Here is a 144,179-nt window from a genome sequence, read left to right as displayed (position 1 = left end):
AGTCTCTGCTCTCCAAACACCAAGATCCCTGACCAAAAAGGTCCACAAAGTGGCCTGGAAAAGAAGCCTATTACTGGAGACAATGTGGCAGAGTTTCCTTTCCTCACAGCCTAGCAACGTGCAAAATCATGGATAATGACGAAGACACAAAGTTTTCAAAACTCAGCTGAAGAGTTCCTTCTATTGAATGTATTCTGCCAGCTCTCCTTTTATTCATGATTTGTCTTAAGTATCTGTTAGATCATGTTATTATTCTTTTTAACTTTTTTAATGTTTATTTCTGAGAGAGAGAGAGAGAGAGAGAGAGAGAGAGAATGAATGAATGAATGAGGAGGGGCAGAGAGAGAGGAAGACACAGAATCCAAAGCAGGCTCAGGCTCTGAGCTGTCAACACACAGCCCAATGCAGGGCTTGAACCCACAGAGTGCAAGACCATGACCTGAGCCAAAGTCAGACGCTTAACCAACTGAGCCACCCAGGCACTCTTCATTTCTCTTTTCTTTTTGATAACTCTGGGATAGGGGCTTATCAATTTTATTCTTTCAGAGAACAAGCTCTTAGTTTCATTGATGTGTTGTACTTGTTTTTTTTTGTTTGTTTATTTCTCTATCAATTATTCCTGCTCTAATCTTTATTATTTCCCTTCTGCTGGCTTTAGGCTTCATTTGTTGTTCCTTTTCAAGCACCTTCAGGTGTAAGATTAGGTTGTGTATTTGAGACTTCCCTTGCATCTTGAGGTACTTTGCTGTTATGACCACCTTTGCTGCATCCCAAAGTTTTTGGACTGTGGTGTTTTCATTTTCACTTGCTTCCATGTATTTTTTAAAGTTTCTTCTTTGATTACCTGGTTAAGCCATACATTCTTTAGTAGGATGTTCTTTAACCTCCATGTTTTTGTGGTCTTTCCAAATTTTTTTCTTGTTGTTGACTTCCAGTTTCATAGTGTTGTGGTCTGAAAATATGCATAGTATGATCTCAATTTTTTTTATACTTGTTGAGTCCTGATTTGTGACACATCCTGTGATCTATTCTGGAGAATGTTCCATGTGCACTTGAAAAGAATGTGTATTCTGCTGTTTTCAAATGAAATGTTCTGAATAGATCTGTTAAGTCCATCTGGTCCAGTGTGCCATGCAAAGCCATTGTTTCCTTGTTGATTTACTGCTTCGATGATCTGTCCACTGTCGTAAATGGGGTGTTAAAGTCCCTTATTATTGTATTATTATCAACGAGCTTATGTTTGTTATTAATTGATTTATATATTTGGGAGTTCCACATTGGGGGCATAAATATTTACAATTGTTAGATCTTGTTGGATAGACCCCTTTATTATGATATAGTGCCCTTCTTCATTTCTTGTTACAGTATTTGGTTTAAAATCCAGTTTGTCTGAAGTAAGTATGGCTCTGGCCTTCTTTTGACATCCATTAGCATGCTAGATGATTCTCCATCCCCTCACTTTCTATCTGCAGGTGTCTTTAGGTCTAAAATGAGTCTTTTTGTAGGCACAATGGGATATTTTTTAAAATCTATTCTGATACTCTGTCTTTTGATTGCAACACTTAGTCCATTTACATGCAACGTGAATATTGATAGATATAAATTTAGTGCCATTGTATTACTTGTAAAGTCATTATTTCTGGAGATTTTCTCTGTTCCTTTCTAGACTTTGTTGCTTTTGGCCTTTCTGTCCTACTCATGGAGTCCCCTTTAATATTTGTTGCACAGCTGGTTTAGTGGTCACAAACTCCTTTAGTTTTTGTTTGTCTGGAAAACACTTTATCTCTCCTACTCTGAATGACAGCCTTGCTGAATAAAGTATTCTTGTCTGCATATTTTTCCCATGTAGCACACTGAATATATCATGCCACTCATTTCTGTCCTGACAGGTTTTCTGTGCAGACATCTGCTGCTAACCTGATTTGTCTTCCTGTGTAGGTTAGGGATTTCTTTTCCCTTAATGCTTTCGGGATTCTCTCCTACCTCTGTTTTTACAAATTTTACTATGATATGTCTTGGTGTTGGCCAGTTTGGTTGATTTTGATGAGAGTTCTCTGTGCATCCTGGATTTGGATGTCTGTTTCTTTCCCCAGATTAGGGAAGCTTTCAGGTATATTTACTCCAATAAACCTGTCCCTTTCCCCCTCTCTTTTTCTGGGACTCCTAGGATATGAATGTTATTACACTATGGAGTCACTGAATTCACTAAGTCTATGTTAGTAGTCCAATATTTTTCTTTTCCCCTTCTTTTCAGCTTCATCATTTTCCATAATTTTATCTTTTATATCACTATTCCTTCCTAGGTTTATTCCATCCTTGTGGTCATTACACTAGTCAGTTTTGCATCTCGATTACAATATTTTTTTATTTTTGCTTGACTAGTTCTTAGTTCTTTGAGGAAAGGGTCTCTCTGGTTTCTTCTATGCCTTTTCAAGCCCAGCTAGTATCCTTATGATTGCTGTTTTAAATTCTAGTTCAGGCATATTACTTCTATCTATTTTGATTTCCTCCCTGGTTGTGTCCTCCTGTTCTTTCTTTTGGGATGAATTCCTCCTTCTTGGCATTTTGTCTAGGTCTATGTCCTTGGTGTGTTAGCAAAGCCTATACCTGGTCGAATTTCCACTAGAGCTGAAGCTCTGTAGCATTCTATGATCAGTAGACCTGGTGCATATGAGGAGTTTGTGCTGGTCTTCTGGGGGAGGGGCGTGCTGCTGCTCCAGCTCTCAGTCAGAGTTGCCCTAGTGAAAAAAAAGCACCTGCAGAGCACAATGGGGCAGGACTTGCTGTAAGTGGCTCAAGCCTCCCCTGTATGTGCTGTACTGCTCACTGAAGTCTGTCCATGCTGATGGGAGCAGTGAAAAATGGCCTTGGCTTGCTCTCTTCCCCCGAGAGGGGACTTCACACCTGCCACTGTTCAGGAAGCTCTCACAGAAGAGTGAACATTCACCCCTCTTGTGACCCAGGCTTCTGTCAGATCCCTGCCTTCACCCTGTGTCTGAGCCATCTGCCTGACTAGCGGTACAGTGCTCCTGTGTTTATTTCTGGTACATGGATGGATTTCAAACTCCAAATTTTAGGGATCTGGTGGGGCACTGATCCACTGGGGGAAGGTCCAACCATGCTGTGGCATGTACTGGTTTGTCCTAGAAGCACAATTGCTCAGGGGCTTGGATATTATGGCAAAGCATAGCAAAAAGAGGGCATCCAGGTTAACTGCCCTCAGCAGGCATCTCTGCTCATTTGCTAATGAACAGAGCAGCTCAGTGGCACCTGCTGGCTCTTCTGTCCCCTGAAAGGCAGTGCCATTGCCTCTCCCAAATGCACCCCAAGAAGGGGAACAGTCTCTCTCAGTGTGACCCAGGGTATCCTCAGTGCACAGTGTCCGCTTCTGGACCTTTGTGCTCCTGGGCCTTTGCCCTCTTTTATAGGAGCACATTTGCACCTGCCAGACTCTACCTAAAACTTCAGACTTTCAGCTCCACTGCTTGTAAAAACTTGTGATAATCAGCTCCTCTCATTTTCCCAGTCATTGGTTTTGGGGACATTTCTTGTGCAATTGCCTGTGTGTTGCTTTCTCTCTCTCTCTCTCTCTCTCTCTCTCTCACTCTCACTCTCTTTCTCCTGTCTCTGTGATCAGGGTTCCCTCCCCTCCACAGCACTCATGATTCTTTTCTCTCCCAAATCACATCTCTGTACTTCCTACCTTCCATGATTTGGCCTCTTTTCTCCCTCTAGTTGTGCAGTTTGTTCTCTCAGTCCTCAGATTGATTTCCTGGCTGTGCAGAATGATTTGATAATTATCTAGCTGTGTTCGAGGGATGAGGCAAGCATAAGGTCCTCCTACTACTCTGCCATCTTAACGCCCATGATTCTGAAGAAAGTTCTTTAACAGAGACTTAGAAAGCATATTCCATCGTCAAGGTCTTTATTATAGAAAGCAGAATCTTCTTGAGCTAAGTTAACAAGAAAGGGAATTATTTCAGGATAATAATGTAACTTAAAGGATTTCTGCAAGGGCCAGGAAATCAAGCTTGGTTGCTACATAGCCAAGGAAGAGTCACATATCTTGAAGAAATACACAATATACCACAGCACAGGAAATGTCCAATGGGAACCCACTGCGACCAATGTCCACTCCTCTGTTCCCATGTTGTTACTGGAGATCATACACTGGAGCTTGCAACACAAGAGCCATAGCTAAGATTTCCCTGGACGGTACCTCAGGTTGTCCACTTTCGCCTTTCTATTTTTACCTAGGTGCTTCTCTAATCTAGCTCATGAGGGGAGGCCAGGACTAATAATTCTGAAAAATATAGATTTTAGCTTTGTAAACTCCATTGTACAGAAAAGAAGTCTACAAAGAGTTCAGCAGATATTATATGAACCAACCTGAAAAATATGCCTCTTCTATCTGATCTCCCTAAATGTGACCTCCACATTATGGGTATATAGCATAAAATGTAGTTGTAATAATTTTTGAAAAACATCCTAAAAATGCTCCACTAAGCTATGAATTCCATCAGATCATTCTGTGGGTCGATTCTTGATTTTTAGCACCTGGCATAAAATGTGTACATATTAAATAAATGCATTCTAAATAGTAGATTATGAAACTCTAGAACTCAAGGGACTATAACTCCTTATTTTAACACAATCAGGAAAAACAAAAGGGATGCAGGATAATATAAATATCATGATAGATGAAGGCATGAATCTGACTTTCAGGGAAAGTCTATCATTTATAAGCCTAGAGTTTATTTTATGACAAACTGCTGTTCTAAGATGTTTGGGTGTAGATACCCAACAGGCATAAATAATAGAGCATCTGAAAGCAAAGAGACTAATGAGCATTTTTTAAAGATAATTAATATTCTATGGAGTAAATAATACAGACTTAAAAATACAATATAGTGTGTTAAGAGAATCAGACATTTAAACCTTGAATGCTGACTTAGGATTGATGAAAATTATTATGTTTAGACAGTGGTAGCTGTTTCCTCCTTCTCAACTTTCACCACCTTTTAATCACCAGAATACACTTTATAAGGGTTCTTAGTATTTCCATAACCTCAGTTTTCCATATTATAAAGTAGGATTAGACTGTCAAGATCACTAATATTTTTACATAGACAACATAAGAGAATAATTCTACATTAGGGAAAAGGCAACTGATATTTTTTAAACATATAAGACATACTTCTGGTTCCCAGTTCTGCATGAAAAGATTCTGCAAGGAGCCACTCTATCCTAACAAGTAAAAAGCTGAATATCCTGAAAAAATCAACAACTCTATGACCCAGATGAGAGGTGAGGATACAGGGCAAACTACATTGAAAAGATCCACAAGCAAATCCAGAAAATAACAACTCACCAGAGCAGAGATTCACGAGCGAAAACCATGAAAAACAAAACAAACAAAGAAAAAAAACCATAGAGATTTACTTCCAGGAGCTCAACGAGGTTCCCATAGTATGCAGGAGAAAAACCCCCTCACGCTTCTGGCAGAGGAAGGGGAAAGGAACCATTTTGAAATAAGCCAACGTGCTCTCTGTTCTTAAGAGAGCCCCGACCTCGGGAAAAACTAATTAACCAGAACCAAAGCTGCCAGGGTTTTATCAGAGCCTAACTCACCTTGGGGAAAGGAAACACCCAACTCCAGCCCACACTAGCCATCCCCTTCCACGTAAGAAGAGATAATAAAAATTAAAAACACTTGTGAAGTTCACAGTCCAGAGGCATAGGCTCCCTAGAAGACCGAGACCTAATCGTAGGACTATGGATGGAACTTTTTCCCTCCCCACACCTCACCTCACAACCACATTACTGATGGCTTACTTACAGTAGTTCCTTTTACCTGGTACACTACGTCTGGCAATGAAGACAGAATTACAAGGTATTACCAAAGGGCAAAAAAACACAATTGGAAGAAACAGAGCAAGCATCGAAACCAGACATGGTAGGGATGTTAGAATTCTCAGACTGTGAGTTTAAAACAATTATGAGCATGCAAGAACAAATGGGCAATGTAAGCAGAGACATGGAAATCCTAAGAAAGAACCAAAATGAAACCCTAGAGATCAAAACACTGTAACAAAAATGAAAAATCCTCTGATGGGCTTATTGGTAGATTGGACACAGCTGAGAAAAGACTCGGACCTTGAGGATATATCAATAGAAACCTCCCAAACTGAAAAGCAAAGACAACAACAAAAACTGAGAAAAGCAGAGCAGAATATCCAAGTTCTGTAGGACAACTTAAAAAGGCATAACATACTTTTTTTAAGTTTTTTTTTTTATGTTTATTCATTTTTGAGACAGAGAGAGAGAGACAGAGCATGAGTTGGGGAGGGGCAGAGAGAGAGGGAGACACAGAATCGGAAGCAGGCTCCAGGCTCCAAGCTGTCAGCACAGAGCCTGACAATGGGCTCAAACCCACCAACTGCGAGATCGTGACCGAGCCAAAGTCGGCTGCTTAACCGACTGAGCCACCCAGGTGCCCCAGGCATAACATTACATTTAATGGGAACACCAGAAGGGAAAAAAGAGAGAGAAGGGAATAGAAGAAATAGTTGAAACAATGGCTGGAAAGTTCACCCAAATTAATGTCAAGACACTAAACTACAGAGGCAGGAAGCTCAGAGAACTAACTACAAGCAGAATAAATGCCAAAAACAAAACAAATCAAACAAAACCCTTACACCTAGGCATATCATTTTCAAAGTACAAAAAATCAGAGATTAAAAAAAGTCTTGAAAGAAGCCGGGGGGCGGGGTGGAGGTGGGGAAGAACCACCTTCCTTTTGCAGGAACAAAGATAACAATTGTATTCAAGTTCTCTTTAGAAATCATGCAAGAATAAAGGGAAAGGAGTCAACATTTAAAGTGCTGAGAGGAAAGAACCACCTACCTAGAATTCGGTACTCTGAAAAATTGTTCTTCAGAAGTGAAGGCGAAAGAGACTTTCTCAGACAAACCAAAGATGGAGGAATATGTTGCCAGCAGACCTGCCTTGCAAAAAAATTAAAAGAAGTTTTTTAAAGAGAAGGAAAATAAATACAGTTCAGATACTTGATCTGCATAAAGAAAGCAGGAGCATCAAAGAAGGATTAAGTGAAGGTAAAACAAAACTTTGGTTTTTCTTATTCTCAATTGATCTAACATAATGGTGTGTTCAAAATAATAGCAACCATGGATTTGATTATGTTTGCTTATGTATATATCATATAAATGTACACATACACATACATATGCTTATATATAAGTGAAATGACTGACAGCAATAATATAAGGGCCAAGAGGAAACACTTAGAAATATTTTCTTATTGTAAGGTACTGGGGCACCTAGGTGGCTCAGTTGGTTAAGCATCTGACTTCAGCTCAGGTCATGATCTCACGGTCTGAGAGTTCAAGCCCCTCCTTGGGCTCTGTGCTGGCAGCTCAGAGCTCGGAGCCTGCTTCAGATTCTGTGTTGCCTTCTCTCTGCCCCTCCCCCACTCATGCCTCTGTCTCTGTCTCTCTCTCAAATGTAAATAAACATTAAAAGTATTTTTTAATAAAAAATTTTTAAAAAGGCACTCACTCTACCAGTGAATGGCATTTTTATTTAAAAGTAGACTTGTATTAGTTATAAATGTATATTGCAAACTCTAGGGTAACCACTAAAAAATATTTTTAAAAATCTAATGGATTGGCGTCCTGGCTGGCTCAGTCAGTGGAGCGTGCAACTCTTTATTTTGGGGTTGTGTGTTCAAGCCTCATGCTGGATGTAGAGATTAGTTAAAAATAAAATCTTAAAAAAAAGTATAGTGGATATGCTTAAAAAAAGGAGAGAAAATGGGATTTTTAAAATGTTAAATTAAAACCACAAAAGGTAGAAAAAAGTTAAGACAAAAATAGAAATAAAGAAGGGGAGGTTTTGCATGTGTGGGGGCAGGTGTATATGGGAAATCTTCGTACATTTCTCATAATTTTGTCGTGAACTTAAAACTGCTCTAAAAAATCAGCTTCTTTAATAATTAAAGTATAAGATAACAGATAAAAATCTTTATTTCTGTATGTTTACATGGAAATTCCAAAATAATTTCCATTCAATGTTTATTGATAATAAAAGCATTTAAGCAAATATATGCAATTCTTATTATCAAATGAGACATTCTTTGGAATTTTTTCCTACACTATTACTTTGAATTAGCCTTTGATCACAAAGTACATTATGTTAACATGCTCTTCTTATCCCACATCCAGTAGGTGGCACTCTTTCTTTTGCACTTAGAACCAAATAGAATAAAAGTAAGGATGGATAGATAAGGAGCAGAGCAAACCTCATCACTCGAAAATGCACTGTACATTTTCAGCTAAGTAGTTAAACGAATAGCTGAGTCTGTGAACCCAGCAGATATTCCAAACTTAAAGCTGAAGCAACCTTGTTGTTGACAATAATACAGGTCACTGGGACACCTGGGAAAATGGAGTCACTGGGTTGTCTGATCTGACAGGAAATTATTGCAGAGCTCTGTGATGTTTCAATGCCTCAGGCCATAGAACAAATTTGTAGCGGATCCAAGAGTAAGTTCAAGAGTCAAAATGATGCCAAAATATAAATCTTTTCATCAAACCCTTCCTGAAGTTGTAAAAAATAAAAAAAGTGATTTAAGTTTTTCATCTCTTTTCATTTTCCATTTTTAATGCCATGGAGATTTGATAATAAGCAGCAAAACAATAAAAATATAAGTGATGAGATAAATACAACAAAGAGTAAGTGCCACATATTGCCTCTTGAGGAGTTTAAAGCACATTTATGGATATCATCTCATACTGAGAGATGATACTTAATTTTTCAAAGCCTCAGAAAGTAACTTTAATCATATTTGAAATATGCACATTTTGTTCTATTCTTTTGGTCTGAAAGGATTCAACATTCTACTCATCATCTTTTTCTTTCTTAGCATTTTCTTTGTCTAGCCCCACTTCAAACTTGGTTGGGTGGTAATTTATCCTTTGGAAGGAGAGGTGCATATTTATTTCCACCTTGGTAAGGGTTGTTTTTTCTTTTTCCTTAACACCCCAGATTTCATATTTGTTTCATTGTGTCTATCTCATTCCTAAAACATTATTTCTGGAATAAGATAAGGTAAAAATCAATAAATCAACCATTGTGGATAGATGGCCTACCAGACTTTAATTCCCAACACATTGATCACACAAATCCTTCTCTTCGTGTACTTAGTTTTTTATTATTGTTCACTAGACCATGACTGAGTGCCCCTAGGCAAGAGACATGTTTTATTCATCTTTATTCTATCTGCAAGGCCCAGCGCAAGACTTACACGTGGTAGGTATTCATATTTATTTAATGATTGAGCAAATTAATGAATTAACTCAATCAAATTTCATTTTCCTTCAGGTTTATGCCTCATAGACTTTCCAATATTTATTCCCATAATATATAGGAGTTTATTTCCATACTTTAGTACCTAACATTCCTAGTATTTCTAATACTATTAACTCCAAAATTGTCCTGGTAACAATAAAGCCTATGCCCTTCATTTTTGTCATAGTCCATTCTTCCAAATATTAAAAAAATAATAATAATCCAACAGGTAAACATATGTTTCATGTTAATTTCACCATACCTCCTGTTACTCTTTGTTCACATACTGGCCCCAAGTACATCCCCATGGTTGGAGAAGAGAGGAGTAAACAGAGTAAACAAAGATTTATTCTATTCTATACACTAATGGCCGTATACTGTGGGGCATGTTGCCTTTTCAGAGGGACATTTCACGATTCAACTTAAGTCCTCAAATTATACAGTAAGTTAGAAGTTCAGATAAAAAGTTGTATAAATACAAAAATAAATTTATTTTTTGCCATTGGTTATAATTTATTGCTTGGGCTGTATTTCATTTCATTTCATTTTATTTCATTTCATTTCATTTCATTTCATTTCATTTCATTTCATTTCATTTCAAGTTAGTTAACACACAGTGTAGTCTTGGCTTCAGGAGTAGAACCCAGTGATCTATCTCTTACATATGACACCCAGTGCTCATCCGAAAAACCGTCCTCCTTAATGTCTGTCACCCATCCAACCTATCCCCCTACTCACCACCCCCCTTACAGCAACCCTCAACTTGTCCTCCATATCCAAGACTCTCTTACAGTTGCCTCCTTATGTTTTTATCTTATTTTTCCTTCCCTTCCCCTAGATTCATCCGTTGAGTTTCTCAAATTCCACATATGAGTGAAATCATGAATCTGTCTTCCTCTGACTGACTTGTTTTGCTTAGCATAATAACCTCCAGTTCCCTCCACGTTGTTGAGGATGGCAAGATTTCATTCTTTTTCACTGCCAAGTGGTATTACAAAACTAAAATTTTAAGCTGTTTTGTAAATGTTCAAAGAAAATTGACATTATTTTTATGAATTCAAGAGCCACCTACCCTTCTAATTAGGTTATTGTATTTCTCACTAAGTTTTTTTTCACGATAAACAGGATTAGTCTGTCTGGTTTAACCTTAAAAACTGCCTTTCTGCAAGTTGAGTATGGAGAAGTATTACCATTAGATATCTTCCATCTTTGTCATCTGTATTCAGTGTTCACATGGTTGATTCCACACATGATCACAGCCTCTACAGATGAGAAAAACACAGGTAGCACTCTAGTTTCAAGTATATAGGAAGAAATCCATCCGTATGGGGAGGTTATCAGGTTTAGTTTTCTTTCATTCATAAAAGAATTATATTATTTAATTTAATATTCTATTTTTTTCCTTTTGGGTACTTTGGGTAATTAGTGCCTAATTCTAGTCTTGACTCTTCCTTGGTGCCCTGTGTTAGTTTAAAAAAATAAACTTCCTCAATATTTTTTTTTCATTTTGTTTTCTCTCCAGATTAGTAAACTTTCTGCTGTGGTTTTACTATCGATAAAGAAATAAATTAAACAATAAAATTCAAAGTGGATATTTAAGTATATTATGCCACTTACATAGAATATTTGGGAAGTATTAAAGGATTTAGATGCACCACACTTACTGAGTTTCTACTACTGATGTTATTCAAATTGGTGGCTTGATTGCTATTTGTATGAAGATGATTAGGACAAATTTCTTTCCCAGTTGCCAGTCTTCCTTTCCCAAAGTTTCTGAGATGGCAATGAACATTAGTTGCCACTGTGTTCACCATTTTTCTGGCTTTGAGCTATATAGCTTGGGAACAGTTGAGCGTATTTGTTAATGTAGACATCTTAAATGACGGGTGAGTTTGTGGACATGGAAATAATTTTTCTAGACAACTGTACTTCATATGGGAAGGGAAAAAACTAACATATTCAAAAGTTAGATATGTTTTTTGTTGCACTATATTAAGAATGTAATGGGTCCATGCCTCTTTATTTATTGGGTTACAATAGGATACACATAATAAAAATAACACTTTACTAACTTCAGTGGGTTTCCTGTCAATGAGAAAGTAGATGGCTTAGGAGAGTGGAAAAGCTTAGAAAACTTAGACCAAGACAAAAAAAAAAAAAGGAAAGAAAGAAAAGAAAATGTAGACCAACATAAGGAAGCCCATAGATGCTGAAGAGACCTGATTGGTTCTTAGAAGAACAGTTTCCTTAGAAGACAAATGTAGTTATAATGTACCTTATAAAAAAGTTGAGGATAGGCAGTGTGCTACTTAGCTTGGGATGTAACCCAGGTATTAACCAAGAATGCCCAAGACAGGAGTGGTCAGCTAAAATACTAATAAGCATGTACAGTTGAGTAGTGAGAAGATAGCATTCTAAGGAAGCCTGTACTCTAGAGGTGGGTAATATATTGGTTTCTGCTATCTGTATCTTAATTGGCATCCAAAGCCTCCTGGTTAATATACTAAATGTTGGTAAAATATATTGACTTGTTGGATAAATATAAGACAGGGATTCTCATAAGTGAAATTAAAATTTTTCAAGAGAGGGTCATTGTATAAAAATATTTTAGAGACTCTCCCCATGCTTGTATAACCAAGGTATAAGAAGGCAGCTAGGTCTATTTCCTTTATCTTGAAGAATGCTTTGGGCTGAATCTGTAAATAGTCCTCTAGCCAACTGTAAACTGTGAAGTGTTTTTGCCAAATTCTAACAATATGACTTACAGAATCCTGCCTTGAAATTTCAGTGTTTGCTCAAATCTACCACTCAGGTGAAGTAGTGACAAAAATATGTAAAGGAAACAAGACCTAGGACTTCCTTGATTTAACAGAAAAAAATCATATCAACCTTTTATTCTGCGTCTGTATGTAGGGCAAAACCTGCTTTCAGAATTACTTTAATAACCTGATCACAAGGTGGTGGATGGGTTAGCTATTGTCACTCAAAATTTCTTCAGTGAGCATCTATCATCTACCAAAAAGAACTTAAGAGTTGAGCATAACCAAATTACATTAGGTCAGTTCACAATAGTAGTTATTAAGGATAGAGAGAAACACAAAAGGATCAGCAGAATGTGTGGAGGACTAGACAGAGCCCAGGTTCCTCCTCCTCACCTTCACAGCTTAAATAGCTTCCTTTTCTACAATTGCAAAACAGAAAGATTTGCTCTGAGAAACCAAACCAAGGTATCTCAGACTTCTGGACAAGATGAGGGCAAGTTTAAGACCTGGGTTTAGAAGATGGGTAAATTTATATCTACATGCTGAATGGAGGGATCCCCTGTACTTTCCTAAGATTTTACAGTGGTTGGATCCCCAGTGCTGGGCCCTAGGAGGCTATAATTTGGCTTATCATCCAAAGTTTGAGGTCTTTCTTTGATTATGCATCCTTTCCCAAGAGAAAAGAGCTCCAGACTTTGAAATTTGGAGTCTCATGGTCAGGTTCCTATTCCAGTAATCCTAATGTGAAATCCAATAGGAGTTTATAAACTAACAAAGTTTACGCTCCATTTTTCCAATTGTTTTTCTCATTCCTAGAAATTACTCAATGGTCAAACATCTCCAGATAAGTGTAATAAAGTTTCCAACATGAATGAACAGGTAAATGCAAACAGATGAAAACAAAACTCAGAAGAAATAGACTCAGGAAAAGTACAGGCAGCAAATAGAAGACATTTAAAAAAAATATAACTTTGGGGCAAGAGATTTTCACCCATGAAAGGCAAATAGGATGCTTTTTTAGAAAGTAATGATCAGAGTGTAAAAAATAACTAAAGTATTAAAATTATGATACATTTTAAACATCAAAAAAGGTTGAGAAAATCATCTACATAGTACAACAAAGGGCAATATATATAAAAAAAATTTAAGAATTTGATATCTAATATCTAGCTAATAGAAATTCTTGTAGAAAGAGGACAGGAAGAGATAGAAGGAGAGACAAAGAGAGGGAGAGAGAAAGAGAGAGAGAGAGAGGAAGAGAGAGAAAGGGAGGGAGGAAGAAGGAGGATATAAGGAAAATATAAAAAAAAAAAAATTATCAGAACAGAAAGGCTGAATTGAGAAACTGTCCAGAAAAAAAAAGAAAAGAAAAAAGGTGAAAAAAAGTACTTTTTTCAGGGGACATCACAATGAAATCTCAAAAGTGTATAGGGGAAAAGATCTCAAATACTTCCAGAGAGTTATAAAAAAACAGAGGGTCAAGGGTATAATACATGCAATGTCAGAATATTGTAGGCCATAAACTTGGGAAATTAGAAACCAATGGTATAATGACTTCAAAATCTGAAGGAGAATTATTTCTAACTTCAGGGTGTTACACCATGACACAATTCAATCACAAATGAATAAAAAAATGAATAAAATGGAGCGCCTGGGTGGCGCAGTCGGTTAAGCGTCCGATTTCAGCCAGGTCACGATCTCGCGGTCCGTGAGTTCGAGCCCCGCGTCAGGCTCTGGGCTGATGCTCGGAGCCTGGAGCCTGTTTCCGGTTCTGTGTCTCCCTCTCTCTCTGCCCCTCCCCCGTTCATGCTCTGTTTCTCTCTGTCCCAAAAATAAATAAAAAACGTTGAAAAAAATTTTAAAAAAATGAATAAAATATTTCAAACATGCAAGGGCTCAAAAATACATTTTTCAAAACCTGATTCTCAGAAAGCTAAGAGAAAATGAGCTCCAAAATATGGGATTAACTCAAGAGAAAAGGAAGCATAGGATCCAAAACGGGATCACTCAACACAGGAGAAATACCAGGGCAATGATACTAAAAGCAAAGGGTATGATACTGAATGGAAGTGTTAAGGTGACAGTGGTGTAGCAAGCCTACAGAGCAATTAGTTAAGACTGGCCTAGGAAGAAATTAACATGGCCTCATGCACAGCACAGGATGATGGTATGGCCAACTAGGCTGAGGATGACCAATCGGGACTGCCGTAAAGGCACAATCCCCATGATGCAGACAGCTCAGATAGGATCAAAATGGATCCTCACAGAGGCATCATAGTAGTCCCTCTGTAAAGCACTAGGCATAATTTTCTCAGTCATATCTATATTTGCAGTTGGCATATATTTTAAGGCATTGATTATCAAGTTAGGCTGTTTATTTTACAAATCTTGTGGCTAGATAAGGGTATAGAAATAGAAAAAAAAATGGGCTTAACATTACTATATTCTGGAAATACTAATCTGTATCAAGTTAATTCCAGTACATTTCAGGTACATAATTGCCTTTCTTGTTAAACTTTAGCTTAAAAAGTCCATAAACCACATATAAGACCTATTAAATCTTAGGGAAAAAAATGTGAATGATAATAACTTCCTTTCAGTTTCTAACACACTAAAGGCCCATTATCATATTTAAAATACAATAAAGAATAATAGGGACACCTGGGTGGCTCAGTTGGTTAAGCTATCAACTTCTGTTTCAGCTCAGGTCTTAATCGCATGGTTTGTGAGTTTGAGCCCTGCATTGGGTTCCACGCTGACAGTGTGGAACCTACTTGGGATTCTCCCTCCCTCTCTCCCTGCCTATCCACTGTCTCTGTTTCTCTTTCAAAAATAAATAAATAAACTTAATTAATTAAAAAGGAATAAAATAAAGAATAATTTTATATTCTTCTGTATATATTTTAGAAGTTTAAACATCTCATGTATTATGTCACTGATTTCATTTTCTGGGGTTTTATGTGTGAAAAAAATCTGTAGTAAAATACAATAATTTTTAAAAGGCATTATAATTAAAGTAATTGAATAAAAATGATAATGATATTTTTCAGGTAATTATTCATTGTCAATTTATCTAAACTTGGGTCTTCCTGCTCTTTCACCGTTTTAAAATACTTCTTACTCACTAATAACTGTATTTCAAACTAGAGTATTATGAAAGAGATCCATTTTATACAACTTAATTTAATTTTTAATTTTAACTTATTTTTCTACTTCAATTTCATGTTAAAGAATTCATTTTTAGCAGTTTAGGGGAAAATATCAGGTGTGAGAGATTCATAGAAGCTAGTGGTCAAAATGAAGCTTTTGGATTATCCCTGAATCCAGCAATCCTTTATTATTTTTTAACATGTTTACTTATTTTTGAGAGAGAGAGAGAAAGAGCATGAGTGGTGGAGGGGCAGAGAGACAAGGAGACATGGAATCTCAAACAGGCTCCAGGCTCTGAGCTGTCAGCACAGAGCCTGATCTGGGGCTCAAAACCAAGAACTGTGAGATGAGCCGAAGTCAGACGCTTAACCAACTGAGCCACCCAGCCATCCCCCAGCAATCCTTTGTTTCCTTGCATTCTTTTCCTTTTTTTCCACCCCAAATCGCCCCCCAAACTGGGACTTTAGTATGGCAGGTACAGATGTTTATATAGCATTTTCTATTATTATAAGTGGATGAGGATATATTTTCTCCTTACAGTAATGGATTGAATTCATCTTTTTGAATTATCAATCAAAGCCTATTTGAAAAACGTAGGATTTTTGCAGACTTCTTACAATGACCCTTATCATCAATGAAATTGCAAGCCTCAAAAACCAGGAAAACTCACATTGACCCTGTTATTACCTCTAGATAGAAATAGTTGTCTTTTGCTGTGAGGTATTCCCACCCCCCGCCAAAAAAAGAAGGCATCATTAAACAAGGACATATACCACAGTTTGCCTATTAGATTAGTAAAAAAATAAATGCACTTTGAAAACCTCATTTAAACTGAATGTACAAAATGGGGGAGGATTCAAATTCACTGTGATTAGGAGTATTAATTGATCTCAATAGTATTTTGGCAATTGCATAATGCAAAATGTAAGATATTAGGTTTATAGAATACTGTTATTTATAGAAACAAAAAATGGGGACATAATGTCTATTCAGACACATTAAGTAAACTGTAGTATATTCAAACAATGGAGTACTATGTTATAATTTAAAATAAAAAGGTATTAAAATAAAATAAAAAGGTATATTCACTCCTATAAAAGGGCATTCATAATATATCAGTACATAGAAAAGTTCAAAGAATGTATTTTTTTCTGAAAGTATACACACAAAACTCTTAACATTGATGCACTGGGGAGTGATATTTCATGCAATTTTAATTTTATCTAATATTCTGATTCATGTGGACAATGATCATTTATTATTTAAATAATTTAACCAACAAGAATTATATGCTGTAAAACTGAAGAAACTTGAAATTTCTCATGAAATCCTATTAATTGTGATATTTTTCATGAAGCCATGGTAATTTTACACAAAATAGTATGTTTCCTAAGAATTGCTCAAGATTTTACAATGGTTTTTACAAATAGTGCTGATGTATTTGTCAGTGAAGCAAAAATCTCACTGACTTGGAAAAGCTTACAAGTGTGGTGATTAAACACAAGAACATAAAGAGAGTTCCCTGTATTATTTGTTCATCCCACTTCTTCAGAAAGACAATAAGCCTCCAGTTCCCATCATGTAGAGTATACTGAATTTATTTCTTTGTTTTCCTAATTGACCCCTTTTTATTTATGGGTATGGACATGAACAAATTTTTGATAGTTTTAGATTATGCTCTCTAAAATATGAATTCCTATTCAAATCCTCAAATTAAAAGAGTATCATGCTATTTATTGACTTTGAAGCTTTCATAGAATAAATATAAAATTATAAAAGATTATAGTTATTCTTGGATGTTTGGAGAACTGCCAAAAATTAAAGGAAGCCAGCTCTCTCTTCACTGTTTTGAGACCAGTGACTTTTCCCCTTTTGTTTGTTTGTAGATTAAGTTGAGAATATAATGAAACCTATGGACTGGACCCTCTTCCTGGAAAAATGTTCTTATGCATATATAAAAATTATTTTTATATAATTTCAAATGTTCACAGAGTCCCCTGAAGCACAAGTTCTTAATGGATAAATTAGAACCAGTGGGTGAAGCTAAGAGAGAAGCTGACTTCATTTCTACATTGGAGTTTCTCACAAAGTAGAATTTTCCAGTGATGTGTGTTGCTTCATTAAGTACTCAGTGAGGATTGTTAAGTATATTTTTGAAGCAGGTTGAGAAAAATGGTATAGAAGCAATTCCAACCTCCAATCTGAAGTTTGGCAAGATGACCTCAGAGAGTACTTTAACGGTAATATTTCATTATTGGATTTTAAATAAAAATAGTGTATTTAATCCAATAGGTAGGATTCAAGAACACAAAGGGAATAAAAATACATATGACTTTCTCTATTTTCTCATCCCAAAGACAATACATGTTTTTGGTGTTCTCTTGGTCCTTCTTGGGACTTTTGTTTCAAAATGGTGGCCTGACCACAAGCTATATCTCTTTCCATCCCTACAACTTCTTAAAATTGATAGTAAAGAAAATAAAGAGGTATAAATTCCACAGTAATGAAGAAAATGGTGAAGATGCAATCAATGTGCAAGAAACTCAGATGTTTTTGGAAGACAGAAGGAAAAAGGACAAGCCAGAATGGCACTAGACACTAGAGTAAAGGAAGAAGGATACTGCAGGAGACAGAGTCAAGGAGAGATTTAACCTGCTCAAAAAACCTCTAGAGTGACTCTGACTCACAGACTGTGAGCAAGCAGAGAGTAGGAGTCTCCCACTACCACATGCAGGACCCTTGCTACCAGGCACATAGCTTCGCATGAAATCACAGGGTTCTTCTCTAAAGAAACTGCATCCTATATCTCTGCATATCCAGAACTCTGCATGAGAAACTGTAGAGCAAAACTCTCCTTATTCTGGTATTTAGAAGCTTTCTAGTTTGACGGGCCTTCCCACTCACTCACGCCAATAAAATATCTCCTGAACTTTACACATACACAGCACTTCCAATTTATCCCTTGAAAGTGAGCACAAAATCAATATTCAACATACATTGGAGGATATCAACAACATGAGAGAGAAAACCAATAGAAACATAATTTGTGTATCACGATGATGAAAATTTGTTTAAGACAAAATAGTTTTTTTTTTCAGTGAGACTAAATAAGATAATAGAATCCACAAAATAAGAATGGTATGCTATGAAAAACAAATGATCAGTAAACAAGAAGTTGCTTTTAGAAATTAAAAAAATACTTACGATTATTTAATTAAAAGATGAAATCAATTGTCAAAAAAACCCTTCTAGAATGTATAAAGAGAACATATGAGATAAAAGATAAAATGCAAAAGGACCTAGTCAAAAAGCGATCCTTCAAAAGCGATCCTTCAAAAAAGCGATCCTTCAAAAGAATAAAAAGGTAAAAACTAAAAGTGCAAGGCAATTTTAACAGTAGTTTTAAACTAAAAACCAATGTTCATCGCTATGTCTCCCAGTGCTTAGGAATATTTGTTGAACAATGACAGGCATCTTAATAGGGTTTTTACTATGTACAAAAATAAAACTGTGATCAACTCAATCCTGGAGTTTTTACAAGTCACCAAATAGCACATATGTCAGTCTAATGTGGCTGAGAATTCAGTATTAAAGGAGGGAAAGGTGAGGGGTGCCTGGGTGTCTCAGTCGGTTTAAGCGGCCAACACTTGATTTCTGCTCAGGTCATGAAATCATGGTTATTTGAGTTCAAGCCCCACATAGGACACTGCGTGGATAGCGCAGATCCTGTTCAATATTCTCTTTCTCTCTCTCTTTCTCTCTCTGCCTCTCTCTCTCTCTCCCTCTCAAAATAAATAAATAAACTTTACAGGAGAGAAAGGTGAGTGATTCTAGGAAGAAGCATTACCACAAAGCTCTGGCGTGGACAAATGAAAACTGCCTATTGCCCTTATGGTGATCATTAAAATATTTAATGAGCACCAGCTCGTTGAATAGATGCATGAATCAACAAGCACAGATACCAGCTCTAAACAACCAGTACGAGCGAACCTGGCTGTGTCATTCCTGCTGGTACAAACAGTGAAGGGCAAGTTCTTTGGCTTAACTGGATGGAAAGTTCAGATGTTTGGTGTCCAACCCACAGTTTTTAAAATGAGCAAATATGAGCTGAGAAAAATGAAAATAATAAAAACTAGAGAAAAAAAGATGAGGTAGCTTTGTTGTTTTAAGGCATGTGGTCTTATGAAAGGAGAAAAACATTTTTTTTTAAGAAAGAACATAAGTATCTACATGGTAATCTTCATTGGGTTAGAAATGTACACACACACACACACACACACACACACACACACACACGAAGATACCTGGAAGTCTTCAGTTTTAAACTCACGAAAAGGTTTCACATGTTTGTACCACTGGGCAAAGAAATTATGGACTTTATTTTAAGAGATGCCTAAACAGATGCCTAATTTACCTTTCAGTGGAGGTTTTGATGGTAGGGTCTCAGGGTTTCTTGGACACCAGAGGGAGCAAGAGAAAAGAAAAGGGTTAGAAGAGATGCTAGAAACAAAGATGTATCAAGGGCCCACCATAGTTCAGGTACTATACTCTATCTACCCTGGAGATTCAGAGATGAATTATTGAGATGATACACAAAAAAAGCACTCATAAGAGCAATGAGAGGGGTAAATTTAGGGTGATGGAACAAAGGGGAAAAATTAATCTATTCTTAGAAACAAGACAACCCTGCTAGAACCTTCAAATATGATTACTGTACACAACAAAAGAGCAAGAGTTATTAATTTCTTACTAACCTGAGAACTGGCAAAAATAGGTTTGTGCTCAGTTTCGAATGAATTACTTAAATGAGCAATAATAGAATTTATGTTTAAATTCAGTTTAAAGGGTAGTAAATTTACTATAGGCAACTTCATTTGCATATTTTAAATCACAATTTTTTTTCAAAAATGAGTTTTTTTTAAACTTGAATCTGTGCTGAATGCGTTTCAGTTGGTGGAATCTCAGCACAGTGAATAAATGCGATTCAAAATTTCTATTTTCAAAAAATGACTTATTAAAAGTGTCCAATTAAAGAAATGATAAATTTGGTTGCATATAAAAATAATCATAAATTTCACACTCCTTATACAACATGTTCATTTAATTTAACTTAATGATCCTATTGATTATCTAATTGAAATTGGAGGCACAATCGAGGTAAGTTCTTAAATCTTAAATTATCATTGTTATTATTAAATCGGGCTTTTGGTTGAATTTTGTTATTTACAAGTAAGGAAATAACTACCTGATCCTTCATACAGTGTTTTTCGGTGTCCTTATTACTGCCTTCTGCACAATGAGAGGGCAAGACAATCTAACATATTAGAGAAGATCTAGACTTTATCCAACAGAGGGCAGTCAGACATACAGGAGGCAAACAAGTCAGTAAATTATTATATTACATTGCAGCAATTCACAGAGATTTCGGAGATTATAAGAAAGAGAAAGAAAGGAAGAAATGACACGACCCCTTCAATAAATAAATCATTGGCTAACTTTGCTGAAATTGTTAAGCAAGTGAGTTTATTATTTTTTAAATAATTTTTTATGTTTATTTTTGAGAGGGAGAGAGAAAGGCAGAGCACAAGCTGGGTAGGGGCAGAGAGAGGGATACACAAAACCCAAAGCAAGCTCCAGGTTCTGAGCAGTCAGCACAGAGTCCAATGCGGGGCTTGAACCCGTGAACCATGCAATCATGACCTGAGCCAAAGCCAGACTCTCAACTGACTGAGCCACCCAGTCACCCCACAAGTGAGTTTAATAAACAATTCACTCCTTTCTAAATTTAAATGGTTTAACATTGGAATACACACACACACACACACACACACACACACACACACGTTAGAATATAAACCTTAAAAGGAAATGGGAAAATGGGAAATCATTTTCAATCAAAAGGACCAAGTGTTAAAAACTTTATCTTTATGTGCAAACACAATTTTGGGTTACCTATAAAGGCTAAGTAGTGAATCAGCAGCATAAATAATTCTTCATTAAACAAAAACTAGAGAGAGCTGAAAGTAAAATGACAGATAAGATTAGCCATTTCTCATAAAATATCTTGAAGAAGAACCTTGGGTTAATAGGAAAAGTCAAGAATCTGGAAGCCTGGGTTTTTCCCTGACTACTATCCACTGGCTATATGCCAACTGTTAAGTTGGCCAATCTGCCTAGACTTCAGTTGTCTCTTATGAAAAGTTATGGAGTTTGTAACATAAACAATTCCTAAATCTGGCTGGTTATCAGAAATCTTGCTTTGCCAGTCTCCAGATCTGCTGAATTAGAACTGAATCTCCAGAAACAGAGCTCGAAAATGTTAATACATACGCATGTATGTGTACAACATACAACATATACACATATACATACAACTTTATATATACACACATGCATGTGTATGTGAAATTCTAGGTAATTATAATGATCTGCCACTATTATAAACATTGGGCAAAATGATGCCTAGGTTTCCTTTTTCACTTGAAAATTGCAAGCCTTTATGATTATTTATGCAACACTTAGTTGGTATGTTAAGATGCGAGATATTTTTCTGGCCTGACACTAAAAAAAAAAAAAACAAAAAAAACAAGAAGAACAACAACAACAATAGAAATCAAATCACTAAAAAAGCTGACCTAAAAAAGAAAATCAATTTGGAGACAGTTTTCAATATTCTCATGGATATTTGGTATTTTTTTCACTTTTCCTTAGAACATTCATTTTTTTAATTGAATATTGTCATTACTACTTTTGATATTATGTGACAGCAAATGATTATGTACATAATTATGTTGACTTTATTATTATTATTATGTTGCTGTTGTTGTATCTTGAATTTTCAATAGCTAATTGCCGCAGGAATGACATTAGCATATATGCCCTAACTCCAGGGAAAGTGGAAGAATTTCTCTTGCATGAATTACAATGTCATCAGCACAACTGAAATTCTACTTTAGGATAAGGCAGGAGAAACCAAATTTAACCCAACAGCAATATCTGAAGAAAGAGAAATGGATTCTGGAAATGATCGGTAAATTACTTTTGGTGTAAAGCTTATCTTTTTACAATCTCCCCCAAATAGGAGGATTCACAAGTTTAACTCTACCTTAGATACATCAAAGAAAACTTTCTTGTAAGTCACCTGAACTATCTAGTCATGTCTAGTGAAAGAAGACGTAGCATAACTTCATTTTTGGTGAAGATAACATTTTTTTGCTATACAACTTGATCACAAGGGTATGTCAGTACTTGTGTTATGTTAGTGCTCTAGGAAGTAGTATAGATTGTTGTGGGATTTTAACATAGTAACTGACACAGGAGATGAGATGCCTCATTACAAATGAATGACTAATAACCTTAGAATATTGAAGGACAATCAATGCAATGGTATTCTTTGTGAATCTCCTGCTTTGGTCACTACGGTATTTTGCAATCAGATTCTACGTAATTTTTCCTCAAGAAGATATGAGAATGTTTGATTTCTAGTGATTTCATGTGACATAGCACTTTCTGTTTCTAAAGAACAGAGCAGAGTATAGCAAGAAATCATACGCTATATAACTGGTTTCCCTTAGCTTATCACATTCTCTATTACCATTCTCAGTTACCATTCTCTATCCCTTCCCCCTTATAGTCTCTTTCTCTGATGTTGTTAAAAAGGTGTTCTGTATTTATTGGACTAGCACTTAAAATACACATTTCTGTTCCCAGATAATGCTTTGAAAATTATTCTCAGATAATGGCAGCCAAAATATAATTCTGAAATTCCAAAAGAACTAGACCAAATATCAATAGTAATTCAGTTATTCTCTTGTCTCATTTTAAAGTGATTATTTAAAAATTATTAATTATTAAAAATGAAAACAACTTCTAAGCAGCTCTTTTGCCAGCTGTTCAGGTTGATTTCACACACACACACACACACACACACACACACACACACACACACACATTTTTGGTTTGGGGGAGAAAGCTACAATGTTTTATTCCATGCACTTTTTTGAAAGCATTTAGAGCCAACCAGCCCCCCCGAAATGAAGTACTCAACCATTTCAGAAGGTGAGCAGAAAAACGTTTAACTATTGAGATCAATAGCACTCCTATATTACATCTGATTTATGGCATATCCTGAAGCAACTGCCAGTATAACTGAAAATTTTAGAATTAATCTCATAATAAGAGATTAAGAAAGTGAACATTTTACACTATCAAGTAACTTTGTGAGGCATGCTCATTTTATGTTAACTTGACCCTCCTGAATTACCTACTTAGTATACTAGTCTCTATTAACTTGGCTGTTAGGAATATCAAACCTACAGAAACAAACTTTAGTGTTCAGATTAGGTCATTGTCTGAACCACGTACTGCATATCAAAACTGCTCAAATAATTTAGTTTTGACATAAATATATACCCTTAATACAAGGTGTCTAATTAAGTTCTGAGCTGATGATGGTATTCTTTCTTCTTAGCTTTAAGGTTCGATCTTTGATCCTGATTCATAGAAGGGCTCATACACCCTTACCCCATCATACTCATCTTGAAGAGGTGTACATACTTGGTATTTTCTCTGCTCTTCAATTTCTATTTACTCTATGTGCTATACTACAAGTGGTATAAAAGCCAGATTTTGGCTTTCCATTTGGGACAAATGGTGACTCTTTAGTTTTTCAAGTATAGTGAGATGCCTGATCCTCATCACATGAATAAAGAGAAACAACCTAGTTGTTGAAGAACCTCCACAAAACATCTAGACGCCTCATCCTCCTACCAACTTCTCTAATTTCACATCAGTACAATGTGAGGAAAAGGCAACTTAGCAAATATGAAAACTTTAGACTATATGTATTCTAAAAATAATCTTAAACAGATATTCTGGAAGTTCATTCTGTGTGTCATAATGGGTGTTTGTGTTTTGGTTTTTGTTTTAGTGGACAAGAACTGAAGCTTTGGCTGCACTAAATGGCTGATTTCTCCACAGAAATTATTTTCATCCCTAATTTCTCAGATTGTGTGATATGCCACACCAACCATAATGTTCCTGTGAAGATTCAGTCAACTGTGACTCTACCAGATGACTGCACTCTAATTTAGCACCCTATGGAACCCAATTCTGAGTCACGAATCAAAAAAAGTCATGTTAATTCTCAGGCTCCTGAAATTTATATTCTCTGTTTTCTTCTTTCTCCTATCTTTTCTCCTCCTTTTCCCAAATGTTTTGGAGAGAAAAATCCAGAAGCTCTTGTAGTATAGAGAAATACAAACAAATTTGAATCTACTGAAGAGATAGAGAGTTCTTGGCCAAATCCAGAAGGTGAGCCAAAGTGTTAGGACAAGACATTACTATATCTTTAGGAAAGCACTTCTCTGATGGTGTGGGCAGAAGAGATGTGAGAGCATCCAACACATCCTGTATATATACTTGCTTCGAGGTCTAGAAAGTCATCATTAATATGCAAACCTGTTATGCATAAGCATGAAGTTGTTATATCATTTTATGTTTTAAAAGGAAGTAGATACAAAGTGATGAATTTGGAAAAGCACAGTGTAGGTTTCCCAATACCATTTCGATTCTACTTTCCCTTCAGGTTTATACAGCAGAATAATCTTGTATTCTTAAAGTCTGGAAAGGGTCTCCAGACAGTTTACATCTTCTATCTCATTAATTCTTGAACTATCAAAGGGTAGACTAAACCTATGTCTTATCGATATTAGAACATAGTGGTGAAGTTCCTAAGCTCTAGAATCAGATTGTCATGACCAAATTCAAGCTCTTCTACGTGCTGTGTTACATTGGGCAAGTTACTTCATTATTCCAAGATTCAGTTTGCTTATCTGTAAAATGGGAACAAAGTAACTTCATCCTAAGATTATTGTGAGCTAAACCATTCAAGTACAGATGCTATGCCTGCATTTAATAATTACTTATTAAGCATTACTATATAATTTTTCTTTATACAAATACTCTAATGCTTACCATCAAAAGCAGGGGAAAATTCCTTAGCATCTGGGCCAATCAAAATCAAACTGGATAATCAGTTTTGAGCTGACTTTAAGTCATAAAATATCATGGCTACGAAGCCAAAAACCCGTCAAATAGAGGCAGTGTGTTAGTGAAAAAAAGAAAAAAAAGGAAAAACAGGAGAATTGGTGCCAAGCAAGTATTTTTTAGCTCCAGTTTCTCCAACTACCAGCTATGTGACCTTGAGTAAGTCACTTAATCTCTGAGGCTCAACTTTCTCATATGTAAAAAGGATTAACACACATATATCAGACAGTTGTCATGGGAATTAAAGGAGATAATTTATGTAAAATTAAAAATATGAATGTTAAATTGAGTAAGATGAATTTCTTTCATTTTAAGAGAAAATAAAAACAGATACAAATAAATCTAACACAAATGCCATGCTCAGCCTAAAACTTCCCTCTTCTGTGGATCCTTCTTTGCTTCTCCAGTTTTCTCTTCTCCAGACCAGTGATGTTTAATCTTGCCTCTTTTGTGATATTCAGGCATATCTTACCCATCAATCTCATAATTAATTTTTTATGAGTCATGGCCTATAGAAATAAAACATGTTTTCGATATACCCACCCCCAGGCACAGAGACAAACAGTGAATAGTGCTCAGAAAATTATCTTTTTAATAGCTGATTGAATAGGTAAATGAAAGAATGCCCTCTCTTGACATTAAAGATAGGGATATTTCATTCCTTCCAACGTGTGGCCAAGGAAAAAATTCAATACACTGTTTAGCTGATATTGTTCCTTCTACATATATGTCTACAGCTGGATGATTCTTGGTATTGTCATAGTTAGAAATTGACATGCTAACATTCCAGAGTCAAGTAGACATCTCTTTTGTTGGGTGAATAAAGACGCCAGCCTGCTGGTGGGACTGAAGCTGCACAGCTATCTGGAAATAAAACTTGGAATCCTTTATCTAGTAGGGCCAGAAAAGGGGCATGAGCTTTGTGAATATGGCACTCTTACAGCTGTGTTAGAACAAAGCTGGCTGCAAATCAAACCCTGTGCTTGTCTGCCTGTTCTTCTGGAAGAGTTTATTGTTACATCAGCTAGAAGAGACAGACAAGGATTTTAAAAGACAAGCAGAAGAGAAGACAGAATGTCATTTAAAACACATTTCCAGACTCCTTCTCAAGTGAAAACCCAGTAACTTCGAGTGGACCTATGCCAACAATGTGTAAGCATTTCTATACATGACCAGATCATTCTCATCTCATCTTGGCTTCAGTCACATGTGAACCATAAAGCCTGTACTGTCTAGGATACTGTAAGCAGAGAATCAGCCCTTACACTCAAGCGGAACAGATTTGGGTTGAGAGTCCTGGTTAACTCATAAACAATTTATGCACTAAAGCATTTAGCAATTCTTGATTAAAGATTTAAATCCTTATAGCTCTTTGCCAAAGAAATGTAGTTTCACTGTTTTCAATAACCATGCTTCGGAAATCTTGGAAAAAAATCCTACTTCACAGCTAGATAAGATTTTAATATTTAATCAGCTAACCTAAAAAAAGTGCTTATGAAGAAAAACCTTAGTATTGATAAGTGTATGAAATGCTTTATATAAATCTATTCAAAATATCCCTCCAAACTAAGAAGAAACAGGTTTGGTAGTGACACTGGCTAGGAAATTCAAACCAATTTTGGAAAAAAAAAAAAAAAAAAAAAAGAAACCTGTCAGACTGAATGTCAGAAAATTAATTATAATTTTTCCTTAATATATAGCTAATTATGGTTCTGCAAATTCTAAGTCTTCCACATTTGACAATGCTGAATCAGTGTAAGCAATCAATTCTTCTTTAAGATTGTTTTTATTACCCCCGAAGTCTTCGCAATCTATCTGACCCAACCCTTCCCTTCCAATTTAATGTAACCGGTGAAATTCCATTGTGTGGAGTGTCGGTTGCAAGAGCGATGGCTAAATCAAAGACCTACCGGAAAAAAATCTGTTAAAAATCTGGAAAGAGGCCCAAAACAAACAAGCCAAGCCAATATACTCAACTGTAAGATTTGACTCCACTCAAGGCTTTTCAAGATCAAGGGCTTGGTCTCAATAATCTTTTAATTCTCAGGACTTAGGACAGACCTCTACGTTTAGTAAAATCTCAAAAGATTTTGCTTAAGAGCATGAAGGAACTGATTAAAAATTTCACTAAAATAAAAATGTTGTCAGCTCAATATATGCTTATAAAGCCAGTATCAATACTGGAAGAATGTTAAATACATTACTCTATTCTTTACATCTTGACTTTAAATACCCCACCACAAGGTTGAAATGTGTCTTTGCAGTAAGCCTACTTTAAGTGAGCAGAACAGAGATTAAAGGTGGAAGGAATGAGAACAGCCACTTGGGGTCGGGATGTGTAAATGAAGTAAAAGCAGACATGAAGAGGGAGCCCCAAGCACTCCAAAGGAGGAAAAAAGTAAGTAGCAGAACTTAGTTTTATCATAAAATCAACCTTATTCATGAAGAATTCCCTAAGGGATTTTTTTCAAATAACAATCAATGAAAAGATCTTTAAAGAAGAAAAAAAGAAATGAATCACTTTAATTCAATCCAATAAAAGCTTTTCTTTATTTTCTGAGTAATAGATTCCCTTTTCAGGCCCTCCAAGGCCAAGTCTCTGTAGTCAGCATAAAGTGAAGTTGAGCAATTATTTGTTGAATTTTAATTTAAACAGTGGTAGATCAGAATAATTTAGGTCAATTATGATCAAGGATTCATGTCAGCGGAATAGCCTCCAGTATCTGAGTTAATGATCCCCTCCCTCAGTGTGGTAGTGAAAAGAACATTCGATAAGAGGTCCGGAGAGCTGGATGCTTTTTTTCAAATTCACCCATTAACTATCAACTGTTAATCTGTCTGGGCAATACTGTTAGAATCTGATCACTGTAGATAATACTTGCACAACTGAATTATTTTGATGAACAATGAAACATTATATGTAAATAACTATATATATATAAAGGGCTAAAAAGGAAATGTAAATACCATGAATTCATTGTGGACTCCCTCCCCATGTCATCCCATACACTCTATAGAGAACTATACCTGAACTTTGCTTCAGGAAGATATTATAAGAGATATTTCCTTCAGGAAGATATAATAAGAAATAAGGCTGAAAAACAAATGTTTGATATTAAAATATAAAAGCAAATGTATTAGAAAAAAGCATGCTCGAGTGCACACGCATTACTATAAAACAAAGCACTTTTTGGAAAAACCATTTCTTAAATAGCGTTCAGATTCTTTTAGGGCATATAAATACATGTATGGTTTAACATTTTATGATAATAATGAATAATTTTTCATTTATTCATAATAAGTGGCCTTATTTTGTTCAATGGAACTGAACTTTGTTTCCATTTTACTAATGCTAAAATTTTATAAAACCAACCTTTTAGCTCAGTATGTTCAAGTTCATATTCCATAAAAGCAGCTCTTTTAAAAGGTGAAAATGTCATTATACATTTGGTGTTCAATGAGTACTTAGAGATATGAAATGCTTGCTTTTGTTACCGTTAGGAATAAAAATAGTTAACACACTAAGCCATGCAAATATTGGCAGTAATATAAGGCCTTGTTTAGAAATTGTGGCTGCAGGGACGACTGGGTGGCTCAGTTGGTTAAGCATTTGACTCTTGATTTCAGCTCAGGTCCTGATCTTGCAGTCATGAGACTGAGCCCTGTGTCGGGCTCTGCGCTGACAGCATGGAGCCTGCTGAGGATTCTCTCTCTCTCTCTCTCTCTCTCTCTCTCTCTCTCTCTCTCTCCCTCTCAAACTAAATAAATAAACATAAAAAAAAGAAATTTTGGATGCATTTGAAACCTAACCTAAATAAAACTAGAGTGGGCAAATCCACATGAACCAATCCTGTGAATTTTCCCCCAAAACTTACAACATTTTAAATCTTCCCCACATGCCTGTGACTTAAACCACAACAAAAACCATTACTGCAGATGCCAAGAAATTAAATGAGAATTTTTTCACTAGTTCTTTTAGTGAGAGACAGCTATTTTACTATTCTCGTGGCTGCTGCTTTTTGAGTTTGCTTTTAGTGAGATATCTATTTAGTTTCTCTAGATTTAATCATTAAACATAGTAACAAAATGGCAATGCATGAAAAATAAACCTGATAATGTCCAGAGATAGGGAAGTTGTCTTTTTATAATTGAGGTATAGGAGTGCTTTAGGACAGTAAAAATCGTTTCAAAATTAAGATGAAAAACTAAGATTAAAATGAAAAGTTATGATTAAGTTAAAAAATCATTTTCTTCTTGGCTTCTTAAATGTTATGTCTTCTTTTTTTTTTCTCTTCCTGTCTGGCATAGCCAAGTGAAAAACAATGGCTTCTGTAGATGCATTAATAATACCTGTCTTCAGATCTGGGTTTGGTTTAAAAAATATATTCTAATATTAAAGATTGACAATTTTTTTTATTAGCATTGCAATATAGACCCTTTGCTTATTAGAAAAACACAAACATATATCTAAAAAGCACACAGTAGGGGCACCTTGGTGGCTCAGTTGGTTAAGTGACTTCAGCTCAGGTCATGATCTTGAATTTTGTGGGTTTGAGCCTCACGTCAGGCTCTGTGCTGACAGCTCAGAGCCTGGAGCCTGCTTCAGATTCTGTCTCACCCTCTCTGTCTCTCTCTCTGCCCCTCACCTGCTTGTGTTCTCTCTCTTTATCTCAAAAATTAATAAATAAACATTAAAAAAATTTAAAAACATATATTATTCTATCTCAATTAACCTAGTATCATAGAATTCGACTTTAAAGAGAAAAAAAAAAGGTAATCCTTTGGACAGAATGGGAATTTCTCTTTTACGATGAAACTGGAGAAAGACTCCGAGGTCCTGTAGATCAGTGATTTAATTTCACTAACGAGGAATTTTTCTAGGCGTTAACCCCAGGAGCCCCTGTCTGCTGGATGACAAGTCAGGTGCTCTATAGATTGCATTCTGGTTACTCTTAGGTGAACAGACACTTAACTGAAGGTAAAGAAAGACTATTCAAAAAATGTTTTAAGTGTGCTTAGGAAAGTTATTTTAAAATAATTTTCAATAGTTTTATAAGAAGAATTAAAAAGAGAATTTATATTTACATTCTTAAAAGAAAGACATACAACTATTAAACATTTCATTCTTTCTGTTTTCTGAATGGAAACTGTATGGTTCTCTGATCCTCTAGCATACCCATACTCATCTGTATACCTTTTCATAATGTAAAATAATTGGTTACGAATGATCCTTTCTTGATTTAATGTTTCCTGAAATACTATTTCTGAGTTTCAGACCGTTAACAACCAGCGGAGGCAACTAGACACAAAGATTAGTGGTGGTTAAAGTAGCAGCAAGGAAGGGAAAGGAGAAATCCTCATGACCCCCGTTTCTCAACTTCCTGTTGCTTCCTTCCCCAAATCACAGCAACATGCAACTACAGCCATTCAAACAGACAAAAATCTAAGAGTAATTCACAGCATCCTCTGTGTGGTAGTCTACCAAACAGATACACCACAATACATCCACATTATTTTCTATTCTTTGGCATTTATGTTTTATGCAAGTCTTTAGGGATAACTCTGAGCATTTCTATAGAATTTAATAATAGAAGCAAAGTGCCTAAGTTAGCAAGTATATAATGTTTAAGAGTTTTAAGCCAAATTGCTTCTCAGGAAGATTGTACCCATACTTCTACTAGTAGCTCATAGGCTTGCTTTATGTTACTTGTTTTATTCACGAACTCTTGCCAACACTGACTGTCAAAGTAAAACACAGGTACGTTTTCTAATTTTAGAAACAAAGCTTTCATTTTCCAAAAAGAAAATAGCCTTATTCTTTCTTCTGATTATAAAAATTTATATATGCTTGTATAAATAAAAATTAAACAATCAAAATACTACCAAAAAAAAAAAAAGCTCCCAAACCTCTCTACCCAGAGATATTTATGATTAACATTTTGGAGTATCTCCTTCAAGACTTTATCTACCTATGTATCTACCATGCCAAAATGTACACAAAAATTCTGTAAATGTGACCATGCCATCATGCTGTTTTGTTACAAAAATTTTAACTCCACAATGGAGCACATATATTTTTTCATGCCATTAAATATATATAATTACAAAGTACTTTAATGGCTGTAAAATAATCTCTCTTCTTTCATATTCCCAGACTTTATTTAAGAAGTTCTCTATTAATGAAAATCTAAATTTGGTTATTGCCCATCTTTCTCTATTATAAACAAACACTGTGCTGAATACCTTTGTGCTTGAACTTTTACATACATTTTTATATACTTATGCCATGATCCTTTTAGGAAAATATTTTAGTGAACTACCTGGGTCTCATGGCATGTACATTTTAAAGTTATTCTCTGAACCACAATTAATGTGCATTTCCCTGAGACCATCTGATTTGCAAAAGTATCTGATGAGATTGGTAGTGATATGACAAATTTGATTTTTTTTTAATGTTGGATATCAAATGTGTCAACATTTTAAAAAATCTGCATGTATTCACAAAACCAATATTTTCCAAATGGGCAAGACATGGTCTTATATGATCAAACATCAAAAATTTTCCATTTAGGGGCACCTGGGTGGCTCAGTCAGTTGATCATCCGACTTGGGCCCAGGTAATGATCTCACAGTTTGTGGGCTCCAGCGTCGGGCTCTGTGCAGGCACCACGGAGCCTGGAGCCTGCCTCTGGTTCTGTTGTCTCCCTGTATCTCTGCCCCTCCCCCACTCACACTGTCTCTCTCTCAAAGATAAACATTGAAAAAAAAATTTTTTTTCACTTTTCCATTTAAAGTGCAAGCTAGGACAATGAACTTAAAAGGAACAGTTTGGAAAGCTCACTGGTACGGTTTTAGATGCCTCACTGTAAATAACCTTTAAGAAACTACCACTTGTCCACTGTTGGCATAGTATCAAAGAAAACATCCACAGTGACATGAAATAGCTCTTAAAATACTCCTCCTTTATCTCACTACATATCTGTGTGGGGCTAGATTCTTCTTACATTTTTTATATACCAAAACAACAGATTGCAACGGATTGAAAGTGGAAGCAAACCTGAGAATCCAGTTGTCTTCGATCAAGCCAGATAGTAAAGAAATTTGCAAAACTCTAAAACAATATTGCTCTTCCCCTAACCATTTTATTCTAGAAAAGCTGTTTTTCATAAAATCAAGCAAGAGTCTATTGTTAACAAGTGATGGATTTATTATTGTTATTTAAAATAAATTAATGAATATATATTTATTTTCTTAGTTTTAATTTATAATATGGTACATATCAGGGGTGCCTGGGTGGCTCAGTCAGTTGAGTGTCCAACTCTTAGTTTTGGTTCAGGTTGTGATCTCACAGTTTGTGAGTTCAAACCCCGCATCAGGCTCTGCGCTGACAAGGCAGAGCCAGCTTGGGATTCTTTCTCTCTCCCTCACTCTCTGCCCCTCCCCCACTCTCAAAATAAATAAATAAACAAAAAAATATACATATAAAATACCATATACAGTGTATATGGTATATATTGATAAAATCCATATAAACAAAAGTCCTGGGACCCTCAATTTCTAGGAATATAATGGGACTCAGAGATGACAATGTTTGCCAACACCTGACCTAATCAATAGAAAGTTACTCAGAGGTGCAAACTCCTTAAGAATCTGATAGTCATTGAAGAGTCTGACAGATAACACCCAGTATTCCATTCTTAGGATGTCCAGTCATCTCTTTTTTTCCATTTCTAAATCTTGGGTAATTTTGCCTGACATTATTTACTGTGTAAAGAGATCGCATTTTTATTATTTAAATTCAGTACTTTAGAGAAGATTTAAAATGTGTGTTGGAGCTCAGCCTTTAAAAAAAACAGGGTATAGCCTATGACTACATAGGTAGGGTGAGAATTCTGTGTGCAAGACAGGGGAAGGCACAGAGACAGAGAGGGGGAGAGAGAATCCCAAGCTCTTATGTCGGTGCAGAGCCCAATGTGGGGCTTGATCTTAAGAAAAGTGAGATCATGACCTGAGCTGAAATCAAGAGTCAGATGCTTAACTGACTGAGCCACCCAGGTGCCCCACTGCTACAAATTTTTTATACAGTGAACTACAGAACCACAAAAAGATCTCAGCAGAATTCTTTTATCCCCCTAGAAATTTCCAAGTACAAAAGCAGTAGGTTATCAATTATGATGTTCTCAGAAAAGACATGAATAAGAATTGCCAGGAGGGTCAATGAAGCCACAAAATGTATCCGTGATAGACTTTTTGACGGAAATAATCAAGAGGGAGAAAAAAAACTCAATTCCCCATCCTCCTTGACAAATGCAGGACATCTGGTCACTTTAAGGAAGCATATGGATACTAAACATTAGCTGAGAGTTCCTTCTGTTGTTCTTACAGAAACTCTAGAACTCAGGAGACTACCATTTCTTATTTTAAAACAAACAGGGGAAAAAAAGGAGTATATTTGTATTATAAATTCCATGGTAGGCTTAAGGTACAAATCTGACTTTTAGGGCAAATCTACCACATTTCTCTCCCTAACGTTAGGATTTTATGACAGACTTGTACCCCACAGTCTTAGGGATGGACTCCCTTAGGCATATATATTAGGGCATCTGAAAACAAAAGGGACTAGTGCATATTCTTTAAGGATAATTAATACAGCATTCTGTGCTCCATAAGAGACAATGTAGCAGAGCAATTTAAGAGCCAGCCATTTAAATCTTAAAATTAAACCTGAAGTTGAACAATTGGTAGAATTTGCAGTAAAATGAAGGCTACGTACAATTAAAATAAGGGGAAAAATATTTGACACATAGTTTGGGTAAAACTTTAGGAGTTATTGAATAATTAATAAGCCTCTTGAAAAGACACATCTGGAGAATCAATAGAGACCCCTGGGGATGTTTAGGATTCTCTTAGTTCCCTCTTCACTGATTGAGCCAAAAGGTGCCTTCAGGGGAAATAGTTCAAGACTGAAAAATAACTAAAAATGTTATTTTATTCAAGAAAGCCATCTCTGTCTTGTCTTCTTTACTAAATGTCTTACGTTTAAAACAATCTCCTCCATTTGTTTTTTAGACATACCTTGAATTATAAATAGTGTCCTAATTTTAATTTGTCACAGCTGAAGTGGCCAGCACAGATAAATAAAGCCTGTCTGAAGATAACCAAAACAAAAAACAAACGCGGGTTTGCCAGAGGGATGAAAAAAATTTCAGTTTGGTGGGTGTTTTCTCAGGTGCCAACTGTTGAATGGACAACTCTCACCCTCTGTCCCCCCACCCCCCTTCCTGTCTCCCCCAAGCTCCTCCTCTCCCTGTTTTTGTGTCTCCCTCTCTCCCTCCCTCTCCTTCTCTCTCCCTTTCCCTCTCCCTCTCTTCTCCCTTTCCCTCCTTTTCTGTCTCTTCTTCCTCTTTCTTCTGGTTTATGTAGAATGATAAAGAAGAGAAAGGGCCTACAATTTCTCATAGCCAGTTCTTTCTCACCCCCTCTAACAGCACCTGCACCAAGAGAATTCTTTGGTAGTCCCTGCCTCACTCACGTGAGCTGTTTTAAAATGTGAGAGAAAATTGGGGTGCCTGGGTGGCGCAGTCGGTTAAGCGTCCAACTTCAGCCAGGTCACGATCTTGCAGTCCGTGAGTTCGAGCCCCGCGTCGGGCTCTGGGCTGATGGCTCAGAGCCTGGAGCCTGTTTCCGATTCTGTGTCTCCCTCTCTCTCTGCCCCTCCCCCGTTCAAGCTCTGTCTCTCTCTGTCCCAAAAATAAATAAACGTTGAAAAAAAAAATTAAAATGTGAGAGAGAAGAGAAAAACAAAAAAAAAAACACCTCACAAAGCAATTCAGCCTTAGTTTGACCCTGAGGGACACACACACACTTTTGGGGATAAAATTTTAATCTAGTCAACTTAAATGCTAAGTTTGGAAATTTATCCTATAAGTGAAAATTACAGTTCTGTGGGTGGGGGATATATATGTGTATTTTTACTTTATATATATATATATATATATATATATATATATATATATATACACACATATACATACACACACATATATATGTATGTATGTAGTTTTTAAAGCTTTCTAAGTTTATTTATTTATTTTGAGAGAGAGAGAGAGAGAGAGAGAGTGCACAAGGGGTGTGGGGAGGACCAGAGAGAGAAGGAGACAGAAAATTCCAAGCAGGCTCTGCACTGTCAGTGCAGAGCCCGATGGGGACTTGAACTCAGGAACCCGTGAGATCATGACCTGAGGCAAAACCAAGAGTCAGAAGCTCAACTGACTGAGCCACTCAGACACCCTTACCTATATGTGTTTTTGAGGCAACTTCAATGGACAGACATTCCTTTGATAATTCACAATGGCTCTGTGTGAAATATCAACTCTTTTTTCTTTCCCCAACTCCTTCCTTAAGAAACAATTTAAATTGTCTAATTTGTCTAATAACAAATTGATCTTTCAAACGTGGAAATAGCAATATTTTTTCCAAAAATAACCTAAAATACTATTTTAGTTCACATGAAAATCTAATTGTTTATAGTAAAAAATAAAAAGTACACTGCTTTTTCTGTGCCTGTTCTTCCATTTTAAATTTTTTTTTAATTTTACTAAATTTAAAATCACAAGGTTGTATCTGCAATATCAAATTAGGCTAAACCAACCAGCTACCCTCTGCAACTACCTACCCATTTTCCCACTAGACACAAGACAGCAAGACATAGAAACTTATGTACAATTAAAAAAAGGGAAATAAAAGAAAAATCATATATGCAACTTTCTCTTCCATACTGCTTAAACCCTAAGAATGAATCAAATATACCTCAATGAAAAAAATTGAAAAAAATATTTTGAAATAATGGCATATTCTTTTTCTTCTCTGTTCTCCATCGCTGCCTCCTCCTCCTCCTCCTCCTCCTCCTCCTCCTCCTCCTTCTCCTCCTCCTCCTCCTTCTTCAAGTCAGCTTTACACCCAGCATGGAGCCCAAGGCAGGGCTTGAACTCACGACCCTGAGATTGAGACCTGAGCTGAGATCAAGAGTTGGATGCTTAACAGACTGAGCTACCCAGGCTCCCCCAACTTCTTTTTTTATGTCCAATTCTGTTTAACATGCCCATTATCTCAGATTATTATCATACCCTGTCCATTTTTATATAATTTATGTATTGTCAGGTATCTTTTTTTTGAAGTCTACATAGATTTTTTTCCTCTAGATATTACTAAAAACTAAACCTAGTTTTATCAAGGGAAAAGAACTCTTAAGCTAGTTTCTCCATCTCTGGATTCCAGCTAAAAGAGTAAGTGCTAATTTAAAAATAGACATGGGGTGCCTGATTGGCTCAGTCCGTTAAGTGTCCGACTTTGGCTTAGGTCATGATCTCAGGGTTCGTGGGTTTGAGCCCCACATCAGGCTCTGTGCTGCCAGCTTTAAAACGTTTTTTTTTAAAATTAAAAAAAAAAAATTGGGGCGCCTGGGTGGCTCAGTCGATTAAGTGTCCAACTTCGCCTCAGGTCATGATCTCGCGGTTGGTGAGTTCAAGCCCCGCGTAGGGCTCTGTGTTGACAGCTCAGAACCTGGAGCCTGTTTCAGATTCTGTGTCTCCCTCTCTCTCTCTGACCCTTCCCCGTTCATGCTCTGTCTCTCTCTGTCTCAAAAATAAATAAACGTTAAAAAACTTTTTTTAAATAAATAAAAATTTAAAAAAATAAAAATAGACATAAAAAGACTTGTTCTGATTTCGCTAAATTAGACACCAGAGTGAAACTAACTGATTCTTAAAGGGTATATGGGTAGAGGTTACAATAACCATTGCTTCCAACCACTTGTTCCTCACATATGAACAATATATGTGAAAGTTTTTAGTCAAAGTAAAATAAGGAATGCTTGGAAAACTGAAATCTGATCATTTGCAAGTTAGCAGACCCAAACTTAGCTACTAAGTAAATATGTCATGGGCATCACCAGACATTTCTAAGCTTATTTTTCTGACTATAAAAGTGTAATCATAATATTTCTAATGCTACCTTTTATGGAGGATTTGTTAAATATGTAAATTATACAAAAACACTTTAGGTAAACTGTGCAAATGCCGTAATATAAAACACATGAACTATCTGAACTGACCATGCAAACCAAGTTTTTACGCATAATTTTTGCATAGTTAGTGAAATTTTTATACCATTAAATTCATGCACTAGTCCCTGGTTCCATCTATGAAACTATTTTTCTTTTATCAAAACCGAATATTGTCAATGATATGATCACTTAAGGATTCTTGAATTTTAAGATGGACTCTAATATTGACTCTTTAAGAAAAACATATATTTTTTCTTTACAATTTTTCCATTAGGAAAATAAGGAATGCAGTGTATACCTCTCTCATAATTGTGTGAAAATGAATATTTTAAAGCTAGGTAAAACTTAAATACAACATTTACTAGATCACAGTGAAGGCTGGCTTATTTTAGGCAAAAATCATATTGCTTACAAAACCAATGCATTACCAATATCCTTACTGTTGACAAAAAGTAAATAGATGGGAAAGGAGTCATTGCCAAAAAATATATTTAAAAATTCTAGGGTTAGAAAAGCATCCCTTTAGTGCCTGAGGTAGCTGGAACTCTTTATTCAGCTGTACATGAGGGAGTTTCATAAGGACTCAGACCATTGTGGGATTTGTCACGTGCAGGTTAGGCAGTCTGGGCTTTATCTTAAGGCTGGAGCAAGAATGCCTTTTGGTGAGTTTATGAAAACTCTTCTGACCAAATAATTCTTTGGGGAACTACATCCTAGAGTCTGTACTCTGAGAACTGACATTCAAAGTTAAGGCTACTCATATGGAATTAATATCTCTCATTGTTGAGAACATAAGAATTCATTTTTAAAAATTTACATTTGGGAAAGGTCTAGGTATAATTTTCTGATTTTTCACTCCCCATTTCTTTTCAATAACTTGTCAATGTTCCACAATCTGTTTTGTTGCTTTATATTTTGTATTTGATAGTCCTTATCAATCTTCACCCTTGGAGAGTCCATATACTTTAAGATACAATAAACTCCAAGATACAAATGTGGCCAGAATTTAAGTTTTCAATAATTCCTTGATTAAAAATGAAAGGCACAAAATCTCCCTCAAGGTAACCAAGGCCATGTATTAAAGGAGATTGGAGAAGAAAAAGCCACCAATAGTGTTAGAAGCCTCCTACTGGCCTCTAAATTCTCTCAAGCACCTAGATTTTCCAGTCCCTCTCTGTCCATACCTAGGCTCCAGGATTAATAACCTGGGGGGGGGGGGGTAGGGTTATCCAGGATTGATCGCTCAACATTGAATACACACCTTAATGTTGGTAGTGAATATATGGAGGTTGACAGTAAACTAATAAAAGCAATTAAGTTATTTCCTAGATTCTCTCTTAAAATGGTGTGCTGCAATTTCACACTTTCAGCTTCTGGCCAATAATACACTGCATGAGAAAACTTTCACATGGACTAGTGTTTTCGTATGGAATAGTAAATTAGAATTACAGAAACAACCTCCCTATGCCTCAATAGTTCAAAGTAGGGTCTTATGTGGTCTAATCACTAATACTGACTTTTGAGTTCCCAGGGATAATTAAATTTGGCTGTGAGAAAAGACTAAAGTAGGTAAGTAGTATGTGTTTTAACAGAGACTATAAAAATATTAACACAAAAGGTTGTTGAGGTATAATTGAGGAACAATTAACTCCACATAATTACAGTATAATATGGTAAGCTTTGGCACATGGATTCAGGAATGAAACTACTGCCACATCAAGATAACAGATATTTCTATCACCAGCAAGTTTCCTCTTGGCTTTTACAGCCCCTCCCTCCTGGCCCCTCCCTGCTGTCCCTCACCTGGTGACTGCTGATTTACTTTCTATTGCCATAGATTAATTTTTAATTTATAGAATTTTATATAAATGCAACATAGCATCACTGGTTCCCTGTATCTTTCACTCAGAATAATTATTTTGAGATGCACCCATGTGATTGAGTATATTAATAATTTGTTCATTTTTATGGCTAAGTAGTGTTCCATTGCATGGATACCCCACAATTTGATTATTCATTCCCAAATTAGACATCTGGGTTATCTCCAGTTGGTGGCTATTTCAAATAAAGCTGCCATGAACATTCATGTGCAAGTCTTCATGTGAACATATGCTTTATTTTGTTTTGGCAAATGCCTAAGGGCAAAATGGCTGAGTCATATGGCAAATGGATGATTAACATAATAAAAAAAAAACTGTCAATTTTTCCAAAGTGGTTTATCATTCTGCATTTTCACCGGAAGTCTATAAAAGTTGCAATTCTTCTAAAACACTTGGTATGGTCAACTCTCTTTACTTTTTTTTTTTAATTTTTTTTTCAACGTTTTTATTTATTTTTGAGACAGAGAGAGACAGAGCATGAACGGGGGAGGGGCAGAGAGAGAGGGAGACACAGAATCAGAAACAGGCTCCAGGCTCTGAGCCATCAGCCCAGAGCCTGACGCGGGGCTCGACCTCACGCACCGTGAGATCGTGACCTGGCTGAAGTCGGACGCTTAACCGACTGCGCCACCCAGGCGCCCCTCAACTCTCTTTACTTTTAACCAATCCAAATTAGCAGCAGCTAAAATCTCTGTACAATATTTTTGGTCATGTATTGCTTGCTTTCCATGATCTCCTTGGAGTCACCCCAGTGCCTTGGCAATCCAACAGCAGTTTATATGAAAATTTGGGAGTTTCCCATCTGTGGATTCCTCCTTTTCAGAATCTCTTCTTCGATCCCCACTCTGGAAGTCTCAAACTCTCTCCTCTGATACCTACCACAAGCTAGTAAGACTGTGGTTTTCTGCTTGAGTTCTACCAACCCCATATCATAGACTGACTCTTAAGCAAATATGAACAGAAATCTCACCCATTTTCACGGGTTTGAATCCTCACTAGATTCTGCCTGCTTTTGGTTGCTTTTTAGTACCTCCTAATAAGGAAATACGAAGAAATAACATTGTATTTGACCATGATGCCCCCCCACCCCTTTGATCAGCATTTTTCTCTTCCCTTCCAAGTTTGTTCAAGTAAGTTATAACTACAGTGTACTCATTTTTCTTGACATTTATTCCTACTTCATCTCTACTATAGAATGGCTTACATTTTTACCACTGTATTGAAATGTACATATAAAAGTCATTAAAAGAAATTCCTCACCAGGCTTAAAGTCTTGTTCACTTTAACTTCACATGAAATTGTTGACCTTGTTTGTTTTTCACTAACTGGGTTAACTCCAAATATCTAATAGCAATCTCCCCCTTTAAATATTTTTTGTACTAATAAAGCTAAATGTTTATTATTCTATTTTTTCTAAAACATGGTTCTTTTAAGAACTATACAAGATTTAAGGTTTTGCATTGAGATATTAATACTCAAAACTGTGTCAAGTAAGCAATAGGCATTAGTCTGCATTTAAAAAGTAGAATTTGGGGGGAACACCTGGGTGGCTCAGTTGTGAGCATCTGGCTCTTAATTTTGGCTCAGGTCATGATCTCAGGGTCGTGGGACCGAGCCCTGTGTTGGACTCTGTGCTGGATGTGGAGCTTGCTTAAGATTTTCTCTATTTCTTTCTTTCTTTCTTTCTTTCTTTCTTTCTTTCTTTCTTTCTTTCTTTCTTTCTTTTTCTTTCTTTTCTTTTCTTTTCTTTTCTTTTCTTTTCTTTTCTTTTCTTTTCTCTCTCTCTCTGCTTCTCCCCCCTCTCTAAGAATAAAAAAAAATAAAAATAAAAAAAACTTAACAGTAGAATCTTTGTAAAACTTATTAGTGCTGAAAAAATCAGTCAGGATTGATAAAGGAATAAAGATAACATTTTTTTTAAATTTTTTTTTCAATGTTTATTTATTTTTGGGACAGAGAGAGACAGAGCATGAACGGGGGAGGGGCAGAGAGAGAGGGAGACACAGAATCGGAAACAGGCTCCAGGCTCTGAGCCATCAGCCCAGAGCCTGACGCGGGGCTCGAACTCCCGGACCGCGAGATCGTGACCTGGCTGAAGTCGGACGCTTAACCGACTGCGCCACCCAGGCGCCCCAAAGATAACATTTTTGATGTATTTCTTCAAATTATAGCTCATCTACCCCTCAAAAAATGTTTTTCTACTCAATTTCCTGATAATGTTTAAAGAGTTGCTGTTAGGAAAAAAACAAGTAAAGTTCTAGCTAAGAGAACATAACTGGGTTGCTGTTCTGCATCTGGCTTCATCTTTGGAAAAGTAATCCTTACACCAATTAGATCTTGGAATTTATAAGTATTTTTATAAGGCAAAGTGGTCAAGTTGGCTCAAATGAAAGCTGAAGCCAAATATATACGAAAATGTGTCATACAGGCTTTCCAAAAATGTATCAGAAGACATAACATGAAGTCAAGCTACAGGTGAGCAAAGAATTTTCTCTAGGCCTCAGGAAACAGATGTGTTGCTTTTGGGGGCAGTTGGTGAAGAAATAGCTCAGGAATCCATAATATGGACAATCATCCAATGCCTTCGTAACACCTAGAAGAAGCCCAGACATGTCTCCATAACTTCGAGTGATTACAAATTTTACTGTTTTATTTAGTTATCAATACCCTGAAGTTGATACAAAATCATATCTCAAATATAATTTTTAGATTAATACTAAAATCACATTTTCCTGCTCCTATTTTCAGTGATTTCTAGATTTATCAAAAATAAGTTGAAAACTGAGGACACTTACACAGTTCAAGCCCAAATAAAAATCACTCAATGTTCACAACTCAACACATATTTATTGACCACCCATTATTTGCAAAGCACTATGCCCAGGGCTGAAAGAGACAGACATATTAAAAAAGTTAAGTGTAATACAACGGAATTAAGTGCTACAATAGAGGCGAATACCAAGCACATGACTAAAAGGAAAGAAAGAATTAACTCTTCCTGAAGGTATTACAGAGGTAAGGTCATTTGATAAGAGTTTGTAGAATAGTGGATTTGCTCTTGGGCAAAATGGGAGAGAGCAGTCCCTCACTTTCAGAGAGTGCTACAGTACCCAGGGGATGAGATGACTGGGGAAAGCAGCCTGAGATGAAGCTTCAAAAAGGTCAATGAGAGCCACTTCAGGTAGAATTATCTATACCAGACCAAGAAGAGTTAGAGAGGCTTGTTAGGGGATTATAATATTCTGGGTAAAATGTGTGAGTTCAAACTAGGACACAAACGAGGTCCTCAATACAAATTCATGGAAGAAAAGAGGGAAGGAGAAACAAAGGTTGGAAAGAAGGGAGGGAGAGAGTAAGTTCATTCTTACCCTTTCATTCTGATGAGGAAACTGAGGTCCTGAGAAATAAAAGCACCTTATCCAGTTTACAGAAATGGAATGTTAGAACTGCCAGACCAGAGCCCCTTGAATGGGGGAGGGAAGTTTGACTTAGAGCATTAATAAGAAACTTAAAAATAATAGCATCTGCAGGAATTTTACCATCTTTGCTGACTTATTTAAAATAGTAATTTTAACCTCAAGAAAAGCATGTGTTACTGATTGGAATGTAATGTTACTGGCAATGTCTTTGTACATATTTTCCAAGACTTCATGGAGTTGGCTAAGATTTTTCTTTCCTTAGACCAAAGCTCATGTTAGCTGAAATTCCGTTGCAGTTCAATATGAGATTCATCTTCTCATATGTCTACAATTCTATGAATGTCTCGATTATCATCAAACTTTTCAGGGTTATAGTTCAATTTGTTATCTTTACACAACCTCCATAACTTAAAGATACTGCGAATGACCTGTAAGATAATATATTTTTAGCAAAGCTAAGTGTTTACGTACATTTTCCAGAACATACCATTTATGTCCAAGAAGAACCAAATTGGGATACATTTCCCCATTCTTCACCCATTTAAATACCAATCCTACTCGAGTTAGACATCATGAGTTCAATAAGGTCAACTCTTAAAAACAGACATAATGTTTTATAACCAAGCCACAGAAAGAATTTAGAACTGAATTTTAGAAGTTTAGTTGACTCATCCCAACCCATATCAATTATGAAATTGATGCAAAGTTAATATTATCATAATTTCCAGGTTTCTATTTCTGTTAGTGCCAATACCATAATTACAGTCTCCTGGACTAAAAGCTTTGACATCATTTTTGATTCTGTCCTCTTTTTGCCCATTATGAGCAATTTACTACCAAGTCCATTTGCAGCATCTTATATAACTGCCTTATCCTCCTAATAATAATTAATCTTTCTCTTATCTATATTCTCTTAATTTTTTGCCTTTATTATAGCACTTATTAAAGTATAACCTGTAGCTGTAAAAATATCTGTCTACTCTAGTGAGAGAAGGGACAATATCTTACTCAATTTTCTAACCTCTGCAATGCCTAATTATCCACTTTGTGAATATAACTACCAAACACAGTGTTTGGCATATGATAGGCATACAGTAGTCCGTTAAAACATGTCTTTCAAACTCTAAAGGTTTTAACTATCATCATAAGACAGATCTTCATGCATCATTATTTTCACTGTGATTTTGTACAAGCTTTCCACTGTCTGTTCTAGCAGGTGTAAACTTCCATTTCATTCTTTAATACCTGAAAATATTTCTCCACTGAACATTTTGAACACATTTATTCCCAATTCTTAAACAAATTCTCTATTCTAGTTGAAATCTCAACTGACTTATATCCTGACCCTTCCATAATCCTCATTCTAGTAGTTTTTGTCTAAATTTGAGTGCTGCCTCCTGCTCCTTTCCAAATCCTGTGCACTATTCTAGATCTAGTCTTGGCCCACATGGTCTAGGACATCTTAAGAGATCACTTTGACCTCAAGTGCTTACCCTCTCTTCTAGACTTAATTCTTCTTTTTATAAAGTGCAGCATTGTTAGATTTACCTGGAAAATGGGAGACAATTAATGAAGTGCATGAAAATACAAGAATTGCTACATTAAAGCAACATATTATAATTATAATAAACATTACTAGTGACTATAAATTTAAGTTCTTGATGAGACAGAATTGCTGAAAGGACAGTGTTACCAACAAATTACTCTCTAATAATGATGATCTACCTCTTTGCAATTTCCTACAATGACAAACTTATTACTGCCCAAGGTAAGAAAAGGAAACATTTCCAGAGACAACACCACACTAACCATCATTCAGAGAACGTCCACACATTCTTTATCCTGTAATACCTTGCTCTTCATCAGAGAACTCTGGTTTCTTACAAGTCCTTAATCCCACTAAGGAGTCAAAGGTATGAGCTGCATGACAAACCACTTCTAAACCCAGTGACTTACAACAGCATTTATTCTCACAAGTCTGCAGATCAGCTGTGGTTCTTCCAATCTAGGATGGACTCGGCTGGACTGCTGTGCTCCAGGTTGTAGACATATTCTACGCATCTCATTCTAGGACCTAAGTTAAAATGGCCTGTTCTTCCCACGATTCAACTCCACAGCACCAGAGGCCAGCCAGATCTGGCAGGCACATCTAAGGTATCTGTTTGTGTCCACCAACATTCTATCAGCCAAAGCACGTCAGACGGCCAAACCCAACATCAATGCAAAGTAGATACGTGCTGAACAAGAAATCAAACTATCACAAAAAAGTAAAACATCAGTGGATTCCTAGACACTGGGGGTGGGTAGGTAGAATGATGGTCCGTTAAAAACAGAGATATAAGGAAACAGAAAATGAAGGAAGATCATTTCTAAGAGAATTCTGGAGATAAAAATTAGAGAAAACAAATCTGACTCCAAGGACAGGTGGCAATATAGAATCTCATCTTTGAAATTGGAGGGCTCCAGCCTAGAATTATGACTCTGCCATGTACCCTGCCACATACCTGGGCATGCAAATTAGCTCTTATACGTCAGTTTCCTTATATGTTAAGCAGACATTAGTAATGCCTACTTCATTAGATGATTGTAATATGGAATGGTATCATGTGCATATAGATCACTAAACACAGTTTCTAATACTAATCAATACATGTGGCTATTTTAATTCTTTGGGAAATATTTTCTTATTGTTTTGCAACACTCCTATCTTCTGGAAACAGCACTCTCCTACATCTGTTTCAAATAGGAGAGCTCGTAATTATAGTACCCAGATCCCTAGACAAATTAATTGGTCCAAAGGACACTTGACCTAGATAGAGCCAGCTGTAGCAATAGGGATTCTGGTTTATTTCACTACTAAACTTCTTAAGGTTCCTGGGAGGTTATGACCAGCCCCATCTTGAATAAGGAAGGAGTGAGGATATCTGGTTAAGAGAAACAGTATGGGCCGATCATTGCAGAATGGGTACCAGATATAAAAGAGGGGTAGGCATGGATCTATCGGAATGCTTTGTAGTGGGGATTACATTCAAAATGTCTTACATCACATCTTCCCTCATCCTTACTTGCTTCTTGGACTTTCAACCACTATGTTCTACATCAGCTTCTGCTATGGTTGAACAATTCCTCCACAAAGAATGGTTGAACAATTCCTCCACAAAGAATTGAAAAGCGCTTGCATGTTTGGGCTTGCTCTCTCCTACCCCTGCTGTTGCACCCTCAGACGTATGAGTCAGCCAAGCTGCTCAGCTGAGCATGGCCTAGATCAGCAATTGACCAACTCAGGTCTGTAAGAATAAGCAACTTTTTCTGTAAAACTCTGAGTTTTGACCTCTTTGTACCTTTTTTTTTCTTTTGGCAGTAACAGACACACTAACATCAATTTGTGTTTCTTCTGATGGCTGTATGGGCCCACAGAAGGGATGGAGAACAGAGCATCGAGTTAGCTGTCCCAGGATTTATCACACAGAATCTCTAGCTATTCACCAGATATGTGATTTAGAATAGAGATCAATCAAGTACGGCCCTCAAGCCAAACTAGTTTGTGACTTATTTTTGTATGGCCCACGTGCTAAGAACGGTTTTTACATTTCACATTAAAAACAAATACAGACAAATATGTGACAGAATTCTGTATATCCTAAAATGTTTACTATCCAGACTTTTACAGAAAAAGTTTGTGCATCTAGATCACAAATTTCTGCAAGAACAGACTATATACCACATCTAGCAGGGACTGAACTTCCTTTAGATCCACAACCCTTCCAGGCTATATTGTCAAAATTCAAACAGGTTTCCCTAAGTCAAGGCCTTACAAAGACAAGAGTCTCTCACTTCAGTATTGGAGGATTTAGGGATGGGATTGGTCAAAGTACCTTAATCAGGGCAAATTTTATTCTTATTATTAAATTTTAAGATTTAAATTTTAGTAATGCATATTTTTGAAATGATGAGAAAATACACGTTTGTTTTAGAACTTTTTGGAAGCTGGGGGCGCCTGGGTGGCGCAGTCGGTTAAGCGTCCGACTTCAGCCAGGTCACGATCTCGCGGTCCGTGAGTTCGAGCCCCGCGTCAGGCTCTGGGCTGATGGCTCGGAGCCTGGAGCCTGTTTCCGATTCTGTGTCTCCCTCTCTCTCTGCCCCTCCCCCGTTCATGCTCTGTCTCTTTCTGTCCCAAAAATAAATTAAAAAAACGTTGAAAAAAAAAAAAGAACTTTTTGGAAGCTGAAAGAGGTGTAAACAAATAAAAGATCATGTTTAATGCCAGTAAGTAGAAACAACCACATTTAACTCCTTACTATTCTTTCCAACTTTGTTGTGTGCATAACATTGCCTGGCTGAGATAACGCCAAATGTTAAACTATTTAACCTGCATATCACACTTAATATTAAAACTTAAACATTTTCCAATTCTTCTTAAAAACCTTTATAAATATAATTTTAATGGAGCCATTAAATTTCATTCTTCATAACAGTAGGGCTATTAAAATACTCTCATATGTTTAAAATATTGCATTGTCTCTAGTGTTTTTTCTTTTGTTTTTCATAACAAAGTTATAAATACTTTTGGAAAGAAAGCTTTTCCTGTCATTTCAAATTATAATCCTAGGATAGAGTCTAAGAATTGCTTTTTGTAAGATTAAAGGATATGTGTATTTTAACTACTAATAAATAGTTCAGTTTTTTGCCAAAAACGGTTCCATGACTTTCAGCCAACAATACCATCCCTATCAAGTTGTGTGATCTTTGCTAGTTTGATAATCAACGTTTCCCTTTGAGTTCATTAATCACATGTATTTTTCCTTTTAATAAATAATTTTGATCCTTTACTCATTTACCTTTTAGTGCTTATGCTTATTTTATGAATCTATATGAATTCATTACATACTAAAGCAAAACATTTTTATAGTTCCTGCAGGTTTTTCTCCAGTGTATTATTTTCATTTACATATTTTTACATTATTCTTATTTTAATTCTATTAAAGTCACAGATTTATTCCTTTGCTATTTATTTGCATTGTTTTATTATCAATATAATATAGGTATATTGTAGGGAACAAAAAACAGCAATAAAGAGAAAAGAAAATTAATAAATCAGCAATGCTTGTGGCAAAGTATTCAATGAAAAGACAGCATCTCAAACATTAAGCCATAGTTTTGTTCATAAGTTGCACTGTAAACCCAGCTTTAATCTTTTCATAAAATTAAATATCTGTTCTCCTTAATGTGCTTAACCTTATCCTATTGGGGTCATTAAGATTATATTATAGCAAACAATGTATCGGTAAATATGTTGTACCTAAATCCTAGATCGGAGCTTTCATTGCGTCTTCAGGATCGATTTCTGAAAGCAAAACTATTGGGTCAAGCGTTACAAACACTTCAGGACTGGTGGTGTGCTTTCTGGGATGTTATTTTACACGTCCACCCATAATGCACAAGAGCGCAGGCTCACAAAGCTCACAGAGCCTGTAATAATACCGTTTTGAAAAAATCTATGTTAATTGATATGTATAAAGATGTTCATTTTATATACATATGCATTTCTCTGGTTACAATCATGTTGAGTATTAAACGTTGGCTTCAGCTCCACACCCACCTTTCCACATCTGGCTTGGAGGTACTAACTTGGGCTGGGACCCTGCAAGCTATTTCCCTTTAGCCGGCTCTTCCCCTGTTAGGCCCCATGGCTGGGGAGCCATAGAGGAGACTGTGAGGCTGGAGGAGGAGGATAAAGACCCTCTTTGTTCTTGTCAGTCTTCCAGTACCGGCTCTTCTCCCCACAACAGCAATCCATTCCGTTTTCTTGCCACACTTCCAGAATGATGCGTTCCACTCAGGGGCACCAGGACCAGCTGGACCACACCCTCTTCTCTGAGGTCTGGATCTCAGATCTGCATGGGGCTCTTACAAGCTTCCTAGTTACGAGAAAACACCCAACCTCTTCCTTCTATTCCTCCTGCTCTCTCTGTAGGAGCACTTGCCATCACCTCAGAAAGTTCTTTGGCACAGCACTGTACTAGTCTCTGAGTGCAAAGGTCAGCCTAGAGTAGAGGTTCCCAAGCTCCTCTGTACACTATAGTCACCCGAGGAGCTCTGCCAACTTCCAAAGCCCAGGCCACACCCCAGACCAATTCAATCACAATCTCTGCAGGCAGATACAGGTATCCTTATTACTTTCTACTACTACCACTGCTACTGCTATTACTACTACTACCACTACCACTATTAGTACTACTACTACTACCACCACCACCCACCACTATTACTACTACCACCATCACTACCACCATCACTACCACTACTACCACCACCACCACTATTACTACTACCACCACCACTACCACTTTACTACTACTACTACCACTACCACTACCACTATTAGTACTACTACTACTACCACCACCACCACCACCACCACTACTACTACCACCATCACTACCACTACTACCACTACTACCACCACCATTACTACTACCACCACCACTACCACTTTACTACTACTACTACCACTACCACTATTAGTACTACTACTACTACTACTACCACCACCACCACCATCATCACTACTACTACCACTACCACTACTACTACTACCACCATCACTACCACTACTACCACTACTACTACTACTACTACCACCACCACCACTACTACTACCACCACCACCACCACTATTACTACCACCACCACCACTACCACCATTACTACTACTACTACCACTACCACTATTACTACTACTACTACTACTACTACCACCACCACCACCACCACCACTACTACTACCACCATCACTACCACTACTACCACTACTACTACTATTACTACTACTACCACTACCACTATTACTACCACCACCACCACCACCATTACTACTACCACCACCACTACCACTTTACTACTACTACTACCACTACCACTATTAGTACTACTACCACCACCACCACCACTATTACTACTACCACCATCACTACCACCATCACTACCACTACTACCACCACCACCACTATTACTACTACCACCACCACTACCACTATTACTACTACCACCACCACTACCACTTTACTACTACTACTACCACTACCACTATTAGTACTACTACCACCACCACCACCACTATTACTACTACCACCACCACTACCACTATTACTACTACCACCACCACTACCACTTTACTACTACTACTACCACTACCACTATTAGTATTACTACCACCCCACCACCACTATTACTACTACCACTACCACTACTACTACCACCACCACCACCACCACCACCACCACTATTACTACCACTACTACTACTACTACCACTACTACTTCCACTATTACTACTACCACTACCACTGCCACTGCCACTACCACTAATACTAATACTAACACTAACACTAACACTAACACTAACACTATTTGAAGCTCCATAGGTGATTACAATGTGCAAACAAGTTTGAGAACCACTAACCTAGGGTTTCAGTTTAAACAAAATGACAGGATAATTGATACGTATTTTTCTAGAAGATTGTCATTGGAGAGTAATCACCACTCTCCCTTTCTCTCATAACAAGACATCTGCTGATAACACAACAAACTACTTTTATCTTTTATTGTTGGGCTAACTACAAATTTATCTTTGTGTCAGGCCTAGAAAGAAAATGCATTCCTGAATTCATTTGGTGCATTAAAGAAAACCCTTCATCCTTGGTGGAAAAACAAAAGTGCTAACAGGTATTTTGGTTTCCTGGTAGGCAGGTCGGTTTGTTTAGAATGGCTTATAAGTGGCATTTAAGGGCGCTGAAACAGCTGAAGTGCTCAAAAACGTGTGAAATTCTTTTCTGCTTCTGTAAACAGTAGAGAAAATATCACTGGCATCGGAAGCTTTCCACTCAATGCCCTGCAATCAGCCAAAGGGAAGGCAGAGCTAACCATGCAAAGTGGTCTGTGAGCAGACAGGAAGAGGTGATAAATGTGAAGAGGGTGAAATAAAATGTAACTTTGTGTTGGAATTACCTGGCAGAGTCTAATTTCTGCCCAGGAGAAGGTCTGAATGTTTGGGAAACAAGAAATCAGAATTTAAAGTGGTTTGATTTGACGTGTGTGTGTGTGTGTGTGTGTGCGCTTCACATTACTCCAAATGAAAGAATACATGCAAAGGGAAGGAAGGAGATAAAGCAGAAGGGCAAAGTGTAGCCTTCCTCCATGTAAATGAGTTATTCTTCTTAATGAGTACCGTTCCTGCAAGTAATTAGCTGGATATGGAATCTGAATGAATGAATAATGCTAAATAAAATAAGAATTGACCCCAGTCCACAGCTGTTTATTGAAGTGAACCCAGTATGAACCTCTCTGTGTCTGTGGCCTCACACATAAAGTCAAATGAGTAACTCTGGTTCAGCTCAGCTAATTCAAACCAAAAATGCAATGCTTGTCTCAATTATCAGAATGTTTCAGGACAAAATTATTTTTCTTGTGTTTTCCACTTCATTTGCATGTATAGCTTAAGATAATATATTCACAGGCACATCTCTCTCTCTCTCTCTCTCTCTCTATATATATATATTTTTTTTTCCCCCCATAATTTTCACACAGGGTAAATATTTGAGGAACAAATGACCCATAGCTTATCTACATTTTATTACTTGTCATTTCTTTGCATTAAAAAGAAAATGTTGCCCATAGTGTATTTTCATCGTTTTAAATATTATTCATACACCCCATTCATTGAGTAAAATCATTTACTAAATTCTTACTATGTGCCAGGCATCTGGATTGCTCTCAAGTGTAACAAATGAATAAGGTATGGATGTGGTGAGGTAATTTATCGATATAATTAACTTATGATTGTTCTCCCCATTTTTTTTCCCTCTCCCACTTTGTAGGGAGTAGCCAGATCCATAATATTTCCTTGCCTTGGGGATTTTGTTGGTCTCGGGTAAAATAGTAGCTGCTTCTTTCCCAAATGGAAACAGTACCAATTCTATGGGTTGTAATCCCTAGAGGGGGTACATATATATGCAGTGCACAAATCAGTAAGGTACAATTAGGAGACGGAAACCACACAGTAATTTGAACAAGGGCACTTTAACATAAAGAATTATTAACTGTAACAATGGAGTAAACTATAGAAGACAAAGAACTGTAAGGCAGGAGTCAGCAAACTTTTTCTTTAAAAGGCCCAGATTAAATATTTTAGATTTGTGAACCATCAGGTCTCCGTTGGAACTGTTCAATTTTGCATTGCAGCATCAAAGCAACCAGGGACAAAATATAAATGAATGAACATGGGTGTGTTCTGATAAATCTTTATTTATAAAAACCAGCAGGAGGATGAAGTTTCTGATCCCTGTTCTAAAGAATACCCTAGGGCTGAGGGAGAGAACTCAAAGAAGGAACAAAAAGGAAGGAAAGGGGGCTGGCTTCCTAAGGCTGGTATTCAGACTTATTGCAGAGGTATATTTGGACCCACTGGATGGTGGAGTTCTTTCATTACATTGTCCCACGAGAGTGAGTTCACAGTCATTGGGCAAGCAGAAGCAGCCTCCCAGACAGGCACTGGGAGCCTGCTTACTGGCAGGGTGGGGGCCACCCTGGGCCACATAGGGTCCACATCAACAGGGTCACAGTGTGTGAGGTGGTCACCAGGTTGAGAGTGAGGCAATGGGTTTGCGGGGAGACTGTGTGTGTTGGGTGCAATGATGGGACACAGTGCCTCTGGAAGCAATGCAGAAGGAGTAGGAGGAAAAAACTGACAACACAAAGGAACCAGAAAAACAAATGCTTACCTCCTATAATGTCCCTCCAGCGCCCTCTACTGACGAGTTCAGTACCATGCTGGCTGCAAAGCAGATGATGAGCACTTAGATCGGGAGTTGAGAGGTGATAAATTGATCATTGTTGCAGTACATAAGAATTCTTAATACCAGACAAATCCTACTATGGAACAGGTATGCATCTCAGGCCATAACTGCCGGTGGACTTTCTATGATCCTACAGATTTTGTTCTTTCTGCCAAATATTTCTTGCCCAACTTTCTCGACTGTGTCCAGGATTTCTTCTACATGTTGTTATCATATTTTGAAATCTGGGATCTATGCTTTAAATAAGTTGAAACAACAATTAGAGAATGGGATTCAGTTACATAAACATATCTAGTTTCATTTTTAAAAATAAATACATTTCAATAGACTGTGGAAGACTTTGGGAAAATGGCAAGGCAAAATCTCATTCTGGAATCATGAAGGTGCAGGAGTACCTGCTTCCAGTTCCAAAACATGGCTTCTGTTCCTTCCCTTTCACCCTTTTTCAAGACCACCTCCACACGTATGACTAATGGGTGCAATACATACACCTTTTTCTCTCCACATAGCCCCATGTTCACAATACCAGACTAGGTAAATTGAGCTGCCTCTATGAATAAACCCAGACCAGACCAGAACCCCTAGAAGCAAAGATCCAAGTTACCCACACATAGAATAACAGTTGCAAATACTATTTGAAAGCAGTTTTTCTATGTGCCAGGCACTGTCCTAAGGGATTTACATATGCTAACTCATTTCATCCTCGGAGCATTCCTATGAAGATGTACTTATAATCCCCATTTAACAGAGGCAGTAACTGAGGCACAGAGAGGTTTGGTGATTTGCCCAAAGTGAGTGAAAGAGCTGCATGAAATTGAAGCATCTAAGCTTTAACAATCTTCACAGATGACTCCTATTTTTCAGCTTTAATTGACAAAAGTATAATTGACAAAATTGTTTAATGTGTATTAAACTTCACAAATGACTCTGATATGCAAATAGGATTAAAAGCCAATTATAAAGGAATATGTTTATTTGTGCCATACAGTTAATTTAATCACATGACCTTATATTCAGTTCTACCAATGATGAAGAGTTGATCGATTTTTTTAGTTCTACAAAATCAAACAGATGAAAAAAAAATGACCATTTGAGATTTCAAAAATATCTTACCGTTAGTGACCACTTTGCTTCTAGGTTAAAAATAAAAATGTCTGTGATGATTTTCTTCTTATGTTTGGCATCTCCATTGGTCCCTGGAGCTCTCTAGCTGGGTGTTGCTATTCCATGAGTTGCCTGAAGCAGAGTATCTAGGGAGGAGTTAGGACTGAAGTTGCTGGGGGCATTCTCACAGCCAATGTCAATCAAGAGCAGTATTCCAAGAGCCACAATAGGTGCCCTAGGATACTGCATCAAACATATATATTTCTTATTATGTATATAAAAATATATATTTCAGATAATTACAATTTATCCCCCAAGAGAAAAATCCCTGCAATATCCCGCCATCCACATCCAAAAATGAATAATTGTTCCATTGTTAATCAGTGGTTGATCTTCTAGAACAGTAACTCAATACCATATTGTCTCAGAGGTTATTAAATAATGATGGCTATTTTCAACTTCTCACCAAATCATAAGAAAAATATAACCAGCAGAAACTTTGAATATTTTATAATGCCTGGTTAAAGGTGATAGGAGTTTAAGGAAGAATATAGATGCTGCAGAAGGAAATTTGGAATGGTTTTACTTTTCCAAGATGTATTTTTCTCCATACGTATAAACATAGAGAACAGACTGGTGGTTGCCAGAGGGGAGGAGGGGAGGGGAATGAGCAAAATAGGTGAAGGAGGTCAAGAGGTACAAACTTCCAGTTATAAAAATGAATAAGCCACAAGGATGAAAAGTACAGCATAGGGAATATAGTCAATTATACTGTAATAACTGAGTGGTGACACATGGTAACTACGTTTCTTGTGGTAAGCATTTCGTATGTATATAATCATAAAATTGCTATGTTGTACACCTGAAACTAATATCATATGTCAACTATATTTCAATTAAAAACAAACAAATAAATGAAAAAGGGGCATTTTCCTCTAACAGAGTATTCAGGGAAAAATAATCACAGACTGATTTTTTTGAATTTATTTATTTTTGAGAAAGAGAGAGAAAGAGGGACAGAGCATGAGCAGGGGAGAGGCAGAGAGAGAGGGGGACACGGAATCTGAAGCAGGCTCCAGGCTCTGAGCTGTCAGCACAGAGCCTGACATGGGGCTCAAACCTACAAACCATGAGATCATGACCTGAGCCAAAGTCAGACACTTAACCAACTGAGCCACTCAGGTACCCTGACAGACTGATTTTTTAAATATGAACATTTTATCCTCAATTATTTATTAAATGGCATTTGCACACAACCTCAGATCAAGCCATAAGAAAGGAAGCCCAATTTGGTCACCATTGTGTTTGTGTCTACAACTTTAGATACCCCAGCCCAAAAGGGGACAAATATAAAATTGCAATAGAAACCGTGCTCAAACTGCAAAATTAACCAAAGTCAATAGGATCATACCAGGAAACCATCTGTAAATTATTGAGTGTTCCTGCTAGAAATTTACCCAAGGGATACAGGAGTACTGATGCATAGGGGCACTTGTACCCCAATGTTTATAGCAGCACTCTCAACAATAGCCAAATTATGGAAAGAGCCTAAATGTCCATCGACTGATGAATGGATAAAGAAATAGTGGTTTATATATACAATAGAGTACTATGTGGCAATGAGAAAGAATGAAATATGGCCCTTTGTAGCAACATGGATGGAACTGGAGAGTGTTATGCTAAGTGAAATAAGCCATACAGAGAAAGACAGATACCATATGTTTTCACTCTTATGTGGATCCTGAGAAACTTAACAGAAACCCATGGGGGAGGGGAAGGAAAAAAATAAAAAAAGAGGTTAGAGTGGGAGAGAGCCAAAGCATAAGAGACTCTTAAAAACTGAGAACAAACTGAGGGTTGATGGGGGGTGGGAGGGAGTGGAGGGTGGGTGATGGGTATTGAGGAGGGCACCTTTTGGGATGAGCACGGGGTGTTGTATGGAAACCAATTTGGCAATAAACTTCATATATTGAAAAAATAATAATAAAATAAAATAAAATTTTCAAAAAAAATTATTGAGTGCTCAAAAAATTCCTGTTTTTATGGAATCTGTAATAAATGAAATAAATAATCACAAAGCGCTAACCAAAGAGAGGTGTGAGGGGGAGTGATATCAGTCACATGGTCCTCTGCTTCATCCTTACTCAGCAACAATAATTTGGCAGCCACCCACAGATGAAAGTTCCTTTGTGGGAGTTAAAGAATCCAGGTAGGAGACCGTGAAACCCTGGTGAAGCCCAAGACGAAGGAGGGCCACTTTGAGAGGCAGGCCTGTGCCCAGGTAGTAGGAAGGCTCACCAACTGTGGGCCTCGCTGTAGACCCAGGAACAGCCGTGTTCCCCCCCTGGACTCCGTACAGCCCTGTTTCACCTAAGTCCTGCTACCAGCACCATCCACCTGTGCCCATGGACCTCAGTCACTGAAGCAGCCTGTGACCCAGTTTCAGTCCCTCTTAGCTGCCAGTCCTCCCTGCCTAGGGGCCTCGAGGGAGGCAGGCCTATCTGTGCCACTGAGACAAGCTCACTGACATTGGTCCAATTGCCAATCCTGAAGCAGCCCCATAACCTGACTCCACCCTTTAAAGCCATGGTCTGGAAACAGTCCTGCCTGCCAGGCTAACCTGCCTTTTTTTGGGGGGGGAGGGGGGGCGGTCCCAGAAGCACCATCAGATCCAGGCAGACTCCCCTCCCCTCTCCTCCTCTGCCTGTAATGGCGACTCCTTTAGTCACCTATGAAGTTTTCGTGTACAAAAACATGTGTAGAGTTATGACAGTGGTCCTCACATATGACAGGCTGTCAGATAAAAAAGGGGCTGGGCTTGTTCTGTGGGGTCCCAGAAGACTGATCTTTGGGAAATATTGGGAACAAATTCCCTAACAATGACAGCTAACAGACAATGGAAGAAGGGTTTTTGTGAAGAGGCGAATTGCCTTTACAAAAAAAAATTGAAATAGAAACAAACATTTGTTACAAACTTTGTCAAGGAGATTCAGGAAGGAGAGGTTTCTGAGGTAACTTCCAAGAAGAGAATCTATGAACTCTACAAAATATAAAAACTCTTCTTTCTGTAATTTTTTTTGCCATTTTTTTACCAGAATTTCAAGAGATTCAGCTAAAATTATGAGGGCCACTGAAACAGATAGTAGATGCTGCAGTTAGCTCCTCCTCATGTCCTTTATTTAATCTACCTTGTTGCAATCAAAATCCTAACTTATTAGGAAATGACTAGAAAAGTAAAAATTGGCTGCAATGTGTGACTTTGAGTATGAATCCACTAGTAAACTTAAAGGGTTAATATATGTTTACCTAAAGGACTTAATTTACTAACAAGAGTGGACCTGTGAAGAAAAGTCTAAGATACTTATTTTTGAACATTAACTTGGACTTTTTGGATTAAATAACACGTTCCTTTCTTATGCCTTACTTGGTCACACTATTTTCCTCCTAAGTATTAAGGCACAGGAGTGAAGTACCATGAAATCATTTCTAGAGTGATTTACAAAGTGAAAATTGTAGTAACTTAGCGGGGGAAATTAGTTTTTAAATAGATTTGGCTTTTACGTAATGTTTGAATTATTTAATTGTCAAGCTATTTTGAGTTTATTTCTCATTAGTGCTAACTGGTATGGCTTTGATTTTCCCCAAAAGAAAAATGCTTGTTAATTTGCAATGTCTGTAACAATAATGACATATTTCAGAAATTACATCTGCAACCCAGATTTATGTGTGAATCCTCAAATGGTCCAACCTGGGACTTTTCCTTTGTTTGTGAAACACTTGCAATATTGCAATGTTACATTACCATGGAAATAGTTCCAGTTGTATTTTTGAAATGGTATCACATATGTGAGAAATTGGACACCAGGAGGGTTGTACCCATGGATAAATGGTTTATTGTGCATGACTTCAAATGGTGGGTTCAAATAATGCTTAGAAAAAACACTCACGTTTTACCTCCTTCGCACAGTTGGAACCCCTATTGAATGCTTGTTTGGAAAAGCGAGGGCAGGTTAAATTTTACACTTGGAAATTCATTGTTAAATCTCCAGATTGCGGTCACCATGAAGCAAGAAATTTTAAATCTGGATGATTGTGACAATGTGAGATAGGATGAATTAAGGGAAAATTACTGGGATAAAAGTGAAGAGCCTTTGATCTGGCCCTAGGTTCACTATTATTTAACCATGATCTTGTGTATAAAGCCTTTTAGCTTGATCTCCAAAATCAGGGAGAACCAAGATCACTTGGTTCTAAGTGATGATAAGTTTGATGATTAAAAAGGTATCTGTATTGCTTATGTGCAATTGCCCCTTGGGTTTTTATTTATTTTTTTAAGTTTATTCACTTATTTTGAGAGAGAGAGAGAGCATGCACATGAGAGTGGGAGAGGGTCAGAGAGGAGAGAGAGGAGAGAGAGAATCCCAATCAGGCAGTGCAGAACCTGATGTGGATCTCAATCCTACAAACCATGGGATCATAACCTGAGCCGAAATCAAGGGTCAGATGCTTAACTGACTGAGCCACCCAGGTGCCCCAAACCCTTGGGCTTTTACATTCCCGTTCTTCCTCTTTAATTAATATTTACTCTAATATTAATTTACACCTAAACTAAAAATAAAATATAAAATAGTGCACAAAGGTAATAATTAACAGTCATTCAACTAAAAATGGATGCTTGTAGGTACACCATGTTTGTTTAATCACATTTCACACTTTGTGAAAATGGTACTAATGCTCTCTAAGTCACAAATGAAATTGCCATATGCTTTATCATTCATTCCTTCATCCATTTATCCATATATATATTAAATAATTGATCATCATGTTTCAGCAATTCTCATAAGCTATATATATATATATATATATATATATATATATATATATGGTGACAAAATAGACATAGTTCCTGCCATTGCACAGTTTATAATCTGATTGTGGTGACAATCAATGGAAACTACTTAAATATTGAAGTACAAAGTGTGATGAAAGCTATAAAGAATCAAAGAGAGCTCTGAGAGAGATTTACAGGGTGAGGCTCAGGTGTTATTTTAGATTGGTTGTAATTCAGACATAAAAAAACGGACCATGTGGAACTACCTTGCAGTTGAGGCCACCTTGCAAGAGACAATTTTCTCTTGCAAGAAATGCAAAGGAGAAAGATGTGGCTGAGTGCTGCCTCCAGACACCCCACCCCTCCATGTCTATCCTCCTCCACATCCCACTTCCTGTCTCCCTTGTCTGTAGACCCCTCCACCACCCGCTACCACATCCTCAGTCTCTGTCATTCTGAGGCTTCAATTGCTCAGCCACTTGGCTTCTCTAGAAAAACACACTGCAGACCCCGATCTAGAGTATTGTATTCTAGGCAAGGGCCACTTAGCTCTTTAATTTGGGTTCCTATTCCTATCAAAAGACAGCTGTTACTGACTTTTGTCCTGAAAAAGTCTCCGCCCCCCCTCTCTTTCGTCTTCATTCCTCTGCTCTTCTTTCCTCCCTCCCCTTCAACTCCCTCTCTCCCTTTCTTCCCTCTCTTATTCTTTCCACTTTCAAGACTTTTTTGAGTTTCTACTATGTAGCAGGAACTTTGCTAGTTAGTGCTGTACAAAGATAAATAAAAACCATGAAAAGCATGGACCCTAGAATCCAACTGAGTCCAAAATGTATCTGTTTATGCTAAGTGTCTAGCAGAGTTCCCAGCACACTGTTAGTGCGTAAAAACATTCAGAATTTACTGCAGTGGGATAAAGGCAGAAGTCATAATAAACTTTGAGAATATTATGGAAGTTTTCACAGAAAAGAGACCCTCGGGAGGGGTTTGAGAAACAGAAGAGCAGCAATAAAATGGAAGTAGTGATATTTTGTTATTGAACTAAAAAATTGAATAAATGGAAAAAAGTCATCCTTCATTCATTCCTACAGACATTTCCTGAGTACTACTATGTGGGAACCAGCCTGGTCTTTAAAGGTATAAATGTGAATACAATGTTATTAAGGAAGGAATTGATAATATTTTGGGATGGTAATGACACAGTTGTAATGCTGTTAGGTGTATATGTATAATATATAAAGTATATCATATATATATATATATACACACACACACACACATCTATCTCTATCTATAGATAGATGATAGATAGATAGATAGATACATACATACATACATACATACATATATGTGCATACTTATCTTTAGAGCTACATACTATCTAGATGATGAAATGCGCTTAAACCTAACCCAGAGTGTGAGGTGAGTGAGTGAGCATGAGTGTGTATAGAAGAAACAAGATTGGACATGAGTTGATAAGCTTGATAATAGGTACATAGAGTCCTCCAAATTTTCCATAATATATATATATATATATATATATATATATATATATATATAATGGCCTCAACTGCTCAACTGCAAGGTAGTTCCACGTGGTCCGTTTCCATTATATGTGTGTGTGTGTGTGTGTGTGTGTGTGTGTGGGCGCGTGTGTGTGTTGTAAATTATCTTCAATAATAAGGTTTACAAATGAATATGGGAAAGTCAGTCCTCCCTTTATAGTCAAGTGTGGGACACAGACACTGGATACCAGTACTTGCCTTGTGATGTCTGCACAGGCCAGTTTTAAATAAATAGGGGATAAGAGCTCCAAAGTTAATGAAGGGTGTTGAGGTTCTGGGTGATTCTATAGATGAATGCTTTTCATATTCATCACATTAGTGGCTCCCTTGATAGAGACCTTAGTATGCTTCCTTTTTTAGTGTGAAATAAATGGGAGAAGCAGGTGGAGATCTTGTACTATAATACTAGGCAGTTTCCTCATTCTGGTAATTATATGGCACTTCCATTGAAGCTTCTGGAATTCTAAAGTTCTTTCAAGAGATACACAATCTATCACTTTTCTGTAGAGGGATTCAAAATTGGAGACACAAAAGTGAATTAGTCATTATGTTGCCACTATATAATGGAATAGCTGATGTGCTATTACCTCAGCATTGCTCTCTCACAGCCTTTATGATTTTACCTGCCTCCTGAATGTCTGCATTTAATACCTCTCTCCAGATGTCTTAATCTGCATTTAATTCCTGCTTGAATCCTGCTTTTCTTTTTTGCTCAGATTCCTAAATTCTTTAGGCTCGTTCATGTACTTTCTCTATCCCTATAGTTGTTTGCCAAGCCACCACATTTAATATCATTAAAAATTTCATTGCTGTGTTACTATCTTTCTTTTCCATATCATTAAATAGAGGCAAATGTGTGGGAGGGAACTACAAATAGTGCTCCATTAATTAATCAACTAAAAAGATAAATTTTTTGATGTTAAAAGGCATAAATAGCTCTCTAGCTGATGATACACACACTCATCTCAGTTTATTCATGTATTTATTTCATATATCCCACCTCTTTCCAAATGAGATATGAGTTAGGGAATATTTGCCACATGGTTCATTAAAATAAATAAAAAAAAGCAGAATTAAGGTCATTAGGAGAAGAAGATGCAATTATTAATGGGGGCTAATTTAGTTGCTTTGATGATACAGCATAAAATTTGACTACCACAGAGTTGCACAGTAATGTTTGATAATCCTCTTTTCTTACTGCTAGTTAACAAAAGAACATTAATTTTTATATGGGAAAAGATTGAGACACTTACCTCTGTGGTTTACTAGATTGGTATCCTAATTGAAATTAAATGTTGATGTCTATTTAATTGTTAGATACGAAATATTTACATAAAAACACTGTATCTCATTATTTTGTAATTATTAAATTCAACTGAAGTAAAATACATGTTAAATAGCTTCTAGGTTCTAGATTGAAAGTGATAAAAGGGGAAATTGCATGGTAATATTTGCCTTATACATATCATTTTGCACAGAAAATACAATCAATATGATGAGTTTATGATAAAAGGGTGTATAAAATATTTATGGAAACACAGATTCAAGGATATATTCATTCTCCCTTGTGCATGTAAGTGTGAGGAAGGCAAGTAAGGAGGCTTTTGGGGACACTCCTGCCTGACCAGAAAAAGCAACGCCCCAGACAGAGGGCCCAGTGGAGCCACGCCACCAGTCGTCTCTCACTGACAGTCCCATCATCCTATATCAGAGACAATCCATGCCCGGTGCCCTGTGCAAATTCCTTACTCACCAAAACCATAATAGAATGGTTGCTGTTTTATCCACTAAGTTATTTCATTTTATCAGTTGGGGGAGGAACTGTCATGCAACAGTAGATAATAAAGACACTGATCAAGTTCAGGCCGCCACTCCTTGTGCCAGGATTTCTCTAAGATCTTTTTAACCACCTATCTGTCATTTGTCTTTGCCAGTTTCTTCTCTACTCTCTACCTGGCACAGGAATCTTTCCAAACATGCCTTTGATTACACAACTTCCTTGGTTAACAGTCTTCGGGGGGCTCCCCACTGACTCTGAATCCCTTCATTTTACCCTGTGTGTTCACAGGTTGTTCACAATATCACTTTGCTTATGTCTCTTCACATCTCTGTATCCTTCCTCAATTGTGAACCATAACCCAGCTTTACTGATGGCTTGCAGCTCTGTCAGACATGCCACAGACCTCTCAGCCTGGGAACACATTCTTGCCTCTGTCTGGAATGCTCTGCGCCACTCACCTCAGATTTCCCAGCTTCCCTTTAATCTGGTTAACTCCTATTTATTCTTCAGATTTCTATTCAAACATCCTTTCCTCCAGATATTGCTTACTCAGGAGCAACACCTGTAATATCTATGTTGTGAGGATCCCAAAAACTCGCTTGCACTTTGAATGCTCCTGAGATACCATCACCGTGCATTTAATCTTCAACGTGTCCCCATCCTATGAGCGAGACTAAATTTTGCTTGTGGTTACCAGTCATTAAAGCTAGAGTGCTCCAACCATTATGTCCACTGCTACCATACTCTTGGTGAAATATCTCCACAGAAGTCTAAAGCAACCTGATTTCCAACCATGATGGACAGTTTACTTCTTATTTTTAGAGGCTATTATTCAAGCATAGTCAAGTTTGTGTGGCAATCCTATATGATGCATCATATATATGAGAAACGAGGAATGGGGCGCCTGGGTGGTTCAGTTGGTTAAGCATCAGACTTTAGCTCAGGTCAGGACATAATGGTTCATGGGTTTGTGCCCTGCATCAGGTTCTGTGATGACAGCTCGGATCCTGGAGCCTGCTTTGGATTCTGTGTCCCCCCTCTTTCCCTGCCCCTCCCCCCCTCATGCCCTGTATGTCTCTCTCTCTCAAAATAAATAAATTTTTTTAAAAAAGAAAGAAACTAGGAATAAGACAGCTGATTCTTTCTGAAGCCTCATGGAGAAAAGATATCCAAAATCCGTGCTGCATAAAAAGTTCTGGATCCTTGAGATAGCCTTCACATTCTAAAGCTATCAGCTCTATCTCTTTATAGGAAATGGTAGCTAATTCTTTTCCTCAAACCTACAACTGCACCTCAGTGGGGAAGAAGAACCCAACTGCACACCAGTGAGGAGGAAATTGGAAAGGGCAAAGCTTGAAGGTAGATCATGTGACTTTTAGCAGTTTTATGGCACTGACCTGGAGAGAGGTACTGTGTCCAGTCTGTCCAGTGTCTTTGGTACTGGACAGAATCAGGGAGAATCTCTGAGAGACAGCATCAGGTCGTGACTTATTTAACCTGGATTTGTTTCCTATGCGGTTCCTATCAACAGGATCTCAGTGTGCAGTCCTTCCCACTAAAATGCCTAACTGCTTTGATCTTGAGAGATTAATTCTGTACTTTTGTGGATTTTTATACTGAATACAATGAATACAGCTACACAGTTGTCATGGTGAGTCTTTATTTTTCTGATTCTTATGGCAAAGCTTATCTACTAAGATTCGGGTTTTTCTCTGGGTCTCTGTCAATAAATAATTTATGGTCTTGTTCTCCTCTCCCCACCACCCACGTTCCCTACTGGACTATCTCCCAGGTCCCTTTTTAACCTTTCCCCCCAGATAACTTTTTCAGCTTTGACAACTTCACATGAAGTCCTGGGGCCCTTCAGGAGTCCTGGACCCCATTCTGGAAAGGACTGCTTGAGGGATCTGGTCTCAGGCTCCTTGTCATATTGCATTTCAAAACAAGATTACTTGCTGTGACACAGCATGAGGCAAAAGCAGAAAATACATCATAAATAAAGAATAAAACTACTGGGAAACTGGCCATGCCAGTATAAATGAGGAGTATCCAATGAGAATAAATTTCTACAGATCACATTCAATTGTTTCAGAATTTCTAAGAAATGAATTTATTTTTCTTATTACTGTCTTTCTTTGCATTTGATGGGTCCTCACCAGGCAAAGGACCTGTATACATAAACATCTCTCTGCAATCATATAGAAATCTGAATCACAAAATATGTCATGCATTCTATTCTACTGTGTCACAGCAAATCAACAGCAACTAAATTTTGTTTGAACTTCTCAAAACATTAACTGATCTAATGACAAGTAAGACCATAATGGTTTTAAATAGCAGTAGAAATGAATTTTTCAATTCCCTTCACAATAGAAATGGCTACATTTAATATATTTTCATAAATCCCTAGCTTCATATCACATGCACATTCCATAACGTTATATTGTTCATCTACTGTAAGTAAATATTCTATTAAGTACTTTGAAGAATCCAGAGTCATAGTAGACATGACCCCTACTTGAGTGTCCTTGGTTCTTGCTAAATAAAACCATAAAGGAAATTCTCAGGAGAGAAAAAAGAAAAAAAAATCATAAGATTAATGCTAAGATATAATCAATGATTAAATATCTAATTGGACCATTTACAATTTCTTCTACCATTCTACAAACATTTGTTTATTCATTACCATATACTTGGTACACAGTAAATATTAAGAAAGAGATAAACAATAGCTAAATTAGAGATTAACAGGTGGGGCAGAGTGGAGGGTCTCTAGATGGGGCAATGGGTGAAGTCTCTCTGAGAAGGTATTTACACTGAGACCTGACAGATGAAGAGCTATGAGGGAGGTGGGAAAGAGGAAGAGAAAGACCAGTGTCATCTAGAGATGTGCCTCAAGGAGACTAAATACAGACTCAATGCCAACTACTTCTGGTCCCTACCATGTACCATGTGTTTTCACCTCAGTGCATGAAATAGATGTTCTCTTCATTTAGCATTCCTTTTATTCATCATTGTATTCTATGCTCAAATGCCCCTTCCTCCAGATAGACCTCTCTACTTCTCTCAGGCTGAGTTTCAGTGTCACTCCTCTCTTCCTGTGACTATCTCTGTAGTTCCACATGGCCTACAAGATTGTGTTGTCTTGTTAACTACGAGTGACTTAAGAGCAGGAACTTGGCTTCCGGTGGATCTGTACCCCAGTCACCTAGCAGAGCTCAATGACGTTGGCAGACATTCCAGTTGCCATCTAATATCTATTCTTTAATTCATTCACCAACTATATGCTAGATATCTTCCTCCTTTCCCTCTACAGATTGAATTCTGTTTTGTTCTGAACAGCAATTGTAATCTTAACATTTTTATTTTAAATTAAAGAAAATACTCAACTAAATCCCCCAGTCCCTCTGGCACTAGATGACAGTATTCTGACAATAGCATAGTAACAGAAGAGTGCTGGGAATTTGGGGAAAGTTTTGCTTTCCTGATATTTGTGACACCCTTTCTTCTTTATGATTTTCTTCTCTTATCCTAGAATACATACATGAGGCTGGATTGTAAGAAAGCCATATACTGAAGATGAGGAAGGAGAAATCAAGGGGTCTGAGTCCTTATTTCCTGCATCAGTCACACAAGACCAAGTCTTTTTTCACATGAGAAAAATAACATGCAACAATTATAGGCAGATTTCTGTTATATGCAGCCTAAGACAAGCCTACCTGATAAAGTATCTGAAAGCATGGAGACCATGGACAGGTGGCTTTTAGTCACACTCTGGCTCTACAATTTAGCCAAATGACCTTCAACAAGCTATTAGCTCCTCTAAGCCTCAGATTCGTCATCTGTAAATAAGGACAATATTAACAGCTAGTTTAAAATGTTGATGTAAGAATTGAATGAGACGATATAAGCTACATTTTGAGCATATGGTCTGGCAAAAATAAATACTTTATAAAGGTTAGCTATTATTATTATATTCAATAAATGCTTATTTAAAAGAGTAAATTAAGAGGCAAATTCTTGCCTTCATATTGTCTAATGAAGTTATCACATTTGGGGAAAAAATTAAAGAAATACATGACCATAGGAACACCAAAATCAACAGATGTTTAAATGAGTGCTGATTTTTCCCAATACCTTTTTGTTTTAATAATATTGTTTTTAGAGTACTTTGTGGTTTTTACAGAAAAAAAAAATCCAAGGGAGTAGAAAGAGTTCCCATACACCCTACACCCTATTTTCTGTCAACATCTAACGTGAATGTGGTACATTGTCACAATTACAAGCCAATATTGATACCTTATTAACTAAAGTCAACACTTAATTCAGAATTTCTTTTTTTTTACCTAATGTCCTTTGTTTCTACCAACCAGGATAACACATTACATTTAGTCATTATGTCTCCTTAAGTTTCCTCTTGGCTGTGACAGTTTTTCAGACTTTTCCTTGCTGTTGATTACCTGGACAGTTTTGAGGAGTATTAGTCAGATATTTTGTAAAATATTTCTCAACTGGGATGCTTCTGATGTTTTCTCATGATTAGACTGGGGTAATGTGTTTTTCACAAGAAAACCTCAGCGGTAAAGTGTCATTTCTATCACATCATATCAAGGGCACATACTCCCAACCTGACTTATTACTGTTGATGTTGACTTTCATCACCTGGATGAGGTGTTGTCTGTCAGGCAAAGTTACTTTTCCCCCCTCCCTTCCCACACTGTGCGCTTTGGAAGGAATTCACTATGCACAGCCAGACTTAAGGAGTATGTTTCACCTCCATGAATTGTCCAAAGATGTGGACAACTTGAGTTTGTTATGTTTACAATGATTTTTGATGATTATTATAATCACTGAAGTTCCAGATTCCCTTCATTAGAACTATGGGAGAGAAGTAAAGAACCAAGAAAGGAGAAAGTAGATAGTTGATTAGTGTTGTTGACTGACTATCCATCATTCAGTAACTGGAAATAACTGGTTGGTACACCAAAGGTTTCAGAACAAATAAGTATTGAGACTTTTTGTTTAACTATTCCCAAAGAGGACCACATAAGAGTTAGAAACATTCACTGTATTTGAATCAGAAGCATCATATCGTCCAATGATTTTTTTTTAATTTGTTTTAGTGTTTATTTCTTTTTGAGAGAGAGAGAGAGAGAGAGAGAGAGAGAGGGAGACAGGGCACAAGCCGGTGGGGGGAGGGGGAGCAGAGAGAGAGGGAGACACAGAATTGGAAGCAGGCTCCAGGCTCTGAGCTGTCAGCACAGAGCCCGACACAGGGCTCGAACTCACAAACCGTGAGATCACAACCTGAGCCGAAGCTGGCCGCTCAACCAACTGAGCCACCCAGGCGCCCCTGGTCCAATGATTTCTAATGCAGCAAAATTAGGGCTTTGGTCTCTGCCATTAGACACATATATTCACATCCAAAGTCCTCCTCTTTGCAGCTCAGTGTCTCATCTCTAGTAAACAGCCATACCTACCCCAGAGAGCTGTGAGGACTGAATATGCAAACACTTGGAAAGCACTCATCATACTTCCCAGTACCCAATAATTGCCGTAAGACATTCAGTTTTCACCACTTTTGCACGTTACAATATTTTTGGACTCTTTATTCCAAAAATTAAAATTCAAAATGTTCAGGAGGAGGGCATCATATCTTGAACATATGCAATTTCTGCAAAGCAGTTAATTAGAAGTGAAAATACATTTTAAAGAATGACAAATATCTAAGAAGCAAGTATTCTATTTTTTTCCCCTATTGGAACAGCTTATTTTGACTCTGAGGATAGCTGGCATAATTTATACTTAAATTCTTCCATTTCTAATTAGTTTTCCTCATTAGCTATTTTATCCCTTCCCTTGTGCAAAACATTCCTAATGGATTGCTGGTGATTAAGACCTTTATAGACGACAGAGCTGGCATACTCACTGGTACACACTCTCTATTCATTCACAGTGCTGCTTTTTCCACTTGGTTCTTTTGTGCCTAAAGTATTCTAAATTTAATGGCCCGAGAGCTACCCCCAAATGGTAGATACATTATGGGAGCCCATACTTGTCTAACTCTTGCCATTGGGAACACTATAAAAAGAGAGCAAGCTAACGATTTCTTTCTTTTAAAAACAACATTCTCACATCATCAGGTAGGTGTTTAAATATTTGTCAAACCCTCCCACTTACAACTTTAACTTTGGATTCAGCCACACCATGACTCATGAAAAGTTGTAACTTCCGGGGCTAAGGTTCAGTGACCAGGCATCTGAAAGACTTCTACCAGCAGATGGCAAAGAAAAATAGGTCATTGTTTCCCAGTGAGTACTAGTTGGAAGACCCAGAGGGAAAATTTGACAGGAATTAATGTCTTTTCCAAGGATCCTGTAGCCAGCTGGAGATACAGCTGACTCATCAGTGGCATCAGGACACAGGCATCTCAACCTTAAAGGCCTCCTCCTGAGGCCCTACTCAACAAACCTTTTATGGATATACAGTGAGACAAAGGAGAGTATTTACTGCTTCATGTCTAGGTTAGAATCCTTTCAATGATTATCAAATAAAGAGAGCTGCTAAAGAAAATAGGGTACCATAGGCCATGTTTTTCTATTTGCAATCTTTTCAGGCCGGGTCTCTGCTACCAGCCCAGTGACGCTAAGATTCACTAATATTACGGTGGCCCCAAAGTGCATGATAAGGAAAGAAATTATGAAGCAGGCCTGATCTCCTCTTTGACCTCCACACACATTTTTCCGTGCCCAGAAGTGTACCCCAGCCCCCGAAAGAAGTTATGACATGAAGGCTTTAAGCCTAACTTTATTTGAAAAGAAAACATACAAGAACCGACTAGCTCATTTTGTAGATTAAAGCTGATTTGACCTTATAATTATTGTCACCAATGCAATTAAAGGTGCATGAAAATCTAAAATCTGCAGAGTATATTGGCCTGTAGGAAGTTTCAGCATTTGTTATTTTCATGTAATGAGGAAGAGTTTTTCTTTGGGATTACAGCTCATAGAAAAAGCTTCTCTCTTCCCAACACAAAGCCTGCCCTTGTAAACACTCTCAGTCACCGAAACACAATTCACATTCATAGATGCACCAGACCCAAACACATACCCATGCCCCTCACACACCTGCAATTGTTAAGAGAAGATCTATATATTCCAACTGTGCAACAAGAACTTGAACTAGTTTTCAGAATATATTAGGAACAAGCAAACCTACTTTAACAATATGATTGGTGAAGACCCCACGGTAAATCTGAACTTTGAACAAATGCAATGAGACGTCCTGAGAATCCTTTGCAATATTCACTAAAAGTCTTGCTCAGGGAAACAACCAGGGCATGCAGACCTTGTGAAGGCATGAGTGATAGGGGGTATAGAAGAATGGAGTAAGCAATGCCAAACTGATGGTGGACAAGGAGAATACGGACCAAATCAGGGATATTCTTTTCTTTTGATTAGTCCTGGCTAAGGGTTTCACCAATTCCTTTTTAAGAAGTTAATAGGAGTTAAGGCACGATCTATATTGAATATTTTTTTTGTAAATTATTGCATGAATTTTATAAGATAAATAAACGAAGTCCTACTGAAGATAGAGACAGAAGTCAGGTAATGCCAAGTGATCATTTTCATCAAGACTTTAGTGGTGGGAAAAGATTTGTTGCTGTTTATCTATACCATAGATTAAGATTACCTACACATCAGCGTGAACAAGATATTACTAAGCTATCTTTCTAGCCACAAAGATAACTGGGCTTAACTGGGCAATTTAATAGAAATGGCAGCAACCATAAGTGTTATGTTTTATTTCTTATAAATTATGGTAGGCCAAATGAGGCAATGGCATAGAACTTGCATGATCAGTGTTGCTACAGACAGATCTGACTTTTACAGCCTTTTATGTGTGTGGGAGAATGGTGATAAGAGTATGGACACGGTTTTCATTTGCTGCAGTCGACTCCCATAAACGCAAGTGAGTTTCTCCACCAGAGGCAGTACAGACAGGAGGGGGCATTGCAGCCCTGTAGAATACACTGTGGATTGTTTTTGTTTTGTTTTGTTTTTTGGTTTGTTTTTGTTTTTAATTTCGAGGTATTGAACTATCATCAATTGCAAATTTGAGAAGGTCTGTAGTTTAACTCCAGCCATAACAAAAATACGAAACTCTATATGCTATAGAATAAAATTAGGGAAAGCAGAAGTGGGTAAAAAGCTATAGTCAAGAAACCTTTTCTTAAAGCATTTAAGATTACAGCCAACAGACGTTTGGTGACTTAAATTTGATTTGCAAGTATACAAACTCCCCCCTTCTATGTGCTTGGTACCTCTGTTAACTCCTTCTCTGAAAAGTAAAGGTAAAGTTTCTGCCTCAGGCAATTTGAAACCATAATGATTTCATTTTATTCTTTTTGGATATTATTTGTTGGGATGAGAGTCCCAGGCAAGGAGAACAAGAGTAAAATATCCTGAGACAGGCAGTTTCAATGATGTGGTTCCAACAATGAACATTCCAGAGATCTCATGGCAAGTCCTATTACTATGATACTTCCTGCCCAATAAGAAGCTTGGAAAGTCAATATACACACCCAGACTATTGGCTGTGAAAGTCAACGAAGGTACCTCAATCTGTTTCCGACCCTCGGCTGAGCAGTTTAATCAAATGTATCAGAACAGACAGCTGTGGTTCCCTTTTGATTCTGAAAATAATGAGCCCAAGGGTCTGTGAGCTTCTCCAACAGACGAGACACCTCCTCCATTGATGGACATCTCCTTCCAGCTGCTTTTAACAATTTGAAATTGATTGGACCTGTAGCCTTTGAAGGATAATAGCTCCTCTTAACATTTTGAGAGGTGCACAACTTGAAATGGCTCATGGTATTTCATTTCAGTGTTTCACACTGCTCTTCATTTAGCCATCCAGGAAACGTAAACAGGACACTGCTTCACACTCCTGAGAGCTTGCAGTGTCCACTTGTTTGCATGACACTCGCTGAGTAGCCTAATTAATTATCTTCGGGCAGCAGATTCCATGCGGTCACATTAATCGCTTAAGTGTGCATTGTCTGTATCAACATACACATATGATTTTTTGGAGGTGGTGGTTAAGGTTGTTATGTTGCTCTTTAATGTTTGAATGTGTACTACGTATGTTTTATTTGATGGCTAAAATTTCAAAATTTCCATAAGCTAAAGTAAACATAAAATGTGGTACCTGAAGAACCATTTAAATCAAATCATGCCCTGATTATAACAAATTTCTGAAAGGCAAAAAGTATTTAGCTCAGAAGTTTTCAAAGGCGATATCAGGATCCATGCTCATCATTCAGACATCTGAAATCATTAGAGGTTCTTACATGGCCACCTGCCAAGGAATATTCTTTGTTCATCATGAATTCTTTAGACGAGATTTCCTAAGGGCCGCCTATGATCTGAGAATATCTAACATGGGGTTTCAGTTCAGGAAGTGTCACTATAGTGTCCAGTTTGCTCTCTCTCTTACTACCTTGTATTTATTTCTGATTACACCTCCAAGTGTAACTGGTTAAATGTTTTTAAAGTCACCCCAAATAGATTCTTTAGCATTCGATTCCATACAAAGGGAACCCATTAAATCTTTTGGGTGCAAATGCACAAAGAAACAAGCAAAAGACCATCAACTGTCCTCCCACCCACAGATCTCTGCTAATAATTTTATAATATGGGCATATGTGCTTCAGACAACAGGGGCCTTGAGGAAGAAAAGGCTTTGTAGGATGCACCCTTAGTCTGATAATTAGACAAAACAGAGAGACCACAACAGCACTAGCATACATGACTCTGGTGAGAATTATGAAAACGCTTTTTTTTTAAAAAAAAAAAGTCTTCTTCCAATTGCACATGCATTTCTGACTTTTTAGAAAGGTTAGAGCTATACGAGATCTGGAATCAAAACCTGATGTGACCTACATAAAAGAAACGCTGATTCCCTAATTAAACCAAGCTGTGGCTGCAGGCTCTGTAAAGAGCTGCCAAAAAATCATCCAATCAATCTTTCCACTATCCTCCAGGAATGTGGCAAGGAGGGTGGAGAGGCAAAAGATGGCTGTGAGGATGCGGAGGCCGAGGAATGTTCTCCTTCCTATACTCGCTCCACACTGAGGGTCCTGCATTTCCAGCACATAAGGAGGATGGAAAAGATATGTAGAGGTGGGGGCTGGGAAGCAAGGGGACCAGCAGGGGTTGAGGAGAAAAACAGACTAAATGTTTTAACAGCTGAGCTTTTTTTTTTTTTCTTCACCTACTTTGCCCAAGGATCTGATTTCCTTCTGAAGGGGTGGGCTTTCTATGGGCCAAGGGCTCTGCTCAGCAGGGCCTGTTTACTCTGAGAAGCAGAATCTTGCTTTTGAGGAGAAGGAAGAGGTGGTGAGAAGAAAATGGAATCTTTTACAGAGTTCATATTAAAGCAAAACCAGTCAGAGAAAATGCAGTTCATTTGAATCTTAAGTAGAGACTGGCAACAAATGAAGAAAAAAAAAACATCTCACATTCTTCGTCTTGAATTTTTGACGGGAAAATTGTTCTTCAGGAAAGATGGAATGTCATTCCCATGTAACTTCCTCTTTCACTGCCGTTCCTTGATGATGCAGAAGGCATGTTAATTGAGAAGGATTAGAAAAATAATTCAGCTGCTAAAATTGGAGACAAAAACTTGCAGAGAAGCAATAAAACAAATGGCAAGGGTGCCCCTGTGAGCCAAATGTTTGGGGCTGCCAATATCAGAGAAAGGGCAATTCTATGTGAAAAGAGCAGTTATTTATTTTCTTTGCTGAAACTTCTTTATTCCAGCATTTTGGTTTTGCTATAGAGTACTTCACTACACAAACACCGTAGATACTGGCTCTCTCTCTGACTTACTGCACAAACTATACCACGTAAGCAGCCACGAGCATTAGTAACACATCTGTTAGTTTATTCCATGAGACATATAAAATTCTCCTTTTCAGGAATTTGAGCAACCAAATGTAAGTCTTAATTGCAGCCAATTGTCCATTTCAAGCAAATTCTGGAAGGCCAGAGAAAAGTCACCCCAAACTGCAGATACCTCTCCAATTTTATTTCAATTTGTATTCCCAACATGCCTTTCTGGACCACCCCAGCTCATCCCCTCTGAGCCCGGGTCAGGCTGCTGCATTTCTCACTGCTTCACACTCATACCTCCTCTCTTCTCCATTTACCCCTCACCCCTCTCCTCTTGAGTTTCTAAGCTCCTAGCACGTCTAGCATTTCCACTCTCAACTCACTTATGCAAAGAAAGTTTCCCTTCATCATCACCTTCCCACTATGGGTTCTGAAACACTGAATCCATTATATTCTGCACCACACACTTTTAGGCTTGATTTCTTTCTCTCTTGAATTGTCTATACTGGGTTTCCATGCATCTGATTTCCTCAACTCCATTGCAAACACCTCATGGAAAAGAATAATGCCTTGTATTTCTCTCTGAAAAGTTGAAAAGTCCTTTAGTGTAGTGCTAAATTTTCCAGTTTCCCGGAGACTGTCCCAATTTTAATCCAGAAATTCCCATGTCCCAGGAAATTCCCATATCCCAGTCCCTGGAAAACCAGGCTGGCTGATCACCCTATCTGCTAAGCGTAAATTAAAAATATGGAAAAATTTGTGATTAACTGTGGACACATTGAAAAATTAAGTTTTCATTAAATGGAGAAACCAAAGGTGGTCATCAAATGAATTAAAATTTGGCAGAGAAATAGACAAATAGACTGTATACACTATTTGTATAAGTCTATTACACATGAAACATATAAACAAGAGAAAGAAAAAGTTATGATTAATACAAGCTATAAAGGTAGATGAAGTATTTGTTTCTGTTAAACTCACTATTCAGTTTTCTCGTCTATTCTATTTCTTTACTGGCCAATAGAATAAGTGAAAAAGAAGAGAATATTGTTCTAAAGGCTTCCATATGTCACAATAAACATGACTGAAGTTTCTCCAATCACCTAAAATTATCAATCCTCTTGAGTCATGAGGGTTTTAGCCCACATCTCAATGCTTTGCCTTTTTTCTTTTCCTGTTTAATTGTAGTGTTTTTGAGTGTTGTGCTGCTGTGTGCTTACTGGCCATACTTTAGTCCCCAGGGCCTATTAAAGATAACGGCCCCCAAGATATGAGAAATTTTATTAATCGTATTACTCCAGGAAGTTACTTAAGCTTGGCAGACTTGATGAATATTTCTAGTTATATATAATCAATGAGAATAGGATCACCATCTTAAATATGTCAATGTTTTATCATTTTAGCAATACAATAAAATTATTAAATAATACAACTGTTAAACTTTTTAAGTGTTTATTTTTCAAGAAATCATGCTAGGCCTTCACGGAACATGTGGTGGAGATGGGCAGGTGCAGACAAAGATAAGAAAGGCCCTGCCCCTGCCCTCAATGGCCTCATAATCAGATGGAGGAGGTAGGCGCCAACACTGACATGGAACAGAAGCCACAGCAGAAGGGAAAGAGCATTGCAAAGCTGTGACAAGGGTTATGAGTAGGAGGTTGGAGATTAATTTTGACTAGCAGTCTTGGGGGAAAGTAGCAGAAGAGCTGGTTAGACACTAAGAAAAAGGCATTTATATAGCAAAGAGAATCACAAGAACATACAGATGAATAAAGCCATAGGAGCAAGGGAAGAGAAGACATATGCATACAGCGATAGTAGACAAGGAAGGGAGCTGAGGTTATGCAGAAGACAGAGAGACAGTGCTGTGAGAGATGAAATTGGAAAGGTAGGTCAGACAGGTCTGGAATCAGGGTGTCAGATGAGGTGACAAATGTTAATTGAGCTTCCTCTGGGAACTGCACACCATACTAGGTAATGTGCAGAAGTTATTTCATTTAATGCTTATTAAACCCTACGGTAGTTATTTTTATCATCATTTAATAGATGATGAAACAGGCTTAGAGTAGAAAACTAATATACCTACATTCATACAACTAAAAGCCAAAACACCACAAAGCCAGTACCCAAAGCCAGAGCTGTGTGCTTCTAAATTCAAGTAAACTCACTTTCTCTACTCGCCCCACATGATGTGGACTTTACTAGCAATGCGGGGAGTTTTTGAAGGTTTGTAAATAAGAGGCATGAAAGGATGAAGAGAGTGATTTGGATTCATTGCGTGGGAAGCATTGGCAGGTACAGAGTCTAAAGATAAAGGAGCAGAGGGTAATGAAGATTAGAAGCAAGCTAGTAACAAAAAAGCAAAACACCAAAGAGATATTTCAGAGGCAGACCCTACATAGCTAAGCTATTGGGCACGTTTACTGGGCACAAGTCATGAGTGATTCCAAAAAACAGGGCCTGTAAAAATGTTGGTGCCATCTGTTACAGTCAGTGTATTCGCTTTACCAGGATATGGAAAATGGGTGTTAACCTTTGTCCTTGACACAGTTGTAGATGTTTTAAGTACACAAATCATTGTTACGAAAATCATTGTATTTCTGTTAAACCAATGAGCATTGCCTTTCAATTTAACAGTCATATGAACCTTTATGTTGTGCAAGACTGTTCATAATCCAAGTGAGTCTCATCCACACTGACCAGTACTTTGCGTACTTTGTGTTCTTACCAGTTTTAAGGATGGGTGTAATCCAGTCTGCAAAGCTGTAGCTAACGAAATGCCCAGTTTACAGAAAGGAGGGTGGAATCTGTGGCCATGAATTGAAGGGCCAGTTGTTACTCAAAAAGCAAAAATGTTTTATGGTTTCTTATCTACTGCAAAGGGAAAACAGAAAAAATGGTGCTTGATCTTGTCTAAGGGAGATGAAGGGCAATCCACAACAGAATAATCTAAAGGCTTTAACATTTTCAGCGTATCAGAAGAACGTAACTAAGAGAATGGAACCAAAAAATAATAATAATAATAAATAAACTGAATATAAATGTTTGAAAAAGTATCTTAACTTCGAGAACTCTTTATCCTTTAAGTAGAAATCTGTCAGGAGAGTTGCCACCATTGCTACACTAGGGTTCAAAATAGATTTGGATAAAGCAGTAGAAATAATCATAGTACAAAATTCCATCTGACAAAAAGCAGATGGCTAGAGTGGTCTCTGGTGGGTGCCTGCTCTTCTCGATTACTGTGCAATGTTTACATATAGAAATAATGGTCTTTTCCAAGCCTAATAATGATGATGATCATGATAATAACACTAATTTATTAAGCACCAATTATATGCTGGGCACTTTACGAGCTAGTTCGCATACATTTTTTTTTCATTTTATCATTAAAATGATTCTCTGATGAAGGCACACCATCTCCACTTTACAAGCTAAGAACATAAGCATAGGAAGCTGCAAAAACTCTCCCAATGTCACACGCACAAAAAGTGGCCTATTGGCTCATCTGCAGTTCAAGCAAAGGCCTATCAGGCTCTAAAACCTGGAGTCATTCCTCTCCAGGGGTCTCAGACCTAGCTGCACATTGGAATCACCTGGAGAGCTTTTGCAAAAATTTCAACGCCCACACCTTTACTCCTAGGGATTCTGATTGAATTGGTTTGAGGTGGACCCAAAGATCGGATTTTTTAAAAGTTCCCCAGAGAATTATAATGGATGGTGGTACCAAATACTACCACCAAAAGTGATATGAGTCTCTGAGAGTATAAGTTGAAGGGGGAAGAAAATAACCTTTCGTCCACTTATTTCATCCTCTGCAACACCCAACACACACTCCATTTTCAGAACGCCACTGTCAACAAGAAAATTTTAACTATTCGGTGTAGATTTTTTTTTTCAGCGTTTATTTATTTTTGGGACAGAGAGAGCCAGAGCCTGAACGGGGGAGGGGCAGAGAGAGAGGGAGACACAGAATCGGAAACAGGCTCCAGGCTCTGAGCCATCAGCCCAGAGCCTGACGCGGGGCTCGAACTCACGGACTGCAAGATCGTGACCTGGCTGAAGTCGGACGCTTAACCGACTGCGCCACCCAGGCGCCCCTATTTGGTGTAGATTGAATAGATAGACTGAAAGGTCACAGATAATATTCCATCTAAATGTTGGTCTCCAAAATGAGGATCAGGGTACTAGGTACCAGTTCTTTACTGGCAAAACTTCTTTGGTCGTTTCTGACACGGAATCCTAGGAAAAATTTCTTCTGAATAGGAAAAGCATGGCAGTTAGTGGCTACATATTTTTTTAACTGACCCCAAAAGTATGTTTTAGATATGTCTGAATCACCTCTCAGACTTATATGCAAAACAGTGAAGAAAGGACTGATGGGGCAGAGGAGAATGACCAAGAGGTGGGTCAGAAGGACAGTGACAAGTTGCTGGGGACAGGCCAGGACCCAGGGATCTAGGAAGACTTGTCTCTGTATCTTCTGTGAAAAGTGAACTTGTTGTGGTGAGCAGTGTTGGGGTGAACTTTTCTCCTGTTCTAGACAGGGAATAACTTATATGGAGATGTCAGTTTTACTGTTTGTGTTTATAACTCTATTCTTCCCGAGTGTTGGAGACTTTATCTACCTTCTTTTTTGCTTCAGTCATTTTCTCCTCTCTCACTCTCCATTCAACCCAAACCACAAACACACCCTGTACAAACGTGCACGTTTTCTAGAATACAAGACACACCCAGGCAGATGGAGAAATGGAGAGACAAAGCTATGAATGATTTCTTAATGCTTCACAATGGCTTTGGTTCTTCTTTCTACATAGGCGGTTCACTGTCAGGTATGTGAGAGAGAAACTCCCAGACAGTGACCTCTCCCACAGACTTCTGATGGGCAGATAGGCGGAAAAAAGTGATGCATCCCAGAAATGTCTCAAAGTATGACTATGTCTAATGACAGACACAGCTGGGATTTCAGAGACTGTGTCAACCTTCCTCACCCCCCACCCATCTGCTGGGACTTTATCCAGAAGAAAGCCAAATCTTTTAGTCATGTGGCTCAGCCTTTATGTAGAATTGCTCAGGAGAAAAAGCACGAGCCAGAGATCAGGAATACAATGTTGGGAGACAGAGTCCTATCACTGAACCTGGGTTTTGTAATTTATCTGCTCTATAGCCCTGAGAAATTTATTCAAATTCTCAAAGCCTCATTTTCCTCATCAGTAAAATGGAAATGGAAACATAACATGTTTAATGGTTTAATGCTTTAACGGGTTAATAAGAAAATTCAAGAAGATATGCTTATAAAATCTTTAGCACAGTCCCCATTCATTTGTGCGAAACACATTTATTGAAAACCTAATGGAGCCATGCATGATTGTAGGTGCTTAGGATTTAGCAGTGGATAAAACGGACCAAAAAAACCCTTCCTTTGGGGTGCTTACACTCTAGTAAAAGGAGACAGCAATAAACAAAGCAAAGAGATAAGATGTATAGAATGTTAGAGATTAAGATATATCCTATGTCTAATATGTAGGAAGCTTTCTGTAAATATCATTGATAAAAAAATAGCATCTCAATATACCAACATACTCGTGAGGTAAAAATGTGCAGTATTTTTCACATAACCCCATTCATTACAGAAGTAATAAATACATTAGGCATAAAGGAGTATTGCATCTCCTGAACTTTTAAAGAAATGATTGAGCCAAAACCCCAAGGTTCAGTAATGTTGAAGCAGCTCTTCAACTGACATCATAAAAAGGCACCACGTGTGCAATCACACTAAAGCTGTTCCCCAAAGCTTGTATAACTCTTTGGAGCGAGGCCACGGGGAACCAATCCCTAGCTCTGAGAGACTCCACCACTATTTCTGCTTGAGCTACAGACAGATGGGAACAGCTAACACCGTGTGTGTTGGGTTAAATGGTGTTTCTTGCATCCACTTATAAAGACCTCCCACATTCCCAAGGCTTTGAAAGCTTTATCTCATTAGTGAGCATTACCTTGTCTCCGTCACCTCAGTAAATGGATGAACACTGCACCATACACTGCCCTAATCATTTTCATGACTCTGAAAATTCTATTTTTGTAAGTTAAAAATAAACAATATATTTTCCACTTAAAAATCAAATGTCATTGTTTCCATAAGCACGACTGTGTGAATGCAGCTGATTCCCTATAGAGTCAGAATAATGTTTATGAAAAGAAATGACCCCTAAAAAGCCATGGTTCAAGGCATCATGGAAACACAAGCGAGTCCTATACAAGCAGGCTGGGAACTTTCCTTCTCAGAAAGCCTCTACAGGAAACACTAAATCTGCTGCTACATTTCAGCAGCTACATCTGGCAGGCTGCAGCACGCACTGCCTTGCTGTGGCTGGCAGCATTGCTCACTTTCTGCCTGGCAGAGCCCTAAGGAGGATGCTAGCAGCCAAGCAGGTTTGAGCTATGAAACTATGAGTTCGTGTTGAACATAGAATTTACATGAAATGAACCGAGTCACAGCAAATGGAAAGGATTTATCACTTGGGAAGGGGCTGTGTGTCTTAGTCTTATTTTTGTCCAATATTAGCTCACAGAGTGTTTCTAACTTGCTTCTTTTCCCATGTACCATATACCTACTCCCTCTCCCTCATTCCCACAGTATTACACTATTTCAGCTCAACTATTTATTCCTTCTTTTGTTGGGCTGGCCATATCTCTGTATTGTTTATCATTAAAACCAATTAAATCTGGGAGAGGTAACATAAGCATGATGATTAAAGGTGAGTATTTAAAGCCAGAAAGACTTGCACTGCTTCCCAGGTGTGAGACTTGGGAAATTTATTTAAACTCTCCAAATCTCATCTATAAATCCTCATCTATATATCCTCATCTATAAAATGGGGCTGATGATATTATTTGTCTCATATCTCTGTTGAGAGGATTATGAGATAATGTACAAAGCATTAACATACTTCTTGGCACATGGGATGGATTTAAGAGAGTCTGCTCTGTTTTTGAAGGATTCAATTGTGGATGATTGTAGAGAGATCTCTCCATGTAGTTCTAAGTATACGAATACATTTGGACATTAGGAGCAGTATGTGTGTGTGTGTGTGTGTGTGTGTATATACACATATATATGTACATATATATACACACACACACACATATATATATACACACAGACATATACACATATATATATATTTATATACACATTTATATATTTATATATATATACACATACACACACACACACATATATATATATACATCAAACTGAAAGCAGTTTTTAATACTTTTATGTGTTGCTTACACATTACATCTCAATATCTCTTCATTTCTGTGAATATGAAATTGTGTTGTATGTGTTGGTGTGCATATGAGTGAACATAAGTGGATCTAACATAGAATGGATGTGATCCCTAATGAGAGAGACATTTTGTTCTTTTCTTCCAAGAGTCTCTTTGAATTTTTTGACCCTATGTTATTATACAGAGATGATACTTGAAAATTCTCTTTACATCTTACTTATTCCTCAACAAGTCTTTCTTTTGTTTTGATTGTTAATTTCAGGAACAGATTCAACTTTGTGCCCAGCAAACCATTCTTTTATTTGAATCTGTCCATTAGTTATAGCTGGCTTTCCATACAAGGTCCAGGAGCAGTCAGCTAGTTCAGAAACAATCTCTAAGCCAATGGAAGACTGACTTTAATTATTGTAGATCATTATCAAAGTAATCAATTGCCAGAAACCTCTAAAAGTCATTTGAAAAATATGCTCCTGGTCCCAGGCAAACCTATTTTTTTCTTGGATTGTAGGTTGAATAATTTATTTAAAAATATTTATTCCTTTGTTCAAAAAATATACTCTTTTAATACTGTGTTTATATAATAAAATTAATGGTTACGGGGCGCCTAGGTGGCTCAGTCGGTTAAGCGTCCGACTTCAGCCCAGGTCATGATCTCGCAGTTTGTGAGTTTGAGCCCCGTGTTGGGCTCTGTGCTAACAGCTCAGAGCCTAGAGCCTGCTTCAGATTCTGTGTCTCTGTCCCTCCCTGCCCCTCCCATGCTCATGCTCTGTCTCTATCTGTCTCTCAATAATAAAACAAAACATTTAAAAAATTGAAAAAAAAATTATGGTTAAAGATTGTTCCCAGCATCACAAGCCTGGCAGGGTGCAAGTAGCCCAGACGAGCCACACCACCCCACAGTGAATCCCGCCCCTAGGAGAGGGGAAGAGAAGGCACACACCAGTCTGACTGTGGCCCCAGCGGTGGGCTGGGGGCAGACATCAGGTCGGACTGCGGCCCCGCCCACCAATTCCAGTTATACACCACAGCACAGGGGAAGTGCCCTGCAGGTCCTCACCACGCCAGGGACTATCCAAAATGACCAAGCGGAAGAACTCCCCTCAGAAAAATCTCCAGGAAATAACAACAGCTAATGAGCTGATCAAAAAGGATTTAAATAATATAACAGAAAGTGAATTTAGAATAATAGTCATAAAATTAATCGCTGGGCTTGAAAACAGTATACAGGACAGCAGAGAATCTCTTGCTACAGAGATCAAGGGACTAAGGAACAGTCACGAGGAGCTGAAAAACGCTTTAAACGAAATGCATAACAAAATGGAAACCACCACAGCTCGGCTTGAAGAGGCAGAGGAGAGAATAGGTGAACTAGAAGATAAAGTTATGGAAAAAGAGGAAGCTGAGAAAAAGAGAGATAAAAAAATCCAGGAGTATGAGGGGAAAATTAGAGAACTAAGTGATACACTAAAAAGAAATAATATACGCATAATTGGTATCCCAGAGGAGGAAGAGAGAGGGAAAGGTGCTGAAGGGGTACTTGAAGAAATAATAGCTGAGAACTTCCCTGAACTGGGGAAGGAAAAAGGCATTGAAATCCAAGAGGCACAGAGAACTCCCTTCAGACGTAACTTGAATCGATCTTCTGCACGACATATCATAGTGAAACTGGCAAAATACAAGGATAAAGAGAAGATTCTGAAAGCAGCAAGGGGTAAACGTGCCCTCACATATAAAGGGAGACCTATAAGACTCGTGACTGATCTCTCTTTTGAAACTTGGCAGGCCAGAAAGAATTGGCACGAGATTTTCAGGGTGCTAGACAGAAAAAATATGCAGCCAAGAATCCTTTATCCAGCAAGTCTGTCATTTAGAATAGAAGGAGAGATAAAGGTCTTCCCAAACAAACCAAAACTGAAGGAATTTGTCAGCACTAAACCAGCCCTACAAGAGATCCTAAGGGGGACCCTGTGAGACAAAGTCCCAGAGACATCACTACAAGCATAAAACATACAGACATCACAATGACTCTAAACCCGTATCTTTCTATAATAACACTGAATGTAAATGGATTAAATGCGCCAACCAAAAGACATAGGGTATCAGAATGGATAAAAAAACAAGACCCAGCTATTTGCTGTCTACAAGAGACTCATTTTAGACCTGAGGACACCTTTAGATTGAGAGTGAGGGGATGGAGAACTATTTATCATGCGACTGGAAGCCAAAAGAAAGCTGGAGTAGCCATACTTATATCAGACAAACTAGACTTTAAATTAAAGGCTGTAACAAGAGATGAAGAAGGACATTATATAATAGTTACAGGGTCTATCCATCAGGAAGAGCTAACAATTATAAATGTCTATGCACCGAATACCGGAGCCCCCAAATATATAAAACAATTACTCATAAACATAAGCAACCTTATTGATAAGAATGTGGTCATTGCAGGGGACTTTAATACACCACTTACAGAAATGGATAGATCATCTAGACACACGGTCAATAAAGAAACAAGGGCCCTGAATGAGACATTGGATCAGATGGACTTGACAGATATATTTAGAACTCTGCATCCCAAAGCAACAGAATATACTTTCTTCTCGAGTGCACATGGAACATTCTCCAAAATAGATCATATACTGGGTCACAAAACAGCCCTTCATAAGTTTACAAGAATTGAAATTATACCATGCTTACTTTCAGACCACAATGCTATGAAGCTTGAAATCAACCACAGAAAAAAGTCTGGAAAACCTCCAAAAGCATGGAGGTTAAAGAACACCCTACTAACGAATGAGTGGGTCAACCAGGCAATTAGAGAAGAAATTAAAAAATATATGGAAACAAACGAAAATGAAAATACAACAATCCAAACGCTTTGGGACGCAGCAAAGGCAGTCCTGAGAGGAAAATACATTGCAATCCAGGCCTATCTCAAGAAACAAGAAAAATCCCAAATACAAAATCTAACAGCACACCTAAAGGAACTAGAAGCAGAACAGCAAAGGCAGCCTAAGCCCAGCAGAAGAAGAGAAATAATAAAGATCAGAGCAGAAATAAACAATATAGAAACTAAAAAAACTGTAGAGCAGATCAACGAAACCAAGAGTTGGTTTTTTGAAAAAATAAACAAAATTGACAAACCTCTAGCCAGGCTTCTCAAAAAGAAAATGGAGATGACCCAAATAGATAAAATCATGAATGAAAATGGAATGATTACAACCAATCCCTCAGAGATACAAACAATTATCAGGGAATACTATGAAAACTTATATGCCAACAAATTGGACAACCTGGAAGAAATGGACAAATTCCTGAACACCCACACTCTTCCAAAACTCAATCAGGAGGAAATAGAAAGCTTGAACAGACCCATAACCAGCGAAGAAATTGAATCGGTTATCAAAAATCTCCCAACAAATAAGAGTCCAGGACCAGATGGCTTCCCAGGGGAGTTCTACCAGACGTTTAAAGCAGAGATAATACCTATCCTTCTCAAGCTATTCCAAGAAATAGAAAGGGAAGGAAAACTTCCAGACTCATTCTATGAAGCCAGTATTACTTTGATTCCTAAACCAGACAGAGACCCAGTAAAAAAAGAGAACTACAGGCCAATATCCCTGATGAATATGGATGCAAAAATTCTCAATAAGATACTAGCAAATCGAATTCAACGGCATATAAAAAGACTTATTCACCATGATCAAGTGGGATTCATTCCTGGGATGCAGGGCTGGTTCAACATTCGCAAATCAATCAACGTGATACATCACATTAACAAAAAAAGAGAGAAGAACCATATGATCCTGTCAATCGATGCAGAAAAGGCCTTCGACAAAATCCAACACCCTTTCTTAATAAAAACCCTTGAGAAAGTCGGGATAGAAGGAACATACTTAAAGATCATAAAAGCCATTTATGAAAAGCCCACAGCTAACATCATCCTCAACGGGGAAAAACTGAAAGCTTTTTCCCTGAGATCAGGAACACGACAAGGATGCCCACTCTCACCGCTGCTGTTTAACATAGTGCTGGAAGTTCTAGCATCAGCAATCAGACAACAAAAGGAAATCAAAGGCATCAAAATTGGCAAAGATGAAGTCAAGCTTTCGCTTTTTGCAGATGACATGATATTATACATGGAAAATCCGATAGACTCCACCAAAAGTCTGCTAGAACTGATACAGGAATTCAGCAAAGTTGCAGGATACAAAATCAATGTACAGAAATCAGTTGCATTCTTATACACTAACAATGAAGCAACAGAAAGACAAATAAAGAAACTGATCCCATTCACAATTGCACCAAGAAGCATAAAATACCTAGGAATAAATCTAACCAAAGATGTAAAGGATCTGTATGCTGAAAACTATAGAAAGCTTATGAAGGAAATTGAAGAAGATTTAAAGAAATGGAAAGACATTCCCTGCTCATGGATTGGAAAAATAAATATTGTCAAAATGTCAATCCTACCCAAAGCTATCTACACATTCAATGCAATCCCAATCAAAATTGCACCAGCATTCTTCTCGAAACTAGAACAAGCAATCCTAAAATTCATATGGAACCACAAAAGGCCCCGAATAGCCAAAGGAATTTTGAAGAAGAAGACCAAAGCAGGAGGCATCACAATCCCAGACTTTAGCCTCTACTACAAAGCTGTCATCATCAAGACAGCATGGTATTGGCACCAAAACAGACACATAGACCAATGGAATAGAATAGAAACCCCAGAACTAGACCCACAAACATATGGCCAACTCATCTTTGACAAAGCAGGAAAGAACATCCAATGGAAAAAAGACAGCCTCTTTAACAAATGGTGCTGGGAGAAATGGACAGCAACATGCAGAAGGTTGAAACTAGACCACTTTCTCACACCATTCACAAAAATAAACTCAAAATGGATAAAGGACCTAAATGTGAGACAGGAAACCATCAAAACCTTAGAGGAGAAAGCAGGAAAAGACCTCTCTGACCTCAGCCGTAGCAATCTCTTACTCGACACATCCCCAAAGGCAAGGGAATTAAAAGCAAAAGTGAATTACTGGGACCTTATGAAGATAAAAAGCTTCTGCACAGCCAAGGAAACAACCAACAAAACTAAAAGGCAACCAACGGAATGGGAAAAGATATTCGCAAATGACATATCGGACAAAGGGCTAGTATCCAAAATCTATAAAGAGCTCACCAAACTCCACACCCGAAAAACAAATAACCCAGTGAAGAAATGGGCAGAAAACATGAATAGACACTTCTCTAAAGAAGACATCCGGATGGCCAACAGGCACATGAAAAGATGTTCAGCGTCGCTCCTTATCAGGGAAATACAAATCAAAACCACACTCAGGTATCACCTCACGCCAGTCAGAGTGGCCAAAATGAACAAATCAGGAGACTATAGATGCTGGAGAGGATGTGGAGAAACGGGAACCCTCTTGCACTGTTGGTGGGAATGCAAATTGGTGCAGCCGCTCTGGAAAGCAGTGTGGAGGTTCCTCAGAAAATTAAAAATAGACCTACCCTATGACCCAGCAATAGCACTGCTAGGAATTTATCCAAGGGATACAGGAGCACTGATGCATAGGGCCACTTGTACCCCAATGTTCATAGCAGCACTCTCAACAATAGCCAAATTATGGAAAGAGCCCAAATGTCCATCGACTGATGAATGGATAAAGAAATTGTGGTTTATATACACAATGGAATATTACGTGGCAATGAGAAAAAATGAAATATGGCCTTTCGTAGCAACGTGGATGGAACTGGAGAGTGTGATGCTAAGTGAAATAAGCCATACAGAGAAAGACAGATACCATATGGTTTCACTCTTATGTGGATCCTGAGAAACTTCACAGGAACCCATGGGGGAGGGGAAGGAAAAAAAAAAAAAAAGAGGTTAGAATGGGAGAGAGCCAAAGCATAAGAGACTGTTAAAAACTGAGAACAAACTGAGGGTTGATGGGGGGTGGGAGGGAGGAGAGGGTGGGTGATGGGTATTGAGGAGGGCACCTTTTGGGATGAGCACTGGGTGTTGTATGGAAACCAATTTGTCAATAAATTTCAGAAAAAAAAATAAAATAAAAATAAAAGAAATAAAAATAAATAAAAAAAAAAAAAAGATTGTTATGGTTAGTAGAAAGATCATAATTTTAAATCTGTGTGAATACAAACTATTCCTCTGGTAAGTGACAGCCAACTCAAACTAGTATTAGGGGGGAAAGTATTTTATTGAATAACAAAACTGAAAAGTATGGAGGCAGGCTGGCCAGATTTAGCTGAATTCAGGTACCAAAATAATTATGCCCATTCTTGTCATTTTTCTCTCATTCCCTCTCCAAACCACAATTTCACAGCTCTTCTTTCTTTGTGTTGGATTTAGTCTTAAGCAGATGCTCTCCACCTGGTGGGAGAAATGGTCACTGGCAGCTTTATGCCTTCATGATTATTTCAGTTTATATATTTTGAAAATTTAAAAAGGCTCGCTTTCCCCTGGTTTCATACGGTTTACATATACACAGTGTTCTAATCTTGCTTAGTTTACATGTTCAATCAGGGACTCACCTTGCATGGGGATATGGAAAACTCTGCAGGCCCTGCAGTAGGGAAGCTGGTGGCCATGTGACTGACAGTGCCTCTGGGACAGTTTGGGGGAGGGGCAATTCTCTAAGGAAAAGCATCCTGGGAAGACAAAAAGAGGTTGTCGGTCTCACAAGTCTTTGGTTTTACGGATAAAGAATACTGAATTAAAGCCTACAGAGAATAAGTGACTTGCCCATAAGTAAAGAGCTGCTGATAATCTACAGGAAAATTTCAGGTTTCATGACTCTTCCCATTACACTATGCTCTTCCTAACAATAAGGAGAGAACAATACACAGATACTGAGAAGGGGCACAGCAAAGTGGTGAATGCAGAAGCCAGGCACCCTGGTGTCATCCCGATGCTTACCTCTTGCCAGCTCTGTGTCCTTGAAAAGATAATTAACCCTTCTGTGCCTTAGTGTCCTCATCTGCAAAATGGGGGAGAATGGTGCCTAGTTCATTGTGTTGTTGTGAGGAACAAATGAGTTAATGAATGTAAAACATTTAAAACAATGCTTGGAACAGAAGTATTATACAAGGCTTAGTTCTTTTTATTATTAAACGCTTAGCAAAAGCAAAATACTTTGCATACATATTATGACATGTGATCTTCACGCAAACTTAATAGGGTAGACATGATCATCCTCACTTGGTAGGAAAGAGCGAGTTCCCGAGAGATTAAGCACCTTGCTCAAGATTATATAGTTCAGTAAGAGCCAGAGTTTGAACTTCCATCTGTCTGACAACAAAGCCTATGTTTTTATATACTAAGTGATATACAAAATAGGTTCAGAGAAATTGCTAGGAGTCTAAGGGAGATGGCTCAGCTTCTGACAGACTGTATTTCAATAATGCACTTTAGCAAATATTTATTTGAGCACCTACCCTATCCAAATACAGCAGTAAACATAATTGATAGCAGCTTGTTAACTTCAAATGTGTAATTGACCAATTTGGACAAAAGGCTCTAGATGGGGAGATAAAAGCAAAGGAAAGGGATATGGTATAAGAGAAGTGATCTGGGATTGTGGTCTACTTTGAGTTACAGGACGCTATATGTAGGGCACTAGACTGAAAACTAGATACTATAATATTGTGGAGTTATCTGAGATGAGGTGCTAAAGAGAGGCTCCAATGCAATAAAACCAGAAGATGGTGACTGAGAAAAATGGAATAAGGAGCACAATAATGGCAAAACGCACATACATGTGCACATGCATACACACACACACAGACACACACACATACAAGAAAAATCTCCCTCCACCCTGCAAATTGCAATGATTAACCAGCTTATTGGTTGACTAAGCCAGTTAACCAGTTTATTGAATGATAAGCCTGTTTAATAAGAATGAGAACACTGACATATATTATTTTTTTGGTAATGTTGCAAGCTTTTCCCAAAGCAATTCACTTTTGATGCCATATTCATTTCTAGAATCATACATTTCTTGGGGCGCCTGGGCGGCTCGGTCAGTTAAGTGGCTGACTTTGGCTCAGGTCATGATCTCGCAGTCAGTGAGTTCAAGCCCCGCGTCGGGCTCTGTGCTGACAGCTCAGAGCCTGAAGCCTGTTTAAGATTCTGTGTCTCCCTCTCTCTGACCCTCCCCCATCCATGCTCTGTCTCTCTGTGTCTCAAAAATAAATAAACGTTAAAAAAATTTAAAAAAATGAATCATACGTTTCTTTAATTTTTTCAAACATTTTATTTAGTTTTGCTTTTCTCATGGATAAGAGTTTGGACTATCCCTAAAGTATCTGCAATGCCTATTTATAATGTTTTTGTCATAAATAAGAATGAGTAGGTTTTGCCATATGTAAAAGTGGGGCACAAAGGTGGCTCAGCTGGTTGGGTGTCCAACTCGATTTCACCTCAGGTGATCTGATGGTTTGTGGGATCAAGCCCCCCATCGGGCGCTGTGTTAACGGTGCAGAGCCTGCTTGGGATTCTCTCTCTACCTCTAAATAAATAAATTAAACAAACAAACAAATAAATGAATGAATAAATAATTTTTTTAAGTGCAGGAACAAGTTGACAACTTTAAATGTATTCTATTAATTAAAGGTTGCTAGGTCTTGTGACCGTACAAAAGAGAAAATGGATGTTGTTAACATGTTGAGCTCTTGTCCTCATTTATTAATAGTCAGTTTTCATATACTAACAATATAGGTCTAAATATGAGAATATCATGCACCAGTGCACTCAGTTTTTTTTTTCTTTCATTTGTGACATTTCATGAGAATATTTAATCTAGAACAATTCCAGGACATTTTGCAAATGAGAAAAACTGAAACTTAACAGAGACTAAATGACTCACTTCAGGTCACACAACTGGTAAGTGGCAGAGTCTGAACCAAGACCCAGTTTCTCTGACACCCTGGCCCCACCATGCAGCTGTCCAGTTTTATCAGCAAACCCTCATTTTTCACATCAAGTACTTAAATGTTTTTACATATTTAACATTAACACGAAGTCCGACAGAAAGATCTACATAACTGCTACTCAGAGTAGTCTTTGAACTGTTTATTACCAGAGCTCCAGGGATAATCAAGAAAGTCTTGCCACATAAAAAACATCAGGTGAGCTAAACAGTGTACTTAGCAACTTTGTTTAATTGACATTCTGGCTCCAACTCCTTATCTCATCCTGAATTACCAACAAACAGTTGTAGGACCCATATAGGTCCTTAAACCCCAGGTTGAGTGACACTGATGTAGTAAATTCTCATGGAGTTAACCTGGAAATCTGGGTACACTAAAGCTTTTGCAATATGTGGACAAGGAGGAAAATGCCCAAATAACTAGTATAAATTGTGACGCCAAAAGTTTCAGTCGCAGGGACTGACACTCACCTAAACAATGAAGTGATTTTTCTCTTTGTGTTGAAGAAGCACACATATTCTAGGAATGAGGTTAATTTTGTTTCTCATCTTTACCCAGAAAGCCTCCTTCCCTACCAGCTTCCTCTTCCCTCCTGCCACTGCTAGACACCTTTCATACAAGTGCACCAACAGCCAGGGGATCCAGAGAAAAAGGAAACAGTTTTGTCTCGGCAAGGTGTCACCTACGATTTTGAGGTTAGCTTCCAAGAGGATGTAGGAGAGAAGGTTTCATGCCAAACAAAAAATTCTGCTTGAGGATTTTATTCTCTTTCCTCTTATGAAAGTTCCTGTATAATAAACAGAGAACGTACCAAGTTCACCCAGCCCTAATTACCATTGAGCGAAGATATATAAGATAAGGAATATTTAGAGCTAATTATAAGAATTTATCCTTTGTCTACCTGAATCCAGGACATTCTATCAATTCATTTAAAAAACAAGAACAAAAACAAAAACACAAAACAAAACAAAACAAAAAAACAAATAGAAGTTAAACACCTAGCTGAATTCTTCTTTGGAGGGGTCTATAAAAACCCCAAGTATATTCTTAAATTATATGTGCTTATGCTAAGAAACCTTTGAGGATTCTATAAGAACTTTGTTTTGATCCATTTAAAACATGGCATATCATTTTAGGGAATGTTTTAGGAATTCCTAAAAAGTGCATTTTGATACAACATAAAATCAAATCTGTCTTCCCCCAAATCTTATTCAACTATTGCCCAGTTGCCATTTTATACATTGCTGAGACAAATGCTCAAGGCTAAATTTTACCTCATTGAGAACATGTACTTTTACAAGATAATAAAAACAGCCACAAAATTGGGGGGCCCCAATCACAGAAGAAACAAGAGCTACACTTAAGGAAGGGATGGTGGTTAAGGCCTCCTCTGCTTGTGATAAATTAACATAGATGCTGAATCTAAATTACTATCAAACTGCTAATATATCACTGACCAAAAATTACTTGTAAGGGATGATCTCCTAATTTAATATTTGCTTTATATATCAATTTATTTAGAACTGTTAATTATAGATTGAAAATGAGCGGGACCCGTACAAAATCTTATCTTTGTTTTGATATTAGGATTAATTTCGAACAGGTCCATTTATAACTTCTTAATCAAGAATGAAGATTTGGTGGGATGCCTGGGTGGCTCAGTCAGTTATGCGTCTAACTTTGGTTCAGGTCATGATCTCGCAGTTTGTGAGTTTGAGCCCCACATAGGGCTCTGTGCTGACAGCTAGGAGCCTGGAGCCTGCTTGGGATTCTGTATCTCCTTCTCTCTCTGCCCCTCCCCAATTCATGCAGTCTCTCTCTTTCTTTCAACAATAAACACTTCTAAAAAATTTTTTAAAAAGGAAAGAAGATTTGGTAATAAAATGACATTATTTCTTTTGCCAACACTTCAGAGTTCAATACATATAAGTTCTGATATTTTTCACAACAGAAAAAGAAAAGTGGAGTATAGTTGAGTGAATTACGGTATAGACCCAATAGCATATTATACAGGTATAAGATTATACTCATGCTTAATAAGGAAGAATGTGAAAAAATCATGTTAATTAAAAAAGATACTAACTAGTATATCTACTACATTAAAACATCACGAATGCTAAATGTTTATTTAAGGTTGATGAGATTTGATTATTTTTTATTTTCCTTTTTGACATGTGCTTTGTAAATTGTAACAGGTAATGTAAATTGAAAGATAATATATATATTATCTTGGGGTGCCTGGGTGGCTCAGTTGGGTGACCAACTCGATTTCCACTGGAGTCGTGATCTCATGGTTCGTGAGATCAAGCCCCACATCAGGCTCCGTGCGGACCACATGAAGCCTGCTTGGGATTCTCTCTCTCTCTCTCTCTCTCTCTCTCTCTCTCTCTCTCTCAAAAGAAATAAACTTTAAAAAAGAGGGATAATATATATTATCTTAACAAATGGATTAACTAACAAAATTGACTTAAATATATTTTAGCCTAACATTTTCTCAATAAAATGGAATAGCAATTTGAAAATAAATGTGTTTGGCTTAAGCACATTTTCTAATGAAGCTGTGATATATTTAAATTTAGTGGCCATGTTATGGTCAACACCAGCGTACAACGTTTCTATGAATAAAAGAAAAGAGCACTTTTTAATAACAGTGGTGTTCCAGTTCTAGAATAATGTTTCAATTATTCCACTGAAAGTAGCATATTCTCTATTCAGCCTTCACTCTGCCCACATAAACAGGCTGAATAATGAAAACCCCACCCAAACTGCCCCATCGTTAATAGATACATTTTAAATATACCTATTGAGGACCACAAAAATCATCAACTTTTACATCTCTCCTTGTAAGCCTAAATCTATTTTCCTAAGCATGCTTGTAAAAGAGCAAGCAGAGCTACGAAATATTCATTCCAGAAAACAAAGCCCATGAAGAGTGTAATTATTTTGTTCTTTCTTTAAATCTCCTTGCCAAGAATCCAAACTGGATTAAGTATTCAACACCAAGAGATTAAAGATGTATATCCCTGTAGCTACCACTGCACACATCTCCACATAATCACTAGGATTAACTTTCCAAGGAAGTAGATCAAAGCTTTATTTCCTTGTGGGTATCTGATAATAAAAGCCAAAGCGAAATCAAATTCTCATCACTTCTGCATCTATCCTTAAGCTACTGGTTCAAGAATAATCAGAATATGTAAAAGATAAGGTCTGTGAGAAGAAAAAAAACTATTTCACATTTAACATGATGGTAACACTAGACAAACAACAACAACAACAAATAAACAGAAAATCATTTGTAAGTTTTCAGAGCATGATAATAACAATAACAATAATAATAACAATAATTCATAAATGGTGAGTCTTTGATAAAAGGTAAATGAGAATGAAATCATATCATAATAAATGCCAATGTAAACCACAAATAAATCAGCCCAGCTATTCTATATCTTTCCTTGGCAATAAATTATGATGAATCTTTGCAATTGGTATCCAACTTTGCAGAAACATTGCTATAATATACTAGACCATATGATATTTACATTTCTAGCCCAAGTTAAGAAATTTGGCTGGTAAATTAAGTAACTTGGATATTATGCAAGTACAAATCAATGGGCTTATTGTACTTGTTGGTAAACACCTGGAATATCTTTAAATATATTTTATAGTTTATATATTTATCTCAAAATATTTTATATATTTTAGGTATAAATATATACATTATATAACCAAGCTCTAGAGGGGAGGTTTACTTTGACTAGTCTGTATTTGTACTCCTGGATTCTACCTCTGCCCTAGTACTTGAGGGAGGTCCACAGAGAATTCAGAGGGGAAGAATCTGGCCTTTTGTCATTAATATTCCTGTATGTCCACCAGAAAAACCAGAGCTTTCTGCTGTTAAGCACATCGTAAACATTAATCCACATTTGATGAATCAGCCTTCTGTTACATATTAAGGAATAGATTTATTTTTCCATTGTTTCAATTCCCTACTCGAAACGCTTTTATCAGCAACATTTGTGAGCAATAACAAAAATATACCAATATCGAACAGACAGAAATATTCCAGGAAGAAACTCCTAAGCAGACAATTGTTTCCTCTGGGTATATTTAGAGACTCTGACTCTTCAAAAGATTTATCTTTTGCATAGACTAAACATTCTAACTCTGTAAAAAAAAAATGACTTTTTCTTTCCAAAATCCCCTTTAAAGCTTGGAAACATTAGGACCAATATTTATGAAATTATGAGGTCTTGTGAAACAACAGGAAAATTCTTCAAACTTTGGCTATATTTTTATCTGAATCTAATTAAAAGATGGTGAAAAACTATCAACACAAACCCATTTTGGATGAAAAATAGTGTTTTTATAGTAATGTTATTGTAATGGTCCTTTATAAGCTTGTAATGATACTTTTCACTAATGCTTTGACATCCAGAACAGCTATTCAATCACTTGTTTTCTGCAATACAGTAATTATATATTTAGTTAAATTTCCAAATGTCTTATTTACTAATGTTTAAATTTCTCTCATATTAATCAGCCTATTGTTTATCAATTTAAAATGTATAAAAATTAACATTACTAGAGAAAAGTAATACATTTCTCTCATATTAATCAGCCTAATTGTTTATCAATTTAAAATGTATAAAAATTAACACTACTAGAGAAAAGTAACACATTTCTCTTTTTCTAGAGGTATCATTAACTTTTTCATGCTAATGAGGAGCATACAAAAATGTATTTCTCTCATAAACTTTGTAAGATAAAAATGTGATCTAACTGTCTCTTAGAAAATAAGTTTACATTGCTGTAAACTGTAACTGCCAGTCTGGGGACAAAGCAAAGAGAAATTCGATTATTTGCAACACCACTAAATTCTTATAAGAAAAATATACATAATCAGTTTGTGGTTCATGGTTTCTCAAATTATAAGTTAATAAATGAAGGCACGTTCTCAGGTTTCAACATGGTGATCCACACTCTGCAAGATCATGGAGAGTAACATGGCCTCTGGGCAGCATCTCCTTTACTAGGAAGTTTAACCACATGATCAAGAAATCATAAGGTTGATCTCTGAGGAAAGCAAATCATTCAATTTCTCAGTACACAGAAAAGAAGGGAGGCATTTGGCTTCTCTCTCGGATTTGATCTATGTCTTATTTCTCTGCTATTGGCTTGAGGTAGCAACTTGCTGGAAAATAGAAGCTTAAAAAAAGGTAATCATACAGAACTAGGTCAATATGCTAAAGGAATAAGAACCAAAATTGATGCTAAAATTCTCACTTCCTATGGGGGCTTGACGCGGGGGAAGTGCAGTAAAAAGGCACAAAAGTCTCCAGATGTATCTTTTATGTTAGCAATTCACACCCTATACTTCCTGCCTTCTCCAGCCAATAATTCTCTCTACCCTCCTTAAAGTCTAGATTCTTATGGAGAAAATAGCAAAGTCAGAAAACATCTCTCCAGAAAGGAAAAAAGTCTTCCAATCTCTGTGATCTTGCCTCTGTAACAATGAACAGTTCAATCATTCGCCACTTTAATTTCATGAAGGACAGATTTCCATTGCTGGACAAACCAACAACACCAGCAGCATCAATAGTGACAGTTACCATCACTGAGAGCTTACTCTGTCCGAGGCACTGGTATCCACTTCTCTCCATTATCTCATTTCATCTCCAACAACCCAACAGTGCAAGTCATGTAACGTCTCTTTATAGCTGAATATCCAGAGACTTGGTAGAGTTAGACAACTTTCCAATATTGCAGCTGACATTTTGTGGACGTCATTGTACCCAGTGGTGTGACATTATTGTCACTCAACTATTCTGTCTCTTAAAGTAATCACTCTTGTATCCATTAAACATATGGGACAAAAAATGATCACCTGTAGATTTTGTCATAAGCATCTATCATTTATTCAGATTTAAAAACCACACACACACACACACAAAGCTCACACATACACACACTCAACTTTGTGTACTAACTTTTGCTTGATTACTCCTCACTGTGCCTTTTGGATAGGTACTTTCAGAATCATAGCACAATTCCCCTATGTGTTTAAAAGAACATTTTATTTGTGATAGATATTTTTATGTTATTCAAAGAAATGCTTCCAAGTCACTGTTTTCACATCGCCTTTTCCCATTTTCCAAATCAGCTCACCTTTGTGTATGCCCTTATAACCGTGTCATTAGCCATAATAATGATTGATCTATCCTCCTTCTAGCCTTTAGCCATCTGTGCAAGCAAAACTTTCAACCCAGACATTTTAAGCATTAAACATATACTGGAGCTTTGTTCAATAGATCTTTCATAAATCCCCAGCCCCCAACCCCCAGCCCCAGAGAGTAAGAAAAGTCAGGTCATGAGCAGGAAGTAATGGAGACAAGGCAGCTTCTGAGCTGAAGCTCAGACTCAAGGCTGGTTTATTGTTGTCATGACTACGGGCCCCGCATGCCTACAGTCACTGGTTTCTGAAAAGAATGATGCAGTGTCTAGCCTTCCAGCTGGACACATAAACCAAATTAGCCCGCCATGCCTCTACCTGCTTTGTGGTTATTAGTGAAAAGAGCAATATATCACACAATCAGTCATGCAGCAGTTAAGCTCTGCACACACTGCTTTCTCAGATCTGTAACTCATTTTTTTTTGGTTCCCCAGAATAATAGCCTGAAACCTGGGAGGGGGGAGGGGAGATTCAATGTAATTTTTATGGATATTTTAAATTCTTGAATGAAATATAAACCAGAAAGCAACGTATAATGTTCTTGCATCCTAACACTACGCCAGTTTTTAATCACACAAATAGTAAAAGGGTTTCGCAAATTCTCTGTTAAAGAGCTCAAAACTTCGTTGATTTGCAGAAGACTTTGTTTTTAAATGGAGAGGTGTTTCAGGAAGGAGAAGCCTGGCTTGCCTGCTCCAGATGTGAAATGAGAGCCTTGAATGCTGAATTCTACTCCTTGCTCTCCAAGTGATTAATTGGATGACCTAGAGGAAGTAATTCAACCCAGCCGTGTAAAAAGAAAATATGCACTTACCCACTAGAACAGGGTGTCTAAGTTGGATCCACACCTGTGCCACTGACATCACTGCTTCATCAAAAAAAGCTATTAAGACCCACTCTCTTGCTCATACCTTTCCCCTCAGTCTCTCCTCACTTGTCTCCACCGCCTGCTTTAAACTCTTCAAGTCTTATCACTTCCATAAATAATTTAGAGGCCCTGCCTCCACCTGGTTGTGTTATACTCTGTCTACTGAAAGAAAGCTCAAAACTATGACGTAGGTCCACTCTGCATTGGCACCACTTTCTCCCTAACCCAACCCAACCCTGAAGGGCTCCTTTTCCAGGCACCTGGTATTTTTATGCTGACACACAGCTGTTTGGGGTTTCACTCCCTAATATCCAACTTACCCTCTCTAAGCAGGTATCTGTGGTCTAAAGTTTCCCTGCGTACTCTCTCCTTCCTCTTGTCAACAGTCAGTTTTTATCATTTCTTCCTATTTAATATTCTTTGTGAGGATGAACCCTGGCGAAACGCAGTGGCTTAATTTCTGCACAATCTGTATCAACCTTCCCATTTGCAGGCAGTCTTATTCCTGGCTGACCTTTCCAATGTTCTCAAGATCTCCACACCCTCTTGTGTGAGCCCTGTGTGGGCCCTGTGTGGGCCCCTTGAGATGGATAGTCTATCAGTCAATCTCACCATATGCTAAGAAAGATATGAGAGTGGTTAAATTTTTTAATTTTTAAAATAATTTTAGTCAAATTAAATTTCTGCTGATAAATGAGAATAAAAATCATTTTATCACCATTATCAGCACCAACACACCATCCACATCAGTATCCCTGGGGGTGTAATAGCCTTCCAGTACTCCATAGCTGTGCAAACATTGAGAAGCTATGATTCTGTGGGTTCCTTCCGGCAACTAAATCATTAGGGGTACAGTTCTTCAAGCCTCTTCCTTCATATTAGGGTGGGAGTAAGTAGGTGGGGTGGTCTATACTGTGTCTAGAAACTTCCATCCTCTATTTTGCTACATTGTCTCCTCACTTCCTGGTTGCTATGGATTCCACCTGTGAGAATATAGTAGCTGATGCCCAAAAATCCATTCTTAATGCCTTGTACCATGTGGAATATAGGCAAGCCACTATCAACATCTGAGCAATCCACATACCTCAGCAAAATGCTTTTCTCTTTTTCACTCTGGCCAATCAACTTTCCTTTCCAATACTCTGTACATCTAAGAGAGCAGAAAGACACTTTACACGCCAGAGTTAGCCTCTATGCAACCATCCTCTTGTCTTCACAGAGAAATTGTTACCTTGTTATTATTGTTGCTGCTGTGGTTGGTTTCTCTTGGCTCCCTTCCCTGAAGGTCTCAGACACAGAAAATGAGGCCAGAAACTTTAAGCATTTCCTCAAGGCATCCGATTGCCCTTCATCTACATGTCCATACTCTTCAAATCAAGCTACTGCATTCCACCTCTCCCTCTCTCTCTCATTCTCTGGTTAAAAACTGAGTCATTTCCCAACAGCTCTGGGATCTTACTCCCATAGTGCCAAGCCAGACAAAGCCAGTCATTTGTTTTTCCTGTCAAACTGTTACCAGACCCAAGATATGTGATATAAACCTAAACTGCAGGGTACACAGTTCAGACTTTTATTTGGGGACCTAATGTGACAGGAAGGATTAATTGTAGCTAGGTGGAGTGGAAAGAACACCAGAAGAGTCAGAAAACCTGGGTTTTCCTGCCAATTCTGTTCGTAACCTTACATTCGAGCCAACTCATTTCACTATTACTGTTTCTTAATCCAAAATTGAGACTTTTCCCTAAAACCTCCAAAATACTTTGAATCAGATAAATTACTTACAAAATGAGGATAAATATATTCTCCTTCTTACCTCAGAAGACTTATAGGATGATCAGATTAATTATCTGTGTGATAACTAATGAAAGTTACTGAGCCTCTCATGAACTCAGATCACAAATTTGGGGAAAAAAGGAGAATGGAAATACACTGTGATGGCCAAGATTTCTTCCTAACCTACAATTCTGTGATTCAATTAAAGTAATAAATATGGAAGCACTTGGAAATTTATACCAGTATTATTATAAATAGGCATAGCATGTTTTTATTTTGAATTGACTAAATGTCTCAGAAATCATCTATGTGGAGTATAAAACCAAATTTTCAGCTTTTAAAGTATATTTTTAAAAAATATTCTGTGGTTCCCTATTTGGATCGTGGTCATTCCCATTTTTGGGGAATGAAGATCTAAATTCTTTCAAATTTTAACAATGCCTATAATTTTCCGAAAGAAGATGTGCATCTAGCACCATTTGATATTTCTGGAGCATTTTATATTTTCGAGGTTCTTACAGGCATACATTAGATATTCTTCACATAAACTTCATATAGTTACTCTTGTTGTGTGATGAGGGAACTGGAATGTAGAAGTGAATTGCCCAACATCACAAAGCAAAACAGTGAAGACGAGATTGCGAGAGTGTCAGACTCTCACTGCTGTGTGAAAAACTGGGTCAAGTCTTCCCACTACAAATCTCTGTGATTCAGTTTCTTTCTACCATATGACATACTCATCAACAAAAACAAACCACATTTACTGCTTAAGTTTTAATGTCTAATGTTGTTCTTACATATAAATGTAAGATGTGTTATCCTTTCATTTGCATTTAAGAATACACTTTAATTCTGAAGTCAGTTTAAAACTATACTTTAGAGGGGCGCCTGGGTGGCACAGTCGGTTAAGCGTCCGACTTCAGCCAGGTCACGATCTCACGGTCCGGGAGTTCGAGCCCCACGTCGGGCTCTGGGCTGATGGCTCAGAGCCTGGAGCCTGTTTCCAATTCTGTGTCTCCCTCTCTCTCTGCCCCTCCCCCGTTCATGCTCTGTCTCTCTCTGTCCCAAAAATAAATAAACGTTGAAAAAAAAAACTATACTTTAGAATCAGCTCTCTTTTTTTCAGGGGCACCTAGGTGGCTTAGTCTGTTAAGCATCCGACTCTTGATCTCAGCTCAGGTGTTGGTCTCAGGGTCATGAGTTCAAGCCCCACATTGGGTTCCACGCTGGGCATGAAGTCTATTTAAAAAAATCAACTTCTAGTTTCTTCAGTTTTCATTTTAATTCCAGTTACGTACAATGTTATGTTAGTTTCAGGTGTACAACATAGTGATTCAACACTTCATACATCACCCTGTGCTCATCACAACAAGTGCACTCCTTAATCTCTATCACCTATTTAATCCATCTCCCCACCCACCTCCCCTCCAGGAACCATCAGTTTGTTCCCTATAGTTAAGAGTCTGTTTCTTGGTTTGCCCCTCTCTTTTTTGTTTTGCTCATTTGTTTATCAACTCTTGACTTATTTATGTAACTGGTATGTTAAACGATCACAATGTATAAGATGTATTTAAAATTCTCATTTTTGTAGGGTTTCCCACTGTCCTATATTTCTGCTCTATGGAGGAAAGTTTTAGGTTGTTTTACTTTGTTTTGATTTGCTTAGTTTAGTTCATTTTTTTTTAAATTGGTGGCAGTGGGGTGCATAGGGAAATGTTTTTGTCTTACCATTAGATCAACACTCAGCAGTGTCTTATCTTTCCTGGTCACATGGAGGCAATAAATAGCCCTAGGATCACATTAAGTTGACAATATAATCTCAATACAGTCATTATATTATCTAGTCTCAGATAATCCAAAATATTAACATCATTAGATGCCATCACTTCCTTCTTGCCGGCCAAGATTTTCCAGGAGGAGGGCAGAGGTGTAGCAAAGAAGGAATAGGAGAAGAGAATCCTTTCTTGATTGGTACCTCACCTCACTCTCTGGGATTGGTAGATATTTCTAGCTGAGGCTCCAGAGTCATTCTCAGAGCTCATTGGAAGCTCCTACACTAGGTCCCTTGCTTTAGTTAGAATTGTTTATGCTGTGCTAACAAATAACCATGCACCCAAATCATTGGCTCAAGACAACAAAATTTATTTTCTGCTCACTCACCATGTACCTCGTGAGTGGGTGGGTAAACACACAGAGATTTAGGTTAATGAAGGCTCCACATCACAACACATTCCTCTGAGATCAAGGCAGCAGAGAAAAGGGCACAGGAGCAAGCAATGGCTCTTAACAACGTTTGCCTAAAGGAGACACACAACACTCTATTCACCTTCTATTGGCCACACTGAGTTCAATAGGGCAGGAATTTACAATCCTCCTGCAAGGACAGACACTGAAAATGGGTAAACAGAACTGCAGATGACCACTCTGTCTAGCTTAAACTCCTATAATATGGGGGTAAGTCTTCAGCAAGACATCCCCAATCCTCCCTACACCTCTGATTTTCCAATGGTCAACCCACACAAACTCACTTTTGTGTCCTTTCACTCTGTGGCAGCAACAACTTCAGGCCAAAATTTCTATCAGTGACTCTAACCTGTTCCCTGGATTTCAGGTACTTTTGACCAGCCATTTTAGAGGACCACCATTAATACCCCAAATAGCAACAACTTTCTCTTTCAACCTGTCCTCACACCAGTAGAGCTCACCAGGAAACGGGCAGCACAAACATCCCCACTGTTTCAGGGATCACACACTATGTGGCGAAAGATGCAGATTTATAACAAGGCAACAGCTCTCCCCAAAGAAATCTTGCAAATCCTCCTCTCCTTTCTCCTTTGTCTAGACTTTTATATTCACACAACATCTAAGAGGATTAAAAATAGTGGAACCAGTTCTTAATATTTTTCTTTGACAATTTTGTGTATGGTCTGTCTCTCACTCACTTTGGTGTCTGATATCTTGATTCCTCTATGAAAATTTCCATATTAACACTCCACCCTACCCTTTATCCTTACTTTGGGATTATATGGCTCAAAATGATTTTTAGTGTTCATGTTTGAATTATAAAACCCACACCCATTTTTTCTGTGATAAAATTCCTATGGCACCCATTCAGCGACTAGTGTAGATACTTGTCCCAGATTGCATAGTATCTGGTTCTCCTGGTCTCATTGAGTCATTGAGGGATATTGATGTGACCTCATCTGTACCAATCAGAGTTCTTCTTTATAGAGGGAAAAGAGAAATATTGTGTCCCCCTCCTCAGATTTCTAAAGGATAAATAATATTTACTCCTCATAAGAAGGCAGTGTTGGAGGGAGTACTCTTACCATGCCTCCAAACCACAGAAGGTATGGCTAATTTGTCAGAACTTGACATTCATTGGCCATATGGAGGGATGACTGCTTTTCAGAGTAAGCAATAAATTCCTATGCCTCATCATGTTGCCTGTTTTATTGGATCTCTAAGAAACAGAATGGTCTCTTTTTCTTCTCCTTTATGCTGTACAAAGTTAGGGCCCATAAGATCTACTTTCTACAGATAAGCCTACCCAAACTATCCCCCACTTTCTCTTATTTCTGTCAGCCAAAGAGTGTCTGAAGTGGGCCTCCAATGTTCTGTGAAGTTGGGTAGATATGCAGACTATAGAAGCATTCTGTAGAAGCATAGGTGGTTATAAGACAAAGTTGAGGCAGGTGTAAGCCTACTCTATAATTAATCCATTGTTTGGGGTTGTTGACTTTATGCACTGAGCCCAGTTGTCCTAACAGTTGTTACTGTTTATCCTCTTTCAGTTAGAACCCAGGAAAATAAGACATATAAGTAACTGGCTCAGGAAACTTTTAGCATTAGAGAATTTATTTTCTTCTCAGAATTATTTTCTTCTCAGATTATGGAGCTGGAGGAATGTAAATTTGAAGTTCCTACCACACACGGAGAAAATCCATCTGCATTAGTAAAAAAATAAATCCAACGCAGAGAGAGGAAGAGTCTCAAGGGTGATAATCTCCATGGTCTCTATCAACCTCAAGGCCAGTTCTATGACTATGCTAACTACATTTGGGTTACAAGAACCAATAAACTACCCTTACTTGCCCATGCTAATTTGTGTTGGGCATTTTGACACTAGCAATTGAAAAAAAAAATCCTGATGGATACAATTGTTGACTATTTCTTTTCTTTTTAATCACTGACTATTTCTTAAGAGTATCAACCATTTCTCTTTCAGCAACCTACTCTATGGCCCAGTGTACTGCAGATCTAATAAGAATATCTTTTAGAGCCAAACTAACTGGGAAGGACATGTACTCACCGTTACCAAATACTTGCTAATTGATATTTTCTAACTAGTGATAAAACAGAATAAGTAAATGTACATACTTTGAAAAAGAAATAAAAACACATAAGAGGAAGACTCCACCAAAAAACTATTAGAACTGATAAATGAATTCTTTGGAGAAGTGTCTATTCATGTCGCTTGCCCATTTCTTCACTGGATTATTTGTTTTTTGTGTGTTGAGTTTGATAAGTTCTTTGTAGATTTTGGATACTAACCCTTTATCTGATGTCGTTTGCATGTATCTTCTCCCATTCTGTCGGTTGCCTTTTAGTTTTGCAACCGACACATGAAAAAATGCTCAACATCACTCATCATCAAGGAAATACAAATCAAAACCACAATGAGATACCACCTTACACCTGTCAGAATGGCTAACATTCACAACTCAGGCAACAACAGATGTTGACGAAGATGCAGAGAAAGAGGATCTCTTTTGCATTGTTGGTGGGAATGCAAGCTGGTGCAGCCACTCTGGAAAACAGTATGGAGGTTCCTCAAGAAACTAAAAATAGAACTACCCTACGACCCAGCAATTGCACTACTAGGCATTTATCCATGGGATACAGCTGTGGTGTTTCGAAGGGACACATGCACCCCCATGTTTATAGCAGCACTATTAACAATAGACAAAGTATGGAAAGAGCCCATATGTCCATCGACAGATGAATGGATAAAGAAGATGTGATATATACATACAATGGAGTATTACTTGGCAATCAAAAAGAATGAAATCTTGCCATTTGCAACTACGTGGATGGAACTGGAAGGTATTATGCTAAGTGAAATTAGTCAGTCAGAGAAAGACAAAAATCATATGATTTCACTCATATGAGGACTTTAAGAGACAGAACAGATGAACATAAGAGAAGGGAAACAAAAATAACATAAAAACAGGGAGGGGGACAAAACAGAAGAGACTCACAAATATGGAGAACAAACTGAGGGTTGCTGGAGGTGTTGTGGGAGAGGGGATAGGCTAAATGGGTAAGGGGCATTAAGGAATCTACTCCTGAAATCATTGCTTTACTATATGCTAACTAATTTGGATGTAAATTTTAAAAAAGAAAAAATAAAGTTAAAAAAAAAAGAAAAAAAAGAACTGATAAATAAATTCAGTAAAGTCGCAGTATACAAAATCAATATGCAGTAATCTGTTGTATTTCTACATACTAACAATGAAGCAACAGAAAGAGAAATTAAGAAAACAACCCCATTTATTTTTTTTATTAAAAAAATTTTTTAGATGTTTATTTATTTTTGACAGAGACAGAAACAGAATGCGAGTGGATTAGGGGCAGAGAGAGAGGGAGACAAAGAATCCAAAGCAGGCTGTAAGCTCTGAGACATCAGCACAGAGCCTGACACGGGGCTTGAACTCAGGAGCTCTGATATCATGACCTGACTGAAGTCGGACACTCAACTGACTTGAGCCACCCAGGTGCCCCTTAAAACAATCCCATTTATAATTGCATCAAAAATAATAAGATACCCAGGAATAAACCTAACCTAACAGGTGAAAGACCTGTACTCTGAAAACTATGAAACGTTGATGAAGGAAATTGAAAAAGACACAAAGAAACGGAAAGACATTCCATGCTCATGTATTGGAAGAACAAATATTGTTAAAATGTCCATACTACCCAAAGCAATCTCTAGATTTAATGTAATCCCTATCAAAATACTGATAGCATCTTTCATACAACTAAAACAAACAATTCTAAAATTTGATTGGAACTACACAAGGCCCTGAATAGGCAAAACAATCTTGAAAAAGAAAAGCAAAGCTGGAGGTATCACAATTCAAGACTTCAGGCTATATTACAAAGCTGTAGTAATCAAAACAGTGTATAGTACTCACACAAGAGTAAACATATATCAGTGGAACAGAATAAAAAACCGAGAAATAAACCCACATTTATATGGTCAATTAATCTTTGACAAAGCAGGAAAGAATAAACAATGGGGAAAAGACAAATGGTGTTGGGAAAACTCGTCAGCTGCATGCAAAAGAATGAAACTGGACCACTTTCTTACATCATACACAAAAATAAACTCAAAATGGATTAAAGAGTCCAACGTGATACCTGAAACCATAAAAGTCCTTGAAGAGAGCACATGGAGTAAGAAGAGAGCACATGGAATAATGTTTCTGATGTCAGCTGTAGCAACATTTTTCTAGATATGTCTCCTTAGGCAAGGGAAATTAAAGCAAAAATAACTATTGGGACTAAATCAAAATAAAAAGCTTCTGTACAGTGAAGGCGACAATCAACAAAACTAAAAGGCAACCTATAGAATGGGAGCAGGTATTTGTGATTGACATATCTGATAAAGGGTTAGTATCCAAAATATATAAAGAATTTATACAATTCAACACCCAAAAGGCAAATAATCCATTTAAAAAATGGGCAGAAATCATGAATAGATATTTCACCCAAGAAACCATCCAGTTGGCCAATAGACACAAAAAGATGCTAAACATCACTTATCATCAGGGCTATGCAAATCAAAACTACAATGAGATATCACTTCACACATGTCAGAAGGTCTAAAATCAACAACAAGTGTTGGCAAGGGCGTGAAAAGAAAGGACCCCTCATGCACTGTTGGTGGGAATACAAACTAATGCACGCACTGTGGGAAACAGTATGGAGGTCCCTTAAAAAGTTAAAAATAGAACTACTCTATGAGCCAGTCATCTCACTACTGAATTTTTACCCAAAAAATACAAAAACACTAAATCAAAGGAATACATTCACCCGTATGTTTTTTTGCATCATTATTTACAAAAACCAAATTATGGAAATATATATATATATATATATATATATATATATATCCCAAGTGTGTGTGTGTGTGTATATATATATATATATATATATATATATACACACACATATACTTCATTATATATATCATGGAATATCATTTAGCTATAAAAAAGAATGAAATCTTGCCATGTGCAACAACACGGATGGAACTAGAGAGTATAATGCTAAGCAGCAAATACCATATGACTTCACTCATATGTGAAATTTAAGAACCAAAACAAATGAGCAAAGGAAAAAAAAGAGAGAGATACAAACCAAGAAACAGACTCTTAACTGTAGAGAGAAAACTGATGGTTACTGAGGGGAGGTGGGCAGGGGGATGGATTAAACAGGTGATGAGGATCACGGAGTGCACTTGTCATGATGAGCACTGCGTGATGTATGGAATTGTGGAATCACGATATTGTACACCTGAAACTAATATAACACTGTATGTTAACTATACTGCAATTAAAAACAAAGTAAAAAACACACACGGTAAGATTTACCCATCTAGCCCATAGTTGTGACCCATATCACCAGCACTCAACAATTTTTTGGCTTCGTTATTCCCTTTACCATATTTACTTTTGGAAGAAAAAAAGTTTGTAGTTTATGTCAGCTGTTAAACTACAGACAAAGACCATATTTATATTAAAGCATCTTTTTTTCTAAGTGTTCACAAGCAAGAAAAGAAATCTTACTATGAGGAAGGATAGAATCATATGCACCTTTAGTTACCATAGAGAATTATTTTATAATCCATTCAGAATGGTTTACCTCCTTTATGGTACAGCCCCCTGTGTAAATAATAAAACCATTATATTTGGTGAACAAAATGAGAAATTTTTAGGGTTATTAGCACATTGAATTTTTATCACAAGGAAAACCTGTATAAAGATATAGCTTAGATCTTCCTATAATTCTGATGCACTGAGAAAATATGTAGTATGTGCTATTCCAACCTGATACTAGGGAGACAAAAGTTGTAAGTCAGGGAATAGGGGGAGGTGTACCCCAGGATATATAGATATTATTGTAAAGTAGATGTTTAGATGTGGGAGAGGTATTGAAGAAAATGAGTTTCTGTAGCTCTATTTGTTTATTTTCACACTAGCTGAAAAGTGTGCTATATATGAAATATATAAAGGAGGTCACAGCCACAAAGCTTCAATACTTTAACAAAAACTGCCTAAAAAGTGGAAGCATCCTGTAAAAAAACATTACTGTGGGTTGCAGGTGCTAATTCTACCTCAGTACCAAAAAGGAAAAATAATTTTAAAAAATAACATGTATACAATATACCAATGACATTCTAATGGCTGTATTTCCCTGAAAGTGCTTTTAAGCACCTATTGCCCTGCAGTGTATTTTGTTGTTGTTGTTGTTGTTCTGAATGCATGAAATGAGTAAATCATTTAACAGAAATAAGCTGGAAGTTTACTCTATTTTATTACATAGTGTATGCTATATAAATGCTAAGTTGTATTATTTTAAAAACGAGAAAAAGCACCCAGGTTACCTGACAAGTAACAAGGCTCTCTTCTTAACCCCACTCTCTGCTCTCTGCTTTGTTTCTGTGACATACCTGCATGTGTGTTTTAAGAGGCAAGAGAATGCAGGAATGAATATGCTAGAATTTTTAGGTCCACCACGTACGTAATGGGTTCTAGTAACTGCCCTGAAATTTTGTTGTGAAAAAGTATGCCTATTTTTCAGTCACTTGATTTTAAAAACAATAAAGATGAAATGATCTGGCTTTTACTTTCCATATTCTTAGTAATTCCTACTTTTTGTGAAATATGATCTTAGTCATATAAAGGAGATTGAAGTTAGGGGTCACTTAAAGTCCTTGAAACGATGTAGTTCTTATAAAGATCCCAAGACCAATAAGGCTTCCTTAAGTAAAAAGAGAAAACAAAACAAAAGAAAACACTAAAAATATTAACAGAACTTAACTTGAGTTCTGAAAAAAAAACACAATAGTATATTAAACATTTCATATGTTCACCAGATATTTATTAGAATTAAGACCTCAGAACAACAGAAAATTTATATCATATGTGGGTGGATTAGAGTATGTCAGCGGCCAGTTTAAGTTTTTTCTTTCTTTTTTATTATTTATTTTATCTTCTGCACCAGTAGAGGAGACAAAATTGCACTGAAATTGTACCTTAATCCAACCTAATTCCCTTTCTTTGCCAGTAAACTGTATTAATTGGTTTTCTGAACCCTAAATATTAGGACTACTAAGTGGAAAGTAATTTGCTGTAAGCTTTCTAAACACTGTGGTTGTCTCCAGTGCACCATGAGACTGTCTGTACTCTGAACACAACCTGTAAAATTCATCCTATCCTGGCCAAGATCGAAGGCATGATTAGCAAGTGGGGGTGACTTTTAATGAAAAATAAAAACCAAACACACTAGGCTCTACAATATTAATATTAATATTAATATTAATATTAATATTAATTGGTCTTAGTGCAAATATACTCTACTTTGCCTCTCTTAGAGCACGTAATTAAGCTTTCTGCTGTGGATGAACAGATGAATTCGCATCTACTGATTTAAAGAGAACGAGTGTGGAGCACCGCAGCCAGCAATGGTATCTGCAGCTGCCTTAATTCATTGTTTATGTTTTCTATAGACTTAAAACAGTTTGAAATAGTCTCACAGACTATACCTGAAGGAGATTCATTAAATAATATTAAAGCATTTATTGGGGACACAGGGGTCTGTTGGACCTATCTCCAGGGACAAAGGTGCTAAAAGGTATCATTTTTGCTCATTGTCACTAAGCCGGTTGGTTTGTCTTGCCCTCTCCTGCCACCACCAGCTGCCCCACTGAGGCAAGCAGGCTTGTCCAGCCCTTAGGATCTCCCACAGTCTTGTGAAAGTCAACAAGCTTTCCCTGCTCTGTACACTCCTATGGCTCCACTGCAGTTGATGGGCTCACCCTTTCTCCAAGCCCTCCTGTAGCCCCACCACAAATAGAAAAACTGCCCTGGCCCCGGGTTCCCCCACAGCCTGGTCAAGCCCTGCCAAACTGGTGCATATAGTCCAAACAGGGGATGTCCTTTAAACATCTGGTTTTAGTGGCCAGGGGAACCTGTATTTCTAGGTCCCATGGGGCTGAAATGGGCATGGCACAGACAGTAGACTGAAACACAGCTCCAGACTTCCTGTGAGAATGGCCTATTTACTTGTCTTGGAGGTTCAGCCTGAGGGGCAGGCTTCATGTTTACCACACACCTAGAGACTATTGAGGAGCTCTCAGGGAATGTAGGCGGGGCACTTATCTTTGCATTCTCTCTTGGCCTTGTTACTGCTCTCTGGTACCTCCTAGAAAGTATCATATACATATGTCTGGAGCCCTGAGTTTTGCAAATGTTACCAAGGGAACACCTCTAAACTGCCTCATCTGGAGGCCAGCAGGAGTTAACAACTGTGGTCCCACAGAGCTGTATCTATTTGCATACTTTAAAGGCTGCTGCCTGAGGGTCTCACTTCCAAGAAGACTGCATCTAGGGGCTGACTGAAATCTCTCTCTTTGGAACACTCACATGGCTTGGCACAACCTCAACTAGGACCTGTCAAGAATCAATCAGACTGCTTAGACAATCAAAAAAGTTTGAGAGACAACCAAGAACTGGGGCAAGGTTGTATGACAAGATTCATCACTAACACAAGGCTATTTCTTCAACACTGGGATAGGTAGCTATTTCACCTAATACATAGAAAGAAACACAGAGAGATAAGGAAAATGAGGAAACAGAGATATATGTTCCCAATAGAAAAACAACATAAAACTCCGGAAAAATACCTTAATCAAAGATAAGTAATTCACCTGATAAAGAGTTCAAAGTAATGATTATAAAGATGCTCACTAAACTTGGGAGAAGAATGGATGAATACAATGAGAACTTCAATAAAGGGATAAAAAATATGTAAGAAAATACCCAAACAGAAGTCACAAAGCTGAAGAATACAATAATTGAACTAAACAAATATGCTAGAGCAGTTCAACAGCAGACTAGATGAAGCAGAAGAACAAATCAGCAACCAAGAAGAAAAGGCAGTGGAACTCACATAAAGAGAATAAAAAAGACAAAAAAAAAGAATTTTATAAAATTAAGATAGTTTAAGGGACTTATGAAACAACATCAAACAAAATAATATTCACATTATAGGGATGCCCAAAGAAGGAGAGAGAAAAGGGCAGAAAAATTATTTGAAGAAGTAATGGCTGAAAACTTCCCTAACTTGGGGAAAGAAACAAACATCCAGGTCCAGGAAGCAAAGAGAGTTCCAATACGATGAAATCACAGAGGTCCACACCAAGACACATTATAATTTAAAAGTTAAAGATAAAAAGAAAATCTTAAAAGCAGCATGAGTAAAACAACTTGTTACATATAAGGGAACCCCCGTAAGACTATCAGATAATTTTTCAATAAAAATTTTTTAGGATGGAAGGGAGTAGCATGATATAATCAAAGTGCCAAAAGGAAAAAAAAAAAAAAACATACAATCAAGAATACTCTACCACCAGTAAGGTTATCATTCAGAACTGAAGGAAAAATAATTTCCCAGACAAGCCAAAGCTAGAGGAGTTCAACACCACTAACCTAGCCTTAAATAAATGTTAAGGGGACATCTTTAAGCTGAAATGAAAAGCTACTAATTAGTGAAAAGATACTACATGTAAATAAAAATCTCACTGATAAAGGCAAAAATATAGTAAAGGTAATGGATTAACCATTTAAAAGGCTAGTACAGAGGTTAAAAGACACAAGTAACAAAATTAATTATGACTCCAATAACTAGTCAAAAGATACATAAAATAAAAAATGTAAACTATGACATTAAAAACATTAAGCACTGTGTGGAAGAAGAGATACAAATACTGAGTTTTTATACTGCATTAAAACTTAAGTTGCTATCAATTTAAAAAAGACTGCTATCTATATAGGCAGTTATGTGTAAACCTCTTGGTAACCAAAGAGCAAAAACCTACAGTATATACACAAAAGATAATGAGAAAAGCATCTAAATAAAACACTAAAGATAGTCATCAAATCACAAGGGAAGAGAGCAAGAGGAGAAGAAAGAAACAGAGGAACTCTAAGAAAGAGCAAGAACAATTAATAAAATGGCAGTAAGCACATATCTATAAATAATTACTTTAATATAATGGACTAAAATCTCTAAACAAAAGACAGAGTGGCTGAATAGATGATTAAAAAAAAAGAATCCTCTATATTTTGCCTACAAGAGACTCACTTCAGAACTAAGGACACACACAGACTGAAAGTGAAGGGATGTAAAAAGATATCCGAAGAAAATGGAAACAAAAAGAAATCTGGTGTAGCTATATTTATAACATACAAAATAGACCATAAACAAGGCTGTAACAAAAGACAAAAAGGGGCACTATAAAAAGATAAAGGGATTAATCCATCAAGAAAATTGAACATTTGTAAATATTTATGCACTCAACATAGAAGGACCTAAATATATAAAGCAAATATTAATAGGCCTAAAGGGAAAAAAATACAGCAATATAATAACAGTATGGAGTATAAGGGTTTTAATACCCCTGTTACATCAATGGATAGATTATGCAGACAGAAAATCAATAAGGAAACATCGACCTTAAATGACACATTAGAGAAGATGCACGTTATGGATATATATATAGAACATTGCATCCAAAAACAACACAATACACATTCCTTTCAAGTGCACATGTAACATCTCTAGGATAGATCACATATTCGGCTATAAAACAAGCCACAATAAATTTAAGAAGATTGAACTCATATCAAGATCACATGATCGTATCTAATCACATTGATACAAAACTAGAAATCAAGTACAAGAAGAAACCTGTAAAACTCACAAATGTATGGTGATTCAACAACATGCTGTTACACAACAAATGGGCCAATGAAGAAATCACAGGGAAAATAAAATACCTTGAGATGAATGAAAATGTAAATTCAGTATTCCAAAATCAATGGGATGTAGCAAAAGTAGTTGTAAGAAGGAAGTTCGTAGTGATACAAACCTACCTCAAGACATAAGGAAAATCAAACTCTATGCCTAAAGGCACTAGAAAACCAAGAACAAATACAGCCCAAAGTTAGTAGAAGAAAGGAAATAATAAAGATCAGAGCAGAAATAAATGAAATAGAGACTTAAAATATAGAAAATATCAATAAAACCAAGAGCCGGTTCTTTTAAAAGATAAACAAAATGGACAAAGCTTTAGCTACATTCTCTATCAAGAGAGAGAGCAATCAAACAAATAAAATCAGAGATTAAAAAGGAAAAACTACAATTGATACCACAGAAATACAAAGGATCATAAGGCTTCTTGAACAATTTTACATCAACAAACTGGACAGCCTAGAAGAAATGAATAAATTCCTAGAAACATATACTCTTCTAAGAATGAATCAGGAAGAAAAAAGAAAATGTAAATAGACTGACCAAGTAATCAAAAAACTAACAAGAAACAAAAGTCTAGGACCAGACTGCTTCACTGGTGAATTCTATCAAACATTGAAAAATTTATTACCTATCCTTCTCAAACTGTTCCAAAAAGTTGAAGAGGGAATGCTTTCCAACATATTTTATGAGGCCAGCATTGCCCTGATTCTAAAACAAGAAAAACACACCACAAAAAAAAAAAAAAGGAAAATTAGAAGCCAATATCCTGATGAACACAGATTCAAAAATTCTCAACAAAATATTAGTAAATCAAATTTAACAATATATAAAAAGGATCATAAACACTGATCCAGTGGAGTTTATTCCAGAAATGCAAGAATAATTCTACATCTGTAAATCAATCAAATGATATACCACATTAACAAAATGAGGGATAAAATTCATCTCAATAGATCATCTTAATAGATGCAGAAAAAGCAGTTGACAAAAGTCAGCATCCATGTATGATAAAAACTCTCAAAAAAATGGAGATAGAGGAAATATATTTCAACATAATAAAGGCCATTTATGACAAACCCACAGCTAACATTATTCCCAATGGTGAAAAATGGAAAGTTTTTCCTTAAAAATCAGGAACACGACAAGGATGCCCACTCTTACCACTTTCATTCAACATAGGATTGGAAATCCTAGCCATGACAATTAGGCAAGAATAATAATAAAAAGCATCCAAATAGGAAAAAAGTAAAAATTTCAGTATCTGCAGATGACACAATACTATATATAAAAAAAATCCTAAAGATGCCACAAAAAAATGTTAGAACTAATAACAGTTTAGTGACAGAATATGAAGTCAATATACAAAAATCCGTTGCATTTCAATACGCTAACAACCATCAGAAACAGAAATTAAGGCAACAGTCTGATTTATAATTGCATCAAAAAGAATAAAATACCTAGGTAAAAATTTAACCAAGGAGGAGAAAAACCTGTATACTGAAAGCTCTGACACTGATGAAAGAAACTGAAGAAGGCACAAATAAATGGAAAACTATTCCATGCTCATGGATTGATGAATTAATATTGTTAAAATGTCCATACTACCCAAAGCAATCTACAGATTCAATGCAATCTCTATCAAAATTTCAATGACATTTTTCACAGAACTAGAACAAATAATTCTAAAATTTCTATGGGAAAGTGGGTGATGGGCATTGAGGAGGGCACCTGTTGGGATGAGCACTGGGTGTTGTATGGAAAATAATTTGACAATAAATTATATTTAATTTAAAAACTGGCTTAGGACCTGGGAAGGTGGCGGCATAGGAGGATGCTGGGCTCACCTCACCCTGCTGATTGCTTGATTCCACCCACATCTGCCTAAATAACCCAGAAAACCACCAGAAGACTAGCAGAATGGACTCTCCGAAGCCAAGCATAGACAAGAGGCCCAGGGAAGAGGGTAGGAAGGGCGGAGAGGAGGTTCATGCTACGCGGACTGGCAGGAAGGAGCAGCCTTCAGCCAGGCAGCTCCCCTCCCCCTGGCAAGGCAGAGACCTTTGCAAAAGTGGAGGGGCCGGACTCCGTGAGTTCTGACAGCCAGCAGGACTTAACATCTGGAATGTTAAAAGTCAACAGCTCTGCTCTCAGCAGGGAAGGCAAGAGGATACTGGGAGAGAGAGTTGTTGAGCCCCAGAAGACAGAGCTCAGCTCAACGGGAGAATAAAGGCATGGGCAAGCACAATCTCCCTCTCCCATCCCCCAGCCGAAATTCCAAAGGGAACCAGATCCCATCCCAACTTGCTTGCACTGCAGAAATGCCAACACAGTGCCTCACTGGATCCATCCCTCTGATGGGTCTGCCTCCCTCCTGGTGCTGCAGGGCCCCTCCCACAGGAGACCACTGAGGGAAAAGCAAGCTAAAACTGCCCCTCCTGCCCCTGTGCACCTTGCAGATCAACCCCAGCTAATACACCAGATCCCATCAAAGCAGCACCACAAGCCTGGCAGTATGCAAGTAGCCCAGACAGGGGCCACACCACTCCACAGTGAGTCCTGCCCCTGGGAGAGGGGAAGAAAAGGTACACAACAGTCTGACTGTGGCCCCAGCAGTGGGCTGGGGACAGACATCAGGTCTGAATGCAGCCCCACCCACCAACACAAGTTACTCTGGACAGCATAGGGGAAGTGCCCCGCAGTTTGGAGCCACCGCAGGGACTAACCAAATGATGAAACGGGAAATTCACCACAAAAGAAACTCCAGGAAGTAGAGACTGCTAACGAATTGATCAAAAATGATTTAAGCAAGATAACAGAACAAGAATATAGAATAATAGTCATAAAATTAACCACTGCTTGAAAAAAGCATAGACAGCAGAGAATCTATTGCTACAGAGATCAAGGGACTAAGAAATAGTCATGAGGAGCTAAAAATGCTATAAATGAGGTGCAAAATAAAATGGAGGTGGTCATAGCATGCATTGAAGAAGCAGAGGAGAGAATAGGTGAATTAGAAGATAAAATTATGGAAGAAGAGAAAGCTGAGAAAAAGAGAGATAAAAATTCAGGAGTATCACTGAAGAATTAGAGAACTAAGTGATGCAATCAAACAGAACAATATCCGTATCATAGGAATTCCAGAAGAAGAAGGAGAGAGAGAAAGGGGCTGAAGGTGTACTTGAACAAATCATAGTTGAGAACTTCCCTAATCTGGGGAAGGAAAAAGGCATTGAAATCCAAGAGGCACAGAGAACTCCCTTCAGATGTAACTTGAATCGATCTTCTACATAACATATCATAGTGAAACTGGCAAAATACAAGGATAAAGAGAAAATTGTGAAAGCAGCTAGGGATAAACAGGCTCTAACTTACAAAGGCAGACACATAAGAGTAGTGACAGACCTATCTACTGAAACTTGGCAGGCCAGAAAGGAATGGCAGGAAATCTTCAATGTGATGAACAGAAAAAATGTGCAGCCGAGAATCCTTTATCCAGCAAGTCTATCATTCAGAATAGAAGGAGCGATAAAAGTCTTCCTAAACAAACAAAAGCTGAAGGAATTCATCACCACTAAACCAGCTCTACAAGAGATCCTAACGGGGATTCTGTGAGTGAAATGTTGCAAGGACCATAAAGTACCAGAGACATCACTACAAGCATGAAGCCTGCAGACATCACAATGACTCAAAACTCATATCTTTCTATAATAACACTGAATATAAATGAACGAAATGCTCCAACCAAAAGACATGGGGTATCAGAATGGATAAAAAAAACAAGACCCATCTATTTTCTGTCTATAAGAGACTCGTTTTAGACCTGAGGACACCTTCAGATTGAAAGTGAGGGGATGGAGAACTATCTATCATGCTACTGGAAGTCAAAAGAAAGGTGGAGTAGCCAGACTTATATCAGACAAACTAGACTTTAAATTAAAGGCTGTAACAAGAGATGAAGAAGGGCATTATATAATAATTACAGTCTATCCATCAGGAAGAGCTAACAATTATAAATGTCTATGCACCAAATACGGGAGCCCTCAAATATATAAAACAATTAATCACAAACATAAGCAACCTTATTGATAAGAATGCGGTAATTTCAGGGGACTTTAATACCCCACTTACAACAATGGATAGATCATTTAGACACACGGTCAATAAAGAAACAAGGGCCCTGAATGAGACATTGGATCAGATGGACTTGACAGATATATTTAGAACTCTGCATCCCAAAACAACAGAATATACTTTCTTCTCGAGTGCACATGGAACATTCTCCAAGATAGATCATATACTGGGTCACAAAACAGCCCTTCATAAGTATACAAGAATTGAGATCATACCATGCACACTTTCAGACCACAATGCGATGAAGCTTGAAATCAACCACAGGAAAAAGTCTGGAAAACCTCCAAAAGCATGGAGGTTAAAGAACACCCTCCTAAAGAATGAATGGGTCAACCAAGCAATTAGAGAAAAAATTAAAAAATATATGGAAACAAACAAAAATGAAAATACAACAATCGAAATGCTTTGGGATGCAGCGAAGGCAGTCTTGAGAGGAAAGTACATTGCAGTCCAGGCCTATCTCAAGAAACAAGAAAAATCCCAAATACAAAATCTAATGGCACTCCTAAAGGAAATAGAAGCAGAGCAGCAAAGACAGCCTAAACCAGCAGAAGAAGAGAAATAATAAAGATCAGAGCAGAAATAAACAATATAGAATCTAAAAAAACTGTAGAGCAGATCAATGAAACCAAGAGTTGGTTTTTTGAAAAAATAAACAACATTGATAAACCTCTAGCCAGGTTTGTCAAAAATAAAAGGGAGAGGACCCAAACAGACAAAGTCATGAAGAAAATGGAAGTATTACAACCAATCCCTCAGAAATACAAGCAATTACCAGGGAATACTAAGAAAAATTTTATGCCAACAAACTGGACAACTTGGAAGAAATGGACAAATTCCTAAGCACCCACATACTTCCAAAACTCAAACAGGAAGAAATAGAAAACTTGAACAGACCCATAACCAGAGAAGAAATTGAATCAGTTATCAAAAATCTCCCAATAAATAAGAGTCCAGGACCAGATGGCTTCCCTGGGGAATTCTACCAGACAGTTAGAGCAGAGATAATACTTATCCTTCTCAAGCTGTTCCAAAAAATAGAAGGGGAAGGAAAACTTCCAGACTCATTCTATGAAGCCAGCATTACTTTGATTCCTAAACCAGACAGAGACCAAGCAAAAAAAGAGAACTACAGGCCAATATCCCTAATGAATATGGATGCAAAAATTCCCAAAAAGATACTAGCAAATCGAATTCAACAGCATATAAACAGAATTACTCACCATGATCAAGTGGGATTCATTCCTGGACTGTAGGGCTGGTTCAACATTCTCAAATCAATCAATGTGATACATCACATTAATAAACGAAAAGAAAAGAACCATATGATCCTGTCAATTGATGTAGAAGAAACATTTACAAAATTCAGCATTTTTTCTTAAAAAAAACCCTCGAGAAAGTGGGGATAGAAGGAACATACTTAAACACCATAAAAGCCATTTATGAAAAGCCCACAGCTAATATCATCCTCAATGGAGAAAAACTGAGAGCTTTCCCCCTGAGATCAGGAACACGACAGAGATGTCCACTCTCACTGCTGTTGTTTAACATAGTGTTGGAAGTTGTAGCATCAGCAATCAGACAACAAAAGGAAATCAAAGGCATCAAAATTGGCAAAGATGAAGTCAAGCTTTCACTTTTTGCAGATGACATGATATTATACATGGAAAACCCAACAGACTCCACCAAGTCTGCTAGAAATGATACATGAATTCAGCAAAGTTGCAGGATACAAAATCAATGTACTAAAATCAGTTGCATTATTATACACTAATAATGAAGCAACAGAAAGACAAATAAAGAAACTGATCCCATTCACAATTGCACCAAGAATCATAAAATACCTAGGAATAAACCTAACCAAAGATGTAAAAGATCTGTATGCTGAAAACTATAGAAAGCTTATAAAGGAAATTGAAGAAGAAACAAAGAAATGGAAGAACATTCTGTGCTCATGAATTGTAAGAATGAATATTGTTAAAATGTCAGTACTACCCAAAGCTATCTACACATTCAACATAATCCCAATCAAAATTGCACCAGCATTCTTCTTGAAGCTAGAACAAGCAATCCTAAAATTTGTATGGAACCACAAAAGGCCCCGAATAGCCAAAGTAATTTTGAGGAAGAAGACCAAAGCAGGAGGCATCACAATCCCAGACTTTAGCCTACACTACAAAGCTGTAATCATCAAGACAGCATGGTATTGGCACAAAAACAGACACATAGACCAATGGAATAGAATAGAAACCCCAGAACTAGACCCACAAACATATGGCCAACTCATCTTTGACAAGGCAGGAAAGAATATCCAATGGAAAAAAGACAGTCTCTTAACAAACAGTGCTGGGATAACTGGACAGCAACATGCAGAAGAATGAAAGTAGACCATTTTCTTACACCATTCACAAAAATAAACTCAAAATGGATACAGGTCCTGAATGTGAGACAGGAAACCATCAAAACCCTAGAGGAAAAAGCAGGAAAAAAACCTCTCTGACCTCAGCCACAGCAATTTCTTACTTGACACATCCCCAAAGGCAAGGGAATTAAAAGCAAAATGAACTATTAGGACCTCATGAAGATAAAAATCTTCTGCATTGCAAAGGAAACAATTAACAAAACTAAAAGGCAACCAACAGAATGGGAAAAGATATTTGCAAATGACATATTGGACAAAGAACTAGTATCCAAAATCTATAAAGAGCTCACCAAACTCCACACCTGAAAAACAAATAATCCAGTGAAGAAATGGGCAGAAAACATGAATAGACACTTCTCCAAAGAAGACACACCGACGGCCAACAGACACATGAAAAGATGCTCAACGTCGCTCCTCATCAGGGAAACACAAATCAAAACCACACTCAGATATCACCTCACGCCAGTCAGAGTGGCTAAAATGAGCAAATAAGACTATAGATGCTGGCGAGGATGTGGAGAAACGGGAACCCTCTTGCATTGTTAGTGGGAATGCAAACTGGTGCAGCCACTCTGGAAAACAGTGACCCTATGACCCAGCAATAGCACTGCTAGGAATTTACCCAAGGGATACAGGAGTGCTGATGCATAGGGGCACTTGTACCCCAATGTTTATAGCAGCACTCTCAACAATAGCCAAATTATGGAAAGAGCCTAAATGTCCATCAACTGATGAATGGATAAAGAAATTGTGGTTTATATACACAATGGAATAGTATGTGGCAATGAGAAAGAATGAAATATGGCCTTTTGTAGCAACGTGGATGGAACTGGAGAGTGTTATGCTAAGTGAAATAAGTCATACAGAGAAAGACAGATACCATATCTTTTCACTCTTATGTGGATCCTGAGAAACTTACCAGAAGATCATGGGGGAGGGGAAGAAAAAAAAAAGGTTAGAGAGGGAGGGAGCCAAAACATAAGAGACTCTTAAAAACTGAGAACAAACTGAGGGTTGATGGGTGGTGGGAGGGAGGGGGGAGTAGGTGATTGGTATTGAGGAGGGCACCTGTTGGGATGATCACTGGGTGTTGTATGGAAACCAATTTGACAATAAATTTCATATTTAAAAATAAATAAGTAAGTAAGTAAATAAATAAATAAATAAACCTTGAAGGAATAAGAAAAAAGAAAGAAAAGAAAACATGGTGTGTAAACACACAGACATAGATACACACACAATGGAATACTACTCAGCCATAAGAAAAGTATGAGATCATACCATTTGTGGCAACATGGATAAACCTAGAGGATATTATGCTAAGTGAAATAAGTCAGAGAAAGACACATAACATATGATTTCATTTATATGTGGAATCTAAAAAACAAGACCCATACAGAGTACTGATAGTAGCCCAAGGGGAGGGAGTGGGGGATAGACCAAATGGGTGAAAACAAGTAGGAGATACAGGCTTCTAGTTATGGAGTGAATACATCATGTGGATAAAAGGTGCAGCATAGGAAATATAGTCAATGGTATTTTAATAGAATTGTATGATGGTGGATGGTAGCTATACTTGTGGTGAGTATAGCATAATGTATAGACTTATCCAATCACTATTTTGTACACCTGAAACTATTGTAACATTGTGTGTCAACTTCAATATAATACGCAAAGGCGGGGGGCTAGGTGCCTCTGTCTGTTAAGCATCTGACTTAGGGTCGGGTCATGATCTTGAGGTTCGTGGGTTTGACCCTCACATCTGGGTGTTGTATGGAAACGAATTTGACAATAAATTTCATATTAAAAAATTGTATGGAGTAAAAACAAGCAAAGAAAAAACCAAGCAGCCAAACAAGCACACAAACAAAAACCCTGAATAGAGCCAAAGCAAACTTGAAAAACAAATCTGCAAGTATCATACACACTGATTTTGAATTATATATTACAAAGGTTTGGGGATTAAAATGGTGGAGTAGTAGGGGGACTCTATGCTTTCCTCAGCCCTGGAATACAGCTAGATAAATATCAAATCATTCTGAACACCCAATAAATTGACCTGAGGACTGAGAGAACAAACTGCACAACTAGAGGGACAAAAGAGGCCAAATCATGCAAGGTATGAGGTGCAGAGGGGTAAACTGGAGGTGAAAAAAATCACAGGTGCTGTAGAGGGGAGGGAGCCCTGAGCATGGAGACAGGAGAGAGAGAGAGCAAGAGAGAGAGAAAGAGAGAGACACAGAGGGAGACAGAGAGAGAGAGGACAGTGCACAGGGTATTGCACAAGAAAAACACTTCCCTAAAATTGTTGACTGGGAAAATGAGAGGGGCCGATTATCACAAGGGTTTATAAGCAGTGGAGCTAAAAGTCTGACATTTTAGAAATCCACACCATTGCAGGCATGGAACCTGGTGGGTGTAGTGGTGCTCCTGTGGAGAAAGAAGGGAGAGATGCAGGAATGGAGAGCATGGTCTGAAGATCCCTGGGTCACACTGGGAGAGACAGTTCCCCTTCTTGGAGTGAATTTGAGAGAGGTGGTACTACCTCTCAGGAGACAAAAGACGTGGCAGGCACCACTGAGTTACCTTGTTCATCAGCATAGCAGCAGAGGCACCTGCTGAGGGCAGCTAACCTGGAAGCTGGCTTTTGGCTATACTTTACCATAAACTCTAAGCCCCTATGTGGGCTTAGAGTTTAAACTCTAAGCCCCTATGTGGGCTTAGAGTTTAAACTCTAAGCCCCTATGTGGGCTAAGCCCCTATGTGCGACTACTTTTCTGGGACAAACTGGCACCAACCACAGTGCAATGAGACCCTCCCCCAGAGGATCAGCATGGGTCCATGACCCACCAGGTCCCTAAAATTCATAGTTTTGAAACCTAGCCACGTGCCTGAAATAAAACACAGGAGTACTGCCCCACCAGGTGGGCAGGTTGTTCAGACATAGACGGGGTGAAGGCAAGGATCTGATAGAGGCCTGGGACCCAAGAGGAGAGACTGTTTGCTCTTCTGTGAGGACTTCGCCAACAGCTGCAAGCATGAATCCCCCTCTCCAGGGAGGAGAGATGGCCAATGACATTTTTCACGCCTCACATCAGCACAGATGGACTTTAGCAAGCAGCACAGAGCACACAGTGGAGGCTTGAGCAGCTCAGACCAAGCCCCTCCCCCTGAATTCTCTGCAGTTGCCTTTTTTTTTTTTAACTAGAGCAAGCGTGATTGAGAGCCAGAGCCGCAGTGGACCCCTCCCCACAGAAGACCAGCACAAACCGCTCATATGCAGCAGGTCTACTGGTCACAGTGCTGCAAAGATCCAGTTCTAGTGGAAATAGGACCAGGCACAGGCTTCCTCTAACACACAAAAGACAGAGACCTAAAAAAAATTCCAAGAAGGAGGAATTCATCCCAAAAGAAAGAATAAGAAGAGGTCACATCCAGGGAGCTAATCAAAACAGATATAAGTAATATGCCTGAAACAGAATTTAAAACAACAATCAATAAGGGTACTAGCTGGGCTGGAGAAAAGCATAGCAGAAACCAGAGAGACCCTTACCTCAGAGATAAAAGACATGAAAACTAGTCATGCTAAAATAAAAAAAATGCTATAACCAAGATGCAAAACTGACTCATGTAATGACCACAAGGATAGAAATAGCAGAGGAAAATTAAGTGATATAGAAGATAAAATTATCGAAAATAATGAGGCTGAAAAGAAGAAGGAAAGAAAAACACTGGATCATAAATATAGACCTAGGGAACTCAGCGCCTCCATAAAGCATAATAATATTCATTTCATAGAAGTCCCAGAAGAATAGAGTGAAAAGGGGCAGAAGGTTTATTTGAGCAACTTATACCTGAAAACTTCCCTAATCTGGGGAAAGAAGCAAATATCCAAATACAGGATACACAAAGTACTCCCATCGAAATCAACAAAAGCCAGCCAATACCAAGACATATTGCAGTAAAATTCGCAAAATACAGAGATAATGAAAGAATCCTGAAAGCAGCAAGGGAAAAAAAATCCCTGACCTACCAGGAAAGACAAATCAGGTTTGCAGCAGATGTCTGCACAGAACCCTGGCAGACCAGAAGGGATTGGCATAATATATTCAACATGCCAAATGGGAAAAATATGCAGCCAAGAATACTTTATTCAGCAAGGTTGTCATTCAGAATAGAAGGAAAGATAAACAGTTTCCCAGACAATCAAAAATTAAAAGAGTTCATGACCACAAACCAGCCCTGCAAGAAATATTATAGGGGACTCTTTGAGTGGTGAAAGAGGGACCAACGGTGACTAAAACTAGAACACAATAGAGAAAATCTCCAGAAACAACTTAACAGGAAACACAATGGCACTAAATTAATATATATCAATAATCACTCTGAATGTAAATGGACTAATGCTACAATCAAAAGACACAGGGTATCAGAATGGATGAACTATATTACAAAGATATAGTAATCAAAACAATATGTCATTGGCATAAAAACAGACACATAGATCAGTGGAATAGAACAGGGAACTCAGAAATAAACTCACCCATACATGGTCAGTTAATTTATGACAGTGGAGCCAAGAATATATAATAAGGAAACAAAGTCTCTTCAATAAAAAACAAAAAACAAAACCCAAACTGGACAAACATAGGCAAATGAATGAGACTGAACCACGTCTTACACCACACATAAAAATTAATTCAAAATGGATTAAAAACTTGAATGTGAGATCTAAAACCATAGAAGTTCTTAAAGAAAACATAGGCAGCAACCTCCTTGGCATTGGTCTTAGAACTGAATTTTTTAATCTGACCCTAAAATCAAAGGCAACAAAAGCAAAATTAAACAAGTAGAAATACTACAAACCGGAAAGCCTCTGCACAGCAAGAAAAATAACCAACAGAATGAAACGGCAACATACTGAGTGGGAGAAAATATTTGCAAATCAACATCCAATAAATAATTAATATCCAAAATATATAAAGGACTCAACTCAATAGCCAAAATCCCAAATGATCCAATTAATAAATGGACAGAGGATCTAAATAGATCATTTTCCAAAGAAGACATACAGATGGCCAACAGGCACATGAAAAGATGTTCAACATCATTAATTACCAGGAATACGAATCAAAACCACAATGAGATATCACCTTACACTGGTTAGAAAGACTATCATCAAAAAGAGGAGAGGTAATAATGTTGGAAAGGGGGTGGTGAAAGGGGAACTGCCATGCCTTGTTGGTGGGAATGCAAACTGACGCAGCCACTACAGGAAACAGTATGGAGGTTCTCCCCAAATATAAAATAATTACCATATGCTCCAACTATTCCACTTCTGGATATTTTTCTGAGGCAAATGAAAACACTAATTTGAAATACTACATGCACCTCTATATTCACTGCAACATTAGTTACAATAGCCAAGATATGCAAACAACTTAAGGGTCCATCAGTGGATTAATGGATAAAGATGTGGTGTATATATGTGTACACACCCACACACGCACACACACACACACACACACACACACACACACACACAAAATGAAATACTACTCAGCCATTTAAAAGAAGAAAAGCTTGCCATTTGTGATGATGTGGATGGATTTTGAAGGTATTATGCTAAGCAAAATAAGTCAGACAGAAAAAACAAATACCATACGATTTCACTTACATATGGAATCTAAAAAAAAAAAAAAAAACCAAGACAAGAAATAAAAAGTAAAACTCACAGATAGACAAAATTTGTGGTTATCAAAGGTTGGAGATGGTTGAAATGGGTAAAGGGGGTCAATTGTATGATGAAGATCAGTAACTACACTTCTTGTGGTGATCACTTTGTAGTGTATACAAAGGTCAAAGTATTATGTTATATGCTTGAAACTAATATAATGTTATATACAAAAAAATCACATGATTTTTCTTTTTTATTGCCATTATGAATTAGAATTGATCTTATGATACTAAAAAGTTCTGAATAAAGTATAATTTATAAATAATGAAAAAATAAAAATAAACTGTAAAAAAAAAGAATAGTAGGTTCCATTTGATCAGAGCCTATTATGCACTGGGCACTTTACTAGTTACTTAGTAGAAGCTACCTTATTAATCCTTATGAGAATTCCATGAGCAACTGTTATTTTGCCCATTTTCACTATGAAACTGAGACCCCAGTACATTAAATAGACTTCCCAACATTTTGTGTCCAGCAAGCTTTGGAACATATTCAAGCTTTGGTTTCTTGGATTTCAAATGCTGTGTTCTTCAATCCCAAAAGCATTTATATTTCAGAGATTAAGTAAGTATACTATTTGAATATCAAATATTGTTTAAATGACCTACTGAAGATACTACTGATTCTGCCTGCAAATATGAGGAAGGGTTCCTTTCTCCTCCATCTTGTAGTTCCCATGTCTATACTTATCTAACTCTCCTCAAAGTGTGTTTGCCACCTTGAAGGTGCCAAGGAACTGCTGCAGAAATATAATTCATGCCAGTTATCTTCACCAGCCCACCACACAGACTTCTTCAAGGAGCATTCTCTTTCCCACTCCTGAAGAAAAGAAAGAAAGAAAGAAAGAAAGAAAGAAAGAAAGAAAGAAAGAAGAAAGAAGGAAAGAAAGAAAAGAAGGAAGGAAGGAAGACAGGAAGAAAGAAGGAAAGAGAAAGAAAGAAAGAAAGAAAGAAAGAAAGAAAGAAAGAAAGAAAAAGAAAGAAAGAAAGAAAAAGAAAGAAAGAAAGAGAAAGAAAGAGGAAGGAAGGAAGGAAGGAAGGAAGGAAGGAAGGAGCAGCTACTGTGAGAAGCACAGAGAAAGTAGACTAAGAGAGAGCCACAGATTCATATTTCAAATCTGAAGTTCACTCTGAATGGGATACATGCTCAATGAGTAGTGAACATATCACTTGCCAACAGGGCTCAAATTATCATTTTCCTCTTCTTTTTTAAAAAGTTGAATTTAATTAAGTCTAGTGAATCTATAATGGGATTTCATCATGTTGATATAATAATTACTAAAGTAGATGAAAAGAAAAACATTTCTAGTGTTATTCTTACTGATTATAGAAAGACAGGAGTCAATGTCTAGAAGAAAGTCATTGTAACTAGTACCTTCCTGTATTAGTCTCCCAGGACTACTGTAGCTCAGTACCACAACTAGGTAGCTGAAAACAACAGTAATTTATTCCCTCACAGTTCTGGATGCTGGAAGCCCAAAAACAAGGTGTCAGCAGGGCCAAAGCTCCTTCTGACAGCTCTAGAGAAGAATCCTTCCTTGCCTCTTCCAGCTTGTAATAGTCTTAAGCATTCCTTGGCTTTTGGTAACAAACTCCAATCTGTTTTTCTGCCCTCACATGGCTTTCTTCCCTGAGTATGTGTGTCTAGGTCCTCTAACCTTCTTACAAAGTAGGTTTAGGGCCTATCCTAAATTGAAAATGATTTCATCTCAAAATCCTTAACTAATTACATTTGCAAATGCCTTACTTCCAAATGATGTCACATGATGACATTCTGGGTAGACATGAATTTTGGGAGGCCCCCTACCTTGGTCCTCACTCCCCAGAGAGCTTCACCTATAACAAACAAAAATATGACCACATGTACCACAGACACGCATGCAAAAATGTGTTTATTACAGAATACATGAGCACCTCTGTAACTGAGGTCTGGCAGTTAGCACTATCATAGCCCAACCCTAAGCCTAAACACCTACTCTGTGACGAACACAAATCAGGCCCCAGGGAAACACTTCTTATGTATTGTATGTCCTTAGGAAAGGCATCTACAAAGGAATGCAATGAGCATGTGGGGTGACAGCAGTGGTTCTGAGTCCAGGAAGAGTACAAGCGGTGCCAACACTTAAGAAAGAAAGAGACTGGTTCAGTTGGTAAATATTTCCTCACAAATGGCATGAAAGAAATAGACTATTGCATAAGTACTGTCTCCCAGTAGTGCTGAGTGCCCATTTACTTCTTTCTCTTCATACTCTAAAATGTGGATCCAATTTGTGATCCAAAATGCGTGTGAACTAGGACAGTATTCACCAAAGGTCCACTTGGCAGCTGGGGGACACTATGCAATATTAAGCTATTGTTATTACTCAAAACTTGTGTAATATTTATATCAAAATCTGACCTGCATTAAGTACGATACTCTTGGTTCACTATGTGAACACTGAATATGAGAACTGTGAACAGTTTCATTTTTTAAATATTTAACTAGTTAAATATTTAAAATGATAGTTTTTTGTAAATAATTTAGATCTAGGGTTTTTGTTTTTACTTGAAGCCTACATTTTAATTTTGTTAGATGATATTGCATATTTTAGAAAAAACTCTATGAAAAATAATTTTAATTTTTGCAGTTCATTTAATTCATATTTCTGGTGATAATGCATTCAAATTGCATACACTTTAGAAATAATTACACTTTATGTAATTTCTATTGAGATGAAAATATATTCAAACTATGTGCAATTTAAAATTAATTATAATAGAACATAAGTCAGAAAAAATCTTGATCACAGTTAAATAATTAGTGGTTTTGCTGAAATGAAGATAAAAATAAACTTGATACAATGTATCTTACAAATTTTGTATGTCTTTATTTTATAACCCCAAACTGTCAGCTCATCAGCAGAACATCCATATCTGCACAATAAGTAAATTCATTTGTCGACATCTTGGTTACTTTCAATTATATTAAAACCATAGCTGAAACATATTTTTAAATTATTATCATTATAAAGCTATATCAATGCAAAAGGACAAAACATTTGTATTTGACCATTTGCTTGCTTGATTTATAGTTGTTACATATTTAAATTACTGGGAAACAATATTATGCAACAGTCTATTTCATTCATGGTAGAGGAGGGAATGATTTGATCAATTAAATTAGTGTTTTATCTTTCAAATGATATGTGGGCCTGCATTTGTTCTCTTTCCTCTAGTCCTGCAAAGTTAGCAGTGGGCTGGGCCTGCACAGGCTTTCAAAAGCCAGGGAGCACAGGATTGGTAAATGGACAGCTAATTTTCAGGTATTCCTATTGTATTCATTTGCTAGGCTTGCTGTAACCAAGTAGCACAAGGTGGCTTAAACAACAGAAATCTATCCTGTCACAGTTCTGGAGGCTGGGAGTCAGGTCAAGATGTCAACCAGGTTGGTATCTACTGAGGGCTTTGATGGAAAAACCTGTTCCAGGTCTCCCTCCTTAGTTTTCGGATGGCCATCTTTTCCCAGGGTCTTCTTATAGTTTCCCTCGGTATATATCTGTGTCCAAACTCCCACTTCTTACTTAATTAGGGCCAGTCGAGTTCCTTAGGGCCTACCCTAGGGGCTTCATTTTAACTTAATTATCTCTGTAAAGACCCTATCTCTAAATACAGTTATATTCTGAGGTACTGGGGTTAAGACTTCAACATATGAATTTGGGGGGAGGACTTAATTCTGTACATAATATCAACACACAGACATGAAGATGTTTGCCCTTCCTTTTCTTTTCCTTTTTTTTTCCTCCCTATGGGATTGAACTTGGTTGTCCAGAAATACTTGGGCATTTTCCGCAAGACAATTAATAGACATCAAGTGGTGTTAGCCACAAAGGACAAAAAGCTATGTAACATGATTTTTCTGGATTCATTTTGACTCTCATTTCCTTAAAACTCATCAACAACATTTTATATGATAATAGCTCTGCTAATAGATATAATGTGGCATTCCCCCACATCTATTTTTGTTGTACTTGACAGAGGAAGTAGTTCTCTTCAACTTCATTAAGTTTTAGCAATGTTTCATTTTTTTGAGTCTTACACAAGTACTCTTCAAGGTAATAAACAAGAGTCATTCTTTTATGATTGCTAATCTATTTTTATGTATCTGCAAAATATATGGTTGATGAACTTTAACAAAATCTGAAGTGAGGTCCCTTGAGGCCACTTTCAGACTGATGTTGCTGCAAACTTCAGTGAGTAGCAATTCAGTTAGCTCAGCATACAGTGTGTTTCATTTGAAAATAGATGGGCTAATGAGAAGCATGTCTGTGCTAGCCTGGTATAATGGTCTGGCCTCAAAAACTGGTTGTTAAAACAAACCATGCACCATCCAAGGCCTAACTGCCAATGATTCTATGGTGTAACATAGCTTCATTGAATATACTTTCAGCTTGGAAAAGGTAAATAGGAAACAAGGCAGCAAGAATAAGCATGTCTGCAAATATGCCATCTAATTCTGTTTCTGGAAGAAATCCAGGAGATTACAGGATTAAGCAAAATCAGATAATTCAGCCATTTTTCTCTTCTGAAGAAATGTTCTATCCCACACAGTCAGTAAACGATGGAACTACTCACAAGTTCTACCTAGAAACTAAATATGAGGCTGACAGTTCTGGCGGCAACAGAAATTTAGTCTCCAGAAAGCAATCCCAAATTCTTCTTTTTGGGAGAGCGTCCTCTAGTGTTTTTCTCTTTTACATTTCTACCAAGTAGTATGTATAGCTCTTCAAACTGTACTTTTCTTCTACATGATACTGTATTTTATTACGTACATGTCTACCTCCCCTATTTATTGTAAATCACTAAGGAAAACCCATTTTCTAAACTTTTACGTTAAATTCCCAATCATAACGTGTTACACAATTTAAAAATGAGATAGGAATGGAATGAAAATGACTGTTAAGTTCTAAAATCAGAGAATGAAAAAAGTCTTCAAGAAGCCACCTTACTGAACTCTCTGTGTTCAGGCAACTAGGTATCTATACTAGTGACAAAAATCCCAGACAAACCTAGAAACATACAGAGGACCATGAGCCTTTTAAAAAAAACGCTTTTTTTAAATGTATAAACCTGTTGCTAATGGCACACTTTCTCTCAATAGTGACGTTCACTGTGGTCACAGTACGCATTTCTCTCACTGAAGGAAAATAGAGAGTTGGTATCTGGGTATCTGTTCTGTCACTTGGTCTCCATACCACACAGACACCCAACACCCACTCAGTCTCAGTCTTCTGAATCAGTGGCCAGTTTTCAGAAATGTTATGCCAATAGACACTTAAATAGTCAGGGTGCTTTGAAATTAAGATATTAGAAGTGTCCTTCTTGGGGCGCCTGGGTGGCTCAGTCGGTTGAGCGTCTGACTTCGGCTCAGGTCATGATCTCACAATTTGTGAGTTAGAGACCTGCGTCGGGCTCTGTGCTGACAGCTCAGAGCCTGGAGGCTGCTTCGGATTCTGTGTCTCCTTCTCCCTCTGCCCCTCCCCCACTTGTGCTCTGTCTCTCTCTATCAAAAATAAATAAAATATTTTTAAAAATTAAAAAAAGAAGTGTTCTTCTTACATTAGTTACTTTGTGATTACTAAATTGATTACTTAAGATTACTCATGCTGAGTTAGACATATATTTTTATATTCAGAATCAGGTTAAAATTTTGTACTTGCATGTATCAATTTTCTATAAATTTTCTGTATTCTGTTCCACTAACAATTTTCACGTCTTAAGAGCAAAGTCTATTTTTCATCTTATTTCCAAAATTCCCAGAAAGGGTCTGACACATTAATAGGCAGTCATATATATCCACTTGGGTTTGGCAATACTTAAAAAATGATGTTCTTGATGGCACCTCATGAAGGCTAGTTTAGTTTTTACTATGAGGGCTCTACATTCCAGTTTCCCTGTTTTATAAGAGACTCTTCTTTATTTACAGCCAACTGAAATTCCTCTTGCTTAAATGTAAACCAGTTTTCTCATTTACATATTCCTGGACAAAGGAAATATTAATGTAGCATCCCTCATTTATACACAAAACATTTTGACCATCAATTCTTACTTCTAGAGTTGGACCTTCCCTCCATAACTCTGCCATCTGCTATTATCAGAAAGTGGCTTCAATTACAAGTGTGTGTGTGTGGGGGGGGAATGGGGTGTAGGGATCGGTGTGTTAAAAGAGAGGACAAATTGAATATTACCTAATTCCACTCGAGAAACCCATGAGTTACGCACCAGTGTGCTATGCATAGCATGGGCACAGACCATGCTTAGAAATGGAAAAGGTGATGCTGACAAGTCACTGTACCCTCTAGTAAATCACCGAACCCTATTGGAAAACTAGTTGCTAAAACATTAAAAAAATAGGAGTACCAAACAAAACTAGGGCCACAAGACAATAATCCCCACTAAGGTTTACCAGAAATTTACTAAACTATAAGCCAAACAGATAGTATGATCTGTTTTTTTGTGATTGATGTGACTGGATGCTATAAAGTATATCAAAAATCTGTGTGTGTGTGTGTGTGTGTGTGTGTGTGTGTGTGTGTGTGTGTTGGTTGGAGAGCAGATTGGAAAGTCTTGGCAACTGGAAAGATCTAGGTTTGTTTGATGCCAAGATATGCTTTCTCACTATATTTGGTGGTTATTTATCACATCCTTAAATCTTTGGAAAAATGCTGCCTCCCATCAGCCACGCTAGTTGTCACCTACAAAGGATATAATACTTCTGCAATTCTTTGCTACTTACTAATTTGAGGAACCTAGGTTAAATTTTCTAAACTTCAGCTATCTCATCCCTTAAAGGAGAGTCACAACACCTCCTAGGACTACTTTAAAGATTAAAAGGATGTCTACAAGCACCTGGCAAATGGTAGTTCAATAAATATGGGTTAATATTTTCTCAGCATAGTACCTTTGGCATTGTAAAAACTTCAAAAATATTGGTGGAATATATGGCTGAATAAAAATATACTGAAAAATATGCTTTTTAAAAGAATAATGTAACAACAAGCCTTTATATAGGAGTCAATCTGAAAGAGCTACCAATAGTCAAATATAAAACATTTTGAGCAATAAAATGATGTGATATTGGATTATGACCCAAAGTATAAAATACATATAAATGAGTCTATACTGATATAAGTAATGATAGAGTAAATAAATAAAAGGAGAAGAGACAGATCTTTCTTATGAAAGAATTCTAAGTAACATATGCAGATACTCTCCCTCCACTATTTACTCTCCCTCCCATTTGAGTGACTCTCTTACAAAGAATAAAGGTAAAGGGGAAAAATAATAGGTTTCCAGTAGGGAAACCTGGGAAACATTACCTTGACCAAGTGATCAAGTTTAACCTCACCAGTGATAAGTTACATTGATATATGTTCCCTGACATAATATGATCATGTGATGAGGACATTTCATGTCTGTGGTGTTTGTCACAAAAATTTACAAAAACTGAGCCTGACCATGAGAAAAATGCAAGGGACGCTTTTCAAAATACCTGACTAGTGTTCTAACCTGGCAAGGTCATGAACACAGGTAAAGTCTAAGAGACTGTCACAGGTCAGAGGAGATTAAGGCGTGACAAGTAAGTAAATGCAGTGTGGTGTCTGGATTAGGTCCTGTGACACAAAAAGGATATTAATGGAAAAGATGGTAAAGTCCAAAAAAGTCTACTGGTTAGTTAATAGTACTGTACCAATGGTAATTTCCTAGTTTTGACAAGTGTGCTACAGTTCTACCAGGTGTTCACGTTAGGAGAAACTGAGTAAAGGATATGGAAATTTGGTATCATCTTTGCAACTTTTCTGTAAATCGAAAATCATTCCAAAGTGAAAATTTTATTTAAAAAAGAAACCTTTATATGTGGCATCACTCTTTCTTTATTAACTAATTTAAAACACAAAGAAAGTCCACATAGGAAACTGAAACCCTGCCTCTTCCCCTGGTTCATCTACAGTGTTTAGTGAAGTCGTGAGGCTTAATCAACTCAAAAGGCAACATTATAAAGCTCTTTGAAATCCCAAGATGAAAGAAAATTATATAACTATGTAAATAAAGTCTTAGCTTGGCCATTCAAAAAAGGTTCCTGGGTACATGAGGCCTAAATAAGAGATGAATCTTTGTAAGCTGTTTTCTCTAATCAAATCCATTCTGCCTACAACTGAGTGCACAATGCCAAAATAACTGACTGCAAATTGAAAAATCCAATCAATTTGATTATTTAACATCGTGTATCATGCAGTCCCAGTCAAAAAAAAATGTAGTTTTTCTTGATGATTTCATCTGTGTTTTTGCTTTTTGCTTTGAAAGTACTAAAATTTAGACTGCATGCAGAAACAGAAGGATATTTTGCTGTCCACGTGAAAACTGACAGCACTTCGAACATATCGTGAGATGAGAGTCACTGTATGGTTGCTGGTCTGTCAGACATTCTGCCCCTCTGCAGAAATGAGGCAATTCAGCAGGAGTGGTTGTATTGCCTTCATGAGAGTTCTCTATCTTTTGACAAATTTTCCCATCCCATAATACTCACGGTCATCACTGGGTAATATTTAACAAGGGCAATGCTCCACTCTCTGTGGATCCTAGAGATTCCCATTACACCTGCCCACCAGACATGGCCCCAGCTTTTAACCTTCCACATCATCAAGTTTGAATTTTTGGTTTTAATTGATGAGTAAACTTATAGCAGATTGACAAATCTGGTTAAACACAGCCTATAGCTGTTATCTATGCCAAAATTATACCTGATTTTGTCAGTGCAAAGTGATGGTCAATCTGGTAAAAAAAAAAAAAGTTTTAGTTCAATTATTGACCAATCTGTCCAGCTTTTACCGTTGGTTTCATCAGACAGATTGATTCCACAAATCCAAAATAGAACTTAATTAGGAAGTATTCCTTCCTTGGTCTCAAAATATTTATTTATTTATAAGTCAGTTCATATAATAAGGAAAGCATGGGCTTCAGAGTTATATAGATCTTCCTGATAGTTTTATGAACTAGCTTTATGACCTTGGCAAGCCACTTAACCTCTCTGATCCTTAATTTCTTTTTCTGTAAAATGATAATTAAAAGTATCCACCTTATATAGCTAATGTCAGGATGGAATTGCTTTAAATATGCAAAAGTACTTAGCATGATGCCTGATTCAATAAGCTCCCTTTTGAAATCAAAATGATGTTAGAGATCGTGGTTACATTCCAAGTAGCTCAGACACAGACAAAAAAAGTACCAGATAGCCACACTTTGTGACTGAAATATGTCTGTCTCAATGAAAAAAAATAAATTAGAAGAAAATATATTGTTGCCACATTCCTAATTAATGCAACATAGGAAATTTTCAAAATGAGGGATAAAATTTGTGTTCTTACATGAAATCTAAACATCTTGATTATTGGTACTTTCAAAGAAAGTTGGTTTAGTAATGAAAATTGAAAGTACATGGAGTTTCCTCATGATTTTTGTTTGTTTATCTAACAAATGTCTTTTTCCAAGCATTATGCTGGGCACTGGAAGTAAGAAAAACAAAACAAAACAAAACAAAACAAACAGTGAGCCAATGAATATGGGGAAACTGTCCTCTTGTTGACAGTCTAGTGAGGGAGATATTTAAGAACAAATTTATAATTTGAGGCTGAGATAATGCCCCTGAGCTGCATGAGTGAGAGTGACGGGGACAAGGATTTCCCTGAATGATGGACACAGAGGCAGGTTAGGGTAGGGAGGCAGGAAATGTGCTCATACGTGAGAATGATCTATGGGATGAAATATGAACTGAATTGTGATTGGTGAAAACAGGAGTAAGAGGATTTGTTCGTGCTTCCCGTGAGGGAATGAGCCAGGAGGGGAAAGAGAATGAAAGGTGAGGAAGAGATACTGTTTCCCTTCATGATGGGTAAACATGGGAGGAGACTGAGTGTCACCAGCTGTTTGCATGGAGAGACCTGTTTGTGAGACTGGCATTTGCCACCAAGAAATGAATACAAAGGTAGTTGATCCCAGTGCAACATACAGGTGATCCGTTTTGGAAAATGTAAAAGAAAATGCAGCTTGCCCAAACACCAAGAATGTTAGCAATAGGGCTACACCAAAAACCATGAGCTTTAGGAAGGGTAGTTTAAAGACAACACCCGAAAAAAAAAATTTCTTTACCAGACAAATGCTTCAAACCTGTGTGAATAGTGCTGGAATTTTCAATAAGCCCTATTGATATAAGGAATGAGTCATTCTTGCCTAATAAGTGAAAAGAATGAAGTTTTAGAAATGCAATCATCCTTCCCCAGCTCGAATGGTTTATTTCACAACTTAAAGTTTAACATTAAACAAATACAACTCAAGTCACAATGCAACGATGATTGATGTTTTTCATCAACATCCAATTATCATTCCATCAGGCACTGTTGTCTGGGCCAACGAAAACATAGAGGACGCATCTAGAGAGGGTTATTCCTCTACCTTTCCAAAACAACATGCAGGATATAACGACACTTACTGCACCTCTGACTTGTTAGATCATGCCACAGGGAACCTCTACACTGAATTTGGGTGTTGTGTTATCACCTGTGCTTTCCAACGAATATTAATTGCTTTTGCTATTTGAAGTGAAAAAGAAAACACCTTCATTCCTTTAACTTATCCCATTGCAACAGTCTGTATTTGTGTGCTCTTTGTCTTTTGTTGGCTGTGAAGACAGCCACTTAGGTATGGAGCATGATGTCAGGCTGTGGTGTGAGGTCTTGCAGGAGGTGGCTGCGAACTGAAGGGATTTCAGAAAAACGAAAACAAAATAAAAACATCCCTTTGACAGGGCTTCAAAGGAAGCCATCACATTCAGGAACAGCTCTTCAAGAAAACACAATCACTTCCCATTTTGTTCTGGGCTAAGCCAGTGGTTCAAAAGCCAAGTGATGGATGGCTCAGAGGCCACTGTAGTAAAAACGCCTTGCGTTCAGAGGGATGCCTTTTGTCCCAGATCACTTTGCAAACAGCTCCCTCAAAGAGGCAGGAAGCTTTCTCACCACTTCGGAAACTCTTCTCCTCTGGGGAGGCAGCAACAGCTGCTAGGCCATCAGCAGTTACTGGCTGAGGAAGACAAAGAAGGCACCTTCCTTCTGAAACCGCGGGGAGGGCTGAGCATTGAAATGTAATTAATTGCTCAGATTGGAATTTCGCCAGAACCCCGAGGCTAACAACGTACACTTACAGGGGAGAAAAGAAAAGCTTTAATGAACTTAGAAAGAAGAGATCTAAAAATTATATCAAAACAGACAGCACAACATATCCCGCTGTGGCTTATTTCAGCAGGGAATGACTTGATGGGAGGAGGGAAGGAAGAGATGAGGTGTCTTGGAATTCTGGCTATCCACAGTGTGAATAAAATCATGAAGATGACTTTGCCCCATTTCTAAAAACTTGCCTCCACCTAGAATGATAATTAGGAAAAGATCTGGCTTGAATTTATTATCGATTTCATCTTAACCTCAGTAAAAACGGACAACTTCCTATTAAGGACATGAGTTTCTATTTAAGTGGCCTACTCCAAAGCTTGTGAAGAATCTGGAAGAATGTCAGAGCAGCACTCAGAGGTTTGAACCTTAGCCCTCCCCAGGTTAATCTCCCCTATCATTGAGGTCCATTGTGCACAATAAATGAGAACACAGGCAGATGGGCATTTAGCCATGGAAATTCAAACTGAATTCAATTCAGCCAACATTTGTGGGCCAAGTGGGTGCTAAGAGCTTCAGAGCATCATAAAGTGTATCGCAGATTGAGAAAAAAAAATGTTAATGGGCAACTCAGGGCTTTGGAGGAAAGTAGAGGAAAAAGAGACAGCCAGTCTTTGGCTGGAAACCCACAGTATTAGAGGGAAACCAATATTGAGAGCATGGACTACTCTAAAGAAGTGGGCTTAGAAAGCACAGCGGGGTGCTCTAGATATAGCACACAACGTTCAGAAATGGTGTTTCTGCATGGGCAGGACATGATAGCTGCTGAGTGGGATAGTGATTTCCCAGTGGGTGGGCATGGCCTACGACAGCAGATCTGGGGCAGGAGATAGTTAGCAGATGAGAACCTTGGAGATCATCATTCAGTCTTTCAACAAACACAGATTGTGTGTCTACTATGTTGCAGGCATCACGCTTGACGTTAAGGTTTAAGGATCAACACGACGGACACTGCCATCTGGGAACTTAGTTCACAGGCAACAGTAAGCCAGCAAGGGATCTGTATTCATGGGCCAGGCTCTAGTTCTCCTTGGCAAGAAAATCAGAGGCTAACATTCATATCAGACTTCCACACTCAAGACGGTGACAGAATACAAATAAGTAACTAGGAAACATGAAAGTCAGAGTCTACTAAACAAGTAGTTTTCAAAGTAAGTTTCACAAAACCATGAAATACGCTTGCATTTAAAGAGCAGAGGGGGGGAGGAGGTCTTCATTCTGACCAATATATCTACTTGCTTTCATCAGGCCTCCTTGTAAACAAACCTATTTTGTCCTGGTTGAAGAATAAATTATCTCATGGAGGGATTAAACTATAAAAGTAATATCATGCTCTAATTCATAAATGTTTTGTTCTATAAACACTTATGAAGCATCTACTATGTATTAGGCACTGTGCCAGGTCTTTTATATGCCAAGATGAACGTAATACAAGTCCTACCCTCAATGAACTTGTAGTCAGTTGGGGAAGACAGACAAGTAAACCTATCATGAAACAATATAATAAATGCCTTAATTGCCATTTCTCCCTCCACTTGCATCTTCCTGAGATTCTGGTCTAGTGGACTCAAGATGGAATATATGTGCTAGAGGCCAGAAAATCATCACAGAGTTGAGCTGAGGCAGAAAGATCCATCCACTTCAGAGTGAAACTGAGCCAAAATAGATCCAAAGGCTTCTAAGACGAGGTGACAAATCCAAAATCTGTAATACTGTATGCATCTAGAATGAAGAGAAGTGGGAACTGAAAGAGAGCTTTCTCTGTGACAGTGACAAAGAGAAGAAAGTCTCTCAAAAAATGAAAATAGCTTATTGATCTCTGGCTTTATAGGGAGAGGAGGCCAGCCGAGTTCCAAAAAGTCAGTACTAGATAGAATAAAGCAAATGCATAAAGCTCTGAGGGTAGGGCTTCAGTTGTGGTGCGCCGGAGATGCAGGGGAGAGTGGGTTTGTAGAGGTACTAACAGGAGTGACTTGATTCTCTATGAATAAGCAGGAGTTAACCAGATCTGGGTAGAGAGGCAATCTCCCCGCCCCCCGCCCCCCACCCCCGCTGCCGCCCCAGCCTCCAACAAACACATGGCAGCTTCTGAGACCCTGCCACAGTTGGCTTGATGGCTGAGTTTCATTGGAACAGCTGCAGGAGATGAGGTTAAACTGGAAAGCAAGAGTCAGATCAATATTATTTTCATCTTAACTCTTTAATGGAGGAGATACACAGGAAGAAAATGTACCTGTTTACATTCTTTGGATAGCTGATCTATAAATCACAAGCTTATAGTTTCAGGGATATTGTAGGAAACTACCCAATAAAAATTATTTTTATTGACCTCCTCAAAAATTAGTTTCTATTAAGCCACCATAAGTCAACTAGAATTATTTGTGTCTTGCTAATAGTTCAATTTCTTCTTCCTTTCTTAGGAAAGCACTAAATCTGTTTTGTTCAGTTAAAAATGAACACTTGGCCATTTTCATGCCTCCTGATGAAATTACAGCCCCTTATATGATCCCGGTACTTAATCACTGTTAAATACAAATTTAACTGCTGAGGGCTTAAGTTGCCTGGCTTTTATTTTCAGGTCTTCAACCTCTCATATATTTATTTTCTCAGATTTCCTGACTTAGAAATTACATGGGATGGATTCAGCCATTAGCTACAAATTAAAGATTTGCCACAAGACACTTCAGTCCTTTGTAGGCTAACATTCTGCTGCTGGCTATTTGTGGGATTAATCTTTAAACTCAATAATCCGACATCAGGTGGCACTTGGTTGCTGTCCCATTGTTTAAACAGTTATTTGCGTGCCTGTTGTGGCGATGTGGAAAATACTGTTCTTAATTACAAAAATCTCATCTTTGGATCAATCTGTCCCCCAGATAACATTAGTTTCATCTTTATGCACGTTCATTTAAACATCACCAAATGGACGACCACATAAAATTACTGATTAAACTTTGGGAACAAGCAGCTGAGATCATTTGGTGCTCATAGCAGCAGAGATTTGTGTTATACAGAGCAGGAAACTGCGAGCACTTTCCTCAGGCCTATTTATTGTTCAATTTAGTTTATAGTCTTCATTCTGGGTGAATTATAAATAATCCTTTAGAATGACAGAGCACCTTTCTTAGGAGAATACAAAGCATTCTCTCATACCTTCTCTAATTCATTTTGCAACATCTCTGTAAAGCAGGAAGGGTCAGGTATTCAGACAGGAAACCAAAGCAGACGCTGAGTGACTTTCCCCAGGACATATGGTTAGCCACAGACAGAGCCGTAACAAGAATGTGAGTCCCTTGACATCAAGGTCAGTGTTGTTGCCATCAGAATAGTGGTTCTCAAAGGATGATCTGTGAAGGCTCTCAGCTTATCCACAGGCTGGGGGCTATGAAGTTAAAGTCAGCTGCCATGCCTAGAACATTTCCACTCACATCACTGTTAATTCTAGACAATGAATGTGTGGGTTATGACCATAGCTATAATGTTGCTGGTGTAAGGGCTTCCATCTTGCAAAAACATACAAAAACAGTCCTTTCCCTGAACTTTTCTTCTCGGGATACTATTCTACTATGCCTGTTCCTTCCTTTTCCTTTTCCTTTTTCTTTTCTTTCCTTCCTTTCTTTCACCCATCAAGAACAGGACTGAGACATGCAGGCTGCAATGCTGGCACATCTTCAGACTGGTAATTTAAATATTCAACACGTATTTAGTGTGTAATGGGAAATACTTATTTTCTATTAGTAAGAACATTCTAGAAAAACAGACACACTTAATGATTCACCTCATCTGACTGACTTGGGTTTAGTTCTTATTCTCCAGGTTTTTTTAAGTTTATTTATTTTGAGAGAGAGAGAGAGAGAGAGAGCACGTGCGCACAAGCGGGGGAGGAACAGAGAGAAAGGGAGAGAGAGAAAATCCCAAGCAGGCTCTGCACTGTCAGTACAGAGCCTATGTGGGGCCTGAACTCACAAACTGTGAGATCATGACCTGAGCCGAAATCAAAAGTCTGCGGCTTAACTGACTGAGCCACCCAGACGCCCCATCTTATTCCCCAATTTTATTTTTGCAATAATTGTCCAAATCAGATGACTTTTTTAGGAAATGTTTTAAAGGCGTTGAAATTTAGGAAATAAAATAAATTACTTGTTCCAGTAAATAGTACCACACCCATGCATTATTCAGCTTCAGAATTTAGCTGGCTATAACCATAACTGCTCAGTGAAAAAAACCAGTGGATTTTCATATGTGTGCTATAAAAGTACTAAAACAAAACAAAACAAAAAACAAAGGCCAGTCACAATATATGAGGGCCAAGCTGTAATTCTTCACTGGGGGCGTGGGGGCACAATCTGCTTGGGTAAAAGGGACGTGGGACCAGCTTTCATTTTGCTAGTTATGAAAAGGGCCCTGTATAGAACCTTGAAGTTGCTGGCACCATATTTCTGATTTTTTCCATAGATCTGTACATCTGCAGTCCTAATATTTTTCAGAGCTCCAGGCTCACTTTCTAATTGCCTGGCTGAGAAATCCTTGTGGAGGCCACTTCTCTACATCAAACTCTGCAGGTGCAAATTGACTCAACATCTCTCCTCCACAGCCTGACTACTGCTTTATGGCATGGGAGATTCAAAAATATTTCTTTCCCTGACATCGCCTTCTGCATGTCGGTGATCACTAACCTTCATTTGTTTACTCATTCATTCAACAGTCCATTCCAGCATGTATAAGCATTATTTTAGTTGCTAGGAAACCAGAGAAGCTCAGGGAATTCCCTAATGAGCAATGATAGCTATAATCCAAAAATTATAATTAGTACAGTGCTACACCTTAGCGCTGTTACTTCTTCCCTGAACAACTGTAATAATTTTTTGCAGGTTCCTTTTCCTGTACCTCAGTCTGTCTATCCTGTTCTTCCCCATTAATCAATCCTATTCATCTCTACAGACAGATTACTTTTCTTAAATCCTCTTCTCAAAAGTGGTCTGTGAATTTCCACAGCTGGTGAAGTAGCCCATATTATGGTCTTCTGCAGTTCTGGCAGTGTGTGGCAAGACCAGAGCCCTCATTTGCACCTGGGGGAGGGGGGCAGGAGTTAAGACTGAGCCCCACCACTAGTGTAAGGGCAACACCACCATTAACTACCCTGTGTTTGAGTGGCCTCACTTGTAAAATGAGGAGACCAGATTAAAAATGTATACATTTCTAATGTCCTTTACAGTTCTGAACGTTATGCTTCAGTCATTGTAGATATGCTCCTGCTACAGACAACTTGCTTTTCCCAAGCCCTGTTCCTCTGCCCCGGTGTCCTGACTCTAAAATGTCCTCTTTACTCTTCTTTCTCTGTTCCACTAAAAACCATACATCTCCTTCATGGTTTCATTCAAACGTTACCTCTTACTCTTCTGACCATAAGTGAGATACTCCTTTGAACTCTCCTATGCCTTTGTGCATACCACTTTCTTAAACCTAAAGTGACTTAATAGTCCACGCACTAGAAGTTGGATGTAAAGAAATGTAATTTAATCACAAGCTTCTATTTCTCTAAATAGCAACGGTAGGTAACATAGTCACTTTTTGTTCAAAGATTAGTTTCTTGCAAGTTACTAGGTCTATTTTGAGGTACACACTTTCTCAGTTATCCCTTTCCGCTGTGTCTTCTTTCTCCCCAGACAGCTTCTAAGCAACAAGAGACTCCTAGAAAACATCATGGCGGCACTGGTGGGAGGCCGTGCCACATGTTCAGTCCTCCTCTCCTCGCTGGTCCCACGGTGTTCAAATTGTGATTTATTCTTCTCTTTATCCTATGCTACCATCTAGCCTTAGAAATCTGTAAATCTTCAGCCATATTTTTCTATCAATTTATTAGATGTTGATGTCTCTCTCTTTTTTTATGCATGAGAGAGAGGGAAAGCAGGTATACAGAACAGGTAGGGTTTAGGTAACGGAATTAAATTCTATGTTTTATAGCTATAAATTATGAATATTTATCACAGAAGATAAATCTGAAAATTAGGAGAAATTTCACTAGGATTGTATGAATGGTAATGTTTATGTGATACGGAGGATTTTTTTTTTTTTTTTTTTTTTTTTTATGAAATTTATTGACAAATTGGTTTCCATACAACACCCAGTGCTCATCCCAAAAGCTCACCTCCTCAATACCCATCACCCACCCTCTCCTCCCTCCCACCCCCCATCAACCCTCAGTTTGTTCTCAGTTTTTAAGTCTCTTATGCTTTGGCTCTCTCCCATTCTAACCTCTTTTTTTTTTTTTTCCTTCCCCTCCCCCATGGGTTCCTGTGAAGTTTCTCAGGATCCACATAAGAGTGAAACCATATGGTATCTGTCTTTCTCTGTATGGCTTATTTCACTTAGCATCACACTCTCCAGTTCCATCCACGTTGCTACGAAAGGCCATATTTCATTTTTTCTCATTGCCACGTAATATTCCATTGTGTATATAAACCACAATTTCTTTATCCATTCATCAGTTGATGGACATTTAGGCTCTTTCCATAATTTGGCTATTGTTGAGAGTGCTGCTATGAACATTGGGGTACACGTGGCCCTATGCATCAGCGCTCCTGTATCCCTTGGATAAATTCCTAGCAGTGCTATTGCTGGGTCATAGGGTAGGTCTATTTTTAATTTTCTGAGGAACCTCCACACTGCTTTCCAGAGCGGCTGCACCAATTTGCATTCCCACCAACAGTGCAAGAGGGTTCCCGTTTCTCCACATCCTCTCCAGCATCTATAGTCTCCGGATTTGTTCATTTTGGCCACTCTGACTGGCGTGAGGTGATACCTGAGTGTGGTTTTGATTTGTATTTCCCTGATAAGGAGCGACGCTGAACATCTTTTCATGTGCCTGTTGGCCATCCGGATGTCTTCTTTAGAGAAGTGTCTATTCATGTTTTCTGCCCATTTCTTCACTGGGTTATTTGTTTTTTGGGTGTGGAGTTTGGTGAGCTCTTTATAGATTTTGGATACTAGCCCTTTGTCCGATATGTCATTTGCAAATATCTTTTCCCATTCCGTTGGTTGCCTTTTAGTTTTGTTGGTTGTTTCCTTGGCTGTGCAGAAGCTTTTTATCTTCATAAGGTCCCAGTAATTCACTTTTGCTTTTAATTCCCTTGCCTTTGGGGATGTGTCCAGTAAGAGATTGCTACGGCTGAGGTCAGAGAGGTCTTTTCCTGCTTTCTCCTCTAAGGTTTTGATGGTTTCCTGTCTCACATTTAGGTCCTTTATCCATTTTGAGTTTATTTTTGTGAATGGTGTGAGAAAGTGGTCTAGTTTCAACCTTCTGCATGTTGCTGTCCAGTTCTCCCAGCACCATTTGTTAAAGAGGCTGTCTTTTTTCCATTGGATGTTCTTTCCTGCTTTGTCAAAGATGAGTTGGCCATACGTTTGTGGGTCTAGTTCTGGGGTTTCTATTCTATTCCATTGGTCTATGTGTCTGTTTTGGTGCCAATACCATGCTGTCTTGATGATGACAGCTTTGTAGTAGAGGCTAAAGTCTGGGATTGTGATGCCTCCTGCTTTGGTCTTCTTCTTCAAAATTCCTTTGGCTATTCGGGGCCTTTTGTGGTTCCATATGAATTTTAGGATTGCTTGTTCTAGTTTCAAGAAGAATGCTGGTGCAATTTTGATTGGGATTGCATTGAATGTGTAGATAGCTTTGGGTAGGATTGACATTTTGACAATATTTATTTTTCCAATCCATGAGCAGGGAATGTCTTTCCATTTCTTTAAATCTTCTTCAATTTCCTTCATAAGCTTTCTATAATTTTCAGCATACAGATCCTTTACATCTTTGGTTAGATTTATTCCTAGGTATTTTATGCTTCTTGGTGCAATTGTGAATGGGATCAGTTTCTTTATTTGTCTTTCTGTTGCTTCATTGTTAGTGTATAAGAATGCAACTGATTTCTGTACATTGATTTTGTATCCTGCAACTTTGCTGAATTCCTGTATCAGTTCTAGCAGACTTTTGGTGGAGTCTATCGGATTTTCCGTGTATAATATCATGTCATCTGCAAAAAGCGAAAGCTTGACTTCATCTTTGCCAATTTTGATGCCTTTGATTTCCTTTTGTTGTCTGATTGCTGATGCTAGAACTTCCAGCACTATGTTAAACAGCAGCGGTGAGAGTGGGCATCCTTGTCGTGTTCCTGATCTCAGGGAAAAAGCTCTCAGTTTTTCCCCGTTGAGGATGATGTTAGCTGTGGGCTTTTCATAAATGGCTTTTATGATCTTTAAGTATGTTCCTTCTATCCCGACTTTCTCAAGGGTTTTTATTAAGAAAGGGTGCTGGATTTTGTCGAAGGCCTTTTCTGCATCGATTGACAGGATCATATGGTTCTTCTCTTTTTTTTTGTTAATGTGATGTATCACGTTGATTGATTTGCGAATGTTGAACCAGCCCTGCATCCCAGGAATGAATCCCACTTGATCATGGTGAATAATTCTTTTTATATGCCGTTGAATTCGATTTGCTAGTACCTTATTGAGAATTTTTGCATCCATATTCATCAGGGATATTGGCCTGTAGTTCTCTTTTTTTACTGGGTCTCTGTCTGGTTTAGGAATCAAAGTAATACTGGCTTCATAGAATGAGTCTGGAAGTTTTCCTTCTCTTTCTATTTCTTGGAATAGCTTGAGAAGGATAGGTATTATCTCTGCTTTAAACGTCTGGTAGAACTCCCCTGGGAAGCCATCTGGTCCTGGACTCTTATTTGTTGGGAGATTTTTGATAACCGATTCAATTTCTTCGCTGGTTATGGGTCTGTTCAAGCTTTCTATTTCCTCCTGATTGAGTTTTGGAAGAGTGTGGTTGTTCAGGAATTTGTCCATTTCTTCCAGGTTGTCCAGTTTGTTGGCATATAATTTTTCATAGTATTCCCTGATAATTGTTTGTATCTCTGAGGGATTGGTTGTAATAATTCCATTTTCATTCATGATTTTATCTATTTGGGTCATCTCCCTTTTCTTTTTGAGAAGCCTGGCTAGAGGTTTGTCAATTTTGTTTATTTTTTCAAAAAACCAACTCTTGGTTTCATTGATCTGCTCTACAGTTTTTTTAGTTTCTATATTGTTTATTTCTGCCCTGATCTTTATTATTTCTCTTCTTCTGCTGGGCTTAGGCTGCCTTTGCTGTTCTGCTTCTAGTTCCTTTAGGTGTGCTGTTAGATTTTGTATTTGGGATTTTTCTTGTTTCTTGAGATAGGCCTGGATTGCAATGTATTTTCCTCTCAGGACTGCCTTTGCTGCGTCCCAAAGCGTTTGGATTGTTGTATTTTCATTTTCGTTTGTTTCCATATATTTTTTAATTTCTTCTCTAATTGCCTGGTTGACCCACTCATTCGTTAGTAGGGTGTTCTTTAACCTCCATGCTTTTGGAGGTTTTCCAGACTTTTTTCTGTGGTTGATTTCAAGCTTCATAGCATTGTGGTCTGAAAGTAAGCATGGTATAATTTCAATTCTTGTAAACTTATGAAGGGCTGTTTTGTGACCCAGTATATGATCTATCTTGGAGAATGTTCCATGTGCACTCGAGAAGAAAGTATATTCTGTTGCTTTGGGATGCAGAGTTCTAAATATATCTGTCAAGTCCATCTGATCCAATGTCTCATTCAGGGCCCTTGTTTCTTTATTGACCGTGTGTCTAGATGATCTATCCATTTCTGTAAGTG

This window comes from Prionailurus viverrinus, chromosome B4 (assembly GCF_022837055.1).
Source record: "Prionailurus viverrinus isolate Anna chromosome B4, UM_Priviv_1.0, whole genome shotgun sequence".
Classification (NCBI taxonomy): domain Eukaryota; kingdom Metazoa; phylum Chordata; class Mammalia; order Carnivora; family Felidae; genus Prionailurus; species Prionailurus viverrinus.
Note: the sequence above shows the minus strand (reverse complement) of the source record.